The sequence below is a fragment of the Amblyomma mixtum genome, chromosome 6 (genome assembly GCF_055824585.1).
Source record: "Amblyomma mixtum isolate Tamu chromosome 6, ASM5582458v1, whole genome shotgun sequence".
Lineage (NCBI taxonomy): Eukaryota > Metazoa > Arthropoda > Arachnida > Ixodida > Ixodidae > Amblyomma > Amblyomma mixtum.
The window spans coordinates 109771537-109915208 of NC_143017.1; the positions used below are offsets into that span (position 1 = coordinate 109771537).

Sequence of the window (143672 nt, forward strand, 5' to 3'; positions counted from 1 at the left end):
TCCTTTTAACTACCGGCCTATCTCGCTCACTTGCATCCCATGTAAAATTCGAGAACATGTCCTTGCCTCAAATCTAGCTAGCTTTCTCGAATCTAATTCATTTTTCTCACCATCGCAACATGGCTTCCGCAAGACTTATTCATGTGAAACACAACTAGTATCATTCACGCATCAGCTAAACGTCATCCTTGACCGCTGTTCACTTGCCGACTGTATATTGTTGCGGGAAAGAATATATTTACAGATATTTACAAATAGACAAGAACAGCTGCGAGCGGCACCGAGAACACAGTCCGAACTTCGTTGTCCTCTTCTACTCTTCCCACTCGTGCCATCGCTCTTTGTCGTCGTCGTCTACCCGCATCAGGACCCCCGGCTGCTGAAACGCCGTCTCGGCGTTAGGGCGGCGACGTATGGGCGTCGTGATAAGGTTTAAGGCGACAGACGTGGACGATGTCGGTGGTGGCGCCAGAGGACGATGGCGAGGTTTCAAGGGGAGCAATTTCATAGTTCACGTCGGTAAAACGGCGCACGACACGGTAAGGGCCACGGTAGTGCGAAAGGAGCTTCTCGGAGAGACCGACGCTGCGAGAGGGCGTGCAGAGAAGAACGAGTGATCCCGGGGTAAATTCGACGGCCTGGTGACGGCGGTCGTAGGTTGACTTCTGGGAAACTTGAGAGGCTTGGAGCCTACTACGTGCTATTTGGCGCGCCAGCGTGGCCTGGGAGATGGCGTCCCGAGCGTAAGCAGTGGTGGGGGCTGAAGAAGGCGGCAAGAGTGTGTCCAAAGCCAATGTGGGATGCCTACCAAACAAAAGGTAGAAAGGAGAATAGCCTGTTCTGTCATGAAGGGAAGAGTTATATGCAAATGTCACATAAGGCAAGGCTGCGTCCCAATCTCGGTGGTCTGGCGATACGTACATGGCTAACATGTCGGTGAGCGTGCGGTTGAACCTTTCCGTAAGCCCATTGGTTTGTGGGTGGTAAGCTGTCGCGAGCTGGTGCTGCGTGTCACACGAACGAAGAATGTCGTGAACTACTCTGGATAGAAAATAACGACAGCGGTAGGTGAGCAGTTGACGAGGGGCGCCGTGGTGAAGGATGACGTCTTGCAGAAGAAAATCGGCAACATCGGTAGCGCAGCTGGACGGCAAAGCACGCGTGATGGCGTACAGAGTCGTATAATCAGTTGCGACAGCGATCCACTTGTTGCCGGAGAGGGACGTCGGAAAAGGGCCAAGAAGGTTGAGGCCAACACGGTGAAAAGGTTCCGGAGGTATGTCGATGGGTTGCAGAAGACCGGCAGGCAAAGTGGAGGGCCTTTTCCGACGTTGACACAGGTCGCAAGCGGCCACGTAACGCTTGACGGAACGATAGAGACCAGGCCAAAAGAAGCGATGCCGCACCCGAGCGTACGTGCGGGACACGCCAAGGTGACCGGCTGTCGGCAGGTCGTGCAGTTCTTCAAGGACAGAAGAGCGTAGATGTTGGCGTATCACGAGCAGGAGCGGAGGGCCATCGGAGCGTAGGTTTCGGCGATACAAAATGCCGTTCTGGAGCACATAAAGGTTCAGAGACGGAGATCGGTTTGCAGAACGGATACCATCAAAGATAGGACGTAAAGATGAGTCGCGGCGCTGTTCGTTGGCAATATCGGCAAGATCGGAGATAGCTAAGAGGCTGGGCAGGGTCTCAGCGTCCTCTAGGTCAGGTGGTTCCACAGGGTATCGGGATAAACAGTCAGCGTCCTGGTGATGGCGCCCTGACTTGTACACGACGGAGTATGAGTATTCTTGGAGGCGCAATGCCCAGCGACCAAGGCGACCGGTGGGATCTTTTAGTGAAGACAGCCAACAGAGAGCGTGGTGATCAGTGACAACAGCGAATGAACGGCCGAACAGGTAGGGTTTGAATTTAGCCACTGCCCAGACAAGGGCAAGACACTCGCGCTCAGTAATGGTGTAATTTTGCTCTGCGGCTGAAAGTAGGCGGCTGGCATAAGCGATGACTCGATCTTGACCCTGTTGACGTTGGGCAAGTACGGCGCCGATGCCATAACCGGAGGCGTCCGTGCGAACCTCTGTGGGAGACGACGGGTCAAAATGTGCTAAGATGGGCGGAGTGGTCAGCAAATGGACGAGGGATGAAAATGAGTTCTCTTGAGCAGGGCCCCAGGTAAAGGGGCTGTCGTTCTTCAGAAGATCGGTGAGGGGACGAGCGATGCCGGCGAAATCTTTGATAAAACGGCGAAAATACGAGCACAAGCCGACAAAGCTGCGCACATCTTTCGACGACCTTGGAAGAGGAAAGTCCTTCACAGCTTGAATTTTGATGGGATCTGGGCGTACACCAGAAGCGTCAACGAGGTGTCCGAGAATAGTGAGTTGGCGACGACCGAACTTGCATTTCGATGAGTTCAGCTGAAGGCCGGCGTTACGAAACACTGTCAGAATATTGGAGAGGCGCTCGAGGTGCGTGGCAAAAGTAGGCGAGAAAACCACAACATCGTCTAGGTAACAGAGGCAAGTGGACCATTTAAAGCCACGAAGAAGGGAGTCCATCATTCGTTCGAAGGTAGCCGGGGCGTTACAGAGGCCGAACGGCATGACTTTAAACTGGTATAAGCCATCAGGCGTCACGAAGGCGGTCTTCTCGCGGTCCTTTTCATCAACGGCAATTTGCCAGTACCCCGATCGAAGATCAATTGAAGAGAAATATTTGGCGCCGTGGAGGCAGTCTAATGCATCATCGATCCTTGGGAGTGGATATACGTCTTTTTTTGTGATGCGGTTGAGGTGCCGATAATCAACGCAGAAGCGCCAGCTGCCGTCCTTCTTTTTCACCAGGACGACTGGTGAAGCCCAAGGACTTGACGAGGGCTCGATGATGTCTTTTGCGAGCATCTTGTCCACCTCTTGATTTATGACGGTGCGTTCGGCGCTGGACACTCGGTACGGACGTCTGCGGAGAGGAGCGGAATCACCGGTGTTTATGTGATGCGTCACCACAGAGGTCCGAGCCAAAACACGGCTATCAAAGTCGAAGATGACGCGGAAAGATGATAAGAGACACCTAAGATAGCGAGCTTGCATTGGCGGTAGGTCAGAAGCGATCATGTCGGCGTAGTCGTCCGTTGGGTTCTCAGTTGATGGGGCCGCAGGCAGCCGGCATTGCTGAGTGGAAGGTAAGCAGGTGTCCACCACTGATATCACACATTCGGCAGCAGGGCGCGCGTGGCGAGTGAGATGCATGCCTTGCGGGAGCGGTTGGATGGATGAACCAAAGTTCAGGACCGGAAGGTACGCTCGGTTGGCCGACATTGTAAATACAATGTGTGGAAGCGCAATGCTGCGCGTCAGGGCGACGTCAAGTTCCGGAGTGACTACGTAGTGACCATCAGGTACAGGGGGAACAGATGAGAAAGAAATGTAAGTTGCGGCTTGAGGCGGTAGACGGACAAAGTCGACAGCACAAAGACGGTGTATAACTGGGGACGGCGACTCAGCAGAAAGAGGAAGGTCAAGCTGAACAACATTAGTGGCGCAGTCAATGAGGGCTGAATGCTCAGACAGGAAGTCGAGGCCAAGAATGACTTCATGAGGGCACTGGTCCAGAACAGAGAACAGAACGGATGTATGGCGGCCGGATATGGTCACACGGGCTGTGCATAGTCCAACAACATGAGGCGTTCCGCCGTCGGCAACGCGGAGAACGGCTTTGGGTGCAGGGGTCAGTACTTTTCGGAGGCGGCGTCGTAGGGCTGAACTCATGACGGATACGTGCGCGCCTGTATCGATCAGGGCTCGCACAGGCACTCCATCGACATGAATGGCGAGCAAATTATGGTGTGCGCGAAGGGCTAATTGAGGATTTTGGGACTGGGGCTGTACTGCAGCATCACCTCCAGACACTGCAGCGTCTAGTTTTCCGCTTGCGAGCGTCCGTAGGGGCCAGGAGAGGAGCGACGGCGTTGGGGCGAACGAGACTGTCGACGCAGGGGGGACGGGGAGCGGCTGGAGCGGGGAATCTGGCCGTCGACTGAAGCACTGTGCTGGGCTGGAGGGGGCGTGTAGTGGCTGGGCTGTTCGTCGTCGCGGTGGGAGCTGAGAGGACGGTATGTGCTGCGACGGGACCAATAATTTCGACAGTGGCGGGAGATGCGGTGGCAATGGAAACAAATGGGCCTGTCGTCGGTTGTCCGCCAATCGTTAGGGTTTCGCCGACGTGGAGTGAAGTACGAAGGTCGTCCAGGAGCAATCGCAGTGATTTCGGGTGGTGGTGAAGACCGTACAGGGCTGACGGGCTGGAAACCAAGGTTTGCAAGTTCTTGGCGAACGACAGCCTGTACCAGAGAGATGGTAGGCAAGCGGTTGTCGCCATCATGTAGATGCAGGGGGGCAGGGGACATAGCTTCGAGCTCGCGTCGGATGATGCGGGTCACATTTTCTGGGGGCGCTGGAGTTTCCCGGTGTCGCAGGTCTTCACATGAAGAAGTCGCAGCCGTGTTGGGGAGGCGTGTGTACGGCTGGCTAATACGCCTGCTTTTGGCTTCCTCTAAGCGTCGACATTCCTTAATAATTCCGTCGACTGTAGTGCAGTTCTTGTATACGAGCAAGTTGAAGGCATCGTCGGCGATTCCCTTCAACACGTGGCCGACTTTGTCAGACTCGGGCATGTTGGCGTCAACTTTGTGACAGAGGGCCAGCACATCTTGAATGTACGACACATAGGACTCCGTAGATGTTTGAGCTCGGGAGGCGAGGTCCTTCTTAGCGGCAAGCGTTCGGCCGAGCGGCCGTCCAAACAATTCGCGGAGTTTCTCTTTGCACACGTCCCAGCTGGTCAGATGGTCTTCGTGCGTCTCATACCAGATCCGGGCACTGTCTTTTAGATAGAATATTACATTTGCGAGCATGAGGGTCGGATCCCAGCGGTTGTAGGTACTCACTCGCTCGTACATGTTGATCCAGTCGTCGACGTCAGTGTTGTCGGTACCAGAAAAGGTCCCAGGGTCACGAGGGGGAGAAAGAACGAGTGATGTCATGGCCGGGGCTGAGGTTTGCTGGGCGGCGTCTTGGGTCATGATGAGTGAAGGCAACTGGCGGCCGCTGCGGAGCTCCGTCGTCGCACCTCCACCAAATATGTTGCGGGAAAGAATATATTTACAGATATTTACAAATAGACAAGAACAGCTGCGAGCGGCACCGAGCACACAGTCCGAACTTCGTTGTCCTCTTCTACTCTTCCCACTCGTGCCATCGCTCTTTGTCGTCGTCTACCCGCATCAATATTTTTATATTTCTCGAAAGCATTTGATAAAGTATGCCATAACCTTCTAATGTTTAAGTTACATCAACTTAACATTGATCCCAAACTGCTTGCTTGGATCGAATGCTTTCTATTTAACCGTTCGCAATTTGTTTCTGCTAATGACTCAACCTCGCAGCCAAGTAAAGTACAGTCCGGCATACCTCAAGGGTCGGTACTTGGTCCTCTACTTTTTTAATTTACATTAATGATCTACCCTCTTGTGTTTCCTCTAACATTCATTTATTCGCAGATGATTGCGTCATCTACAGGGAAATAATTTGCGACAATGACATATCTTCTCTTCAAGCAGACCTTAACGCTATCTGTATTTGGTGCCAATCATGGTCAATGGAATTAAACATCAAAAAATGTAAATTTCTGCGTGTGTCAAGAACTTCCGGCCAGCTACCTTCCTATCACCTTAATAATGTCCCTCTAGATCCTGTTTCTTCTTACAAATATCTTGGTATCCATATTACTAGCAACCTCACTTGGTCCATTCACACTTCTTACGTAATTAATAATGCTAATCGCATGCTGGGATATCTAAAACGTAATTTCTCTAAGGCACCTTCTTCCCTAAAGCTACTTCTATATAAGACACTGGTCCGCTCAAAGCTAGAGTATGCTGCAGCAGTGTGGGATCCCTTTCAACAAAACCTAATTCACTCATTAGAAATGGTCCAGAATAATTCTGCTCGTTTTATTGTATGTAATTATAACCGAACTGCCAGCATCTCTGCAATGAAATTAAATCTCAGCCTGCCACCTTTAGCATCTCGCCGTAAAGCCCTTAGACTCTCACTTTTTCACAAGATATTTTATCATCCTTCACTTCGCCACGAACTGATCTCCCCTCCCCAATACATTTCACCAAGGCTAGATCACAATAACAAAGTCGGAATTCCATTTTGCAAAACCAATGCCATGTTTCAGTCATTTCTTCCGCGCACAGCTGCTGAGTGGAATCACCTTCCTGCATCTACCGCTACCATTACTGACAACCAACGCTTCAAAACAGCATTAGAAAACTTTGTACAAGTAGGAGCATCATCTTTTTTTTTTTGTTTAATTCTATATTCTTGTTGTTTTTTTGTACGAGCATTTTGTTTGTTTGTTTTTCACTGTATTGCTGCGCTGTATTTTGTGTATTATATACTATTAACCAGCACACCAAGAACCCAGCAGCTAATAATGTATAACTAAGAGCAATCATTTTTGTATTACTAATTAGTTTGCTGCACTGTACATTTTTTTTTCTGAAATTTTTGTAACCACTCCCCTCTATAATGCCTCTGGCCCTGAGGGTACATGAAATAAATAAATAAATAAATAAATAAATAAATAAATGCGCGAATTTTACGACAGATGGAGCATTTTGGTGCATATGGGGCTTCAGTGCTTGTGTGTTTCCTCGCTAGTCAGTCAGCTGGCACTCTTCCAGAAGATGAAGCACTGAAGTCCGCTTGTGCTTCAATGTTCCTCGTTAAGTTGCTTTGCATGACGGCATAAAAATGATTATTTTGAGCGAAACCGCATCCACAGACTTTTGTCCAATGTGACTGTACATGAAGCTCAACCTTTAAGAAACGAATTCTGGTGACGCAGTTCTGCTTTCTTCGATCTTCATGCACAGCAAGCTTCAATGTATGCACCAGTTTCGAATACTTACAATAACTTCAGGCCAAAAACTTTTCATTTCTTCCCGTTTTCTTTTCCCACTCATTTTTTCTTTACTGACTTCTACTTCCCTTGAACTGTCCAATACAGATCGCCAACTCTCGAAATTATTTTCCGACTGAACAGTGCGAAATCTGTACATAGGCAAAGGCATAAAGAGGCGACACAGCTGCCACATGCTTCCTCGCTGTTCAGTCAGAATACATAAACTCTCCCAGAAAGTCATGCAGTCAACACTTTTTAGTGTGTTAGCACTTACAGTGGCCATTCTCCACATTCAGCCATTGTCTGTCTGTCCATCCCCTGCTTGCCTGCCTGCCAGCAGATACTCACCTGCCCGCCGAGTGGTGGGCAACCTGCCCAGGTATGAACAAGGTGTTTCAGGGAAGGTGATCACTAATTTTTAAAAATGGGGTTTTCAAGGTAAAGTGAAGCTTTTTGCGGTATTACAACACTAGTGCTGGCGGACGTCAAAACACAAGCGAATCATGATAACTTGTCAAGTGGTTAACTAAATTTTAACAGTTAACTTTTTAACTACCTATTACAAATAGGCACCTGATTGCAATTGAAGATTTGTAGTCAGCTGCTAGTAGTAGCCACATCAGTTTTTAGAATTTCGAAAACGTGAGGTCACTTGATCTAGGTGGCCCACCTTCCCCCTAGGCTGCTCTCTGGGAGGGCACCTGCCAGAGCCATGCTCTTGATTTTTTGCTCACAGCACAGATACTGGATTTTTTGGAGAATGGGGCGTTTAACATGAGAGTGTTAAAATGAATTTCCTTCTATAGTGTCTGCCTGCATTCTGTGCTTTACACGCGCGAACGGATATTATATCAACCTATTGCCGTGACTGTGTGCAAAACACAACTTAATACGCTAAAAGGGCTGCGCCACAGAACACAGAACTTGGATGGGAGACGCTGGATCAATGCTGGGCACCGTCCACCGGTATCACCTTTCTGATGGTTCCGTAGGCGGCCGCATGGTGGGGGTACCAGTCATGAAAGTTGCACCAACAACGTAACGCTCATGAAGAAAAGCACGCTTCCTTGCAAATTCAGGAAGTATCCACTCAGCAACAAGCGGGTGCGCTGTGAACACGTGTCTTGAGCTATTACACATGGAAGCAACACGGCTGCGTAGCGTACAAAAACAATTTTATTGTGTAAAATAGCAACAAGAGTGGCGGAGCGCGCAAGAGAACACTCCAGCGGCAGCACATGGTGTGCTATGGGAAGACCTTGACACAAGTGGGCGCCGCGCGCCAACACGACGGCAACGGCGGGACACTTTGAAACGACGGGCCACCAGGGCCGCTAGGTTTGTTCTGTATAGACACACAGGCAAATGCAACTCACCGGGATTTCGCCAAACAGAAAAAGCGCAGCGAAAAACTTGGGCTAATCAGATCCCTTCAAACACACATAAGGACCGCCGAAAATGAACGCTGCAAGACAGATGCACCAGCGTGCAGGTGCAGTTGATGAACGTGCAAAAAAAAAATATGCAAGACAGTAGTGACTGTTTGCCCCTTTTTTTTTTTTTACATCTAAGCGAGAGCAAATAAACAAAATTGCGTTGACTTGGTCTCTTGGCACAAGCTTCAAGATCAACTTTTGCCAACAAGCTACCACAGCACCTGTCCCATCTGCTCAACTAAACCGCCTGTTCGGTAAAACCATCACAATAATTTCTCACAATGTTCTTGCGCACTCACTGCTCTATCATTACAGACAAGAGGCATTGGCATCTTGCCCAGCTTTGATTCAGGAAGCAGCTCACACTGTCAGTACCAGTGAATTTATATAAAGCTTTCTTCTGCTAAGCCCCAGATCACTGTACTCAAACTGATCTCCAAGATAAAGACGGCTATGGAAAACACAGAGCAGTCACATGCAGGTGTCGGTGCAGCCAGTTAAACAATGGCTACACAGGGACGAAACCACCCGGTGCGTTGCACATTGGCAATGCACAAGCCAGAAGCTTGCACGGCTGCAATTCAGGAAACTGTTTGTAGCCTTCAGAGGTGTTGGCCTTCCTGCTTGATCATTGATCATTATGCTCATTGCAGTGGTTCTCACCACACTTGGAAAAAAGACCTTTAAAAGACCATTTAGAATAGCCAACAAGTGCAGTCTTGCTGATTGCGCGGACTGAATTTGATATGCATGTACCTAAAATTTTCCAAATTCACCTTCTTACAATTCTCCTTTTAGAACAAAGGAAAATAGTATTATAGCAGGTATGCGCACAGCATGACACCAGTGTTGAAAAATAGCTAGCATCCCTTTTTGTGAAACTGCATGCTTCCTAAGCCAAGTGTTCCTTGCCTAGACTGATCCATAGCAAGCACCAAATCTGCTGATGCTGACTCTCCTGTCCAAATCAGCAATGAGCAGATGGCACAGTAAAGTGGAGATTAAGATCTCCACATTGGTCTCAGTGATTACCTATAACTCAGGGCATGCTTATCATGTTCGTCACACAACATTCCAGCAAAGAAGAGCTCGATCTGACCAATGACTGCACTGTCTTCTGGTACTAAACAGCACATCTAAGTTAGATGTCAGTGCCCTTGCCACCTACGCACTCCGTTCAGCATCGTCTAGCCAGGAAAGAAACATGGGACAGCAAGCAATGCATAGGCAATGAGCAAAGCAGCTTTCCTGCTATGAGCACAAACGATTACAATGAACTGTTTGCTACCTAGCATACTTCAGATGCTAGCTCCACTGCACAAGGTGCAGAACAAAGGGAGACAACAGACAGAGGTAGGGCTAGTTAACCAGGTTGTTTGCAAGACGATGCCACCCCGAAACAGTGCCAACCCTCTTAGTTACCTTCCTTTACAGTTCATTCTCTCATGATCAAGAGGCAGATTCACACTAGCCTCAAATACCAGACATCTTCAGTGACGCACTGTACAACCCAGGCCACACAAAGAACGGTAAGGCTCTAGCAACAGACAAGCATAAAGTATTACACGCCCATGCAATTGCAGGCCACCCAACATAGGTATTTAGATCTCACTGATGACCAACAGACAGCATGCCTGAGAGGGCCATTGACAACCTTATTGAATGGTACAATTTTTGGACTTGCCATTGATCTTCACTTGTGCCCCACACACAAATGCCAGCACTTTTCAACAAATCATGTCACACACAAACCAAGAGAGAGAGCAATAGTCTAGATGTAATTATTTCTCAACACAGCTGCAGCGATTAAACAAGGCATCCTCATCAGAGGGTTTCAATGTTACAGACTCAATTCTTGGTTATGCACTTGCAGTGCGTTGGCAATAGCACAAGAAACAAAGACAAGACGAATGCTTGCAGAACACTGCTCGAAGGTCAAGTTTGCAACAGAAATTCAGCAACGTGTCAGTGCACTAAAGGCGAAAACATTATCACCCATGTTTCTTGCATTTCAAGTGTGTGCAGTGCAAACCACAAGCCACTGTAAATGCACAGCAAGAAGATTTGGCGGGATAGTTGGTTATGAGGCATCATGAGAAACACACACTGTGTGTGTCTCAGACACCAAGGATGCCACTTGGCATGCAGCTCAATTAACAAAGTCTAGTGTTAACCAAGCACCCGATAAGAAAGATATCAAAAGCTTACCATACATGCTGCGACCCCTATGTTGTTACAGCGCACATTTTTCTCCCAGTTTAGGATCTTTGTTCTCAAAATTTCTGCCCTTAAAAGCACAGCATGCAGTAGTCCCAGCTGCAACCTAAATTGGCTTCCCCGCACAGCAAAAAAATTGGTACTTTCAACTGCAAATTGTAATACAAATTCTGCTACTATGATTACATCTAAAGCAGTTTAGAATTTGAATTGACACATGCAGATGAAAGACATCAGACATCTTGAATCTAGTAAAGAGCCAACAGCAGATATGGCAAGTGACCATTCTTGCTTCTCCTTTCTTAGCATTCAAACACTCTCTGATAACTTATGTTGCCGTATTTAGTACGAGTAACTATTGACTCGATATAGAAACATGCCATTAGTACCATACTTTAATCATGGCAGGGCCTGTGGCTAAAGCCAATCAGATGCTTGCCAAACGTCCACAAAAACCGGAAATCAAAGTGGATCATGCATTGAGCTTACCCACCTTTCCAAAGAATGAAGTGTAGGAAGCAGGCAAAGCTGTACCAATGCATCAAATGTGACCTAAATAAAATCCAAAAGGCACTTAGGCATGTAAGTGCAACAATGCAACTCTGAAACACAGATCTGATGAACAAGGTCACATGTTCATCGCCTGCAGCCAAGCACAAACAAGAAGAAAACTCTGTTAACCGTAGCAGAAAAATGCGCAAGAAGGATGATGCCAACTGTGCAGCAAGTTCACTTTCACGAAAGACACTGCATACTCATTTGGGCAGCACATACACAGTAAATATGCCTCATAGTAGCATACTGTCTCTATAAGAATTTGCCTGCATATATGTAAGTTTGTGCCTACAATGAACATTAAACAACCCCAGTCCCGTGCTGACATATACTAATAGGCTGCCACAAAACACAAGGGTGAGGCCTAATAAATCCGTTTCCCTCATTAGAAGTTGAGCTTAAAATAAGTGGCAAAAATATCAGGTTGTATGAGAGCATATAGGAGCCAACAGTAAGCCGGTAATGAGGCCAAATTCACGAGAGTTTCACAGAAAATGCAACAAAAAAGAAGTAAAGAAATAGTTGAAGAAATCCTGCACAAAACACTATTAGTCAATAGTCAAGCATTCAGCTGCTGACGGTTTTAGTCGCAACTGCTCCTCCGAAACAAGCGGGAACTTTCTCCACACGTTTGCTAGAGAGATGGTGACAACCCTTGCATTTCTCAAAAACATGCTGCTGGGCTGAAAGACGGAAAATGAGCTGAATGCATGCCACATGCAAGGCCAGCAAAATTTCCCTGCAGCACTTGCTGGGCTTGCACGCCTCTATGCACAAAACTGTTGAATTATGTTCTAACAGCTATGTTCTAAGCTTTCACTTTTATATGTTGCTGCCCACTTTGCTGTGCTCTTATTACTTACCCAATGAAACACACTCAAGCAAACCAAATGTCCACTTGCTGTGGATTATTAGTCAATGGGGCATCATTAGAGCTCAGGTATGTGGCACCATTAGAGCTCATATCAAGCAGAGTACATTACTTGGATGGTTCATATTTGCCAGATCTTCTTAACATTGCCATCAGTGGGAAACTAAACACATCTCAAAACTGCTCCACTTATCACATCATTTGGCTTAACTTCATATACAAGAATAATAAAAGAGGTGCATGTGTATCCAAGTGAGCCCTAACTGCTCCTGTACAGCACTCCACTCAGCAGCTGCACTGCACTGAAAACTAAACAGGCTATGTAAAACGCAGCACACGGGTTGTGCCAGGACGTAAAAGGACTGTGATACTTTGCCACCGCAATATCAAAATTCAAACAGCACTAAAGATCCCATCACAAAAGCTCAATATCAGTGCATAGCCGCTGGGTAAACTCGACTGCAATAAGAACAGGCTAAATGTAATAACAGCGGTGGCCGGAGGTATGAACAGCCAGGACAGACACCTTCCTGCCTATCCACAAAAGAGGTATATCATGACACCCCCAAAGAATGGATGAAGCCCCACCCAGAACAACAGCGACAGCGGTGTCTTTCCGTCAGATAAGACAACAGGCATGCCCTGTTAGACACGCCTCACGACAAAGGCACAGTGAGACTTGGAAGATTGCAGAAGTGCACGCATTCGGAGCAAACGTCATTCCAGGTGACAAAAAGCATAAATCTTGACAGCCACCTGTGCATACACGCTGAGCCTTAACAGCAGTTACCACTCACAAAATCTGCCAAGGACATGCTAGTAGAGGTCTGAAGTCTCCTTTGCAGCTACACGAGGAGCTTGCAAGTGTAAAGCCTGTACGTAGGAGAACAACACTCACAGTCTAGTGCTGAAAGCTAGCGCAGGAGGCAGCTGAAGTTGAGCATGCTACCCTGGGAAGCCTCTCAAGAACCAGCACCCTCCTCTGGCCAGTGTGGGTATCCTTCCTTTGACTGCAATACAGTTTTCCTACCTCCTGTCTTGCACATCAACCATGTGGGCTGCCTGCGCTTGATGTGACACTCTGTACATGCTTGCTGTTTGATATACAGTGCGCCAGCAAGAATTCCGAATTCTTGAGAGGAAAAGTGATATGGCGGGCTTGTACTGATCTCAGATCAAAACACTGCTGAGAAGACCGGGTATAATTACCCCATGTTTCAAAGCGACAGCTGTTAAGGTCATGCGTCCCGATTCTTTGATGTCAAAAGCATCAGCGTAACAGGAAGAAGAAACAAGGTGCACAGTGTTGTGGCACTGCAGGCCACACCACGGACTTGTGGTGTCCTCTGTGAACAGCAGTGTGAAGTAGCATTCGCATCATTTGTGCCTTAGTGCATAGAGGACACCACTCGATGGCACAGTGAACAGCACCGCAAATACAGGTTGCTGACTCTTGCGCTACACAGACGCAGTAATCGGTGTTCAAATTTCTAACATACACAGTTCTACAACAACACTGTAAGCTGATACATTCTCTCTTCATTCCTACAATGTCTGACCAATAATGCATGAACACTGTTACGGCACCCACGCCACAATACCAATGCACTCTTGCCTGCTTGGCAACAAATTGGTGTCGCTACACAGCGCCAGCAGAGAAGGAGAAAAGGCAAACTTTGAATGTGGGTGCTCGCACCACATTGGTCCTTTTGCACTGTCGTGGTGCTGTGTACTAACAATGTCCTTCCTGAGGGCAATGTCCTGAGGGCACATGCAGGAGATACCTAGGCACCACTTGTAAGCTGTTCTTTAATAACCCCAGGTACGTTTTCTGAACTGTTTGGAACGGAAGCTAACCGAGCGACTAACTGTGAAGAGAAAATATGCCGATGCAAGAGCACATGGCTTAGCCATTTTTATAAGTGAAAAAGCTGAAATGCAACCTCAATGCCCCTAAGTAAAAAGAATGCAACTGCTTCAGAAAGTGGTGCTTTTTGTGACATATCACTCCCATGAAAGCCCTGCATTCAATGTGTACTTCAAGCTTTCAGAGCAGGGGACCTCCGTCAAGCTCAGCACTGTTAACACGACTTAGTGTTTACATCCCTGTGGCACGGCATTTGTAGTTTTTGCCCCGAAGTGCATGTTCTGTCTCTGCCTACTAACTGAGTAAGAAATTATAAAAGGTACCTAAGGCTTAAGCTGCCATACCAACTCGTGCTTATCCTTTTTCTTTTGGCCACATTTACACTCGTTTCCACCACAAGCAGATTGAGTACACAAAAAAAAGCTCTTACGGCCCAAGCAAGAATGCCATGCCTGAAACAATACATCATTAAGCAGAACACAGCAGAGCAGAGAGAGAAATAGTAGTATACAAATATAGATGAAGTACCCACGCTACCATTTCAAAGTATAACAATGAAACGAAGGAAAGAAAGAAAGAAGCTTGCGTCATAGTCCTCCTCCATCCCTGTCAATGTTGCACTTCGGAACTGAAGTATGAATCCTCATAAGGTTGCCCAATTAGCTTTCCTTCTGCATGGATGAGGCAGCAAACGTGCCTCCTGACTTGTTCTATGGCCACAGGTATTCCCCCCTTTTTTTATATACATGATGACAAAACAAATGCGCAATATTGTTTCTAACATGGGCATTAGAATTTCATCTCTGACAGGTTTGATGACCTTTACTGCTGCACGAAGGCTGAGCAAAGCTTGCTCGTAATAAATAAGAAAGCGAACTTCCAGACCTACATTCCCTAATCTTCGGCTGCGTGAGCACATTTAAATAAAACCTAGTGTTAGTGACTGCCTTTCAAAACACTCTATGTAACAGTAAACGCAGCTCTAACTTCCACATAACACATATTCTAACCATTTCAGGCCAATAGCAACAAAACTCTTATGTTAGTGGCAGCAAAAATCGCAACTTCAAATGCTAAGTAAGTGTCCACAGCCCAGAAAAGACTAAATGAATGAATACAAAAGGCAGTGGTCTGCTCTACTTGTGACCATAAAAGCTCTGACAGTGCTAATGGTTGGCATAACTGCCGAAGTTCTTTGAACTTGTAAAAAACTCAACTATGTCACAGCTGTCATTAGACACACAGCGTCGAGAGAATGGAAGGTCTGGCTGAAGTAACCTGACCTCTTTGCACTGGTGCCAGTTGCATTTCAGCTATCGTCCCTCCTTCTGGCACATTCTGGCTAACTCTTGTCAGGTACCAGCTGTATGAGATGTAGCTATACTTGGTTTCATACTTAGCGTGCAATGCTGAGGTAGCTGAGCAAACAGTGTGCCTGCAAAAGCGCATCCTTTCCCTCTGTATCACTCCCACTTCTCGACCCTTTGGTAAGGGTTCGGACAAAAACAAAGAGTGATATAAACGAAATGCTAGCATTGCAAATCACAATACATTTCCAACATTCCGACACGTCCAACATTCAGTCACTGGGATGTGCGATCATAATTTTCACTGATGGTGAACTACTTTTTGGGCACAGATAGAGTCGCAGCAAACTGGCGTCATAGCCATGTATCACTCTGCCACATGTCACTCACACTTGAGGTCTCATTGAGGAGTAGGATGAAAACATAGTAAGAGGTAGAACAAGTGCAGAACGTTGCCAGTGTCTGTTTGTCACACCGAAAGATGCTTGTGTTTACTTTGGGCGCATGGCAAACTACTTTTCGAGCATGGGCGTAGCGAGCGTGAACAGGAGCGCTAGCTCTGGCAGCTCTGCACGCTATGTATGAAACTGAGCATAAACCATGAACCTGACCCATAACATTATCTCACCGAGAGGAGACCGGTGAGGTCACCCTCAAGCCAGTCTAAAGTTACAGCAATCCAGCCCCAACAGGGCTTGGTGAATCAAATCAGCGACTGCGCTCCCCCGTGCCGTGCTCCAGTGACTGGCTGAGGCGGGCGAGCGAGGCCAACCATCAGGAAGCGTCATCCCAGAGGCACTGCATACGGTCAGGCACAGGAAAGCGAAACTCGCGGCACTTGCGGCACGAGCGGATGCCGCAGCGGAAGGCAGCCCGACGAGCATCACGGCACCACTTGAGGCCGCACGGAAACCAAGCCACACAGAGCTGCAGGCGGCAGCCACAGGGGCCAGACGCCAGGCGCGGCAGGGAACCGCAGCGCAGCCCTGTGGCTGCCTCGGCCACTCCTGGGGCAGGCCGCACGGCAGTCTGTAGCAACAGGGGGTCCTGGCCGGACGCTGAAACGCCAAATATACGCGCACACTTGAGGTGCACATCCACGGGCACACTTCTCTGACGGCATCCTCAGCAGCACATAATAGACTCCCAGAGCAGGCAGAGTAGCTTCCCGGGACTAACACTCAAGAATTCCTGCACTCAGTTTAGCCACGGCAGTGGCAAAGAACAAGACTAGGCACAATGTTTAGCCAGCTCACTAAAGGGAGAGTTAAATCAACAGCGACAACAACTGTAACACAAATCATAAGACTGCAGACCACAGCAAGCCCAGTAAGACTCCTGCAATGCATGAATGCACCTGGCTCGCCTTAACATGTAGACAAGGCCATGTACAGAGCTCTCAGTAGGGTAGTTGGGGTTTAGTGGTCAGCTGCAGCCTAGGCCATGATGCACTAAACACAAAGCCAAGTAACCTATTTAGTTAGTGCTAGTATATAGGTTTAAAGGCACTCACTTGAGAATGTACAAAGAATGGCGGTGAAAGTAAAAGCTGATTTATCCCTTTTTAACTGCCGCACCTGACAATAGCACAAAATGTGTTGTTATCAAAACAGCACATTTCGTGCTATTATCATGAGTAACCACAGCCTTTACCAATGCTTTCAATGCTTATAATACATAAATTCAGATGCCAGTACCACAGATGTTAGCGCCATTAACCAAATGGGCCTGAGTGCAGCAGATACAGATAATGCGACACCAAAGTAAAGTATAACTTCAAAATGGTCTTTTCCTTGGCTTCCACAATGGCAGTCATTTTAAAATTACAAGCATATAACGTTAACTAAGAGAAAATCTGCAGGAACAGTGAAGTGTACAGGTAACTCCATTGTTCAAAAGCAATGAGCGCTATTGATACTATAGCCTAAATAGCAAACAACACATAATATCATGACCGCCGCGGTGGCTCAGTGGTTATGGCACTCTGCTGGTGACCCGAAAGATGTGGGTGTGATCCTGGCCGCGGTAGTCGAACTTCGATAGAGGCGAAATTCTAGAGGCCTGTGTACTGTGCGATGTCAGTGCATGTTAAAGAACCCCAGGTGGCCGAAATTTCTGGAGCCCTTCACTACGGCATCCCTCATAGCCCGAGTCGCTTTGGGACGTTAAACCCCCATAAACTATAAACCAAACATAATATGACCATAATGGGAAAAAACATGGTCTCTACCATTCCCCCCCCCCCCCCCCCCTAATCCCGTTATTTTCACCATAAAAGAAGCCACCCCAAGCAAGGCAGGACATACAAGTTTAAGCCTTTATTAAAAAATACAGGCCATGATGACAACAATCAACTCACAAAAAACATAACCTAAGATCTGTCAGAGACCACAAAATGCTCTCACACCCCAAGGACATCTTCAAGGTCAAATTCTGGCCTATATATGCAAAAAAAAAGAGCACAAGTTATGACCCTATTTAAGATTATCATAAGAACCTCAAAAATTTATGGGGAAATTGAGAAATGTATTGGTGCACTTCAGTTCTCCATTTCTCAATGCATTCAATCAAGATAGAAAATGTGACACTGCTCAGAAGCAAGCATCATTGAAAAGCACAGACCAGGTGGAATGAATGACAGCGTGCCTTTACAAGAAAAGCTTCCTGCTGGAAGCCAATGTGCTCCATCTCTTAATCATGACTGGGAGGTGGGCTGACAAAAGGTTAACAGTACAAACCAATCCATGCCTGTCAAATAGAAAAAAAAAACAGTGACAAAAAAAGAGCTACATCACAAAGTCACAAGTGCACACAAGTGTACGGGACAAAAGGAAACTATCTTTTGACACGACAAGTTTGTACTCTTCTCGAGTTCAACAGCCGAGCTGCAGTACTTCATTTCATACACAGTGTGCAACGCTGCCAAAGCTATACTACTTGGTGACAGTTTTTCTGGGCAATGAAAGGAGGGCTACAGGGGCAGAGCATCCTTAACCGTTTGAGGGTCGAATTATTTTGAAGAAAACTTTCCCAGGTGGTCAAATTACTTTATTGCGGATCTTGAATCTACAAAATGTATATAATCGAGAATAAATAGTAAAAAAAATTTAGGAACAATACTTTGGTGACAGCATCACTCACAACTGGAAAATGTTCAATAGAATAGAATAGCAACGGTGATAAGCAAGCTAAGAGCAGCACCAATAAAGATAGAAATCAACTTTCGCCGCCTCTGCAAAACAGTGCCCACAAAGAGAAAACACGTTTCGCGTGACTCCAATGCAATCCCGCGGCGGAATCGAAACCACGTAGGCGCGTTGCCACAGAGGGCGAGAATACCTCGCGAGCAACGGTGATAAGCAACCTAAGAGCAGCGCCAATAAAGATAGAAATCAACTTCGGCAGCCCCTGCAAGATAGTGCTGACAAAAAGAAAACACAAATTTCGTGCGACTCCGTTGCGATCCCGCGGCGAAACCAAAACTACAAAAGGGGTGTTGCCGCAGTCTGTGCCGCCGCGCTAAAGCTAGACATAAGTTCTGCTTATCTCCGTAAGAAGGCAGCACAAAATTCAAACACTTCTTGTAAGTCCTAAGAGGTGGCAGCACCCCCCAGTGAGCACGCATTGCTCTTTTGGCGCAAAATTTCAAACGGAAGATCGAAACCGTACCCGTGCGGAAAAGACCTTGCGGGACAGAAAACCGCCGCCGTACATATACGGCAAAAACCTTCAAAGGGTTAACTGTATCATTCCGCCAAATAGTTCAGGTGCACAATGATGCACATGGCCACATGGCACGTTGCTTTTCCTGTGGTGCCTTTATTCCGTTGCTGGGGCACCTGGCACTATCTATAGAGGCTTCTTCTAACTAGACATGCCTAGCAAATTCGTTGTAATCAGAAAAACTGTTTCTTTCCTTGACTTCTGATGCTGAAAGTTGGCAGCTGTGGTAGAAATATGCTGTAAATAATGAATATTAACAATATATTAGGTTTTAAGAGAAAACTAATAACTGCAAGAAAGGACTATATTCCAATACATAGGAAGAGATGGGGCGTGTTTCAGCTCCATAGCTTCTGCACCAATGCCAGAAAAAGTTGTTGCGAAGTACAGTAAAACTTCGCTGATACGTTCTAAAAAAAAAAACTGCAGAAAAACATATTACTCGGGGAAACGTGAGACCCAAACAGCCTAATTCCGAAAAATGTAACTGCTGAATGAGGTGCTGAGACATTTACATTTAAAAAAGGTCGATTAGCATTTCCTGGCACAAGACCTGGACAGATCCTTTTATAGTGCTCGCAGAAGCAATGACGAAGCAATGACGAAACACAATGTAGCTGGGCAGACCAGACATGGCAAGCTGACAGATCAGCACTGACCCTGGCGTGCAGGTGATGTGGCCCACGCCTGCATGTCCCCCTGGCGGGCGAAGGTCGCCTGCGGGGCATCTGCGCACAGTGTGGCCACGTGTGGAGAGATAAGGCCTGACCGCGAAAGGTCGACGCTTAGATCGAGCTGCACCAGCTCCCGGCCACGGTCATCCTCGGGCTCACGTTCAGCCAGCGGGTTCCTCTGCCACAAAAACAAGAAGGAAAATCACTACCAGAATCCATCTTACCAAAGCCATATGGCGACAAAGGAAATCAAGAGAGCCTGCTGTAACCTTCGTAGGCGAATAAAAATCTGTCCCGGTCACAGGCTTAAACGTAGGGTCATCACCACACCACGGCATACCAACTTTAAAGAGACAGTGAGGAGAGCTCTATTAATATTTTTTTAAAGCAAAATCCGATAGTTCGGCATTTCATGGCTTTGTTGCCACTTGGCCGGCAGTGAAAGATGCATTTATTTCTAAGAAATTTGGATTCGAAGTTGAAAAAGTTTTTCCCGCCGCTCTGATTCAAACTTGGGATTCTCCTATGACTACACAGGACTAAGTGACGTGAAACATGACGTGCACATGACGTAACGCAGACTCCGTGATTTCTGGTGGCCAGCAGCAGCCGAAAAGAAAACTACCGCCGGCCGCACGTTGAAGGCATCTATCGGCTATTGCGGCCGTCGCTTCGTTTACGTTTGCATCGGCGTTTTGCCAGCGTTACGATGGATCCCGCTCTCGAAGTCGTCAACGAAGTTCTCGCAATAGACACCTTTAGCATACCGTGTACCTTGTTACCGTTAGCAGAATACCGGGAGCCCGCCTACCGCCGGTGAGCAGGCGCTGATTGGTCCCGATGCTGCAGGCGCGCACGTAGCTGCCGGGTACGTGGCGCCATCTGGCGACGTCAAGGAGATTTGCGCATGCATTGGCTGCGCCTCAGTGATTCGTGACTTCTCGTGTCCTAGTGTTGCTAGAACCACTGGTTCTAGCAACACTGTTTTGTCCTATGACGTCATCACGCTTGTACTACTTTCGAGTTTGGACTGTGGCGGCGATACCTGTATTTTGGTTCTTGCTCTTTTCTACATTACAAGAGCTTTGTTGTCAGTATGAGTGGCGTTTTTGTAATCAGGAGCTGATATTCTGTCGATACAAGCCAACTTCAATTTCTCCTCAGTGTCCCTTTAAAGGCTTCCCCTGTAGCACTTGACTGAGCAGACAATCAATCGCCAAGATCAAGGCACAGCCCTTGCCTACACTGGCAGTGCCTAAACTGCACCACAAGGTATACCTTTCAGAAACCACCGCAGTAACTGAGACGCCTTGAATTCAGTGCCCAGCAATACTGAGCACTATACGTTTGCTATTGCCATCTGCTTTGCAACGCCAACAGTGCACAGGGATTCGACAAGAGTAGAGTGCAATTTTGAACTCTCTCAATTAAAAAAAAAATGGCTGAGGCTTAACTTGGTTAAGCCTGGAGAATGCGAAGCATCATCGCGTCGCGTAATTTGGAGGCGCACAACCACAGCGACGGCGCGACGTGGGCCCCCGTTTCTCCACTGCCGTGACGTCATCGTGTCACGTGGTGTGACGTCATGTATCACGTGATTTGGAGGCGCACAACCACAGCGACGGCGCGAGGTGGGGTCCCGTTTCTCCACTGTCGTGACGTCATCGTGTCACGTGGTGTGACGTCATGTATCACGTGATTTGGAGGCGCACAACCACAGCGACGGCGCGAGGTGGGCCCCCGTTTCTCTACTGTCGTGACGTCATCGTGTCACGTGGTGTGACGTCATGTATCACGTGATTTGGAGGCGCATAACCACGGTGAAGGGCTGACGTGGTAGCTAAAGTAGTATGCTTCGCATAAAAACAGTAACAAGCACTGTTAAAGTTGCATATTTCTGAAGAACAGAAGGAAGGTCTCTGATAAATAAGGCCACAAAATAGGCCACAGAAAAACACTGATGCATACAATGTTTTCTATGAATCCGTGCAGAAAAACAAGTTCAATGCGTCAGCAGCCATCGTAAGATCCTATAAAAAACAGCAAAAATAGAAAAGAGACAACATATTTTAGCTTAGTGCTTCTGGAGAACACCCTTTCAAGTTATAATTAAAAAATTAATGCTGCAGTAAAGCTGAGTTTAAGAGCACTGAGATTTGAAAGCCTTAAAGTAAAAACAACATTAGATTATTAACACCTACATTTAACTACACAGCTTGGACCACAAACTCTCCTCTCCAGTCCGCCGTTCAAGGCACACGACGCCATCGATAACTCTCCCCTTGCGCGGCATGCTTCGCAGCCGCTGCCACACACTGACCATGCTGCATTCCTTCGCTATCGCCATACTCCTGATCTTCCTTCCAAGGTAACCACCCTCCGGCTATCCATTTCTTAGCTCTCATCATACCCTACTACCACAATAACCTTCCTCCTTCTACTTCCAGGATGAATACGTTCTGGGTGGTTCCCATGGTAACCACCCCTCCACTAGCAAGGGTGGCAACCACCCTCCACCCTCTCCTCGTTCTAGGGTAACCACCCTCCAGTTAGTGATTCTTCAACTCTTGCCACATCCTCTTCCTTCCAGGGAACTGCCTCACGGAGGGTTCCTGTGGTAATCACCCTCCAATTATGCCTTCCTACGCTCTTGCCATACTCTCGTAATCCCACGGTAACCCTTCTCTCCTTGAAGGACAACTACCCTCTGGGCAGTTTCCGTGGCAACCATCCACCTGCTGCTCCTCCTTACACTCTCATCGTTTCCTTTCTTTCTTTTCCCACAGTGACCCTCCTCCTCCTGCCAGGGTAAATACCCTCCGGGTGGTTCAAGAGGAAACCACCCTCTGTTTGCACCTTACGCTCTCGCCACTCTCTCCATGCTCCACGATAACCACCTTCCAGATGGTTCCCGGGGTAATCCCCCTCTAGTTATGCCTTTCCATGCTCTTGCCATGCCCTCCTCATTCCAGGCTAACCCTTCTCTCCTTCCGGGATAACTGGAACCACCCTCCGAGTGGGTCCCAAGGCAGCGCAGCCACTGGTTGTGCCGACGACTACGACATAGCACTACTGTCACACGAAACCCAGGAACGGGCGCTTAACAGCTGTTGCTGTAAAAAGAACATGAGCATCTTTGCTGGTAATAATAATAATAATAATATTTATTTATTTATTTATTTATTTATTTATTTATGGCATACTGCAGGCCGTGAGGCCCAAGCAGGAGTGGATACAGAACAGAACACAAATTGAGCAATAATACCAAAGTGCAAGCAGAAAACCAGCAGCGCGAAATGACATGGAAAAGAAAAAGAAACTAACAAAACAAACTAAAAACAAACTAACAATGGTCACTTAACAGGTCAAGAGACCGTACACACGAAGCTGGTAAGCTGTTCCAGTCACTGATGGTTTGCGGAAAGAAAGAGTACTGAAATAAGTTAGTCTTTGCAAAGTACGGGGTCAGAGAAAGGGGGTGGGAGTGTCGGGTTTGTCTGGTGTTTAATAATTAAAAAAAAAAAAACAGATAGCTTCAGGGTGTGTGCCCAGAAGATGGCCTTGCCAATACTGTGCTTCAGCAAATTTTATTTGTATTTGCTAATTATCAAGTTTTATTGCTCTTCAGATATCTAGCTCTGCACACACCTTTAAGCCCTCAGGCAGCGATAGTAAAAAAAAAACTGCCTAACAGAAAACCCATCCCTAGCTTCCGGATTTATCAAGGTACAATATGTGCAGCAGACTCTTAAAATTTGTAACAATGATACATTGGGGCTAGCTATAGTAAGTAAGCTCAAATACCACTTCGAGAGAATGAAAGTGGTAACTCCGAGTGCAGCAATAAAGCCTTTAACGTGCACTTGTTGTTTAGTTGTTCGTATGCGGTCCTACCTTTGCAATTAATATAGAGAGGCAGTGGCAGCAAGAAGGAAAAAGATGCTGGTAAGAAAAACACAGTTGTGTGCCGTCGTGAGAGAGGAAGAGAGAATGAGAGAGAAAAGCACCGCACCTGTCGCAGCTTGGACATGGCATCGACCGAGATGAAGCCCAAGTGGTTGAAGCGGATGAGGAAGCACAGCACCTGGGGCTCCCGGTGGCCTTGTTCTTCCTCGGCCAACACCACCACCCGAAATACCTGCACCTCCTGCACGACCAGCATTGACATTCAGCAGCTAGCATCAATTCTTTTCAGCCAGCTTTTTTTCCCTTGCTGTTTGTCACTTTTAGTCTTTATACTCTGCATTGCTATTTGGTATATTTGGCCGGTTTGTGACCCCTTTGCAATCTTTACTTTCTGCTCTTTTTTTTGTATTGCATGTAACCCATTCTTCTTTGAATGCAGGAATATGAGGGGAGGCCTGAGCAAAAGTTCATTTTTCTGTTCATTTTTTTTCCCCCTTTGTATGCCCTCATGTCCTGAGAGTAATGAAATAATAAGCATAAACACTAAATAATTTGTTCTTTTCACATAACACAGTTGCGAATAAAAATAACTTGGCCCGATGTGCTTCTGGAGCTGAAGGCAGGTGACAAACACAAACTTCATTCTCAGAAAAATGCATAGACCGTAAAACAGTACGCCTGGCTTGTGTAGCTTAAACCAATTAAGTTATTAACCAAAATATTCTTAACTAATGCACAAACTGATTCATCAAAAGCTACTCCAGGCATCGCCGAGCTCGAGCAACTTGCACCATTAATGACTCATTAGGTGACGTGCGAGAAAAGCCAGTAAAAGCGACAGACTGATGAATGAATCATCTTCAATCTCCAGACATGTTCCAACCACCCCTCACAAACTTAGTGGCGACAGACTGATGAATGAATCATCTTCAATCTCCAGACATGTTCCAACCACCCCTCACAAACTTAGTGCTTGGGCACGTGAGTCTGGGATGAGCTTAAGTATGCAGCTGCCCCGACAGTCTTTTCCGCACACGAGTTCTTTCTCTTCATTTCAAATCAGAATGTGCTTTACGATGTAAATTATGAAGCTCTAAACAGCTGGCCTTAGCACTCTCCAAGGTGAAAACGTCGAAGCCAATAAAAACTTTAAACTTATCTGTAATACATAACACACTCCTTTAAATTTGATCGCCAGTAGCTCTCACCTCAATATGTGCTTACGTACATGCATTTTATTTTAGTCATGGTGCATGTGACAGTAAAATGTGTTCGGGTGAGCTATACAGCAATTGGAAATGCTGGATAACGGCTTATTTTTGCTTGCATGAAAATATTCCTCAACTTGGACCTATTACTATAGCAAATGGCTGCAGGTCCAAAAAGTCCCTGATCATGTTTCGTATGTATTTTTGTAATCAATGAGGAGGCTTAAATTCTGAAGCCACCACTTGAGGTGGTTCATTGTAATGAGTGTTCAGTTAGTTTAAAGGTTAAAACCAACAGCAACCAACGTTTGGATCAAACACAATAAATTTCTTTTGTTTGGCTAACCTACAATTTTAATGAGAAGCAGCACAGTTTTAATACGCCCAGTTGTAACAAACTGTGAGCTACAGTAAATCGATTCTGCAGTTGGAACACACTAAATGCCATGAAACCACACCAAATGCCAAGTGTGTTGATATTCAAATTTTTATTCAATAAGATCTTCAGTTTTAGATAATGGAAGCAGTGGATGAGAAATCATAACTGCTGCTTCGATGTGGCTGCATTAAGTAGGCATAAGTAGCATTTGTGCAAAGGAATAAGTTGAAAAACTTTCTCTGGTAATTTGGCATCCTACTATATGTCTATATCAAACACTGTATAGTTCGTGCATACTAGACTTCCACAGGTACCTGCGAGGCTCCACAGGTAAGCACATGAAAACAAGCTTCTTAGCTGCTAACTGCCACTTCAGAACATGTACGTGCATAAAGTCCAATTTTGGCAAGTTCCAACTATCAGTTATATGTATCTGCTCATGCTTGTGAAGAGAGTGAAGAGGCCGTTGGCTGAAAGGGAGACATAGCCTTGCCTTGTTAAATGTTTTCTTACTTGTACTGCATGTGTTTAGTGTGCACAGCTTTGAGGATGTGTCCACCTAAGGCAAATGAACCAAGAAAATCCTGCAGCTATGTGCTTGTCATCACGCCAGTATCACTGGGCCCTGAAACAAAATTTAAGAAGACCACAGAAATGAAAAAAAAAAGAAAAAAAGTCACAGGATTCAGCAGTTCAGTGCTAGTGCTTTTAAATGATGCTGGGCACAGTGAAAAAACGAAGAATTTTAGATGAAAAAGTACTTTACACTGCTACAGATTAGGGCTAGCGAGCCAGTCAAGAAAATACAAGCATAATGTTCACATTTGTGTCCTGGAAATGCAGAAGTCTGCACCATCTGTGTAAGTCTACAGCAAGTGCTGGCAACTGTAATTTTCAAAAGGTGCTTGCCAAAGGAGGAATGTTCACTGCTACCACCCTTGGGAAGGGAGACAGGAAGCAATACTTTAACTAAAACTTGAAACAGACCTATCAGTTCCATGTTGCAAACAACCAAAATATGTAAAGAGATCACCGTGGCAATAAAAAGGCCTAGCTTCCTGTTGATGGAATGAATCAGGAATACTTTTTTTCAAAGTGAGGAATCCTAATATTAAATATCTATTAAAACTGCATGCGACTCATTTAAGCAAAATTCGTAGCAAAACTTTCAATACCAACAGCATACGCCACTATGCTACGCATACACATATCAGCACACACACATATCACCATGCACATATCACCAGTGCTTAAGTGCACTGCCTTTTTTAAAACCATGCTAATTACATTTTACCAGCATTCATGCAATTTAGATGCATCTTTACATGCCAAAAAAGCATGTGTGTATGTGTAGGTAAGTACGTATTAGCAAGGAAGCAACACAACAATCCTGAAGGCATGTGTCAACGTGAAAACTGCACTGTTCAGCAAAAGATCACTTTTTTTCAGCTGAGACTGCAGTTTGCATTTCCTTGCTTTTCATCAGAGCTTTCACCATTTTTCGAAATTCAGGGAGTAAAAATTGAGTGACACTTTTAGTGTGAAAGCACAATTGCGGTGGGTAGACCCCGAGCAAGATCTTGTGATGTTTGTGGGTTTGTGCCATGTGAAATAAGCAAATAAAAAGACATCAAATAAATATCCGCAACAGGAATTTGAACCTGTACAGCGCAAACAAGTCAATCTCGCTGGCCACTGGATGAGAGCCCGAGGCTATCGCCTCAGCCGATCATGCCTCGTGCTAAACTGCAACACAATCTTGCGCTGTGCATTGCCCATCGTCTTCTTCATCAACTAATGCTACTATCAAACTAATATTCACACTTTGAGCTACGTAGTGACAGTGACCGAGAGATGTGCACTGCATGCATTGGCGTGGACAATGCTGTGGCAGAAATACGGCACTAGAGCAATATGCACTGGCACTGACAACATTGCTGCAGAAATGCGGCACTGGAGCACAGGCCGCTGGGGTACGTGGTGTAAATTGTAGGGTCTGCTCGCGGGCAAGTCAAATCTCGCGCCGCTCACCGCGGGTAGCCTCGGACCCCTTTTTCCCGAGTGGGGGGGCGGGGGGAGCGAGGCTGGGAGAAAGCCTTTATAAGGCGAGACCGGGAAGGCTCGCGCTCTCTCGCTCTTGGACCAGCCCTGCGAAAGGACCACCTGACCCAGCTGCCACGACGATGGCCGGCCCCCCTGATGTGAGAATAAACCCTTTGTACAAAGTCCTGCCTCGAGTGACTGCCTGTGCGTCCCCGCGCAGAGGAATTGCCCACAAATAATGGCGCCCAGCGTGCGCTTTAATTAACACCTTGTGGACGATTTCTCTGCCGATTTTGGGACGTGCAGCCAGACTCGTGGCAGGCCCTCTTTGTTCAGGGCCATGCCGGACCGATAGGGTTAAGGAGCGGGTCAGGCGGAATGTTCGAGGGGTAGCGACTTGTGTAGTGTTGTAAATTTGTTAGGGGTTTTGTGTTATTTATGTAGTTTTCGGGCGTTTTGTGTTGTGTATTTCCGCGTGTTTGTAGATAGATTGTTGTGTATGTGAATGTTCTTGTTGCCATGAGCAGTTAGCCGGTGCGGCCGGACAGTTAGCGCGAACTATGCCTCCGAGAAAGGATGTTTCAGCCACGGCTTTGGATGGCGGGGCAGCCGGTAGTGAGACGGCCGACGCGGCGGCCGTAATGGGGCAGGTGACTGAGATGTTTGCCGCATTAGCCCGTCAGCTCGGTTCGGTGGCTGGCGCCAACCAGGCCGCAGCATCGGTAGCATCGGCGACAGCATCGCGCCCGCGGATAAATATGGAGGTCCCCTCCTTTTCCGGGTACACGGACGCGAAATCAGTCCACGAGTTTTTACAACAACTCGAGGACTACCAGACGGCTCTGGGCGCCCCAGATGACGTAATGCAAGGGCAGGTCCTGCCTGTAGCACTCGTCGAGAGCGCGGCGCGATGGAGGCGCTGCCAGCCGACTTTCCAGTCGATGGCGGACTTCAAAGACCGTTTCCGCGCCGAGTTCTTGCCGCCTGATTATGAGCGCCGGATGCTGGAGGAGCTCGCGTTGCGCACCCAACACCCAGAGGAAAGCCTCCTCGAGTACGTACGCGCAATGCAAGAGCTGTACAAGAGGGCAGATCCGACGGCAACCGACCGAGATCAGGTTGCGCGTGTGATCAGGCAGTGCCATCCACGCTTCAAGCCGTATCTGCGGGGCCGCAGTTTTACAAACCTCGAGGCCCTAGCGCAGGAGGCCAAGACCGTGCAGGCGGATTTACTCGCCGAACTGCGCTACCAGCCGCCCCCCAGGCCGGCCGAATCGCTAGAACCGGGATGCGCATGGGATGGAGGCCGAGAATGCGCGATGAGGGCTCGGCGCGCCGAGGTAATGGCCGTGGAAAGGCAGGCGGAACCCCCTGTTGTCCCTCGCGCGCTTGACCCGTACGCATTCGAGCAGCGGCGTCGTGCCGGCCTCACAGGCCACGCGCCGAGCGAGCGTCAGGAATGCGCGGAGAAAGGGGAGAGTCGTCCCCAACCGCTTCGTGGAACGAGGGGTCCTCCGTCCACGCGGCGGGTGAACGACCGGCGTTGCTGGAATTGCAACCAGCCCGGCCACGTGGCACGCGAATGCCAAGCTAGGCGTATGCAGGGAAACGCCAGGCGCTGGCGGTGATGTCTGGTGGCACCGACCTTTCACCGTCAGCGGGAGAATTTCATGGTTGTCAAGGCGCTAGTCAGGAAAAGAACTCCCGCGCCGGCGACGGGGAGGCCTTTGTCCCGCTCGCCTGTAGAGCTCAGGGAGTCGTTCCGCGCTCAAGCCCTTTTATGCTAGTGCAGTTAGCGGGTCGATGCTACTCTGCACTCGTAGACACGGGCTCAACGCTGTCACTGGTCGGTGACGAGGTGTACGAGGCCTGCCGGATAGGTAACATCCGTGTCAGACCGGCCGAAACCCCGTTAAGCTTAGCAGCTGGGGCGGCAAAGGCAAAGGGAGCGGTGCGTCTTACGATGCGCTTTGACGGCAGAAAGCGGAGACATCGCTTCGTCTATCTGCCTGGCTTGTCGATACCAGTAATTCTGGGAAGGGATTTTCTCTTGAGCGAAGGCATTGTGCTCGACATGGGGGAGAATGGCTATCGTTACAGCCAGCTCGCCCCCCTCATTCCCTTCGAAAGCGCATCCTTGCCCGGCTGTCCTGCACAAAAGGTGGGTGTCCACACCTGTGCGACAGAAAGGCAGGTGAGCTCCCTCGAGATGCTGAGAGACGGTGGCCCGTTAGAAGCGATTATTGCGTCTTTCTCAGGACCCAGTAGTCAGCGCCGAAGGCTCGCGGAAACTTTACTCCCGTTTTCGGATTGCTTCACGGAGAAACCGGGCAGAACCGACCTGCTTCAGCACGAGATTCAGACGGGTGATACGCGCCCTTTCAGGTGTAACCCGAGGCCGTTAAGTGCGCATAAGAGGCAGCTTCTCGACTGTGCCCTTGAAGAGATGATTGATACCGGTGCGGTGAGACCCTCACAAAGTCCCTGGGCGTCACCAGTGGTTCTAGCGCCGAAGAAAGATGGATCGGTCAGGCTGTGTGTTGATTATCGTAAGCTCAACTCACTGACGCCTACGGTTGCGTACCCTTTTCAGTCGATCGAGGCTGTGATGTACGCGTTAGGGAACGCGAGGTTCTTCACAGTCCTAGATGCAAGCAGAGGGTACCTGCAGATTGAGGTGGCCGAAGGTGACATTGAGAAAACCGCATTCACCTGCCACCGCGGGCTCTTCGAATTTACTCGACTCCCGTTTGGTTTGTCTAACGCCCCGAGCACGTTCATGCGACTGATGGACATCGTGCTGGGCGATGCAAGGTTCAACTGCGCTATGGCGTACCTCGACGACGTTGTGATATTCTCACAGTCGTTCGAGGAGCACCTCATTCACCTGAATTCCGTTCTCGATAGAATGAGACGTGCCGGTCTAACCATTAATCCAAAGAAAGTGCAGTTGGCATCGAAGAGAGTGAACCTCTTGGGCTTTGTCGTGGATGATGGCACACTGAGACCGAATGATGACAAACTGCAGGCAATTCTGAACTACCCCTGCCCCATGGATGTGAAAAGCTTGCAGAGGTTTTTGGGGATGGTTGCGTTCTACAGGCAATTCATCCCGCGCTGTTCGGAGCTTGCAAGGCCGCTGAACCTGCTGTTGCGTAAAGGCTCGAAGTGGGTCTGGGGCAAGGAACAGAGTGACGCATTTGTTGCCTTGGCTCGCGCGATAGCGAATACCGCTAGTCTGCGCCTCCCCGACCTGAACAAGCAGTTTGTCTTGCAGACAGACGCTAGTGACTACGGTGTTGGAGCTGTTTTGTTGTAGGAACACGAGGGCAAACTGCGCCCTGTCGCGTTCGCTAGTCGCACGCTCACATCGGCGGAGCGGAATTACTCCGTGACCGAAAAAGAATGCCTGGCGATCATGTTCGCATCGTCGAAGTTCGACATGTACCTAGACGGAGCGGTCTTCACCGTGCAGACAGATCATCAGGCATTGTCTTGGTTAAAGAGGCTCAAGAACCCCGCAGGCAGACTCGCGAGATGGGCGCTGACGTTGCAACGTTACGCGTACGCCATCGAGTACTGCCGGGGCAGCTTGAACAAGGTGGCCGATGCTTTATCGTGCGCACCATGGAATGCTGGCGGAAGCGCTTCAGAGGCGCAGCCCAGCTTTGTAAAAAGCGGCGTCACCGCTGTTGGAGAGGAAGAGAGGGCGGACGGGAGTGTCGCGCCCTGTTTGGAGAGAGAGGAGACGGACAAAGGTCCCGCACGGTGCTGTGACGGAAGGGAAACACAGCAGCTCGTGGCGGCGACCGCTCGCCTGCCTAGGAGCGAGGCAGAAAGAAATCTGTCTTGGGGAGTAGCGGTCAGTAGAGAAGAGCTGATCGAGGCCCAGAAAGCAGACGGTCTTTGCCAGCGGGTGCTGAAGGAGCTTGCGAGCAGCGCAGCTTGCACTGGGAACGCTGAGGGCAAGTACGACGCGTATCTGCTGGGCGATGATGGCTTGCTGCTCCGCTACATCCCCCAACTTGACGAGGAAGAGGCGATAGCATCCCCTTTCCGAGTCGTGGTCCCGAGAAGGTTGCGGAAACGGTTCCTGCAGTACTTCCATGACTCAGCGCTGGCAGGCCATGGCAGCGGCAGTAAGACTTACGACAAGTTATGCCGTGTCGCGACCTGGCCAGGCATGAGAAAGGATGTGCTGGGATACGCCCGTACCTGCCCGGTATGCCAGGTAGCCAAGCCTCGGGCGGGCAAGCCCGCTGGCATGATGAAGGCGGTAGTTAGCAACTACCCGTGGCAAGTGGTCGCGTGCGATATCATGGGACCCCTCCCTCGGTCCGCGCGCGGAAACCAATTCATCCTGGTAATAACGGACCACTATTCCAAGTGGGTTGAGGTTTTCCCCCTTAGGAAGCTTGTGTCGGAACGAATTTGGGAAAAACTGTTGGAGACTTTCACTCGTTTCGGTTTCCCTTCCGACCTGATTACAGACAATGCTTCGTATTTCACAAGCAAAGTCTTTGTAGACTCCTGTCGGGCGCTTCAAATCCGCCACAGGAGAACGAGTCCCTACCACGCTCAGAGCAACATAACCGAGCGGGTGAATCGAAATCTGAAGAGCATGCTGGTCGCGACGACCGAGCAGCACAGAGATTTGGACGCGCGGCTGTCCGAACTGGCGTTCGCTACAAGGACAACCGTGAACAGGTCAGTGGGTATTACAACCGCTTACTTGAATTTTGGGAGAGAGATCGCTTTTCCGCTAGAGAATGCCCTACTCGACGCGGCGGGGCCTGCGCCCCCTCCGCTTTCGCAGTACGCGGCAAGGCTCCGGGAGCGCCTGGAGGCAGCGCAGCGAGCAGCCCGCGAAAACCTCGATGTGGCGCGCATGGAGCAGGCGGATCAGTACAACAAAGGTCGCCGTCACGTCGTTTTCAACACGGGCGACTTAGTACTCAAGAGAACGCACCCACTTAGTAACGCAGCGCGCGGTTTCGCCGCGTCGCTAGCGCACAAGTGGGCTGGGCCGTACGAAGTTACGGCACGGACTACGCCGCTCACCTACCAGCTGCGGTTGTTGACAAACGGCGAAATCGCCGGTCCGGTGCATGTCGCTGATTTGAAGGCTTTCCACCTTCGCAAGGACGATGGCTGCAAAGCGGTGGAAAATCAGCGCGATGCGGCGATCTCATCCCCGGCAGGACGAGCAGGTAGCGGTGCGGTTCGCAACCGACGCTACAACCTGAGGACCAGGTAGCACCCGTGTCTCTCGATTAATAATCACTCGCAGTGCTCTCGCCCTCTCAGTATGTCTTCTAGGAAGCTCCAGCGGGCCGACGCCCGTGGCTCGGACTCCAGAAGGCAAGGCAGACCACCGTCGAACGGTGGCCGCCATCAAGGCGCGCCACCCGGCTGGCGGCAGGAGCCGCGCGAGTGGCGCAGGTTCCACGGCCGCGGTGGCCCCCACCGCCAGTCTAACCGCGCGCCTGACCACTGGAGAGAACCTCCCAGTGGTGCAGGACAACGCAAGAGGGCCAGTGACGACCAGGCGCAGGGCCCCCCTCAGCACCCAGCCGGCGCTTCGGCCGCCGAGCAGCCGCAACCCAAGCGGCCCAGGGTCCTGCGGCACGTGGCCACCTGGACCACGGTCGCCAACGGAGCGGCCATCTCTTACTGCGCGCGGTCCAGGTGGCGGGACCAGGCGCGGCCCCTTCGCGGCGGAAAAGCGCTTGGCGGCTGCAGCGCCTTCCCTCGCTGCGCCACTGCAGAGGGGCAGCCCGGAGGAGGCGGCCCTCCGCATCCTCCAGTCCAGCCGCCCAGACCTGCTGTCCCCGGCGGCCGAGGAGCTTTGGAGGGCGCTGCCGGCAGGGCCCCCAGCGGAGCCAGGCACCTCGCTCCCCCAGGCGGCTCGTGAGGAGCCCGTCCAGCCAGCGGTGAGCGGCCCCCCGGCGAGCACCCCTCCCCCCTGCGACGACTCTATGGACCCGGACCCGGAGGTCATCGACCGCCTACTGGCGGACCCCGGGACGGACGTTTGAGGGGGGGGGAGATGTAGGGTCTGCTCACGGGCGAGACCGGGAAGGCTCGCGCTCTCTCGCTCTTGGACCAGCCCTGCGAAAGGACCACCTGACCCAGCTGCCACGACGACGGCCGGCCCCCCTGATGTGAGAATAAACCCTTTGTACAAAGTCCTGCCTCGAGTGACTGCCTGTGCGTCCCCGCGCAGAGGAATTGCCCACAAAATTAAGTTGAAAACACGCAAAACTGGCTCCCTGGGTCAGTGGACACCTCAATCACGCTTTCAAGCACGTGGCGGCGGTGTCCACCTGAAAAAAACTGTTTTTCACAATATTTCGTGTCTAGCGATGCTAAACTGCCGCACATTTTTTTGTTCCGAAATGAGCCTAAGTCAGGTTTTTAGTAAAATACATAGTTACTTTTTATGTTTAATTATTTTTGCCAGCAAAAAGAGCTAATTATCAGTGCTTGTTTTGTAGCAAAACATGGGATGATGTACATGTCTCATAATTTGCTTAAAGGAGGGTAGATACCTAATTTCTGGGTGCATGTTTTCTTCTGCATTGATGCTTAAGGCATTACTGCTATACATGGATTACCACACGGTTTTCTTCTATGAGCGCTAAATAATTTATAATCGAATTTCTTTCTCGTGCTGTTTCATCTTCTGTTTCAACAACCAAATGATGACTGTGACGTCAAATGTGATAGAGCTCATATAAGGTATGAAAAAACTGCAATATGTATAATTGCTGCTTCTACATGCCTCATGTGACCTATAACCACACTTAGACATCATAGTCATCACTCGAATGTTGATGCCGAAACTGAAACAGCATGACAGAAAAGTTCGAATACAAATTATTTAGTGGTCGTAGGTAAATACCACATGGTGATTCATGCATAGTAGTGTCTTCCGCATCCCTGCAGAGAAGAAAACACGTCACCAAAATAGGTGTCTGTACTCCTTTAAAAACCGATGAGTTACAGGTCCCACCAAGAAACTGCTTACCAAATCAAATATCTTTTTTTTGCTCACAACAAATATTTTGTCAACACATCACCATCCCCATGCTGTGTCCAAGACTTACCTGCCTTTTTCACATACACTGAGAAAACACTTTCGAAACTGCAATAGCATTTTGAAATACAGAGTAGTGGCTGATGCCTCCATAGTGGCTGATGCCATAACACAAATGAGAAATCAGGTTAGTATGTGTGTTGTGATGGCTCACTTCTCAACAGATATTTCTTGAACTGAGGGCATGCCATAGACAGCAAGCATTGAAGAAGATTAATAAATATATGGAAACACTACTCTGGAAATGATTCAAGATATCCATGAGTTTCTATGCACTGAATTTAACTTTGTGCCCAGGTAAACTACATTTCTTTGAAGCCATTTTTCTGGGTAGAAACTTGGTTTAACTCGATTTTTATTAAATCTGCTCAGGTGCACATGCAGGGGAAAATTAAAGGCCTCAATTTTATGCCTTGACATACATATGTACCATCACTGTAGCAGGACTTCTCATATGCTGTAAGCTCAACTGTAGCATTACTAAGCAAGTCGAAGCTGTAGTGGGTGCTGACACCTTTCAGCAAAAAAGAACTACACTCCATTTCCACTGTACTTTGAAAAGCCAAACTCTCACACAGAACCCATAAAAAAGGAACCTGATGCACAGTATCCATAAAGAACTAACAACTAACCACAAGAACAAAACAACTAGTTACAGTTATTCATGCAGTGGTGTTCTCTTTCTGTATCATTTTTTAGCAGTAAGCAGCATGACAAGCATAACTGGTTTGGTTTGGTTTTGTGGGGTTTAACGTCCCAAAGCGACTAAGGCTATGAGAGACGCCGTAGTGAAGGGCTCCGGAAATTTCGACCACCTGGGGTTCTTTAACGTGCACTGACATCGCACAGTACACGGGCCTCTAGAATTTCTCCTCCAAAGAAATTCTAGCCGCCGCGGCCGGGATCGAACCCGCATCTTTTGGGTCAGCAGCCGAGCACCACAGCCACTGAGCCACCGCGGCGGCTACAAGCATAACTAAGTAGTCCATCCATTATGTGCAAAGTTTCCTTTAAACTGCATGCCAGCTCTTGCAGCAGCTCTGTGCTTCATTCTACTTACCCTTAACCCCCTGCAGTAAGTGCCTGTACCGAGCTAAAAGGCTCTGCTGAGAACACTGTGCCCCGTGGAAAAACAGAAACCATGCCAGCAATAGTCAATCCATCAATCAATACTGTCAAAGAATCGCAGAAGCTGCACAAAGCAGCTTTTGGAATGCGAACATTTCGACAGAAATCTACCTAGTCGGGAGGCAAAGAGCCCGAAACTTCAGGTTTCTTTTCTCAGACCCTTAGTCAGTGATTTACATTTTTGTCTTCAAGTAGCAACTTTGGCCACGATTGCAGCAAAATGCAGAGTGAATGAAATGCAGCACCTTACACCCTCTCCCCACTTGGCTTGTGCTCATTATTAAAGAAGATAATTAGCTTCAAGATCATTTTGTAGAAAATTTAACGCGTGAAATAAGCTCATACTAACTAACAACAGAAGTAAACAAAAAAACTGACTTTTTTTTTCAAAAAAACAAAATACAGTGAAACGTCGTTAATTTGCCATCGTTAATTTGGGAACCCAGATAATTCGGACTGCCGATGTGGTCCTGGCCAATGCCCATGCAATTCTATGTCGGACGCTCGTCGATTCAGACACTGCTCAGCTCACGCCGGTTAATTTGGACACACACTCAACCGGAGGCAGTTATGCTGCATGAATGACACTGGGAGTGGTAGTGCTAATATCCTACATCATGTCAAATATCATGTCAGAGAGGTGTCTGTGCGCCTCTTACATCAGACAAGGGCAGGTATGCTGACGTTCAGAGCGCCCTAGCACTGAAAAATTGTGCAGCCGCACAGTTTCAGTTTCCCTTTGTGAGTTCCGCTCCAGACCATGGTGATAATGGCCCGGCCACACATTGGCCAGCCAGCAGAATTGAGTTTTGTGCAGGTTTGGATGCTGACTGGTGCATAACTGGTCTTTTCATTTCTGCACCGTAAAGCCTCTCACTGTTCCAGCACTGACACATTTCCCTCAGTTTTGTCCTCGGTGTCTCGGTGGCACATACCAAATGCAACAGCCTCATCTCAACCAAAACGCATGGCAATTCCGTACATCCCAGGCATGAACGAAGCCCTGGCACAGGTCTTCAAGAAGCACAACGTGCATATTGCCCAGATGCCAACTAGAAAAAAACACAGGGATCTACTGAATGTGAAGGATACTCTGCCCTGTTCAAAGTTCACGGGCATCATCTATAAGGGATACAGAGCGGATCGTATGCGGCGATCTGTGGGGGAGGGTAAGGGATCATCTACAGGGATACAGAGGCCGCAGCTGGCAAATGACAGGGTTAATTGGAGAGACATGAAAGAGGCCTTTGCCCTGCAATGGGCGTAGTCAGGCTGACCATTATGATGATGATGATGATCGTCTATAAGATACCTTGTGATGATTGTGACATCTGTCTACATCAGGGAGACAGGAAATATGCAAAGGCGGCTAAAAGAGCACTGCAATGATGTCACCAAGAATCAGAAGGTCTGAAGCGCTGTGGCAGAACACGCAAAAAAAGAAGGGCATGAAATCGCTCGGTATGGCGTGGAAATCATTACTACCAAAAGAAATCTGTCAGCGTGGCTGTCCATGGAATCCCTGATAATACACTGAACACTATCAACAGAACAAAGGGGAATCTTCACTCAGCTCATACAAAATCATTACGTCGATAAGTCAAAGCTACCTAAGCTGCATCTACTCCGCCAGTTTTTCATTATGAACAAGGAACCTGCGCAGGTTCCAAAATGTCAACTAACGTTCTTGACTTGGTCAGTGACCCAGGAGTCATTCTACTAAACATTTCAGAGCTCAGTTATTTCCATACAAACAAATAACAGTGTGATTCGAGATGTGTAAGCAAATGACCAGGTGTTCACTCTGCACTCATAACAGAAGGTATTACAATTTAAACATATCAAGAGTCACCAGAATGATCCGGTTCCAAACTAGTGTTCATCGCGGTGTCTGCATTCCAGTGCACCGGCCCTCTGGGACCAATAGCTGTCATCAAAACCAGCCTATCTAAAAATGGGGAGTACTTTCAGTGCGAAAAGCTCTAGCATGTAAAACTCATTAGAAATTAGTTTTTTTTTTTTTTTTAACTTACAGCGCTAAAAAGAAACAAGAAAGGACCGGGACAGAATAGGTGCAACATTCATCCCTCGTCCGTCGGCGTTACACCTCTGCGATATTAGCTCTGACTTAACAATTAGCTTAATACTCAAAGATTATGGCCTGATCCTCAACCACAGGACACCTTTCAGCAGTTTCCAGTGGTAAGGCATTCAATGGCATTCACGATAGGCTCAGCTGCCCTAACACCGGCGATGACACTGACCGCGCGGAAGTCGATGAGCTGCGTAACGTGCGTGCCGTCGGCCCTCTGGAACTCCAGCGTGATGGTCTCGTCGCTGGTGTTGGCCAGCAACCGCTCGCGAAGCAGGTCACCCCCCGCGTTGCGAACGTTGATGATGAGCTGGGCTGGCGTGGGCTGTACCAGGCACACCCAGAGAAGGGCCGTTGCTGCTGTGCCCAGCATTCTCAGGCGTAGGCTAGCTACAAGCGCCGTTTACTCGAACCATCCCCGACACACACACCCCCCGCAATGCACTGTGGCAAAACCACGGTGTAAGAATATTCTACACCGTGGGCGAAACTAAAGAACCCTTGGCGATTCGCTGGTGGATTTTGCTTGGCACGCGCTTGGCTCGCGTCGGCTGTTCAGCTGCTTCAACTGCAGTAGATTGAATGATAAAAATATTTTTAAAACATCACCGTCACTAATAGTTTAAGTGAATGAAAAGAAAATGAAGGAGTTTTGTTCTTCAAGCTACAGCTTGACTTCAAGGCCACAACTTCGCAAACACGACGTGACGCGCAAACGCAAACCACACCAAATGGGTGTGACCAACGTTCGGTGTGACGGTATGACGCATCGTTGCGGTTGCTAAGGCAATTTCCTCCTGCTGGCGTCCCAGAACCCTCCTCGCAGCGTCGCCTCTCCTCCTCCGCTCTTTCTCCCTTCTCCTCTTTTTTTCTTTCATGGCTGTTGCGCTCTTCGGTCTCCTCCGCGCACCGCCGCCGCGAATCTGCGCGTCTTCTGAACCGCGGCCTGGTCAGCGCGCCTCTCAATGTGCTGACGCATGAACACGTTGGTGGTGGTGGAAACGTTTATTGCCAATGATGTAAATCGTAGGGGGCGCCTGGTTTGCCGCAAAAGTTTGCATGATTACGAGAATTGGTCTGGGTATCGGGCATGCAGCAGTATTGGGTAATGAGCAGTCCGGGTTTGTAGTTGTCGCCAATGTGCAGCCTGCGCTATGGTGAGGGACGGAGCGGGGGGTGCGTATTCCCTTCTTTTGTCTCGGTAATACGAGAGAATATCACGGAAGGAGACCAGGTAGTGCGCGGGCCGCGGGCGAACGGACCGTCGTGTGAATCGCCCTTTAACGCCATTTTAAGTACGTGCGCAGTCGCCTTCTTTGCGCGAGGAACGTGCCGGCCACACAAATGGCTCGAAGGGCAACGCGAAAATCGCGAGCCGGCCGCCCTAGAAGCTCGCCAGGAGCAGAACAGCTGTGAAAGACAATACGAGCAGAATCGCTTTATTAAGGCGAAAGCCTTTAATGCCTCATACTGTCGTGAGCAGGGAATGCACTACCTGGTCTCCTTCCGTGATATTCTCTCGTATTACCGAGACAAAAAAAGGGAATACGCACCCCCCGCTCCGTCCCTCACCATAGCGAAGGCTGCACATTGGCGACAACTACAAACCCGGACTGCTCAATACCCAATGCCCGATACCCAGACCAATGCTCGTAATCATGCAAACTTTTGCGGCAAACGAGGCGCCCCCTACGATTTACATCATTGGCAATAAACGTTTCCACCACCACCAACGTGTTCATGCGTCAGCACATTGAGAGGCGCGCTGACCAGGCCGCGGTTCAGAAGACGCGCAGATTCGCGGCGGCGGTGCGCGGAGGAGACCGAAGAGCGCAACAGCCATGAAAGAAAAAAAGAGGAGAAGGGAGAAAAGAGCGGAGGAGGAGAGGCGACGCTGCGAGGAGGGTTCTGGGACGCCAGTGAGGAAATTGCCGTTGCTAAGACGCACTGTGGCGCTGTGGTGGCTGCGGAGCCTGCTTGTGCACTTGTTTTGCCGCGTAGCAGGCGTCGACGGACCGGACGTGCCGGACGTTTCTTGGAAAGGTGATGCACTCGTAGATCTCAGTAACACCGACAGCCAAGATGGTGAGCGGGGAGCCAGTCGAGGACTTGAGATACCTCTTCGACGCCCTTAGCGTTGACGACGAGGGTTACGAATCGCCGGATCGTGAGGATGACGGCGATTCAAGCCCGGAAGTTCGGCGCCGAGGCCCTCTACGCCGCGAAACCGCGCCACGGCCATGCCCGTATCGCCATGGCATCAGCGACGGCCGGCGGAGCCCTTCACCGGACTACGGGCTTCCGTCGTCCGTCGACTCGTCTGTGTCGTTGTCGCCGCCGGCGTCGAACGAGACCGCGCACAGCGGCACAAGCAGCGGCGTAGAGGTGGACTACGACGCTGATAGTGACGAGAAGGCGTTGTGCGACTTGTTGTTCTCTTTGCGCGATGATCCTGCTAAGCTGAACAACTTCTTGAGCAGCCTGCTGGGAAACAGCCACGAGCTGGAGCTGCCAAGCCCTGAGCCGGTGCCGCCTAGCCCTGAGCCAGTGCCGCCTAGCCCTGAGGGGTTGCCACTCGTCGTGGAAGAAATCAACCAGCAGTCTCCTGCTCAGCCCCGCTTCAGGCCCATCTTGCCCCGAGACCCTTCTTGCCCAGCCTTCTCGTATGTAACGTTCCGCGAAATTGACCTGGTGCACGTTCACTGGGGTTGACAAGCGAATGTTTTCTGTGCACGGGTTGCGCACCGAGAAGCCCATATGAAGCTCCCAAGGTTACGCCATATGTTGTAAACACGGCGCTGGGAACACGTGCGCGTGTTGCTGCGATGGATTGTTGGACAGAGTAACACCAAGTAACACCAGAGTGTAGGAGGCTTTTCTGCATGGTTAGAATGAATAACTGTTTGCTGACATTAAGATATAGCTGGCAATCACAGGCTGTTATATTGCAGGGAGCCTGCATTATGCACGGATGTGAGTAGTAGGCATTTTATATTGGACAATGAAAGCACACAATTTTAGGTTTTGTTATATGCAAAGCTCACTTGATAGTCTTGCTCCATAAAGTAAAATCTGTTTCTTGTTCGATGTCAGTGCAAGTTAAAGAACCCTAGGTGGTCGAAATTTCGAGAGTCCTTCACTGCGGCGTCCATCATAGCCTGGGTCGCTTTGGGACGTTAAACTCCCTTAAACTAAACTAAACTAAACTAAACTGTTTGCTGACTTGAACGTAACCGTAGATGTGCGCAGAACCTTGTCGTATTCCTATTGTACGGCCCTCTGTGCAAAAAGTTGAACTTTCTTGCCATTAAAAACTCTATAGGTGCTGGCAGAAGTTATTGGCCTTTTGATGCAGCATGCAACGAGTTGTAAATGCAGCTTTTTGTAGTCAACAAGAAACAGATTTTACTTTATGGAGCAAGGGTATCAAGTGAGCTTTGCATGTAACAAAACCTAAATGTGCTTTCATTGTCAAATATATAATGCCTACTACTCACATCCATGGCTAATGTAGGCTCCCTGCAATATAACAGCCTGTGCTCGCAAGCAGTTGCTTGCTGTGAGATAACTGAGAGCATAGAAGTACACACACATAAAAAAAAATCTATTAAACACACTATTTTTACACAGTGTGAACCCTAATGTGTAACGAGATGAATGTGTGAGCCAACTAAAGCAAGAGGAGCAAACTTGGTGAAATCGCACAGCTGAAACTTAAAGTGTCGTGGCTCGTACTTCTCAACTTGAAGTTCTGGAGTAACGTATTAGCACCAGGAGCATCACACTTCAAACAGCACCATGGGAACAAAGCTAGAGAGTAGACATAGATGACACATGTGTTCTCGGTCGTACATCAGCTTGGTGTCTTTGTTCCCTTGGCATTGTTCAAACCGTAATGAATCCATGCTAATGAGCCCAGTATTCATATTCAGCCTTATGCTTTTGTTGCTGCTCTGTCTGAGTAGGTGAACATAGCAAACACGGTCAGGATGTGCACTGCACATTCTTTTTGCATGGCTTTGACTTTAATGCACTGGAGAAACACTGTCTTCTTCAAAGCCACAGCCAGCAAACACCATTGATTGCAATGGGCTCCAAACTTCTGACAAAAGCTCCAATAGATGTTGTCTTAAACCAAATAAGTAGCCCTATATCCTGGTTCTCCTACTTGCTTAGTGTGCTTAGTGCTGAAAATCACGTCATCTCTATCTGGTTTAAAGTGCAGCGGTACTGTGCATATTTATCATTGTTACTGTTTGTACATATCTTGTACATATCCCAGCAGTATGAAAGGGGACAACCAGTTCGCACAAAAGGCAAATTTTTCAGTGATTTCTTTTCAGAAGTTGGTATAGTATGGTATGACATAGTATGTGGGGTTTAATATTCCACAGCGACATTGGCTCTGAGGGACGTCGCAGTGGAGGGAGGAAAAATAATTAGAAAGAAGCAGAAAGTGTGCTTGCCACATATAATTATTGATCAATCATTAAATTGAATGCTCTCTTTCCTTTCATATTGGGGGGACCTGTACACTTCACATTACATCGCTTACTGTGTTACCTCAAGAGAATGCCCACCTTTCTGGCGTAGAAAATTTGAGAAAAATGTGGTGTGGAATCTTTCTGATAAGCTTCCCAGAAACCACTAAATAATAGGAACAAAATACATCTTGGATGAAGCTTATTTGCATTATGATCGTCGTCACTAAGCCTGTCAAGACAAGCAGCTGTTGAAAACTTTTGTGATAGCCCGTCAGGGGTGAGGCTGTTGTGATCCTTGAGGTGAACAAGCCTACATTGTTGAGTGATGCCATGTAGTTAAGCATTTCACTGTCCTTGGACCTATTGGGACTAGTGTCCATAAATACTGGTCCCATTCTTCCAACGTCACATTAACATTTCAACTTCATTCATGATGTGTAAGTACTTAGACTGCATTTTGGATGCACGCGAATTGAAACATGCCTGCAAAATTTTGTTAATGAACTTACAGACAAAGGAATGTGATGGGCAGCTCTTGGCTGGGGCATAAAGTCAGTGACCTTCAACATTTTTCCAGATTTTGCCCTTATCTCTTTCAGAATTTTGCTCTTATCACTGCAGTTTCTCTCCTGCCCCTTATCTCCCATGAGAATGCACTCTTTCCTCCATGATGGAAAGAAAGGCCACCACGGTGGCTCAGTGGTTATGGCGCTCGGCTGCTGACCCGAAAAATGCGGCGGTCGAATTTCGATGTAGGCGAAATTCTCGAGATCTGTGTACTGTGCGATGTCAGTGCACTCTAAAGAACCTCGGGTGGCCAAAGTTTCCGGAGCCCTTCACTACTGCGTCCCTCATAGCCTGAGTCGCTTTGAGGCGTTAAACCCTATAAACCAAACCAAACCATGATGGAAAGGGGGCATCTGGTAGACAATTCTCAACTTTTGGCTAAGGGAGATGTGTCAGATATCACGTGGAATATAGATGTTTCAGCAAATGTGGCATGCGAAGCCTTCTTGGGTAGGATGTTTGCTTCAATTTTACGTTAGGTTGAATAGTTTGTATTAAGCAGTAATAATATTAAGGCGGAAGCCTTTAATGCCTCATCGTTGTAAGCAGCAGTTGTCGACAGAAATGTCACGCTTTTCAATTGGTCGAAACGGTCGTGACGTCACACTGCGCGAATTTCAAACGGGGCCAATTGTACTTTGGCTACTAACCATGCAACCAATTAAAGGAATCGTATGCTCCAAGTAAGTGGGACTGAGTTTAGTTAATTGCTTACTTAAACAATTAGTCTAATTAACCTTTCTAGTCAGACCAGATAAATAAATAAAACCGAGTAGGAAATATGCAGAGCTTGGAGAATCGAACCCCGGTCTCCGGAGTGCGAGACGAGCACGCTACCACTCCGCCATTCCAGCTGGATGGTTTGGAATGAACAAAGGCGCGTCTAGTGAATATGGTGTCTTCGTTCACTCCCATCTTCCTCCCTTCCTGTTAGGGCAAGGTTTTAGGTGTCCACCGAGATATGAGAGACATATACATTTCCTTTCCTCAAAAACCAATTTACCGACGAGCAAGGCGTAGAACCGAACGGGCGATGGCGTTCTATGGACTCTCTGGCAGCGTTGCAGGACGCTGTCGCGTTCCGCTCTTAGAGGTGAAGCTTAACATCTTAACCACACATCAGTGACACAAGCAGCAACACTGCGCTTAAGGCTTTCGCCTCACCGCACTTTAGGTGAACAAAGTGCCCCCCTGAATTTTTTTTGTTTGGTTTGTGGTACTATTGAAAGTGGAAAGTGCAGAGTCATTTTTGAAGTGGAAGTCCTTGGTGGTTATGATTTCACTAAGCAAAATTTCAGAAAATGATTAGAAAGTGGCAAAGGTTAAACATTGATAACATTACAGTACCTTTTAGAGTCTCACTAATTTTGAAGCTAAGGAAAACTGAGTGGTTGGTGTACATTGTGCCTTGGTCGGCCCAATCAGGCTAGCAAAAGCATTCATATCGATGGCAAGCTGATAAACATAATTGCCTAGTATTTTGAGCAGCACAGGTGTGTAACAAACACTGCCTTTTGAAAAAGGATGTAGTACTATTGAATATACTTCATTGTTCATGCTTTTGCAAATGCACAGTTATACGCTTTCAGAAAGCATGTCCAGCCACTTTGTCAACACTGTAGGCAAGAAGGTCTATAAAAAATTAGAGGCAATAAAGGGACTCTCTAAACAAGTGCACTAGGGTTTTTGTTCCTTGTAAAATTTTGTAGCGGGACTTTTCATGGCCTAGTTCAAGTTCCTTCAGCAGCCTAAAATGCTCATATTGCTTTGCTTAAAGGTTTCAGTTCATTTTATTTTCCCAACCACCCTGATCCAAACTTGAGGCTTTAGAGGTGATATCATAGGAAAATCGGAAGTGCACCATTTAGAATAGGAAGTGAGCTATGTACAGTTAGGCCGGAATGAAACGCGAACAGAGCATGTGAAGAAAACAAAATATTTTACCTGCCTACTTTCAGCTGAAGTGTACAACTAGCCTGATTCATGTGTCTGGGTAAAGGGCCTACTGAAATGCATAATCGAAAATAGGTTGTAAAGGAATATCTCGCTGCAAAGCGGAAATGTATGACATATGCGTGTTCGCTGACAGTACAACTCGAGTGAGTGAGTAGAAACTTTATTGATTTCTAAGATTTAGCCTGCGGTGGAGGTCTTCTTCAAGTCATCTCTTCAAGTCTTGAGGTTGCCTCCTTAGCCTTGGGTGGTCCCCTAGTCCAGGGCTCCACTGAGTCTGGCCACCTCGCTTGCGTGTGCTATGAGTGCCCTTTGGGCCTCTAGCTCGCAGCTGGTGAGCCGGCTCTCCCATTGCTCCGCACTTGGTGTGTCGTGTTTGTGGAACGATATGTTTCTATCGCATTCCCATGTTATGTGGTATAGTGTTGGCCTCGCTTCGCACCAAGGGCATGTGGCGCGGTATTGTGTCGGGAACATCTTGCTTAGTATATATAAGTTGGGGAAGGAGCCTGTCTGTAGCTTCCGCCATTTTGCGGCTTCTTCCTTGCTTAGCTCTTTGTGTGGTGGGGGGTATTTGTATCTTAGCCCCCTGTATAAACTTAGTGTTTCAGAGTACCCAGCCCCTAGGCTAGTCCAGAGCTCCTCCGGGGCTTGTGACCCCCCAGCTCGGATAGTAAGCCCTCAAGCTAGTTCGTCCGCCCTTTCGTTGCCCCAGACCCCCGCGTGGCCTGGTATCCAAATTATGTTATGTTTCTCTCTCCTCCCCGAGGGTGTCCCCTCGCTGAAAACACAGTAGCAGATGTCCCTCCAACAAGGTCTCCAGGCACTGGTGTTGACCGAGTGCCGTGACATCGCATTTAATCCCGTGTTTAATCCCCTTGCCCCTCCCAGCCCCATGTGCTGCACACTAGCAGGTGTAAGGGGATTAACTGCGATGTCATGACAATGAGTGGACACCATTGGCTGGAGGGCCTCCGTTGAGGAGCATTTGCTGCTGCGTTCTTGAGTTGTATCTGACTGTAGTGGAGCAGGAACTCATCAAAGCTACTGCCAGCTGGGATCCTGACAGCAGAGTCCCCTTCTGAGAACTGAGGGCTGCATTTTAACGACCTAAGCCAGACATAGCATGTGAGAGCGGAAACCCAAACTGAACTGGCCACCTGTGATGCCGCCAAGCATGGGTCGCTTTGTTTTATTCATTTTAGTTTTTGTCCATGTCGTCTTCCTTGTGGGGTACAACTACAAGAGCAGTCGCAAAGCAAAACTCTCAATAATGTTTGGGGCATAAATAAAGAATCCTTCATTTTCTCCTGTGTACACTTCCATCAACCTTGGCCATCACTTTTAAAATCGTCCCGGATATTTATGCCATTCACTGTATGAACAGGCCTGTGGTCTCATTTCCTGTCTTTCATATTTTGCTCTTTTCTAGCTTGTAAGAGGTCCATGCTCAGTGAAAGTATCCTCCTTGTCTTTAGGCCATGGTAGTACATCAGTCTAGCCCAACTTCAGTTTGTCTTCAGTGCCCCTCAAATTGTTTGGCCCCTTCAGAAAAAGCCAGTAAGGAACATTTCTTCAAGCTAATCCCAGAGATGTGATGGCAACGTTATTCATGGCTCTGAACTCTATGACCAGGACATTCAGTTTTCATGTTCACATGTTCCTATGACTAAAAAAACTGACTTCTGACCAAAACGTGTTAAGAGGTTAGGTTGGAAATGAAAAGGTCTCTCCTCATATTGGTAGAATTAGGCATTGTGATACTGATGGGGCAAGGATTTATGATTTTAATTTGGCAGTAAAAATTGCTTAAATCAAGCTGAAGTGGCGTTCTGTAGTGAAAACTGGCCTTTTATCTCTATATCCCATCACACGACCATGTAAGTCGAAGTAAAATATGACCTGTCTAATCAAAAAGTGCTGGTTTTATTTTACTACAGTTTACATGCCCTTCAATTGTCTTTTGATGTTAAAAAAGAAGTACAACATAAAGAAGGGTTCTCCTTTTGGCGATTAAAATTCTGCTGTTTTGCAGCTTTCAGTCGTAGGGGGAACTGCTTTGCATGTTCCAAGACGAAAGCACATTTTCAATGCTCCCAATTCCAAACTCTGATATCTTCTAAAGATATTCAGAGTTTATGAATATTAGTACAGTTAGATACAGAAAGCTCTAATGTGCATACAGCCTTATAACAAAGCACCCACAGCCTGCTGGCTTCATTACCGTCTTGAAGTGCGCAGGTGTCATTGAAGGGAAAGGAATTCAAGCTCGCGCTTCTGTCTCAGGTTGCTGGTCTTCTAAGCTGCAGCAGACACTCTTAATTCAAATGTTGGAACTTTCGCTACACGTGTATCCATGTTTGAAAAACTGGAGGCGACACTTAAGCTCTGCCTTAAGGGTATGACACAGTAACATTAATGGGTTAATGCCCATATGTGGGGAATGTAACCAATGGCCATTAAAGCTAACGGACTGGATTCCAAGAGAAGGCAAGCATAGTAGGGGCAGCAGAAAGTTAGGAGTTAGGTGGTTGGTTGAGATTAAGAAGTTGCGAGGATAGGTTGGCTGCAGGTGGCACAGGACAGCGTTTATTAGAGAGATATGGAAGAGGCCTTTGTCTTGCAGTGGCGGCCCGCCGCGGTGGCTCAATGGTTACGGCGCTCGACTGCTGACCCGAAGGACGCGGGTTCGATCCCGGCCGCAGCGGCTGAATTTCGATGAAGGCGAAATTCTAGAGGCCCGTGTGCTGTACAATGTCAGTGCACGTTAAAGAACCCCAGGTGGTCGAAATTTCCGGAGCCCTTCACTACGGCGTCCCTCATAGCCTCAGTTGCTTTGGGACTTTAAACCCCAATAAACCAAACCATCTTGCAGTGGCCGCAGGCAGGCTGATGATGATGATGCGGACTTGGTCATTCTCTGCATTCACATATGGCTGGGAGCCCTCGTGCTACTCCTGGTGCAGTGGTGCAGCAGTTACGCGATGCACCACTGCTTTGGCAAGTGGAACAGTCACCAGTGGGGCTTGTGAGACCCAGGTTGCTACTCCCAAGCAACCTCTCAGGACCGATCGTTAATTTAATGGCCACCTGCCACAATGAGCAGGTTGTGATGACAGCGCGAGGTCATATGACCTAGGTGGACCACCTGTACTCTGACTTGGTAGTTCCTTGCAGCACTACCAAAGCTGCGATGAGTGCAGAGGCAATGTTCTGACGCTGCAGAATGTAGTGCCTATATAAAATGGTCGTGGGGTAGCATGCGGTAAAAAATTAAGTAGCGTGCTTCACAGTGCACTTGTGCCAGATGGCATTTCAAGTTGAGCCTTACCGTATGCTCATGTTATATGCGCTATTTCCGGAGTTTAGCATGCATGGTTCTTGCGTATGCTAAAATATTGTTTCTAAAATGGCATCACTTTTCGAAGCAGGACCTCTCGCATTGAACTGGCATGTTGAGTACTCTCACCGGTCTAATGGGGCACCGGGCTTTTGCTTCATCTTATCTTGCCTTTAACAAAACGTATGAGCAATAAATTTGCTTTATTATTTATATAGAGTGACGATTCTGCCACTTCTATACTCCATCTCACAAGATGTTTGCAGCACTACAAAAGGTAGAGCTCTCTCGTCCAATCAGGATGGCGCGCACTACATTAGTGTGTTCCTACGTGCCTGTCGCCCCGCCAGTTACTGAAAGGTGGCTCCATCTATATGAAAGAAGGCGTACTAGTAGTTATCTTCTTTCTACCTCTAGCAGGTGGTGCTTGACGTCTCTTTATTCTTTCGTTTGTTTGTTTTTGGACAGGCGGACGCCCGTTCCAAAGGGACTGGCCCCGCTTTTTTTTTTTTTTTTGTTGCAACCTGTTCGTATCAGCTCCTCTGTTGTCACGTCACAGTTATTTCCAATGTTCCTGTCCTGTGTGCATAAATTTATTTATTTCAGCGTGGTCACTACACTATTAAGCTGGGTCAAATGCACGTCCGGGGCAGCCGAATATCGATGGTGGCGAAATGCACAAGCCCATGCGCTGCGCTAAAGTCAACGCACAAGTGGTCAAAATTAATCCAGAGCCCTCCACTATGGCGTCTGCCATATCACATGAGAGACGATGTCGTTCTCATTTTCGTTACTCTCACTGCAATAGTACCGAATGGTCCCGACTTTTGCGCGAAGTTAATGGGGCTCATCTCATCGTCCTCATCACAACTCCATTCAGCACTGCTGGTTGTGTCGTGGTCCAGGTTGAAAATAGCCAGTCCTTGGTCAACAACATCGTCGATGATGTGGTCCAGTTTCCTCATCGCATCTTCCTCACTGCACATAATTCTTCCATTTCTCAGCAGTCACTTGCATGATGCCTTGCCGAACCAGAGGCTCCACGGCTTGGAGGTTAAACGTCTTGTTTTGACTGGCCACGAAACCCTGACATCGCTCCAAACAAGCTCTGTCGGGTTCAGTTGGCGAGCGCACAATGAGATGGCCAGCAGCTTCGGCAATGCAGTCCACACGGTATCGGTTCCTACCTGTGTTCACATTGTTGACAAGCTTCATGAGCTCGGCCTTCACCGTGTCACTGCTCCACGCGACACCTTTTCCGGACAGCCAAGTCTGTATGACCTGTTTTGAGGCTACTCATCCGCTGCACTTTATCCTGCTTCACAGAATGACATGGTGCATTGTCCATCACTGCAACACTGCCGGCTTCTTCGGGGACAACATTCGGCCCGCCTTCAAAGTCTGCGTTGTCCACTGGTAAAGCGTTCGCTCGCTCACCTGGGTGAGTTTTGCCGTCTTCTTGATGAGCGCATTCGTACTTGAACTGCCCCAGCTCTCGACGTGAAGCACTTCAAGAAGCCAACTGCGATCACCTGCTTGGGAAAACAGTGCACTGTCGCTGTAGGGCACACAGGCGACACAACTGACTCCGGCGACGCCATGTTGGAAAATGGCGACGCATCACTACCTCGCAGCAGGCCTCCGCAGAGCTGTGTTTGTACGGGCTTTGTCTGTTAATTTCACCAGTGATTGAAGCACTATCTACCATCTAAATCTGCCAGTTCAAACTATGTGTTCATTGCTGTACTTATTGTTTGATTAATAGCCCTACACTGCTCAACTATTTGAGGGGCTATTTTTTGTGTTCCTGCAGCCCTGATTGGACAAGAGAGCTCTGCCTTCCATAGTGCTGCAAACATCTTGTGAGACGAAGTGTAGGCTTAATGATTAGCATCGGTTTGTTGACAGCAATGGTTCCCTTCTAACAACTAGATGGGGCCACTCGGCTGAGCTTATCATTGCATCTCTGTTTGCAAATGTTGAACTAAATAAGCAAATGTGACAAATGGCTTAACGTCCCACAAAATGTTTGCATTTAGCATATGTAAGCATGTATACGCTTATGGTACATAGACAGCTTTGCTTTATAGTTTTTTCCAACCATATCTGTGTATGCTGCTAGCGGAAGACATGCAGATGACGATGCGCAGAGGGACATGTTTAACATATGTTCCTGATTGCATGAGGAGGTCTCTGGCTTCCATGGTGCTGAAAAGAACTCATGAGATGGAGTATAGGTCGCTTCTCTGGTGATTTATCACTCACGCTGGCGACGCTGTTTTCTCCACTGAACGGGACTACACTGTCGTGTTAATGTGGCACAAGGTGCAGTTTAATGAATTTACCTTTTTAAAAAAGTCTGTTTGCTGTTCACGAGAGCATGCTGCCGGGCTACTTATCATTGCATGTTTTGAAAAAGCCTGCGTAAAAACTTGATGAGGGAGAGAAGAAAAAAAAGGAAAGAGAAGACATTTATCATTGTTGGTGAATGTCGCCTCTATCATCAAGGCCTCATCAAATTTGAATCAAGAGCTTAATTTTATGAAAATAATTGTTTGGGTTCGCAAGACATTTGCCCTGTTCAGGTCGAGCCCTCGCTGCGAGACCCTTCATCCACAGGCCCAGGACCTTCAAAACAGTGCATCCACTCCAGTCATGTTTTGTGTAGCTTCAGGCACTGCCTTTGGAATTTAGTGCCGCAAAAAAGTGTGCATGCGCTTTATGCCGGCTGTGATTCAAATCTAGCAGATCCAGATCGTGAGAAAGAAATTAGCTGGAAAGTAAGGCAGAAGCCAACAGCCACAGAAACCAAGGGGCACAGGGGAGTTTTTTTAAATTTATTTATTTAATTTGGGGTGTTGATCAAATTAAAATATTACTGAATATGTTATCGCTTAATGCTAATTGATTATAAAAGCAGAAGAAAAAACAACCACATGCCGCCGGTGGGATCCGAACCCACGACCTCCGAATTATGCGTCCGGTGCTCTACCTCTGAGCTACGGCGACGGCTGTCAAATCTTCTGCTTTCGGGCAGTTTAAATGTGCATAGCAGATACTTCTAGGTAATGAAGGGCCTACTGGTGTCTTTTCAAATGATGGATTATAGAACCAGTATTTCGTGGCAGGATGTTAATGCAAAGCTCTAGATGCGGTGAAAAGGAAAACTGTTAGTGTAAGACAATAAGTGTGAGTGCTAAAATTGAGGGAACAAATCTACTGAGCAGAATTTGGTAGAGTATGTGGCGTGCAGTTTTCTGGCACAGTGACAGAGTGAATAGCAAAAGAATGGAAACGAAGTTGAGTGGGATGCGTTGCTGAGTGAGTTGGTTCATATCTGTTAAATATATATGGGTTGTGTGCGGCACACGCGTACACAAGTAAGGACAAGACGTAGCAGGTGCTCAGCGCTCATCTCATCTTCTATGCGTCTGTTTTGACTGCAACCCACCTATATGCAACCAAGGGAAATGCAGTTGTGGACAGCAGAGAGTCGGACACGGCGACACGGTTAGGAGCCGCATGTTGTGGCTCATGCAGGGAGGTGACAGTTCTAAGAGGATTCTGGTGTGGGCTAGTTGGTTCATGCTTAACAGATTCACAACAGCGCTACGGAACAAGGACAGAAGGAACACGAAAAGCCGCGCCCGTCCTGTGTTTTTCGTGTTCCTTCTGTCCTTGTTCCGTAGCGCTGTTGTGAATCTGTTAAGGTGACAGTTGTCTTGAAGTGAACTTAGCTCGAATGCTGGTGTTGATGGTGAAAAGGTCTCTGGGTAATCTCTTATCTTTTGTCCATAGGACAGCAAGCACTACCATCTATATTTGTCTTATGTACATATTTATCCTCATTGTGCGATAAATGTCACTTTTTCGTCACCGCTTTGAAGTGAGTCATATCCCAGCTGCTTTGCACCGTGCGCCCGCTATGTCTAACAATAGACCGCCACATATGATGGTTTAATTGAGCGTGCGAACATGGCAGCTGCTGGTCTGAAACCCAAGTAGACCAAAGTGCCCTCCGGTCATGCAGGGACCAAGAAGATCCAGTGAGCCCACGTGCCAAGAGTGCCAAGGGGCCTCAGTGGAAACAGTTGCGTGAAACACTGACCGTGGCTGCTCTCAACCAAGCAGCTGGCTTCATTGCAAAGCTGGAAGCCAGCGATTCCCTGAAAATGCGTGACAAGCGCGGCCGCACGTGAGTACTTTTGCATTTCTTCGTTATTCTGGAGCCAAAAACAAAGGCAGCTGACAAAGCCAGTGTGCCTTTCCCCAGCATAGAGCTAGGTGAAAGGTGAGCGAAGTACTTGCTTTCTGCATTTCCCAAGCACTGGCTGGCATTTCTGTGAGGGAACCTACCAAAAACTACGAATTAAGTTCTCTCGAGTGAGCAAATATCTTGCTTATTATTGGTGCTCTAGTTATTCTGAAACGAGAAGAACTTCTTTCATTTTTTTTTTTCCCCCTGTTATGCCTATGCGCAGATGGCATGTACAGGGTTGGTCGAACGGCTGAGCGTCCTTTCCACGGGGCATTTACGACAACCACGGTGTTAAAACTTCCTTGAGGGAGAGCAGTCTCATTCTTGCTCTCATCCTTGCTCCTGAGTGCCCAGCTATACTGCTCAAAAGCAGACCTCATGGCCTGGGAACTTTTGGCCTACCATGTGTTTTGCACATTGCCTTGTGTTCTTTCCGGTCCTACTGTAAAATGTTTCTCTGTCAGAGTAGGGGCTCACGGCTCTATCAGGCTGTTATACAACAGCTTTTACTCTAGTTCTTACAGTCATTCATACCATTATGGCAAGGTAATTGATTGAGTTGATGGTATGGTTAGCAATTTATACATGGTGGATCTTGTTGCCAAAACCTGCTTGTACAGAGCAAAAGCTTGAGATGTGCGAAGTGCTCTCAGGCCGTCTATGCCTTCATAGCGTAAATTTTTTGCTTTTGCCCCCATTCTGTCCTAAACACAGACCTTATTGTAGTTCACTCTTGGACAGTTAAGGATAAGTGTTGTGAATTTGTGGGAATCCTGGCTTTCCGCCGTCGCCTTTGCGCGGCTCTGCCGGCCTCCCGCGTTGTTGCTCCTCTTTCCCTTGCTCCCGCCTCAGGCGGTGGAGAGGCGGCTGGGTGACTAATTTTTTTTTTTTTTTATTTGATACCTCAAAGGCCCCTGGTATGGGGCATTACATGAGGGATGGGCATGACAGTTATACAATAATGGTCTTGATGGCGTTCTTAAAATGGATGGCGTTGATGTGATGCACGGCGTCCTGTGGTAGATCATTCCAGTCCCGGGATGACGTGACGAAAAAAGATCGAGAATGAGCGGTAGTTCTTGCGGTGGGGGCGTAGACGGCCTTATGGTGGTTAATACTGCTTGAGAGGCGATAAGCGGGTGATATGACTGATTCTCCTAAAGATGAATGATAAAACATATGAAAGAGGCACAATCGAGAAATTTTTCGTCGCGTTTCAAGGCTGGGTAAGTTAGCTTTAGTTTTTAAGGCAGACACACTAGTGTAGTACGAATAGTCAGAATAAATGAAACGGATAGCTCGATTTTGTATTTTTTCTAAGGTTAAAGAGAGGTTAGACTGGTGAGGATCCCATGTCACTGTCATTTAGCCGCAGCTCCGCCCCGGCTCCCCAAGGGCCTTTGCCATTGGCGCCTTTTGGCGGGAATCCGGGACCTGCTCTGGGCGGCCGCGCACCGCGCGACCGTCCGAGCGGGGCCCAGAGAGAGACCCCTCCGAGACAGCGTAAGGTGCGTACGTTACTGTTTGTCCCTGCCGGCCTTTGCCGCTCGGACCAGTGCATATACTCGAGCTCGCCCGCACGTGTCCTCTGACCTGCAGCGGCTCGAGCCTGTCCAGCGGGGTCCAGCGACCTCCGACAGGCGTACCTTGCGTTGATTGCCCACTCTCTCTCGCAATTGGCCCAACGGTCGACACGAGAGAGAGATCACAGCACTGCCGCGGGGACATTCTCCTGCAGCTGCGTGCTAGCGGCGCGCATTGCTCGAGTCGCTTCGTGCGCGCAGCGGAGCCTTGCTCCTCGCGCGCCCCCGGGACGGGGTGACGATTGAGTGTGTGTGTACTGCTGAAGGACGACGTGAATAAACGTCTCCTTTGTGAACTTGGAGGCCTATTTCTTTGCGGCGAATCGCTCTCCTCCCAGCGGAGGCTGAGTGCACTGCATCGGTGTCCCAGTGTGTGTGTGTGGTGACGGCTGATCGGGGGCCCTTGGCTCGCGCGAAGCTCGAACCCGCGGTGGGTGGTGGCCTGTGTCCACTTCGAAACCCACAAATTGGACTTGTTGGTTACCGATCATATTTAAAACAGCGCAAGGACGGGACACAGCGCTCGTGGTGTCTCCTTACTCTGTCCCGTCCTTGCTCTGTTTCAAATGTGATCAGTTAAGGATGCTTCGATGAAAATACAGCATTTTTGTTCTAGTGAAGGTCGCAAAAGTGACAAGAATGAAGTGAATTTGTTTATTGAATGTTGTGGCAGCATGAGGAGAGGTCATGACCTAAATGTAGACTGACACTGGTGTCCCAGTTATGTTCTGATAGGACTCTTCTGTGCGCCTGCTGCTCTCCGTGTTTGACAATCTCCCATGCAGTGGTAGTTTCCATAGCACACAAAGGGCAGAAACACCATGTTTGACATCCCTGTGTGTTGGCTGAAGCGTTTGCAACATATGAGTACTCAGTTTATGTAAATAAGGGCGTTATTAATGCAGGACCATTATATGGCTCTGTCGTGTCAGCAAAAATTGCAAAAATGCCCAGGTACTCCATGATGATGTCAGTGCATGTTGAAGAACCCCAGGTAGCTGAAATTAATCAGAGCGCTCCACTTTGTTGTCTCTCGGCCTAGTGCAGCTTTGAGATGTTCAAGTGCATACGCGCATGCACATGCTATTTACGCGTGCTGTGTACGTGTACGCCCACTGTTTTATTTCTGTATAGGTCATTCCACACCAAACATCCCAGGCGTAGCACGCGACCATCTCAGATTTATTAAAAAAAACATTAATGGAAACTTTTCGCAATGTGTGTAATCCAAGTTTTAAAATATTGTTACGGGGAAATACTATTTACATTTATTTACAAGCGGTAGGTGAATGGTTCCTAGCGGCGAGCAGCAGGAAGCACCAACACAAACAGGTAGCACCATCAACCTCCTCTTCTTCGTTCGACCCTTTCACGCAGGAGGCCACTTCGACTTCCTCTTCGTCGTAGCATGACCCCCGGCGGCAAGAGCGCCGTCCCGGCGTTAAGCCGGTTATAGAGGAGTGGCGTGGTAGGGCTTGAGGCGCATATCATGAACAATGTCGATGGGTGGTGTACATGATGAGGATGCAGGTGTATGAAGAGCAACTTCATACGTGACATCGGCGACCTGATGCACAACACGATAAGGACCATGGTAGGGGGACAAAAGTTTCTCAGAGACACCGACGCGACGGGAAGGGGACCACAGAAGAACAAGCGACCCTGGTTCGTAGGTGACATGGCGATGGCGATTTCCGTACAATGACTTCTATGTTTGTTGGGATGCTTGGAGCAGAATTCGGGCGATTTGTCGAGCGTCTCCAGCTTGAGCAATTGCGTCCCGGGCGTAGGTGGTGACAGGACGGTCAGCGGATGGCACGAGTGTGTCCAATGGCAGGACGGCGTGTCTGCCGTATAAGAGATAGAACGGAGAATAACCAGTTGTGTCATGCCTGGAGGTGTTCTAAGCGAACTCACATAGGGCAAGGCAAGATCCCAGTCTTTGTGGTCGGGGGAGACGTACATAGATAACATGTCTGTTAATGTTCGGTTCAAACGCTCGGTTAACCCGTTTGTCTGTGGGTGGTATGCTGTGGCAATCTTATGCTTGGTAGAACACAAACGCAGGATGTCGCCAACAACTCTGGACAGGAAATAGCGTCCGCGGTCTGTGAGTAATTGACGAGGGGCACCATGTTGTAGAGTAAGACTGTGCAAAAGAAAGTCAGTGACATTGGTCACACAGCTCGTAGGCAATGCACGGGTGATCGCATACCGCATGGCATAGTCTGTGGCTACTGTGACCCACCTATTTCCGGAGTCCGAGGTCGGGAATGGTCCAAGGAGGTCGAGCCCTACACGGTGGAACGGCTCCACAGGCACGTCTATAGGATGCAGAAGACCAGGAGGTGGTGCCGAAGGCTTCTTCCTGCGCTGACAGAGGTCACAAGTGGTGACATAATGCCGGACTGTACGGTATAATCCAGGCCAAAAGAAACGGCGCCGTATCCGGTCGTAAGTTCGTGCCACACCAAGGTGGCCAGCTGCAGGCAGGTCATGGAGTTCTGCAGTTATAGAAGACTGCAGCTGCTGGGGAATGACTAGGAGGAGGGAAGGCCCGTCAGGACAGAAGTTGCGCGATAGAGGATGCATTTCTAGTGACGAAGAGCTGCAGGGAGCGCTTCAAGCTTCCAGAGCTGAGGCCCTCAGTGATGGTTTGCAAATATGGGTCTTTGCGCTGCTCCTCGGCGATGTTGTGTAGATCGGAAATGCCAAACAGGGAAGGGATATCGTCAGTGTCACTGAGAGCAGGTGGCTCGACAGGGTACCGAGAAAGGCAATCAGCGTTTTGATGTAGACGTCCAGATTTGTACACGACAGTGTACGAATATTCCTGAATGCGTAGCGCCCAGCGGCCAAGATGCCCAGAAGGGTCTTTCAGCAAGGACAGCCAGCAGAGGGCGTAGTGGTCTGTGACAACAGAAAAAAACACGACCGAACAAGTATGGCCGGAATTTAGCTACAGCCCAAACCAGGGCAAGGCATTCACGTTCTGTAATGGGGTAATTTCGCTCGGCAGGTGAAAGCAAGCGGCTAGCATACGCAACCACGTGGTGTGGGCTCCGGGAGCGTTGAGCCAGCACGGCTCCGATCCTGTAGCCACAGGCGTCCGTGCAGAGTTCAGTAGGGGCCACGGGATCAAAATGTGCCAGAATCAGGGATGATGTGAACAGGCAGACAAGCGGCGTGGAAAACGAATTTTGTTGATCAGTGCCCCAGGTAAAGTCTGTGTCCGTCTTCAGGAGGTCAGTGAGGGGACGAGCGATAAGGGCAAACTCTAGAATAAAACGGCGAAAGTAGGAACACAGCACAAGAAAACTGTGCACGTCTTTCTGGGAATTTGAGCGAGATAATTGTTGCACCGCTGCAATTTTAGCTGGATCAGGACATACATCGGATGCGTCCCAGAATGGTGAGTTGCCGGTGGCCGAATTGGCATTTGGACGAGTTGAGCTGGAGCCCAGCCGTACGAAAGACAGTCAGGATACTCCTGAGACGTTCAAGGTGCGAGGCAAATGTGGGCGAGAAGACAACAACATCGTCAAGGTAGCACAAACACGTAGTCCACTTAAATCCGTGAAGGAGTGAGTCCATCATCCGTTCAAAAGTAGCTGGTGCATTACAAAGTCCGAACGGCATCACTTTGAACTGGTATAAACCGTCAGTTGTGACGAAAGCTCTCTTTTCGCGGTCTTGCTCGTCAACGGCGATTTGCCAATAACCGGTACGAAGATCAATGGAAGAAAAGTACAGTGGACTCTCGTTAAACGGAACCTCAAGGGACCGGGAAAATATGTTCCGTTTATCAGGAGTTTCGTTTAGAGAGAGAATAGGTTCAGCATTGCGCAATCCGCTTCCGCGTGATCCCTACGCGGCTGGCGCGCGCGCGCGCAGTTGGCAGTCTCAGCGGATCTCAATTTGCGAAATCTAGGTAATAAGGAGAACGGTACACTATGAGAACAAACTTTATTAGAGAAAAATAAGCAGTGAATTTTTTTTCCAGTAGTACTAGTACTGAAATTTAAAAAAAAATGTCAAAAGAGTGGGAATTACCACTTATTGGCTAGTGAAAAAGGATTTTATATTTGCTTGTTTGAGCTCTCGCAGCCGTTTTTTGTTAATGGCATCACCCATACTTGACAGGCTGTGCAGAAACACTTCCGAACCTTCTTCTCGTTGGAAGAAACTCTTCAGCATTTGGACTGCCGATTCCGCCTGCGCAGGTGTCACCACAGGATCAGAGTCAGCGGTCTCGTTTTCAAGCTCTTCCTCCTCGTCTTCACTTTCATCAGGGGGGCAGACATCAGCTATAATGCTGTGCACGGTATTTTCTGGGCACGTTGCCACATCGCTGTCGATCTGGACATATTCATCAAGTTGAATGCCCATCGCAGCACAATTCTCTAGTAGCAAATCTTCCTCGGCTGCGTCGTGAACATCATCAGGCTCACTCTGTGTGCTGGGTTTTTCTGTGGTTGCGGCAAACCCCGCATGCCTGAAGCAGCTGGCAATGGTGGTTGCACTAACCTGCCGCCAAGCATCATCCAGGAGGTAAACGGCACGCAGTACATCTACCTTGTACTCTTTCCCCTGGTCCATGCATAAGAGCATCCTCCTAAGAAGATTTTTGCGGAAGCGCGACTTGAGCGCTTGAATCACACCCTGATCCATAGGCTGCAGCAGTGCTGTGGTGTTCGCTGGCAGGAATTCCAGCTGTATGGACTTCAAACCTGGCACAGTTCCGCGTCCAGGGCAGTTATCCACCAGGAACAAAACTTTCCGCTTGTTGCGAGAGAAGCGCGCATCCTCGCGATAAATCCACTCACTAAAAATGGCTTGCGTCATCCACGCCTTGCCATTGGCCTGGTATGAAACGGGCAAGGTTGCGACGTTTTTGAAGCAACGAGGATGCTTCGATTTGCCGATCACTAGCGGCTTCAACTTATCGCTGCCCGTCATGTTGGCACCGATAAGGACGGTCAGCCTGTCCTTGCTCAGTTTCCCTCCGGTGCATTTCTCTCCTCTAAATGATAGCGATTTTGAGGGGAGCAACTTGTAAAAGAGTGCAGTCTCATCTACGTTGTAGATGTTCTCTGGATCGTATTCCTCCAGAATCTTGGGCAGCCGTCTTTCTCGCCAGTCTCCGCATGCCGTCGCGTCAGCAGCGGCAGCTTCCCCTGAAACAGCACGAAACACCAGTCCATTGCGCTCTTTAAACCGGGTCAGCCACCCCTCGCTGCACGAGAAACCCTCGATGCCGAGGTGAAGAACAAATTCTTCCGCTTTTGCACGAATTAGTGGCCCGCTGATTGGGATGTTTTCACTGCGGGCTCTGCGCAGCCAAAGCACCAGGCATTTCTCCAAGTCTTCGTGGTCAACCGCTCGCAGTCGTTTTCTTTGCGGACCAAAGCGTGACGTCTCGAACGCCTCCCGCAGCTTGTCCTTGTCCTGAAGAATTCTTGTTAGGCTGCTTTTGGGGACGGCGTACTTCGTCGCTAGCGCCGTTTTCGTGAAGCGACCACTCTCGAAGTCGTCGATGATCTCCATTTTCCTTTCCAACGCAAGTGCATTGTGCGGTCGTTTTTGCGCTGCCATCGGACCGAACAAAAGCTCTAGGGCTTAGGCCTAACTGAACACAACCGCCATGAACGCGAGCGAGCGATGCGGAGGGCAGTGTACGAGCAAACCGGAAACCGCCGGAGACGGAAACCGGAGAGGTGACGCGGGGAGGAGGAGGATTGGATTGGATTGGATTGGACTTGGGGCTTATCCCTTTGTAACGGGCGGACATTACACGAACGTCCTAGCCAACTTTGTGACGCTACGGCGAAGACTGTCCCGCCGTGTTATCACCACCACCTAACGCTTCAGTCCACTCCAATTTTCAAGGCGGCGCTTTGTTGTTTCGACCGCCCTGGCCTTGGTAATGGCTTCCTGGTTGTTCATTTCACTGCCGGTTGCCCTGTGTCAAAACCTAGCGCCTGCGGAAGGGTACATCCACTCGGTTGGCAGGGGTGGAGCGATCGACATGACAGCACCACATGCTCGATCGTCTCCTCTTCCTGTCCACACATCGTGCACAAGAAGACCGCATTGTCCTGGCCGGAAATCCGGGCTTGCCACTTCTTAGTGCGCAGCACTCCCGCCCGAGCCTCGAAGAGTAGGGCACTGCCAAGGGAGTTGTCGTAGAAGCGCTCCTGCGCAATCTCTCGTTTGTGCGCAGAATACAATCCGAGAGCTGGCTTGGCTTCTGCATTGGTCTGCCACAGCGCTGTCTCCGTCGCCACTACACGTTGCCGCACCTTCCCTTTTCTCCAGCAGGTGCCCTCGGTGTCGGTGATCGTAGGTAGTGGCACACCGTATTTGCTCCCCAACGCTCGTACCCTCCTCTTCCAGCGCGTGCACATACCAGAGTACAGCAGACACCGCTGTACTTTATGGGCCCAGCGTTCTTCCCCAAGCGTCCACGAGCGCATCTCGAAATTGGGCTTCGCCGTCGCCTCCCGTGCCTCGAAGGTGGACCACCCCACGTCTCCCTGCACGGCCTCGTTTGGGGACGTACGGTGGGCACCCAGAGCCCGCCGTCCCACCTCTCTCTGTCGTCGCTCCAGAAATTCACGGGTCCCCGATGAGACACATAGCACCGCGTTCGCATAAGTCAGTCCCAGCACCATCACCGCCTTCCAAATGGTGCGCAGTATTTCCAGTCTGTTGAATGACCATAGCGCCTTGGCTCTCAGGACACATTGGTTCCGAAGCGCCTTCGCGCGGAGGCCACTCTCATACAGCTCCAGGTATGCCCGCTGTGTCGTGAGCTCTATTCCAAGGTATCTGTAGGAATGCGCCCACGGTAGCTCACGTCCCTGTAGCAACAGCTTCGGCTCCACGCCCGTCGGGGCACGGGACCAGCACAGCACTGCGCTCTTCCGTGCACTGAATTGGAGACCCAGCTGCCCTGCATGTGCGGTGCAGATATCCAGCAGCTTCTGGAGGCCTGGTTCCGAGCCCGCCACCAGCACGATGTCGTCAGCGTACAACAGGCCTGGGAGGACCTGTCGCACCACCCATCGCTCATGTAGGTTAGGTAGAAACCTGCACCACACCGCTCCAGTTCACCTTCCAGGTCGCTCAGCAGCAGCATGAACAGCAGAGGGGAGAGTGGGCATCCTTGACGAAGGCCCCGCTGTACCTCAATCGGACGAGACCGGAGGCCCTGCCACTCCACAACAACTTTAGTGTCTGTGTAGAGTGCGCGCAGCCGGGAGACTACCTCTTCGGGCAGTCCTTTGAGACGTAGCCTATTCCAAAGGATCCCGTGGTCCACGCAGTCATAGGCCTTTTCCACATCCAAGAAGGCCGCCCACAACTCTCTACCCTGACCTGCCGTGAGCTCTATGCACTGGGTCAGGATGAACAGGTTGTCCTCCAACCGCCGTCCCTGGCGAAAGCCCTGCTGCAACTCGCCCAGCACCTTTTCTCGCTCCGCCCATGCTTGAATCCGTCTGCGCAGGACTTGAGCGAACAGCCTGTATAAAACAGGATTCACCGTGATCGGTCTATAGGCCGCATACAGTGGTGGTCCAGCTGCTCCATTTGCTCCATTTTGATACATTTGCATTTTGCTGCACCAGTCTGCTCCAAAAGTGGCAAATTGATCAATATTGCGCCTTAGCTGCTCCAAAAAGAAGACACGGTCGCAGGAAAGCAACTATATTTAGAGCCATTCAGGATTTCGGTCGACAACCTACTAAAACGTTTTCGTAGTTGGCAACCAAGGGCGTTGGTGGGCTGCCTTGTGGTAGAATTTAGCAGCCAGTTATTATGGAGGAAGGAAAGAACTCGGGAGAGGCTGTTACTTCACATTTTTTGAAGCCGGCTCCTGTAGGGAAAAAAGCTGAGCAGGGAGCGTCCGGTGAAGCCTAGTCATAAAGACCATCGCCGGCCCCATTGAAGCGCGTGCATTTCAGACCTTCATGCAGTAAAGGTGTTGCGGGAGTTGACCTTGATGTAACGAACTGGCTACGCCCTCTATCTGTTAGTGCTGAGCCACTCAAAATTTGTTAGAACCACGCTAAAGTTCCGTGACGATAAAGCACGAACTGACATGAGAGGAACGCCGATCGCATCGAGCCGCTGCAGTTGGCGCATCTCCGGCTCTTTCTCTTTTGGAACGTCATACCACGTGGCGTTACAACTGTTCATGCTCAAAAGCAGCGAAAGATGATAGGGCATAGCAAAGACCCGAGCGGTGCGCGACCATCACTGCCGCGTAGTTGCTCGCATGATTCCGGTGCCGATAACTTTGGCGTGTCAGGAGCGGGGACGGCAGAGATAGCCGGCGACGCAAGATGAGGAGTCTGTTTCCTGGGGCTACAGCGAGGGAGCAGCGGGGAAGAACCTCCGCGGTTGGTCTACGGCAGCGGCACGGCCGCATGCGTTCCTCTCCAGCTCGGTCGCGGTGCCCCCGCCTTGCGCGGGTCGCAGCGGAGGTGGCGGCAGCTGCTGCTGCAGTCACACTATCAGCGTGATCGCAAAAAGTTTCTCCACGTTTATGACTTTCGAGTAACACTGCTTTGTGTAAATGTTTTCAAGGTGATTGCACCTACTTTTATTTCTTATTTCGGTTCCCGTTCTGCAGTGTCCTTTTGACTCACTTCGCGAAACCTACATGTAACGGAAACCCGGATGTAAAGAAAAATCTCACTTTTTAAAAATTTCGTTACAACCACGTTTAACTGTAGAGCCAACATGAAAAAAGAATGATTCTAGTAAACGTGTTCTCTGGACTTTTAGTCAAGCACACTTGGTTGAACTTGCGTGCAAGGTAGTGTGAGCATTAATAAAATATTTTCTCTGTTTTTGTGATTGTTCTTTTCCTAGCTACGCGTGGCTGAACCTTATCTCGTTAGGAACAAACTCTTTGTGACTCCTTTATTCCATTCATGCTGTTCCCATGTTGCTCCAGGGTTATCGTTCTGATACAAATGTGCTCCAGAATGGATATTTTTCTGCTCCAAAAATTGCTCCAGAACTTGAAATGGCTGGAGCACCACTGCGCATAGTTACTGCGGTCGCCGAAGCTTTTGTACAGGAACAACATTCTTCCCAGTTTCCAGCCCGCAGGTATTTCTCCAGACTCCAGGCAGGTACTCAGGGTTTCTTTCAGTGCCTGTCGCTGAACCGGGCCTAACTTCTTGAGAAGCGACGCTGGGACGTCATCGGTGCCAGGTGCAGAATCAGTTGAAAGTCGCCCGATAACGTTCTTCAGCTCCTGATCCCCGACTTGTCCCAACCATTCTCGTACGTCCGGCCCCGGTCCAATTTCCGGATCCGGCCCCTCTTCCGGTAATCCACTGCTGCTACTGAACTTTGCTGTTACCTGCGTTGCCACCAGCTCCATGCTGTCCTCAGGTGAGAGCAGTTGAAGAGATTGGGGGTCGCGTAACTGCTGCTTCGGAGTTGTACGGCCGTACAACTTTCTCACATGCCGCCAGAATGTACGAGGCGCGTTCCGCCCGCTTCTCTTTATTTCATCCAAAAACTTCCTGTCCAATGTACGGATCTTCTGCTGTATTAGCCTAGCTGCTTTCCCCTTCTCTCTATATTCCTCCCATAGGTGCAGGATTGCTTGCTCAGGCTGTTTTGTTCTCAGTGCCTGTCGATGCTTCCGGCACGCCTCCTTCCTTTCCCTGATTGCCCTTTGAGCCTCACCGTCCCACCAACGCTTGGGAGTGTGCCTGCCACGTTTATCACCCCTACGCCGCTTGTTACGAAGCACTGTCTGCACCCGTTCCACCAATCCTTCATAGTCTTCTGCTGGTGTAGTTTCCAACTCGTCCGCCAGCTGTTCGGCGTCTCGGTCAGACAGGAAAAACCGTCTCTCCTCAACAGGCCTTAGCGTCCGGGCGTTCCCACCAAACTCCAGCTGTATTCTGTTATGGTCGCTTCCACAGCTAAACGCCCCATCCTCGTCGATAGCCATTCGCGTCAGGCATCCGTACAGGCCCGGCGACATCAGTATGAAGTCTATTGAGGACCTCTGGTCCCTTGCAGCCCAGGTGGTCTGGCCCTCACACTTTGACTGCAGGTTTCCTATAACCAAGTCAAATTCTTCGGCAGCGCTGAGTAGCTCTCGACCGTTCGCATCCGTCGCACCGTCCAATTCCTCCAGGTGGCCGTTAAAATCTCCCATTATCAGTACCTGGTGGTCTCGTTGAAAACTACCAATGTCATGTCTCAGACACTGCCATAGGTCTTCGTTCTTCTCCTTGCTCGAACTTCCAGTCCACATATACACTATGCCCACTGCTGTCCTCTTTCCACACAGCATCCCGGTGATCCACATGTGTTCCTGGCACTCAAGCTTTGCCCTCGTCCACCCTCGGGCTGGGTGTAGAAGGACCCCGACTCCTCCCCCTTTCCTCTCTCCTGCCCTCCTGTTACAGCCCTCCCAGCACAGTTTGGGATGACTTGGCGGTTCCTCCTCGTCACGCAGATGGGTCTCCACCACGGCACACAACTCTAACCCTTCCGCTTGTATTGCCTGGAACAGCTCTTCCCACTTGCGCTGGGTTCTGCCTCCCTGCAGGTTTAGAAAAGCAATGCTCACTCCCTTCCTCCTCCGTCGTCTTTTCCTCCTCTCCCTTTGTGATGTTTCTGTTGTCGCTGCACCTTTGAACGATACGTCCCGCCTAGCGTTTGGAGCAGCAACCGCCTCAGTGATACCATGAGATGATCGGTTGAGGCCTTGGGGGGGCTCTGTCCGTGTCTGCTGCGGGACGATCCTAGCGGTGCCAACCCTAAAAAAATACATAGCCGGCGACCCAATCGTTGCCCAAGCACGTCAGCTGTATGCTCGGCGTAGGGCCTGCCCTGTTCACTAGGTAGTACTACCCAGTTCGTGGCAACAAATTCCACCATTTGCCCCAACTCCATGCATGTGTTCTTCATGTCGGAATTCCACTTCTCACATTTTGCACGGATGTTCTCTTCCGCAACTGCTCTCTCCGGAATAGCATAAATGACAAAGTGGTGCCTGCTGGCTCGCTCTTTCCACTTAACGAGCGCCGCGCGCAGCTCCTGGACCGATAGGCTAGGATCGGCACTCTTGTGTATCATGTCGTTCAGGCCCGCGTGAACTACAACAATGGCCTCTGGCACAGCCCACAACTCCGCGTCCCCTTCAACGGCTGCTATTACATCTTGTAATGTAGCCTCTGTCTCCGTCCTGAATTGCACGGACTTGTTCCACCTGGTCACCCGGAGTACCGGTTGTTTCAGGCGGCACGCATCCGGTCCCCATAGACGAAGGCCAACCAGCCCTGCTTTGCTCGTTTCCTTATATCACCTTCCTGCGGTCCCACCTGCGCATCCGGAGCCAGGCTGGAAAGTGGAGGCTGCATCACGCCCCCCGTTTTCCCTGCCTGCTTCTGCGAGTCGCACGGAGCTGTGGTCATTGGCCGGCTAGCCGCCTGCAGTCTCTTTTTTCGGTGCTTACGACTCTCCACTGGCCGATAGCCCGCTAAATCATCTGGCAGGGGGTGTAGGGCAGGCTCCCTCTCAGCCGCCCCGGCTCTCTCGGTGCTCTGGGCGACGTCAACCTCGGATGCGACACCCGCCGGCAGGGGCGATTCGGACAGCCCGGTTTTCACTGCCGTGCTGTTCTGCTCCTCCATCTATTCCTCTCCCTGCGTAATGCCGGATAGCGGCCGTTCATGCGTCGGGCCATCCCACCAGTCCCTGCCGGCACCGCGCAGTTCCACAACCTCCGCCTGTAGCGCTTCTCTCAGTCGGCGCTCATCCTGAAGCCTCTCTTCAAGACTTTTCCTTGCGGCTGTCTCTGCCTCCAAAAGGGCCGTCAGGTTAGCTACTGCCAGCTTGTATTCCTCCGTCACTTGTTTCACCTGTAGCGTGACCTCCGATCGTAGGACGCTGATCCTTTCACACGTACGGCAAACAAAGGACGTCGACGCCTCCGCCTCGACCACGGACTCGAAGGGGGTGTCACACAACTTTACCCACGACGTGCACACTGTGCACATGACCCAGTCGTCGACGGCCTCACCGTCGTTCGCCGGCTTGCTGCCGGCTTTCCCACGCTGTGATCGCGTCATACTGTAGCTCCACGTGCGATGACGATGGTCGCGTAACCACTGACACCGAACACACGGTCACATTTACACGCGTAATTACGGCCTGCGGCCTCAACACGACCAACACGTAACACGTAACGATGGTCGCGTAACCACTGACACAGAACACACGGTCACATTTTTACGCGTAATTACGGCCTGCGGCCTCAACACGACCAACACGTGCGATGTTGATGCAGTTGTTGCCGCTATGATCGTCCCGCAGCAGACACGGACAGAGCCCCCCCAAGGCCTCAACCGATCATCTCATGGTATCACTGAGGGGAGCATTGATGCGTACCGTGATGGCACTGCGCTTGTCGAACTAGTTGCGGTTTCGAGTTTTTCGGTTCCGTTAACGCGGTGGTCGCAAAATTTGAGTTCCGATTAACGAGATTTTTTTTACATTGGCTTAATACAAAACCAACCAATCGCGAGGCGTTTGTTCCGTTTAAGCGGTAGTTCCGTTTAACCGATTTCCGTTTATCGAGATTCTACTGTATTGAGATCCGTGGAGACAGTCGAGAGCGCCATCGATCCTAGGGAGTGGGTGCACGTCTCTTCTTGTGATGCGGTTCAAGTGGCGGTAGTCGACGCAGAAACGCCAACTGCCATCTTTATTTTTAACAAGGACGACTGGAGAGGCCCAAGGACTGGACGACGGTTCGATGATGTCCTTAGCGAGCGTCTTTTCGACTTCCTGTTGTATCACTTGGCGTTCGGAACTGGACACCCTATATGGCCAGCGGTGCCGAGGTTCGGCGTCACCGGTGTTGATATGATGTTTCACAATAGTCGTACGAGCTAAAGGGCGGTCATTGAAATCAAATATGTCCTGAAAAGATGCCAGAGGATGGGTAAGCGCTTCTGCTTGGTCGGCAGAGATATCTGAAGCGATCATATTGGCAAAATGGTCAGGTCTCGAAAGAGCTGTGACATGATCGTCCGGAGAGAGGACGATACACAGTTTGTGACTGCAGAGATCACATATTCATCGGTAGGGGACAGCGTGGCGAGGCACATGCCTTGAGGAAGAGTCTGGACATGCGTACTGAAGTTGAGAACAGGTAAACATTCGCTGTTTGCCAAGACTGCGACAACTGTATGGGCAAGGGCAACATTCTTTGTGACGGGCAAATCAAGGACAGGAGTGATGACATACTGGCCGTTAGGAAGAGGTGGAACAGTTTTAAACAATACGTAAGTAGCGGTTTCAGGTGGTAAGCGGGTGAACTCGGCAGTACAGAGACGGTGCACAACTGGGGCAGGTGGTTCTGAGAGGTACGGTAGATCCAACTCAACAACACTTGTAGCACAGTCAATAAGGGCTGCGTGCTCACTAAGGAAATCAAGGCCGAGTATGATGTCATGAGGGCACTGATTCAGAACGGTAAAGAGCACGGTGGTTTGATGGTCAGAAATCGTCACACGAGCAGCACACAGGCCGAGGACTGGGGACGTTGTGCCATCAGCAACTCGAACAACGACTGTAGTAGCAGGCGTCAGCACTTTGCAGAGGCGGCGTCGTAGGTCGGAACTCATCACAGAAATGTGGGCGCCCGTGTCAACCACAGCAGAGGCGGCAACGCCATCAACTTGTATGGTCAGTAAATTGCACAGGGCACGAAGAACTAAACGAGGGTTTTGGAGCCGGGTCGTAACTGCAGCATCACCTCTGGACGCTGCAGAAACTAGTTTTCCGCCTGTGATCGTCCGTAGGGGCCGGGAGAGGAAGCGCGCGGTCATTGCGGCGAACGGGACTGGCGGCGCTGTGGAGATGGTGAGCGGCTGAAGCGGGGCGGCGAGACGTCGGTCGTCGGTGGTGGGTCTTGATGGGTCCAAGGGTCGCGAGAAAGAGCTTGAGTCTGCAGCGTCGGGGCGATAAGGTGGGGTCGAGCGATGGGTCCGCTGGGAAGAGTACCATCTGCTACGGCAATGACAAGCGATGTGGCCGACACGGGAACAGTTGAAACAGATGGGCCTGTCCTCAGGCGTACGCCACCCGGAGGGGTTGCAAGGGTCAAGGAGCGGCGTAAACAGGCCGGACAGGGTATAGAGGAGGGACTTCGGGTACTTGGGAGGGATGAAGAGCGGCGACAGAGGTCAAACCCAAGTTATCAATTTCCTAGCGCACGACAGCTTGAATAAGTGGAAGGGGCAGGGGCTGGTTGGGTGCAGGTGTTGCTAAGGGGGCCGGAGCAATGGCTTCAAGCTCACGGCGTACAATACAGGTCACATTCTCTGGTGAGGTCGGCTGGTTACGAGGACAAAGATCTTGGCAGGACGAAGACGCAGCTGTGTTGGGCAGGCGTGCGATATGCTGGGTGATCCGTCGGCTTTTGGCGTCCTCGAAGCGGCCGCATTCCTTTATGATGTCTACAATCTTGTCACAGTTTTTGTAAACGAGCAGATTGAAGGCGTCATCTGCAATGCCCTTCAGCACATGTCCGACTTTGTCAGCCTCGCTCATCTCCGTATCCACCGTGTAGCACAAAGCCAACACATCCTGATTATAGGAGATGTAGGACTCCGTGGATGACTGGGCACGACTTGCGAGATCTCTTTGCACCTAATGCATAACCTAGTGCACCTAGTGCAGGCACCTAATGATGAGGCAAATGCAGAAGGTATTGTGAATTTTCTCAGCTGTTGCTTAGGATGGGCAGCAGTAGCTTGCAAACTTCTGCTACATGTGGAGACAGGGCATTTTAATTGGCTTCCCACAGTCGCGTCATAAAGTGAGTGAAATGGGAACTTGAAGCTGTTCTGCAACAGAGTTGGACAAAATTTTGTTTGCTTGTATTTTAAGTTTTATTTCTTGAATAGCTTCTGTTGATCTACCTGATTTCTGCGGCTCCATTTCCATCTAAACACGTGCAGCATCAGGAATTCACCCCAGGCATGAAAAGCATCACTTTTTCAGACGGGCAATTAAGGATGGTGTGCACGAAAATTTATGCAGCCATAAATATAAAATTTTTATTTTATTGCAGCACACCAGAGCTTAACAAATAGAGCTGTCTATTTAGTGACAAAGAAATAAGCGGGACATTTATTGCTGATGAAAAAAAATCTTTTGATTGCAGAAGTTCGAGAGACTTGTGCAAGAAATTCATAACTAAATATATTCAGTCAGTCAGAAAGCAGAACAAAGTAGAATATACAGGGCCTTCCGTATTTATCCGGATTTTAAAAATTGCTATGCGCCAGCTACTGGTCTAATCGAGGGCAAACATAGGTCACAAGGTAAAATATCATAGTCTACGTTGTTTTGAATGTAATTGCATTCCATTCCATGTGTCCTGCGCATTCTCAGCAAGACGCATGGAGCTCCTTGTGTTAAAAAGGTCATTATTTCATGTGTGAATTGGCTTTGGTAGCAAAAATTTGAATTTCAGGCCATTTATTCCATAGAGTTTCTCAGTGTTATGTACTTAGAGAGTAAGCTGGTGCCACCGTTAATGCGAGTTTCTAAGAGCACTTCATTCACCATGGCAATGCTGGGAAAACTGGGTTCCTTATTTGGCTTGACTAGTGTTGGGCCGAAAATGTAGATTCTGCCTCTGAATCGGCAGCTGCTCCACAGTGCCCACCCCTGCGTGCATATTTCACGTTGCGAATCTGTGGTTCCAGGCTATCACATCGCAGTCCACCTTCAAGCAGAGTTTCGCCGATGTCTTCGGCTGGCCTGCGCGCCTGGGTGCAGCTGTCTGGTGAGAATTTCACCAGTTATATCGAAGATGTTGTGGACATGTGGATGTGCATCACGCTTCAGTGCCCAAGCGTGCCAAGATTGACCACATTCTGAGGGGCATTGACAACGACGCTTTCCAAATGCTTCTAGCCAAAAATCCAGCAGCTGTTACCGTTACCAGAGCCATGACGAACTACGCAAGCATCATATTCTCACTGTTCTCTGCCCTCGCACCCAGAGTCTCTTGCAGCTTTGACATCGGACTCCAAACAGTCGCCACTGCTGCCCAGGTCAAGCAGTTTGTTTTTAAAGAAGGTGCGCGTCAACTCTCTCTCGTCCACCTTAGTCCCGACGCTACCTCTCCTCTAGTGCCTTTGTGGCAGCGGGTCATCTGAGAACAAGTCCGAGAAGCTCTTCCAGTCCTCCCTGAAGTCCCTTGCGTTGCTTCTTTGACGCTTGACGGAGCAACGGCACGTTAGAGCCAACCCACTCATGTTGCAGCACCCTTGACGTACATCGCAGTGGCTGCGCGGCCTTGGCCTGTGGCGTTTCCATGCAGTCAGCCTGTCCTGTGTCCGGCACAGGTTCCACAAACAGCTCCGCTTCATCCTCCCCCTCCACAACATTACAACCCTTGGCGCGGACCGGAAAATCACCGTATATGCTTCTCCTGTGGTTTCCCCGGACATGTGGCCCACTTCTGTCGTCATCGCATGGTCGCCCCTTCAAAGGCTGCATCTTCTGCCTGCTCACCTCAGCTGCTTCATTCTGCTCCACCGACCAGTGTCCAGATATGAGCCGTCGTTCCCCGTCCCCACATAGCCATTTGTTGTCGCCTATGCGCCGTCGCCCTACATCCGCTGACTGCGGAAACTTAATCTTCGCACGTCCTGAGGCAAGAACTACATGCTCTTTGAGCAGCTGAAGGCCTAATCTTTCCCCCACAAACTTTCTAGCAGCCGCCGCGGTGGCTCAGTGGCTATGGTGCTCGGCTGCTGGCCCGAAAGACGCGGGTTCGATCCCGGCCGCGGCCGTTGAATTTCTTTGGAGGAGAAATTCGAGGCCCGTGTACTGTGCGATGTCAGTGCACGTTAAAGAACCCCAGGTGGTCGAAATTTCCGGAGCCCTTCACTACGGCGTCTCTCATAGCCTTAGCCGCTTTGGGACGTTAAACCCCATAAACCAACCAAACTTTCTAGCAGTGCCTGCTGGTGTTCCATCTGTACATGTGCTTGTCGACATGCATACTGGTGTGTTAGTGGTTCATGAGAGAGACTGCCATCATTTACACAAAGTGACATCATTTCCTGGTTTTTTGCCCTGCACTGCTACTGAAGAGATGATCGCACCTTTGGCTGTACGTAGAGTGCGGTTCATCATTGGATATTTTGTAGTGTCGGTTCTTGGTCCTGTCTTCTTGTACTCGCGGCGTGATTCTCAGGTAGGACTTCACTTCTTGTCTAAAAATAATGCCATGATGATTGCGCCTCCTGCATTGAGGTGGAATTGTCTGCACTTTGTGACGAACTGGCTGACGACACTCATTCCATGTGTCTGCAGAAGCTCACTGTCACTGAAGATGTCGACACGGCACCAGAGTCTTCAGCCATTCCTGTTTTATTTACGTTGTCTCTTGCCTTTGTCCACCTTCCGCTGCTGTTCTCAGTGTTCACGGAGGTCGCACGAAGATGCTCATCTACAATCCGTTTCAGTGTCTGCTTACCCTGCTACGTGGCAAGTCTCCTGATTCCTGTCAACCTCCCACCTTTTCTCTGACCTGGATGCTCCTGAGACTTCCCGCAGTTCCTCCATCAGCGCTCTGCATTCCAATTTGGCACCTGATATCAGATATCTTCGTGCAGTTTGTTCTTCAGCAGAGCCATGGACCAACTAACCCAGCAGCAAGTTCTTTTAGAAACGGGATGGGAATGATGTTAGTAAACACTGCAATCTATCTTTATCTGTCCTGTCTTTGTGCTGTTTAATTTTTGTTAAAGGAACACTAAGCATCACTCAATTCAAATTGTCATTCTTAGTAAAAGTTGATTCTATTGCTCTTCTTGGGTATGTTGATGTTTGGCAGTGAAAGACATTTATTGCCAATAAAATTACATTAAAAAATTTCCCCGCAACTTGATTCAAACTTGTGGCTTCCAGCAAGAAAGGACTCCGTGACCACCACTTCAAAGTGCATGACTTCTGGTATCCGTGTCAAAAAACTGTTGATGCGCCACCTTTTACTTGTGGAATCGGCCGGCTGTACTGACACACATTCATTTTGTCTTCAGTGTCCCTTTTAGGTTAGCTGCCAAACGGTCTGTATGGTATTCTTGTTTCATGTGCTGATATAGCTTTCAAAGTGTGGGAAGCGTGGGAGGGAGCAACAAGTGGAATGTATATGCACATGCTTTGGTCAAATCCCCCTAATAGAATTTCTTGCCACCACAGGTACCTCCATGAGGCAGTGGCCCAAATGAAGCCAGCGCTTGTGTACAAGTTGGTAGACCGCCTTCAACGGCTAAACAGCTGTGACCTACTGGATGCAGCTGATTACCGCGGGCAGGTGCGCAGGCCCTCTTTTTTGGGGTTCTTACAATTTATGCCCATTTTTTAAATTTTAAAAATGGCATAGTGCATATTTCAAACCTGGAAGCCTTTCTTCTGCTGTCAGTTTCACCATGCATTGAGAGTTGTTTAATCCTTTTCCGTTTCCTCTTGACTTGCTGTTATATGTACACCTGTACTTGATCCTGACACTCTCCCTTTTCTCATGCTTTGTCTGCTCCGTTTGTTATCTCAAGATAAACGTAATGTCATCTTACCCAATGAAGATTTTTATAGTAGTCTGTGCTCATGCCTCACTTGTATTTTTGCCTGTCATGGCCAGGGCCCAAAGTTTGCATTGATTTTGGTAAAATTTGTGGATTCTAGCATTTTTTTGCAAAATTGGAGAGAGAACGTCTTTGACAGAAGTTTGCCTGGGTGGGTTTCTGAAACAAAAGTTGAGAAATACTAACAGCAACCAATAATTTATTTTCAACCCAACGTTTTGAGACCAATTCGGGGGCCCCCTTCTTCAGAGGTGACTGAATGTGAGCCAGCAGCTGCAGGGAGTGGCCTTCGCTTTCCCTTTGTTAGCGCATGGCGAAGTCCACCAGCATAGGCATAGGGAGCGTTCCTGAAGTCCTATTCAGTGTCTCCTTTGTGAGCTGGATGTGCCATGACTCAACGTTACAACAACTTGCGATTCCTTGACATCCTTATAAGAAGACAAGGGGGGGACCTAAGTTCGGTATGTACGCATAGGAAGCCAACTGATATAGCCACTACTTAAGTTTTAATTCCAATCATCGCATTAACCACGTTGTCTCCTTTCTTTTTTTCTTTTTTAAGAGGCTCGCTGATCTGCAGAAAAATGGTTACGCACGTGGCTTTATTCAACACATTTCTTGCCATCAGGCTCGCAGCACAGAGCAGCCAGCCATCACTGGAAGCAACGAAACGCGCTTGCATTGTGCTTCCATACGTTGGGCACCAGCGGGGCGGCTGGCTAGCACTCTACGAAAACACGAATAAATCTCAACGATCAGCCGCTTTCTACAATTACCCCGAGACCGCGTCCCCAGAGAAAAGCAACTGGGTATCATTTACAAAATTTCATGCTCCAAGTGCCTGGCCTCGTACATCGGCAAGAAAAAGAACCTCGATCAGATGATCACACAACAGAAGGATGACGTCTGGTCAATGAATTCGGAAGGCGAGCACACCGACCACAGAATTGCCTTCAAAGAGAATTGCGTCTTGGTCGTGGAGTGTAATCTGTTCAAGAAGTGTCACGGTGAGTCATGGCACGTGCGGCTCAGAAAGCCGGCATTGAATAGGAGTCCGGGAGTGCTCCCCGCTGCGTGTGTTGTTCGACTTCGCCACGTGTTAACAAAGGGAAAGCGAAGGCCACTCCCATCTGGTGCTGGCTTGCATTTCAGTCACAATTTATTTACTTCGTATGTGTTATGTTCCCACGAAATATTGTAGATCCTTTTTTTTTTTTGAATTCGAGCAATTTGAAGTTTTCTGCCACTGTAAATTAGGAGCCAGTCATGGCATACTAATAGTGGCTTTCTCTCTGCCGTTGCTTGGACATTTTTTCTTCATTATTTTTTTTTAAATACCTTACATTGGCCCATAAGGGACAAGAATTATATAAGTACAAGAGGAATTAATAAGAAAGTACAAGGTGATATGCAAAGCAGAAAGGAAAATGAAAGTGCTGTACAGGGCAAAACTCGGAGACAAGAATTATAATATAGGTGCGAGGTTCATAATAATATAACAGAAGAAGTAGCATGAATGCATTAGCAGTGGCAAATAGAAAACTAAAGAAAAGGTGTTGTCATGGTAGAAATGTGAAAAAAATGTAAATTTTTACAAAACGTCATAGTGTAAACATTAAAACTTTGCAGTGGTTGACTTGCTTTCTTGAACAGATCATTACAGCATGGTAGAAGCGCCAGCTGAATGTCATAACTTCCGTCACTTTTTTTAAGTGTGCAAAAGTTTTTGGCACTGATGTTGGTAACCTGCTGGCAATAGGGGATATTCAAAATTCCGCAAGTGCGCTTTCCCACATAACAATGTTGCCCCAAACAAGATGGCCAACTTCGCTATAAAGGAACTATGTGGGCTACAGGACAGGCGCTAAAGGTGTGGATAGAATGTAAGAAACGTATTTTGGAAGAATCAAACAAAAAACCAGTCTTTCTTGCTTTGTTTCAGCTGGAAATTCATGGTCAGCCATCTTGTTTGGGACAACATTGTTATGCGGGAAAGCGCACTTGCGGAATTTTGAATATCCCCTATTGGGCAGAAATGAGGCAGCACCCAAAATCACACCTGTGCTCTGTGCAGACGGCACTGCACTACGCGTGCATGCTGCTGCAGGACCTGGTGGTGGGCGTCCTGTGTGCGGCCGGTGCTGGGCGGGACGTGTGCGATGCAGATGGGGCCACCCCCATGCACCTGGCCGCCGAGCGGGGCGACCACCGCTGCATAGCGGAGCTGCTGGCGCCCCCGTGCCCGGGCTCTGTCAACATCCGGGACGAAAAAGGTCTCTCCTCCTGCCATGCTGTGCATGAACACACACCATATGCTACTGCGTTTCACACTCGGGAAGGGGACAGGTGGAGAATGGCAAATGCCCTTAACCACCACCTAGGAGATGGAGGCTTCACACCGCCACTGGACAGTTTTCACCTTCATGATGCTACCACAGTCAAGAGAGAAGAAACACGCATTTCAGGCTTTTTTCATGCACATTTCACATCAAGAAACCAAAAGGCCATGGCAAGACAAAGCAATTGTTTAATATACGTTAGCAGTTAGGTTGTGGTCTCGCAGTTTCTGGTTTCTCCATAACAAAATTCCGATTGGTTGAGAGAGGCCACATGTCTCGGTGACATCATCATAACCTGCCCACCTCCAGAATTCTCAGGTTTGCTCGCCCCAAAAAGTTTCACAACACCCCTGGGATTTCTGAAGTAGGCCCACCCCAGAAAATGCTCTAAGGTGGATTACTGGGGATTAGTGTGTTGGATTAGTATAATTCCATGTGACAATACAATGGAAGGCACTTGAACATTCCCGAAGGTGATGACTCATGCATGCCATATAAGGGCAGAGGAACCAGTTCCAACCAGAGTTTTTTCGGGAAAATTGCAAAAAGACTATTAGACACTCATTATAGACACCATAGCAGGCTATTGCAAGATGGCCGCCAGTAGCAGCCGCCGGCACGAAAGACGCGGTTTTGATCCCGGCCGCGGCGATTGAATTTCAGTGGAGGCAGAATTCCGGAGGCCTGTGTACTGTGCGATGTCAGTGCACGTTAAAGAGCCTCCAGAGAGCCCCAGGTGGTCGAAATTATTCCGGAGACCTCCACTAGGGCACCTCTTTCTTCCTTTCTGTTTTTACACCCTCCTTTATTCCTTCCCTTCCTTTACAGTGCCATTCAGGTGTCCACCGAGATATGTAAGACAGTTAGTGTGTCATTTCCATTCCTCAAAAATCAAAAGCAGGTTGTCTTATTGAGGCTGTTTGTTGATTTCTCTAGTGCAACGAAAAATCATTGTATCACATACTGTCTAGGTAGTCACGAATACAAAACGTTAAGACCTGGCATTACAGACGGACAGTCATGTTGAGGTGTTCTGGAAAAAAAGAAATGAAGGCAGGGGTATGTGTCAGGCTAAAATGTTTGGAAATTTCAGGGCGCACCCCCCTGCACTGGGCAGTGCGGTCCCACGGATGTTTGCTGCATGTCCAAAGTGGAGACAAAGAGGAGCACAAGCGGATTGACTGCCGTAGAGCTGTCGACCTACTCACCACCACTGCCAGCGCTCACCTGGAGCTCCAGGACCGCTTTGGAGAGACCGCGCTCCACTATGCTGCCCAGCATCACAAAGGGGACCTCGTCCAGGTTGGTGGTTGCCCTTCAGTGAGACCCCCCCGCTCTGCTGGCTTGCACTGAACTCCCCAGCTTTTTATATTGCCTTGAAGCTTTTGAATGCTTGTTTGTTCATGCCCAAAGCCAGCAGCATGCGGCTTTATCACTTTGTTTGTGAATCGAGCGGCAACCAAATTTACCTGCGATGAGTGTCAACATGTGCAGCTGCCTTTGCAATGTGCGAAATTGTTGTAGGCGCTTTCTGCACTCTTTCTTTTTTTTTTTTAGAGTTCTTAGTCACCTTTAAATTGCGTATGGCCAAGAGCGGCAGGGATTTTGATCTTCGACACTGCCAAGCTGTTGATTTCTTTGTGGGTGCAAGTCAGCCCAATAAACAGTGTGTTTCATTGACATGTCAGCCTGCCCACCTATTGCCTACTGTCCGCAAAATTATTACCACTAATGCAAAAATATGGCCCAGACACGAGCAACTTTGGCACTCACCACTGTGTCATTCAGGGTCCATGCATGGCAGATTTAGAAACATGGCTAACTGACAATACAAGAAGGTGACAGAATCAAAGGATGGATTTGCAAGTGCAGGACATGGATTATTGTCTTTTTGGAATAAATGTTGTTCTAGCTCATCACTGTCATGGTATAATGTATTTACTCACATAATGAATGCACTTTTTTTCCCAAACAAAGCTTCAAATATTTGGGTGGGGTGCTCAGGACATGGGGTGAAATATTCAGTAAAAATTTTAAGTCTGGAAGGAAAATAGGCTGCTTGAATAAATACTTTTTCCGGTATCTTTGACATTTAAAATAAAGCAAAACCCTCTTCAGCACGGTTTTCATGCTGTATAGCAAAGTCCACAAATTTGCCTTAAACCAGCACTTATGACTTGTGCGGCGGCCCGTGATGCTGTGTAAAAAGAGCACAACCCACTGCATTCAGCACAAAGACCAACTGCAACAAGTTGCTATTGCTACGATCTTAGTATTGGCAAATTGAACAGAGAAACCCTGTGCTACTAGCCTTGGCTTCTGTTGCTTCTCGGATTTTTGCGCACATTTTTATTGCCCGTTCATCCTGTAGGGTGAGGTATCATACTCTGGACATTCAACAGATGGCACTTTATAGTATAGCATTGTTGTTCCGGCAGTCTCAAAAGGGCGCCTGCTAACATTCACTATCCTCATCAGGAAACTGCATGCAAAAGGACTGGGGTTTGTTCTACACCTAGGAAAAAAATTCCACTTTTTGACAGCCAAAGTGGAATGTGCATTCATTATGCGAGCACATTTGTAACGCAAGTAGGTAAATTTGGTAGTATTCTACATTCAGGTTGTCCCAACTAAAATGGATCAAAACTTTGAAAAAAATTTTGGTCGACTTGCGTAGTGTGGCCATATGCGAATAAGGTGCGCTAGCAGTTTGTTTTTCACTTCGGTTCTAGTGTTCAGATCTCTTGTTCGCGGATGAAAGCTGTTAAGATGGCGATAATGGGTTAATGTCAATATATGCAGAATTGGTTATTCTCTACATTCATAGATCCCTGATAGTCGACATTAATAAAGTTTTAAATATGCCTTTAAACACTGAGGTGTTAAACACTCTCATTACGTACTCGTGACTCTCCTGCGGGATTTTTTCTTTTTAACCTCACTTAAAAAATGCGCGTCTGACCTTCAGGGCTGCTGTTCAGCATGTATATTCTATCTCGCCATGATTGGCTAGCGCCACCGACTACCGAAAAATCATCACATCGCACTGTAACACGGCAAACGCCTTTCAAAGCGAAGAGTGCCAAACACTGGAGACATGAATGCGGCTGACCGCATGCTTTTGTTGATGAAGAATGGGCAGACTACAAGACGTCTGATTGATGGGCCAGTGGGCAGCCAGGTGGATGGATAGGCCTAGTATGAAATTTCTACTCGCACAAAAAAAATCTGTTGAAACATTTAGTGCATTAGCACTGCAGCTTCCTCTCAATCACTTGGCCTTTGTCTGTACGGCCCCCCTCTGCCCACCAGGTTGTGGGCAACCTGCCCTGGGTGACCCCCCTGCCACAGAGGTGTGTGGCAGTTGCAGCACCTAAGTCATGTGGCTCTGTGGCGTCATCGCAACCTCCCCATTTGACTCTGAGGAAACGGCCCACTGTGGCAGGTGGCATTTAAATTAATGATTAGTCACGAGAGGTTGCTTGGGAAGAGCAACCTGGGTCTCACGAGCTCCACCGGCGGCAGCAGCGCATCGCTTAATCCAGCGCCTCCTCCATTTTTACAATGCCAGCTGCATCGGCCGCTTCGCAATGAGAGCCATCGGTACGCCTCACTTCAGTTAGTTGCCACACTGCAGCGCTAGCCAGATGTTAGCACTGCTTGCGTCATGCTTGCGTATGTGCATGTGGTGGTGGTAGCGCTGTCCTTACTCCTACTCCTGGCGTCTGTCAGATTCTTGCTTCCTACCCCTTCTTGAGCAGCTCTCGCTTCAACCGCTGCGCAGCGCTTTTATTGCGAAAGCAATACTACTCGCACTTTCAAGCCTTCGCGTGACCCGGCCGCAGTTGCGTTTGACCTTTAGCGGAGTGAATATGGGCGACCAACTCGCTCCTTCAGAGAGCCCGGCTGCAGTTGTTTGCAGCGCTGCGCACCTGTGGCGCTACTGCCGCTGTGACATCTTACCAGCTGTACATTATGGGCGACCAACTCGCTCCTTCAGAGAGCCTGGCTGCAGTTGTTTGCAGTGCTGCGCACCTGTGGCACTACTGCCGCTGTGACGTCATACCAGCTGTAGATTATGGCCGACCAACTCACTCCTTCAGAGAGCCCGGCTGCAGTTCTTTGCAGTGCTGCGCACCTGTGGCACTACTGCCGCTGTGACGTCATACCAGCTGTAGATTATGGCCGACCAACTCGCTCCTTCAGAGAGCCCGGCTGCAGTTGTTTGCAGTGCTGCGCACCTGTGGCACTACTGCCGCTGTGACGTCATACCAGCTGTAGATTATGGCCGACCAACTCACTCCTTCAGAGAGCCCGGCTGCAGTTCTTTGCAGTGCTGCGCACCTGTGGCACTACTGCCGCTGTGACGTCATACCAGCTGTAGATTATGGCCGACCAACTCACTCCTTCAGAGAGCCCGGCTGCAGTTGTTTGCAGTGCTGCGCACCTGTGGCACTACTGCCGCTGTGACGTCATACCAGCTGTAGATTATGGCCGACCAACTCACTCCTTCAGAGAGCCCGGCTGCAGTTCTTTGCAGTGCTGCGCACCTGTGGCACTACTGCCGCTGTGACGTCATACCAGCTGTAGATTATGGCCGACCAACTCGCTCCTTCAGAGAGCCCGGCTGCAGTTGTTTGCAGTGCTGCGCACCTGTGGCACTACTGCCGCTGTGACGTCATACCAGCTGTAGATTATGGCCGACCAACTCACTCCTTCAGAGAGCCCGGCTGCAGTTCTTTGCAGTGCTGCGCACCTGTGGCACTACTGCCGCTGTGACGTCATACCAGCTGTAGATTATGGCCGACCAACTCACTCCTTCAGAGAGCCCGGCTGCAGTTGTTTGCAGTGCTGCGCACCTGTGGCACTACTGCCGCTGTGACGTCATACCAGCTGTAGATTATGGCCGACCAACTCACTCCTTCAGAGAGCCCGGCTGCAGTTCTTTGCAGTGCTGCGCACCTGTGGCACTACTGCCGCTGTGACGTCATACCAGCTGTAGATTATGGCCGACCAACTCGCTCCTTCAGAGAGCCCGGCTGCAGTTGTTTGCAGTGCTGCGCACCTGTGGCACTACTGCCGCTGTGACGTCATACCAGCTGTAGATTATGGCCGACCAACTCACTCCTTCAGAGAGCCCGGCTGCAGTTCTTTGCAGTGCTGCGCACCTGTGGCACTACTGCCGCTGTGACGTCATACCAGCTGTAGATTATGGCCGACCAACTCGCTCCTTCAGAGAGCCCGGCTGCAGTTGTTTGCAGTGCTGCGCACCTGTGGCACTACTGCCGCTGTGACGTCATACCAGCTGTAGATTATGGCCGACCAACTCACTCCTTCAGAGAGCCCGGCTGCAGTTCTTTGCAGTGCTGCGCACCTGTGGCACTACTGCCGCTGTGACGTCATACCAGCTGTAGATTATGGCCGACCAACTCGCTCCTTCAGAGAGCCCGGCTGCAGTTCTTTGCAGTGCTGCACACCTGTGGCCTACTGCCGCTGTGACGTCATACCAGCTGTAGATTATGGCCGACCAACTCGCTCCTTCAGAGAGCCCGGCTGCAGTTCTTTGCAGTGCTGCACACCTGTGGCACTACTGCCGCTGTGACGTCATACCAGCTGTAGATTATGGCCGACCAACTCGCTCCTTCAGAGAGCCCGGCTGCAGTTCTTTGCAGTGCTGCACACCTGTGGCACTACTGCCGCTGTGACGTCATACCAGCTGTAGATTATGGCCGACCAACTCGCTCCTTCAGAGAGCCCGGCTGCAGTTGTTTGCAGTGCTGCACACCTGTGGCACTACTGCCGCTGTGACGTCATACCAGCTGTAGATTATGGCCGACCAACTCGCTCCTTCAGAGAGCCCGGCTGCAGTTCTTTGCAGTGCTGCACACCTGTGGCACTACTGCCGCTGTGACGTCATACCAGCTGTAGATTATGGCCGACCAACTCGCTCCTTCAGAGAGCCCGGCTGCAGTTCTTTGCAGTGCTGCACACCTGTGGCGCTACTGCCGCTGTGACGTCATACCAGCTGTAGATTATGGCCGACCAACTCGCTCCTTCAGAGAGCCCGGCTGCAGTTCTTTGCAGTGCTGCACACCTGTGGCACTACTGCCGCTGTGACGTCATACCAGCTGTAGATTATGGCCGACCAACTCGCTCCTTCAGAGAGCCCGGCTGCAGTTCTTTGCAGTGCTGCACACCTGTGGCACTACTGCCGCTGTGACGTCATACCAGCTGTAGATTATGGCCGACCAACTCGCTCCTTCAGAGAGCCCGGCTGCAGTTGTTTGCAGTGCTGCACACCTGTGGCACTACTGCCGCTGTGACGTCATACCAGCTGTAGATTATGGCCGACCAACTCGCTCCTTCAGAGAGCCCGGCTGCAGTTCTTTGCAGTGCTGCACACCTGTGGCACTACTGCCGCTGTGACGTCATACCAGCTGTAGATTATGGCCGACCAACTCGCTCCTTCAGAGAGCCCGGCTGCAGTTCTTTGCAGTGCTGCACACCTGTGGCACTACTGCCGCTGTGACGTCATACCAGCTGTAGATTATGGCCGACCAACTCGCTCCTTCAGAGAGCCCGGCTGCAGTTCTTTGCAGTGCTGCACACCTGTGGCACTACTGCCGCTGTGACGTCATACCAGCTGTAGATTATGGCCGACCAACTCGCTCCTTCAGAGAGCCCGGCTGCAGTTCTTTGCAGTGCTGCACACCTGTGGCACTACTGCCGCTGTGACGTCATACCAGCTGTAGATTATGGCCGACCAACTCGCTCCTTCAGAGAGCCCGGCTGCAGTTCTTTGCAGTGCTGCACACCTGTGGCACTACTGCCGCTGTGACGTCATACCAGCTGTAGATTATGGCCGACCAACTCGCTCCTTCAGAGAGCCCGGCTGCAGTTGTTTGCAGTGCTGCACACCTGTGGCACTACTGCCGCTGTGACGTCATACCAGCTGTAGATTATGGCCGACCAACTCGCTCCTTCAGAGAGCCCGGCTGCAGTTCTTTGCAGTGCTGCACACCTGTGGCACTACTGCCGCTGTGACGTCATACCAGCTGTAGATTATGGCCGACCAACTCGCTCCTTCAGAGAGCCCGGCTGCAGTTCTTTGCAGTGCTGCACACCTGTGGCACTACTGCCGCTGTGACGTCATACCAGCTGTAGATTATGGCCGACCAACTCGCTCCTTCAGAGAGCCCGGCTGCAGTTCTTTGCAGTGCTGCACACCTGTGGCACTACTGCCGCTGTGACGTCATACCAGCTGTAGATTATGGCCGACCAACTCGCTCCTTCAGAGAGCCCGGCTGCAGTTCTTTGCAGTGCTGCACACCTGTGGCACTACTGCCGCTGTGACGTCATACCAGCTGTAGATTATGGCCGACCAACTCGCTCCTTCAGAGAGCCCGGCTGCAGTTGTTTGCAGCACTGCGCACCTGTGGCGCTACTGCTGCTGTGACGTCATACCAGCTGTAGATTATGTTTTCTTTCTCTCAGTAGCAACATCATCAAAAACAAAATATTAAAAAATTACCGAAGACGCTTTGAGTCGTCGCACAGTGGTGGCCGGTAGCCACGCGTGACCTGTGGACGCGGCGCACTGCGTTCCTTCAGTTGGAGGCGCTGCCCTTTTGCTTTCGCAACCTACCAGGCTTAACCAAAGCTAAGCCCCCGCCAATTTTTTCTAACGACAATTGGCTGGAGGGAGCGGCAGCTTTGCTCGCCATTTGCAGAGGTGGGCTGTGGCGTTCGCTCTGCTTATCACTTGAGGATGGCAGCTGGCATACTTGAGGCGCTGTTTGAGGTGTGTGCACCACTTATTGCGCTTCCTTGGCAGACGAGCAGAGTGTAATAAGTTTTAAGGTTCGTTCGTTTCGTGGCACCATGGTTAATTAAAATGGTGTTGTCCGCAACGCTGACGAGGTGTCCTCTCAGCAGCAACAAAATGGCACTGGTTAATTATGTTCAGTGCAGCTGCTGCTTTCAGTTTTTTATGAAATGTGGGAGATCCTATGCTCGTTGATGTGAAGCTGAGGAACTTCGCTGCGCAGACAGTACAAAAGAAGGGGACGTTTATATGCATTTATTCACATATATTTCCACCAATTTACAGTAACAGTATATACAGTAATTTGCATCTATCTGCGGCTATATACATTACAACTCTTCGTATTTATAGCCATTTGCAGTTATATAATTGGTGCCTATTTGCTTGTATTTGCAGGTATTTACAGTCTTAAGAAGTTTGCATTGTAGCACAACCACTTTTGTATGCGCGAGGAGGACAAAGCATCTCTTGCGCGAGCAGAGCTCAACAACAAATGAAACAAAACACACCTAACGCCCGGGTGGAGACGCCAGTTCGTACGCCCTCATGTGTTTGGTCGCCCTCTCTTGCGGCTAAGAACGACAATGCCGGTAGAAGAGACGCTGAGGTGGTGCCAAAGAAACGCTGCTTTGTGGTTCGGCCTTTACGGTGACTGCCCCTGAACACGCGCTGAAGCGGTCTTGATTTCCGTTTTGTCTGCGTTCTTTTCTTCAAACGCTTTTTTTTTAGTTTTGCATTGTTTTATTAGCGCCTGGTTGTAGTCGGGACCAGGCAGAACTTCCGACAGGCTTTGGCAAATAGCTGCTGCGCCGTGTATTTGCGAATGAAGTTCATTTTTCGCGTCTGAAAACAATCATTATCTAGTTGTCGTAACAATGACACCTTATCCTGACAGAAGTACAGCTACAGCTTGAAAGCTATTGCTATCTGGTGGTTTCAAAAAATGCCATCTCGGGAAGATTTACCATGCCTTCTTCATTTCATTCTCCCATTTTCCTTACAGAACATGATTGGATCTGAAGCCAAAATATAGCATAACTTTTTGCTAAATACGTTTACCATCTGATTTCGTATTTTCGCCAAGCAGTTTCAGTGCCTCTCCCGGAATGTTTCAGCGTTGTAGCTTAGCTGAAAGACCGACATGATTCGACCAAGCCACCACAGCCTTTCGTTGCAATGCCAGTGCCGCTGCGCTGCCCACTATGCGGCTCCTTTTAAGTTTTTTTAAGTTTTTTACTCCTTTTTAGTTTTTACTCCTTTTAAATTTTTTTTTAAGTTTCAATAAACTGCTTTTGTATTCCTCTCTCTTTGATTATGGTTGCCTATTAGTTACATTGCCCTTTATTTTATGTTTGTGCGCTAACCTGTACTTGCATTCCTGTTGTAGATGAAATAATCTGGTTTGCGCCCGCTGTTTCCAGCTGATTCTTCTCAAAGCGGACAACCGCAGGGCCCTGATGGCCGTCGCTAACCATGCTGGTGACACGGCTCTGCACATGGCCTGCCGCTCTTTGAGGCAAGACCGAGTCAACCTGGTCGACCTCCTTGTGAAACACGGGGCATCCCTGGTCGTGCCAAACAAACATGGGAAGCGCCCCATTGACCTGCTGCCCCCCAAGCAGCAGAGCGAGGTACGGGGTGCCCTCTTGCAATAACAGTAACGGGGCGGCTGAGCTTCTTTCTTGAGATAGTTGATTCTGAAAGGACAGTATTCAGTCCAGAATGCAACATAATGAGCTATGCTGTAAAAGTTATAATAAAAATTTCATCTCACGCATGAACATCATTCCGATGTGTAGTAAAAGCAGCAATGCGAAAAAGCTAAGTGTTTCTTATGCTTCACCCACACCGAGCCTTGTGTATGCTGTGCAAATTGTGCCCTTTACAGCATGTTCTGGTATTCCTTTCCTGACTGCAAAAGTTTGACAAATTTTGCCTTTGTACCGACACCTTTTTTCTCTGTAGACATAAACATGGATACAACGAAATTGAAAAAAGCCTGCAATATTTTGTTACATCCAGGTTTTCGTTGCATGCAACACTAAAGGGGATGGTGCAGGACAGAAACGAGAATAAGAAATAATTGTAGATGAAAGACAGTCATGTTGAGCTAGTTTGTGATTGTTCATCTTTGGTTAAAGGCACGGAACGCACACAGACACACGGCGCTTAGTCAGACAGACAGATTTATTCAACATCACGAGTAGACGATGTCAGGAACATGGGCAAAAAGCCGAAGAAGCGGAGCTTCACAAGGCCCATGTTCCCTCTAAGTACAGGCTGCTGAATGTGTGCAGGTCTAATAACAAAACGACTTGGCATTGCAGTGATAACACACATTATAAAAACAACACTTACGAGCACCTACATGTCTCGCCTACTTTCCTTGTGTCTGTGCATGCTTCACACCTTTAACCAAAAATTGTAGATGAAATCGCTTTGAAAATATTGACAGTGAATTCTCATCACTTGAATTCATAAATGTGGAGAAATGTGCTTGCACAATGCCACTAGAAGCGAGTGGGGAGGGCGTGGGAGTCGGCAAGAAATGCTAGTTGGTATCGTAATCCTGGAGAAATGGTGTTGTGTCTCTTCAAACAGAGGTGTGTGCCCCCAATTGACATGACACAGTTACTTCTCATAGTATATGAAGCATGTTGCCGTAGCATTGCGTGGATGTTAGATGGCCATTATAAAAGCGCCCAAGGACTGTGATGACATAGTGCTCCTAGTGTTGCAGGCACCTACAGGGGAGACATTGCCTTTTTCCACCCAGATGCGTTTGCTGGCAGACATCTCAACAGAGCTATGCCAGCTACCCCGCTGAGACCATACTGATGGAACTGAAACACTCACTGACCCTGCCTTCCTGGCTGGCTGGCTGCGTGGGAGCTGCTTTTTAAGAACCTGTCCTTGTGTTGGTCTCCCAGTGTCCCCGTTCGAATACTCTGCTGTTGCAGGTGTTCATGTGAAGACACAGCCAATTCTTTCACCACTGCATATAGTCGTTGGTGCCTTTTAGTTTGAAGGATGCCTGTGGCTGTTATTTGTGACGTACTCTGCTGATGAGACCGCCGAAGCCGGTGCTTTTATACTGGTGCTGTTAGTACAACAGCTGTGTGCACTCAGGGTCATACCAGAACTTTTGAAAGAGGTCTGATTGATCCAGTGCATTTTGGGATGGTGCTGTGCTTTTCTGTGTTGAAGTTGTGCGATGCTCCTGCTAAGAAATAAGGAGTTACTTAGTGAGAGGTGGCTTACGGGACTGCCATTTTGAAGGCTGGCCTGACATACCAGAAGGCCATGGAACATTCCAGAGTTGTTTTGGACACTGCAAAAATTAAAGTACAAATTTAAAGAAGTCAGATTAGTCGAAGGCTTAGGTGGGGCTATCCAGAAATTAAATTAAAAAAGGGAAGCTGACATTTGTTGAAATTTTCTCTCCTGCATTGTTCTTCCACATGACTGAGCTATGCATTCACCTGGTGATTGCAGAAAAGTGACAAAACCGCTCTTAGCAAAGACTGAGAGGTTGTCACTTATTGCAGATGAAGCCGACACGTACCTGAACTATCATACACAGTTTGTACCAGCCATCTGCTGTCATTGCAGTGTCATTTGGTTAAGCCTCACAATGGGCATTGCATTTGTGTGGTTTGGTGTCACCACTTTCAAACTGTCAAAGGCCACTGCAGTACTTTTCCTCAAAGTGATTGGACAGTGTGCATGTTATGCTATCTAGCAGTGATTGGTCGTTGCAGTTCTGAAGGTGACCCTTTGATTTCATCAGAAATATTTACGCACATTTAGCTCACCAGTGCTTTTGGTTGAAACACTCTTTTTTCTTGTTACAATCAATGTTCAGTTGCCCTCTCAGCTTGCATCTTCATGTCTTTCCATTTTCGCCTGTGACAGTGGTTGTCATTTTAGCGGCCAGCTTTTTGATTGAAACAGAGTGCACAGAGTGCAGTGTGCTTATTGCCTACGGTTAAATTTGAGGGGCTAAATATTTCTGTCAGGGTGCTGCCTTACTCATTTTGGACCAGCCACCATGGGCGTATTACTGCGCCATTTAGTTTTTATTTTCACTTGCCACCAGCTGTCCCATTTTCACTTCGCTCCTCTCACATCGTGACACCCGTTCATCTTTGGCTTCTCTCAGCATAGTTCAAGTGCCTAAAATTTCGACGCAATAAGGCTGTGCAGCGCATTAGCAAATACTTCAGGCCATGCTCAGGTGTGCAGTCTGAACCATGTGGTTAAGTGCCTGGTCAATCAGTGAAGCCTAGGTGCAGCAAATGACAGTGGTATTTGGTCTCAAAATGTGTGGTGTTCTCTAAACTGCTCTGTTTTAGGTTTACTTGTCTTTACCTCAGTATTGCAAAGGTGACTTGTGGACACAAAAATCGGCCTCTCTCCCAAGTTGTGTTGAGTATTTGCCCATCCTTTCTCATTTCTTTTAACCAATAAAGCACCTCTTCTTCCTTCAGGGCTGGATCCTAGCAGGAAGAGGTGGAAGAGGGTGACATTACTTTTTATATGGGTGTGCACTGCTCATTCTCATTTCCTGATTGGTAAGCTGGTAACAGATGGTTGGAAGTGCTGGATTTTGGCATTATTGAGAAAATTGGTATTACTCGCTGCAGATGTGACGATGGTAAGGTGAAATGATCGCTCAGCTGCCCCCCCCCCCCCCCCCCCCCCTAGGGACCTACCACTGTCCAGCACCCAGCATAAATGATAAACATTTTCATGCATCCGAGGATCATAAGTGGACAGATGCATCCTCAGATCACTCATCTGTGACCACAAAAAGAATTGTTTGCTTTTCATTGAGAAAAACCGTGCAGGGAGGGCTGTGTGGGTGCACTTGCAAGTTCCAGTGGGTGCAGTTTATTGAAAAAGAAGCTTACTTGCTTTTTTTTTTTTCAAAATCACATGGCAGCATAAAGATGTTTTCATCTATCAATTGCTGCGCCAGTTGTGGGAACCTGTATGCATGCAATGTCATTTTAAGCCATTAACCTTTCAAAGTATTGCCAAATCTGAATTTGTTAAGGGGAGATGCGCGTTCGAGCAGTTGTCCCGGTTTTGTGCGATTCTCGGCTTGCCAACACCGTTGCATCTCAAGAACTTTGTTTGAGACTCATTTTTGTATTTTGTCAAGAAATTTCATGCGCCTGTGTCATGTTTTTCAAGAATACAGGTGTTTGAAACTTTCAAATGCGTTTTTCTCCAATTCTAATTTTCAGCATTTTTTACGTTCTGTGCACTAACTTTCAACTATACATAAAATTGTCCGATTTGGATGAAATTTTGCACACAGTCCCTTCAAAGTGTGCAGATATTGCTTTCATAAATTGCACCTGTTGCAGCACTCGCAGTAAAAAAAAAAAAAAGAAATGAAGCTTATATTTAATATTACGTTGTTGCATTATTTTTGCTTGTGTTTTTTGGTACTCTCTAGTATGAAAGAAATATTTGATATAAAATTTCCACTTTGTAATGTGGTAAATCTCAAAGTAAAGCCTCCTGTCTAGTGTAGAAGCTCTAGCTCTTCATCACAAGTTCGCTGTGGCCTTGTCTATTCTTCGACTTCTGTTTCTATATAGTGCAAATTTTCTTTCTGCAGTCTAGTGGTTTATTGTGCGTGTTACCAGTGCTCAGCATTAGCCTTGTCAAGGTCGTTTTACTGACACTTTTAGTCACTTTTTTTATTGCATGAAATGGTGCCAGTATATGTGCGCTCATTTACTTGTTGTACTTAATGCTTTTTATGCTGCTCTGATACTGTTTTGTTGCTGTTGGAGGAGTCAATTATGCGCCTGTGTGTTGTTGCATGCCGGTGATGCTGCGTAAAACGCTGCTGTAGCATAGCTTGTTGTAGCAGAAGTGTTTACCGCAAAGTAGCCATGTTGAGGCATCAGCCTGAAAGGTGGATTGTTCGTTACTGATGCATTGATTTGTTTACAGTCAAGCTTCAGCGAAGTTATTCGCTTTGACCTCAAAAGCTTAAATTCGACTTTGGCTTCATTATGTGAATGTTTTTGTTGAAGAGTTGTTTAGTTTGGTACTTTTATGCAGTCTCGTTACAGCTCTTCTTTGCTCAAAGGTTTGATTTATTGTACCCAAAGTACGCTTAAGTGTATATGAAAATAAAAGAATTCACTTAAGTAGATCTATGGCATCCTTTCTAAATTGCAACTATCTACCAATTAAGGAGGTTGTGTCACATTTTTGTTTTGATTTTGTACAGCCCTGTGGCAATGATGTCACAGTCGAGCATACAAAAACTAATGTAGTAGAACCTCATTGGTGGTACGAATTCGTAAAATGCCCCAGTGGTTGTGCATTGTGTACAGTGTGCTAAATTTAGGACTTTCTGAACACTCTCCCGCGACACTATGGATGATGCAAACGCACAAGCCGTGACCGCACCTTTGAGAGCTAAATGCTGCCCGTAAATCAGCTATGTTACGATCGCTATTCGTACATTACACACCATGAGTAGCGAGCTGTGGTCATGTAGCCGTAAGTAAATCGTGCTAGCCATAAATAGATCTCCGGGAATGCATTTCACATGTTCCTGTGCAGACCTTGTTTGTTCGAAATTTTGGATAAGAATTTTTTTGCGGCCCCCCTGTGATTCATGTCAGAGATTCCACTGTACTACAAACCGTTCACAGAGTGCAGCTCTTCCGTTTGAGACCAGATCGCACCACAGGCGCGTTTGGAACTCGGAGCCATTGCGGGCCTTGTAAGTCGCCGGCATGATGCAGAGATGCAGCACTAGAAATATCACTGGTGGCTGCCGAATGTGCTCTTTCTACGAAGATGTGGAAAGGCAGAAGAAGTAGGTGCTATATTGTGGATTGCAAGAATAGCAAAAGAGTTGAAGGTGTTCTGTGAGATCATTTGCAAGCTTCACGGCCCTGATCTGCTCAAGGACGTATACTACTGCCCCTGTTCATGCTCGTTAGCCATACACCCTTTCCGAACAAGCAAACACAAACACATCGCCAGCACAAGATAGCTAATCTAGAAAGAAAGGTTTTGATCTTGGAAAGTCTGCGACGGTAAGTCCACTACATAGCCGCACGAACAAGCTGTTCTGCCACCGAAACCGTGACAGCGTGCTGTCGGAAGCTGGCAGTTGCACCTGCATGTGTAGCGAAACCACATTGATCATAAGTTAAGGTGCGTAACAGAAGCTCCCGAGGCCATGGAAAGAAGGACGACTTGCGCCCTGCATACCGCTACTGTAGATTATGCAGTGCACAGCCGTACAGGCGGACAACTGTTAACCGTCAGTATGCGTATTGCATGCCGTCTTGGTGCTACTGTTAAACTTCGCTCTGTGAAGCACGGTTTTCGTGGACCATATTCGGAATAAACCATTTGCATTACGGCTGCTGTGCTGTCTGGTTGTCCCTTCCTCGCGGTCCATGCGAGAGAGTCACTAAAAGTGACCTCGCAGGCCAGCGCTGACAATGAATTCATGAGGCCCTTTCTCACTAACTTCACTGGCCAGCTGACTGAGCGCAATGCAAAAAGAAAATTGTTGAACAAGAAACCTTGCTCTCGAAAAGTACTGAAAGTATAGCACTTATTTCTGTGATGGCGCAATAAAGCACCACTGGCACTTTTTTTTCAGCACATGCTTTTGGAATCATTTGTTAAATCTGCATGAACAGAGCACTCGCAGCTCAGCCTGGATATACAAGCGAAAAGCTGCAGCTAAGCATTGTTTGCCGTCATGGCTGTCGCAGTTCGCGCACAATGCACTGGGAGCACCACGATAACGGTGTAGGCAAGCGCGTTATTAGCCTTCCTTCTGCATGCGTAGTAACTGTGGTAAACACGCGGTTGCAACGAAAGGGCAAACGGTGGCCGCCGCTCACGCGTTGTCGCAACGCCTTCCGAAAGAACCTCCTCTTGGGACGGCGATGGAGACCGCGTGGCAGCGGCGAAGGGTGAATCGGTGGCGAGGAGGAGGAAGGACGCGCCGCGGCGGCGCCCAGGGGTGGCCCACGCGAAGCGCGGTGTTGACGAGCATAGTGAAGCTTTTCGCTTCAAAACAAGGGGGAAGAGGCCGAGCTCGCGTATTCATCTAATATTGCACTGGACAGCCTGCCCGTCAAATACGTAACACCGAGGAATGAACGTGCACGGGAGTCGAGAAGGGAGACTGCCAATCTGCTCCAACTGTGCTGCTATCGCCCGCCAACTACAAACAGTGAAAACGCGGTTAAAGAGCATGAAAGGCGAGTGTCGTCGCCACTGGTCGTCGCCACTGGTCGTCGCAATCGCGTCCGTCGAAAGAACGACGGCGGCAGACCTCCCGCCGCCGCCCCACAGCCCCGGAGCTCTTTCCCTCAACACTGCCACTCTCATTTCACTGGCCCGCGGCTTTACCTTGCCGCAACCACCTCTCATGCCAAATAATGGCTTCGCAAACTATTCCGCGGAACTCCCCGCCGCCGGCGCCGGTCGCTTGCAGGCACAGCCGTGAAGCGCGTGAAACGCTGCTCAGGTAAAGCCCTGCTCAGGGGGTGAGTTTTAGCGGCACCTACCGGCTGGCTTAGTCCCTACTCAGAGGTCACGTGGTATTTCTTCGGCCGCGCGCTCCCGTAGAGGGTGGCGCGATGCGCAGGTCGTGTTTGAGGGGCTTTAGGGCAACTCGCGGGGGAGAGAAACGGAGGAGGGAAGAGGAGAGGCTTTAATGATACTGCCGTTTCCCCCTCGCAGTGGCATGTTGGGTGGCATGTGTATACTGCGTGCTATGCGAGTTTTGTATGCGGTTACGTAGCGGCTGAAATAATGCGACTGAACTGGAAATAGGCAGTGCATAGTTTTCTCTCGTGGCACTAATATTCTGGCACTTCTGCGTGCGAATTATGCATGGCGCAGTCGCTCAGGCTACACTGCAATCGAAAAGTTATGACGGACTGGTGTGTTCCCCAGTCGCTGGCTGCACTGAAAAACGACAACGGTTATTTGGTCTTCCTTCGTAGTCGTAATTTAGATTACCAGTGCCGCCGAATTCCGTAGAATTAAGATGCATTTGTTGCTCTGGCGTAAGGAGTATTCACTAGCCCCAAGTTTCTCCGGTATGCCAGCAGCGCGGAGGATGGCCTGCAAAATATAACTGTTTTTGCATAGTTCTAACACCCTCTTTTCCAACAACCTTGGATCCCTTTGTCTTATTACTGCACCGTAGGTAGGGAATTCCACGCAGTAATAATGGCAAATTTCTCTTCCAGATGGTCCGTCGCCACATATTGCTCTGGGGTGCACAACTGAGGACACGTCTGAAACCAAATGGTCATGTTTCCTAAACGGCTTCCCTTGAACTGTTCCATAACAAAATCACGCAGACTGTTCAGTTTCCCTCTGAACGGTGTTGTCTTCTCAAAGTGACCAAAATTCAGCGGCGCGAGCTTCACATACTCGCTTAATTGTCAGCGGGAGCGTCTATATAATATCTGCCTTACTGGGAAACGTCTTTGTCGTCAGGTTCTAAAGAAAGCACTCGGCAATTTATGATGTGGCATGGCAGGTTTCAACCCGCGCCTAGCTCCCTTTGGCGCGATCAGCTGCGGGACGATTACAGCTTTCCAGGCATACATTGTCGGTTTACGTGCTCCTGGTCTGGTGGATTAAACATCCGACTTTTGACAGCGTGGTGCTGAAGGTATGTGTACCGAGGTGTCTGCAATTGGGAGAAAAGAGGCTGCGACGGGTAAAGAGGAGTATCTGATCGGGAGAAGAAAGGTGGCGGGAACTATTGAAACAATTAAAATTGTGGGGAAAGTGGGCAATTTAGCCCACTGGGCAAAGCCCATCTGCTTGATGTGAGCTTCTGTGGTGTGTTTGATGCAGCTGTCGGAGATCAAGCAATGAGGGGCTGTTGTGTTCCCGACTGTTTTGCCCACGTTGGAAAGGGACTGCGGCTATTTGGTTTGGTTTGGTTTGGTTTATGGGGTTTACCGTCCCAAAGCGACTAAGGCTATGAGAGACGCCGTAGTGGAGGGCTCCGGAAATTTCGACCACCTGGGGTTCTTTAACGTGCACTGACATCGCACAGTACACGGGCCTCTAGAATTTCGCCTTCATCGAAATTCGACCACCGCTGCCGGGATCGAACCCGCGTCTTTCGGGCCAGCAGCCGAGCACCACAGCCACTGAGCCACCGCGGCGGCTGCGGCTATTTCGCTTTGCTCGGGATAGCGCATGCAGAAAAAAGCGGGAATCGCAGGACGGCTGGAACCAACTCATAGATCCAATGTATATGAGCTTAAGGCATGCCAAATGCTTTCATTCCACAACATCCTACTGGGAGGGGAGTATAACGCACTATTTCAACTTTGCATCCTGATAATTACTAAAATTTTACTAGCCGTCAAAGGCGACATCTCGCACTTGATTATATCCATGGCGAACGAAAACCTGTCCGAGTGGCAGTCTTTGGCAACGTGAAAATGCAGCTCGGAATAAGTCATTGTGATTGGGTATTTCGGTATCCGAGTCAACAGAGTGCATTGGAGTATGCCACGGCCGTTGCATGAATATGTAACGACTGTTCACAAGGCGGCGAGTTCCTCGGCAGATTAGCCGGCGAAAGATGGTATGCTTTAGCGTAACTAACTCGAATTCACTGTTTAAACAATCTCTGGCACCACGACACCAAATTTATGGAATACCATGCGGTAGCGGCAGTTTTCTCCTCGAAACGGGCCGCCGCCGCATTGCGCTCAATGCAGCCGAATGGGAGAGTGGGACCCAGCGTGCCGCCGTCGAGAGCGGTGTCTTCACCCTTCACCCTGAAAGCGGCGCTGGCCATTGATGCACCCTATTCGTTCTGTGCATGCTGGCATACGAGATGGAGTGGATAAAGACTTCGTAGCGACTATGTTTTGTGTATGCCTCGCGTTACCTCATCTGTACTGTGATGTCACAATCGCTGTTCAGCTCTTGAGACGGAAACTCTTACGCATGCAGTAGGAATGCCGCGACAGTGTCGCCAACCTCCGCCATTGCGTTAAACCTGCTACGTGCTGGGACAAATTAGTGGTTTTTGATGTATTTGCGCCAAATTACTATTCCAGCAACTAAGAGCATCGCCCAATGCAAAGAGGCTGAGACTACCGCCCAATGTGCACAGCTGCTACCGCGATCAAGGGCGCCGTTGCTCGCTGCCGGAGCTGATCGCGGAGGCCACGGCGCGTGCATTTCGAAGTAAATTAGCGCGTGAGTCCTGGGAAGTTTGGGTGCGGCCCTTACGCGAATCTCTTTTTTTAATATCTCCTTCGAGGAAAACAGGGTGCGGCCGGGTGCGGGACTTACACGCGATTATACGGGATTTATTTTTAGTTTTTAGAGCGAGGATTCTGCCGCTTCGAGGTCTAAAGAAGACCGTCGATTTGTTGACAGAAATCAGTGGTGAAACAATCCATTTTCTTTTAGTTGCATCTCCGTTTGCATATGCTATACTAGACATGTTACAACAAATGGCGTAGCGTCACGCAAAATGCTTGCGCTTAGCATACGTAATGCGTGCATATACGCTGGTACAGCGTGATCTGTGTCCGCCGCTAGCAGATGACACGACATGAATATGACAAAGGCTAATAAGTAAATTTGAGCTAATTAGCTACCGAATTAGTATCTTTCTTTGCTTTTGGATAACTGACCTCCACCTCAGCTGAGACTTTGTTCCTGGACAAGTTTTTCTGTCTATTTCGACCACCATATTTCTAGAATGTTTAAAAGCTTCCACTCTTGCGCGAACTGCGCCATTCTGCCCCAAAGGAGATTTGCTGCCACATCGAGGTAAAGATGACCAAAATTAAGTCGAAGTGCGCCGAAATTAATTTCTTCAGCAATGCTGATGATTAACGAGGGTATGCGCCTGAAGTGTCCTGTCGAGCTTGATTTCAACATTATGTGCAGACGCTGGTGCAAAAACGCCCCCAAAGGTTCAAACGGGAAAAGCAAGCGCAGCACGAGTCCGCTCGCCGTGGACGCGGCATCATCACCGGTCGGCAAAATTTCGGCTAGAGCGATATCAACGCCTGCAGAAAGCGTTTGCGTGTCGCCCTTAGCGTAAGCTTATGATTCGCAGACCTCGTCGCCTCTGAAGCTCGCCGTCGTCTGCGTGGAGCACAAAGAGTTCGCTGAAAAATATGCCGCACACGAACGTACTGACGTCTTAGCTATTAGTTGGGCATATCGTCAGGTATGTTTGTAGTCAAATTTGTGTGCTCTTATTTATTTCCTTTTTCTTTATTGCACGCCCACGCACGCATGCACGCGCGCACACACACACACCGAAGTCACAGATGCGAAGAAAGCTTGAAGCTTGAATGCACTGCCTACCGTGGTAGGTGGCAGAGGTTGCTCGGGAAGAGTAATCTGGGTCTCACAAGTCCCACCAGCGGCAGCACCTACCATCGCATCTGGTTGGTTGGTTTATGAGATTGAACGTCTCAGAGCGACTCAGGCTAGAAGAGACGCCCTAGTGAAGGGCTCAGGAAATTTCGACCACCTGGGGTTCTTTAGCATGCGCTGACATCGCCCAGTACACGGGCCTCTATAGAATTTCGTCTCCATCGAAGTTCGACAGCCGCGGCCGGGATCGAACCCGCGTCTTTCGGGTCAGCAGCCGAGCACCATAACCTCTGAGCCACCGCGGCGGCTTGAACTTCAGTGATCTATGAATGTAGGAATGACCAATTGCGCATATGTGGGCACTGACCCACTATCACTATCGCGTCATACTCTAGTTTAAGTGTCCTCTCCAAGTTCTCTTTTTTCTCTTTCATTTCGGCTAGGATAGGGGCTCAAAGCGATCCATTAAAACGGCGCTGATCGCACGCGAGGTATTGCGGCAAAGAAGAAGTGACTGGTGATTTGGAAGCTTGCAGTCCTCTGTACCTTCGTGCGGCCTGAAACAGATGTACGAGCAAGGTAAGCTTCCAGTCATCGCTGCAAGCACTTTTTATTTATAAATGTACTCTTGCAAGCTGCTTGAAAGTTGGGGGATCTTAGTTAAATTATATAACCTTAATGTGCAAATACCCCTGTAGTCTTTTTGCGACGCAGGTTCTTCGTACAGCGGCGGTAATTTTCCTGGTGTCAGACCTAACAGTACATTCCTTTGCAGACGCAGGGCACAAATAAAAGACTGCAGGCAAATTTACCTGGCAGAGCGTTCTGGAACGAAGCAAGTTTACTATAAGTTTACTATAGGCCCAGCTCCAGGTCACGTCAAATATTCCAGTTTGTTTGTTTCCAGCTGAAATTCTGTGGCGGCCTCTGAGCTCCATCTGCAATGGCTCCTGATTTGTGCATCCGTCAAGTAGATACCGCTGCAACAGGACAAATTATTTCCTACTATGACACATGGCGGACGTATCACTGCTCATCAAACTTTTTTCTTCCAATGTCTGCCCTTGAGGTCCCTGGGAGCCTGTGGGCTGCATGTCTTGTCCTCAAAGGCACTTTTGGGAGACGAATTTTACATTCGACACACACGAATTTTTAATTTCAGAACATGCATTTCAGAACATACACCACATTTGCTCTGGTCGAGATGTTCATTCCACACAGACCTCCTCGGCTGTATTTAGCAGGAAGTATAGTCCATACGACAAAGTAACGGGGCTATAGTTAGTTTTGTTGGATACTGCAAACTGCAGTGCATGCTCTTGAGACAGCAAGACGTGCGCGGAGTTCTGCAAGTCTTACAAGCGCCGAGAAGTTTCGGGCATGCAGGCACATCATGCATCCACTTTCTGTTCGAAGTAAAAATGAATTTTATGGCTCTTTCTGGCTATGCTGATGTTGTGGCTATGTTGTGTGCGGCAGCAGAAAACGCGTTTATTATTGAAAAATTGGATTTAATATTGCCCAGTGTTTACGCTCTGCATCGTAAAGTGCTGAAATCAGCGAAAGCTGTCGCTATGCTGCTGCCTGGCCTATCGGGTGCGCGTCTCGGCATCACGGTTTTCCTGCGGCGGCTAGGCATTTCAAATGGCGTTTGACGCTCGGTCTGGCACCGACCGGGCTCACGTTCGGAGGCGCGCATGGCGGGATCTTCCCTCGAGCGTTGCGGTGTGCGAGAGTATAGGGGGGGATGGCGAGGCTTTGCGGCAACTGGGCTGCCACAACGATTGGCAGTGGCGTCAGCCCACTGCATCCCATCTGTGTCGAGGTCCTTATCCGTACATGTCGAGGTAGCCTGGCTGCAATCTGATTCCTTTTACACGCTAGGTTTTGGGAGCAATACATAGGAAGGGATGTTATTCGAGGGTTGAACGCAACGTGAGATGACTCCCGGGTTGGGCTCCATGTGACAGCTTTCGCTGTAATAATTTTACCACCACTCTATTCAAACTCGTGACGCCAAGAACGAAAAAGGACTCCGTGATCACCATTTGAAGTGAATGGGCGTGTAGCCGATAGCCTCATAGATGCATGCGCAAACAAAAAAATTGTCTTCACGCACCGCTGTCTGCTTTCCAAAACGGCTGGCGTTGGCGACACCTGTATTAATATTTTTCCTATTTTTTAACTTATAAAAGCGCCCTTTTCAGTTAGAGTAGTCTCATTGACGCTAGGAAGCCGCAGTCAATGGAAACTCAATTTGTCCTCATTGTCGCCGCCAGAGTGGCCAGAGTGCTCCCTTTGGGGGGCACTAATCTTTCTCCTACCGCGGCGCGAGCAGGGAGCGGTGACCTCCGTCAGATGGTGCCGCAGAAGCGACGGCGGCGGCGGCGCAACGCCTCTGCGCTCGTCATCCGCACTGGTGTCATGGCGGCCTGGAACGGCGCAGCCAAGACCCTGGTGCACGCCATCGCCCTCAAGCCCACGCCGAGTCAGTACTCTCGCAACGCAGGCACGCGGCCAGCGGCCACGCGTTGTTCGGTTCGCGTTTGCCAGTGCTGCGCCCACCGGAGAAGGGTACTACACGGCACGTTTTCCGTTGCAGCCGGTGGAGACGTTGCTCTTGGTTTACACGACCATCTTGCGACCGTTTTGGTTACGGCGACAGAGACACCTAATTCTGGTAGCATGTTTTATTCTCTACATGATGCGGAGGACACTAGTATGCATGAATTACCATGTGGTATTCGCCTACTACCACTAAATAATTTATAACCGAACTTTTCTGTCAGGCTGTTTCGGTTTCAGCAGTCGAACGATGGCTGTGACTTCAAAGTGCGGTTATACGTCACGCGAGGTATGCAAAAACGTTGCGGGAGGGCGCGGTGTGACGTCAATCAGATCGCGACACTCCGCGACGCACGTACAACGTGGCATTCTCCGCCACGCCCACTCTGGAGCAGCGAAGTGACGAGGAGCGGGCACCAATATGCAGCACTTGTCGCTCAGAACTTTTACTAAAATGGTGCTGGCACGAAGGCGCGGAGTCGGCTGCCAACCATGCTTTCGAGATAACGTCGCCTCGACGCACACACGAAAGCACGGCTACAGTTCACTGTAGCACGGCAATCGCGTGTTGGAGAGGCGCCTTTCGCGCACACAAAGGGCTGCTCCGGAAGGAGTGCACCTGCCTTGCGAGCCCTTTCGCATTCCGCTATCGTAGGAGGCACGCCAATTGGCCGCCTCAGGATCCCAACTCGCTTCGGGTAGGGCGTGTGCTGCTTTTGACACCCTTTCGCGCGCTCTCCGCACCGGCTGTCTTTTCCCACTACACTGCGCATTGCCCACATTCGCACTACGGCTCTGCGTGTAGAAAACAAAAACAAAATTAAGGAAAAAAGAAGATAGTTCTCTTGCTAGAAAAGCGTTAAAAAAGAAAGTGTTTTACTTCGTCTTGCCAGATGCACGACCGCATGACGAGCGGAACGATCTCGCGGGCAGACAGACATACAATCGTTCCCTCCGTGCCATCACTGCATGTGTTACCTTATTGTGTTCTTGACATGCAGGCTTCTACAAGGATCTGCATGCTACGTTCGAACGCAAATCAGCCATGGCGTACATAAACCTGGTAAGCAGACAACTATACAATTTACTCACGTACACGCAGTTCACGCGTCCGTTTGCAGGGCAGGCTTACTCTAATCAATGCGCGACACGGAATGTGGGCTGACCCAATAGTTCTCTTTTTTAACGATAAAAAAATGGTTCGATGACATCTCTTTCTAGGCTACCATTTTCATGCGCTAGCAACCTTGCTTTCTGTAGGACACAGGCAGAGCGCTTGCCGGCATGGTCCGCCGGGTTTGTTCTGTTCCCTTGCCATGTCATTAAAGAACCATTGTGTCGTGTCCGGTCGCTGTGTTGAATGCAGCGAAAGACGCACACGGTACTTTAAGACTTCGTTTATTTAAAGCCGATGAGGGTGCGACCAGCGTCGACCGAGGCAGGAGCCGAACTGGCCGCCCGAAGAAAGGAGGGAGTGGAGAAGCGTCCACGGCAGGGAGTGGCTTCCCAGAACAGGAGGAGGGTGCGGGGGCGCACCGTGGGGGGGCATCCGGCGACAGCGTGCGACGAGGGGCAAGCGGTCGTTAGGAGGAGGATGCGAGTGGTCGTTAGGAGGAGGATTGAGTGGTCGTTAGGAGGAGGATGCGAACTGTCGTTAGGAGGAGGACGCGGGGGCGCACACACACAAAAGCAATAAGGGGACACAACACTTCCTTCCCCCTTAGAAAGTTGCCTGGTATCGTGCAGGGGGTCGGCGCTCACGCGTGGAGGCGCGCTGGCTTTGTGCGCTCGGGGGAGAAACACTTGTAGGCTGGCTGTTGTTCGCTGTGTCTCCTGGGTCTGTCCTGGGCGAAGTCTTTTCTTCCGGGAAGAGGTGCCAGGCTATGTGGGAAGATGGTGCACGTGTTCTCTCCGCTGGCGGACAGCTCTCAGACGGCGTCGTAAATCTACGCAGCTGGTTGAGATGTCGGCGTGCTACTGTGCCATGTATGTTGACGAGCCAAGAGCGCAGGCCTATGCGTCTGACAATTGTAGCTTCCTCCCAGCGTGGCTTTTTCAGAAACTGTCGGGCGAGGACGCGCTGCCCCTCATTAAGCGTGCCGCAGCGCGGAATTGCTTTTTCTTCCCGGAACGTCTCTGCCTTTGGCTCGGGGAGGATGGCTGTGAGCTGGGTTCGCATTTCACGCTCGAACATCATTTTCGAGGGGGTCTCGCCTGTTGTGCTCTGAACCGTCGTGTGCTGCTTGAAGAGAAAGCGCGCAAGGCGGCGCTGCAGCGAGCCTGTCTGATCTCTTTCAAGGGCGCGTTTTAGCTCGGCTACGTAGCGCTCGGCTTGTCCGTTTGTCGCTGGGTGGTAGGGGGCCGATGTAACTGATGAGATCCCGTTGTCGCGATAAAACTTGAGGATCTCCGCAGACACAAACGGTGTTCCGTTGTCCGACACTACCTTGCGCGGCAGGCCGAACGTTGCAAATAGTGATCAGAGGTTGTCAATGACTGCTGCCGAAGTCGTCTCTCCCATTTGCCTTATCTCAAGCCACTTTGTGTAGGCATCTACGACCACAAGGAAAGTGCAGCCCTCAATTGGTCCTGCAAAATCAATGTGCAGTGTGTGCCATGGTGTGTCTGGCTTTTCCCATTCTGGGACACGAGCTTTCGGCGGGGCGCTCCGGCTGCTCTGGCAAGGCTTGCATTCTCGCACCACTGTTTCGATGTCGTTGTCAATGCCAGGCCACCACATGTAGCTTCTGGCACACTTTTTCATTGCAACGATGCCCCGATGTCCGGCGTGGATGAGAGACATAGCTTGTGCGCGTAGTTCTCTCGGCATCACAACTCGGGACCCAAATATGATGCAGCCGCGATGGGTGCTCAACTCTGTAGCTCGCCTGCGGTAAGCGTCGAAGTTGTCCCCTTTGAGTTTATGCACGTTGCCTTGTTGAACAGCTGTGTAAACTAGCCGGAGAGCTGCGCACTTCTGCGTAGATGCTGCAACTGTGCCTGCTGTAAGCGGAGGTTCTGGCAGTGCTTCGAACATCAGAACGTCTCCTGGTGGAAATGGTTCGTCAACAGTTGCGTCTAGTGGCAGACGGCTTAGCGCATCGGCGTTTTGATGTTTACTAACCATGTTCTGGCTCGGCGTCTGGTGTATGCCGCATATCATCACGCCTAGTGGAGAAAACCAGTTTCTCCCTAGAAGGCTTGATCCTGTGCCCTTCACAACAAGCAGAGGTAGCGTATGGGTCTGGCCGTTGTAGTTAACCTGCACGTTGGCAGAGCCCAATAGTGGCAGATTCTGTCCTGACCACGTTCGCAGGTGCGTGTCGTCTTGTTGCAGGGCGGGTGCGTCAGATGGCCATGAAGTTCGGAACGTGTCCTCACTGATCAGAGTACAGGCTGCGCCGGAGTCCACCTCGAACTTAATCAGCTGGTGATGTACGCTTACTTCTGTAAAAATCTTCGGTCGCGTGCCGAGATTCATGGTGTTCAGGTCGTACAACACAGATGGTGTTGCTGATGTTGTTCCATGGAGATCAGATAGCGGCGTATTCTCTGAGGCGTTGACGCTGTGATTAGGCTGGGAAGGTGACTTTATCTTGGCAAGTCTCCGTTTCGTAATGCATGCTCTTTCGATATGCCCTCGCTTGTGGCAAAAATTACACGTGGCTGACTGGAATCGACATCCCTGGGGGTTGTGTTGGTCGTCACACCGCCAGCAGCGTTGTGCCTTTTTGACCGATTTTACAACAACAGAAGGCTTGCGCACCTGGTTGCTTGTCTGGTGTACCGGCTCGGTGTTCCGGCGAATCCCTCTCTGCTGGTGACCGGCGCTCTCCGCTCGAACGGCGATGTCGTAAGCTTTGCTGAATGTGAGGTCCTTCTCAGCGAACAGGCGCTGCTGCAGTGACTCGTCACTCAGTCCGCACACAAATCTGTCGCGTAACATCACGTCCAAGGGAAGCATGGTGGTGTTAGCAGAAGAAGCTGCGTCTCCCTCCTGCCCGGTAGCTGTTGTCGACAGCGTTCCAAAATTGCAGTCGGCAGCGAGCTTCTTGAGCGCGGCTACGTAGGCGCTCACAGTTTCTCCTCCCAGTTGATCTCGTCGTTGGAAGCGAGCCCGGCTGTAGACCTCGGATGGCCTTGGGTCGTAGTGCTTTTGCAGCGCTTTTACGATGTCGTCGTAAGACACTGCCGCTGGTGTGCTTGGCTGAATAAGGGCGCAGACAGTATCGTAGGTCTGCTCCCCGCACAGCGTCAGCAGGTTGGCCCTCTTCAAGGCTGGGTCTGTGATGTTAGCTTCAAAGTAGAACTAAAGGCGTCCAACCCACGATGACCACGATGAGCCGTTGAACTCTGGTATCTGATTGGGAAACCCTCGCGTAGCCATGGCTTGTCAATAGCGTTGCGTAGCGCGGGTCGAATCCACTTTCTCGTCGCCACTGTCGTGTCCGGTCGCTGTGTTGAATGCAGCGGAAGACGCACACGGTACTTTAAGACTTCGTTTATTTAAAGCCGATGAGGGTGCGACCAGCGTCGACCGAGGCAGGAGCCGAACTGGCCGCCCGAAGAAAGGAGGGAGTGGAGAAGCGTCCACGGCAGGGAGTGGCTTCCCAGAACAGGAGGAGGGTGCGGGGGCGCACCGTGGGGGGGCATCCGGCGACAGCGTGCGACGAGGGGCAAGCGGTCGTTAGGAGGAGGATGCGAGTGGTCGTTAGGAGGAGGATTGAGTGGTCGTTAGGAGGAGGATGCGAACTGTCGTTAGGAGGAGGACGCGGGGGCGCACACACACAAAAGCAATAAGGGGACACAACACATTGTAATTCTGTCATTGTTCCTGGTAACGGGAACCTCGTAGATAATTCCGCTCCTGCAATCAGTATACCGTGTGCTTCTCAGAGCATAATTCACGATTTCGTTCGCCGATCATCGAGCCCGTAAGTGTTGTGCAAAATAAATGCGTGGAGCTTAATATTCCCCGCCGCTGCCTTTCAAGACGACATTCCTTCTATGACCATCGAAAATGCCTAGCAAAGATGGCGTTAAGATATTTTTTCTGATCTACCCAGGTTCTTCGTTACAGATCACAATTAAATCCTGCTTTTTCTTTTATTATCACTCATTTTTTGTTGTAGGGTGCTTATTTTGTTCTATTTTTGCTACTGATTCTCTTTTCGGCCATAGTGGTTTGTGTTGTTTTCCAGCTAGATTTAGGAAAGGCTTCCTTCATGCACTGTATCGGAGGCCATGACTCAAAACTCTCGTCCCTCTCATAGAGTTATACTCACTTAAGCGCCACCTATAGCGCTTCGCAGTACCGCATGAATAATCGTTTTGTACGAATATTAGCACAAGTAACGAATGAAGACAAATATTCGATTTGTATTTGATTATTTCAGTATTCGGCCCTTATTCGAATCGGTTTTTAACTGTACACCATTCATATGCAAGTCGGTAGCAAAGCTAGCCTATTCGTATACGATTCGGTTTCGAAAAAGTACTATTCGCAGACCCCTACTTTTCGCTTGTTTCTTCAAGATCTAAGAAAGTGAACCAACTAGCCCAAACGAGAATTAATGGCTGGGCGTACTCACATTACTTTAAGAGGGTTAACTGCTGAGCTAGTTGGTTTCCAGACATAATAAATGATTTTTAGCGCAACGGGGACACAACACAAGAACGACAACAACACTGACAACAAAGCGCCCGATTGTCGTCTTTCTTGTGTTGTGTCCCCATTGCGCTAAAAATCCTTTATTATGCGTACTCACAGCAGGCACGTAGCCAGAAAATTTCAACGGGAGGGGCAACCGGCAATTATTTACCGTATCGGGGATGGGGAGCAGACTCAACGTGACTACGAGATTCTGCGTGAGGGGAGGGAGGGGGGGGGGGGGTTAGCTTGATTTTGAACGGATTCCGGGGCCCCCTCGGGCCTCACCTGAATACGTGCCTGACTCACAGCGCATATATGCGGAGCACCCCATGAAAATGGTTTACTGCTGTTACTTCGGTTCTAAAATGCACGACACCAAAAAGAGCACGCTGTCTATAGCAGCTACAGGGCTACAGCTTTTAGCCTAATTTAATCGATCACGGGCATGGCTCTGGCAGGTGGTTCCCAGAGAGCAACCTATAGGAAGAAGGTGGCCCACCGGGGTCACGTGACCTAGCGGCGTCATCACAACCTGCCCACCGGATAGCGAGCAAACTGTCCACTGTGTCGGGTGAAGTTTAAATTGATGATTGGTTGCTCGGGAAGAGCAACCTGGCCCGCACAAGGCCCACCGCTCTGCGCCAGGAGGAGTATATGAGGACTCCCAGGATTTATGAATCTAGAGAATGACCTACTGCATGTATGGGAATTAACCCCTTATGCTATCGCGACATACCCTTAAGGCGGAGCTAGAGTGCCTCCTCTAATTTCTAATACTGCACTGGCGTCGCCAGCGGCCAAGAGCGCGCATGGTCTTTCAATAAAATTTTCCGTTTTCTTGCAACACCTAATTATTCGGCAAAGTGTGACGATCTCGTCGTCGCCTTCCAGCCCCAAGGCTGATTACAGAAATCGACGGTAGTGGTATCTTCGGCAATTGACCTTTCCGACGTGGGCGTCTCCTGCTCGCTTTGCTGCTGTGTGCACGTGACACAAGCACGGCGGAAGTGTTAGCACCGGGTGCGTCCAGCACTCCAGCGAGCAATCTGCTCACGCTCAGGTTGGAAGGTGTAGACTCTATATGGTATCCTAACGTAATGCCAGATACACAGATCCGAGCGCCTGCCGATGAACCGCACGGCGGAAAGTTGCCTGAAATTGTTTTGAGGATAGGAAAAACGCTTTAACTGTTGCTCTTCTCAGTGGGCATCTCAACCGCGTCGTGACGAAAGGGATGACTCAGTAGAGAGTGAGAGAAGGAAGAAATAGGGGCCGCAGTGGAGGCCTCCTGAATAATTTCGACCACCTGGAATTCTAAGATGCACATTGTAATTGCACAGTATGCTGACACCTTTAGCAGTTCGTCTGTACCGAAACGTAGCAGCCGCGGTTGGGACTGAACCTGCCTCCTCGTGCGCAGTAACAGAACCCTAATCACCGAGCACCGCGGCGGATGATAGGTGCCTGGACAGAGACTGACAAATGTTCGATGGAACGAAAGAGAATATGCATGACCTTTCAACCTCTGTAACATCAATGCCAGTCTCGAAACATGACATTCCCATCCTCTGTCACGTCAATGTCAGTCTCGAAACACCTTTGTCTTGATGATCCCTACGCCGCCAGAATTAATCCGGAGCCCTCCACTACGGCTTCGCTTGCTTGCTTCCTTCTTTCACTCCCTCCATCATCCCCCACGACGCGGTTCAGGTGTCCTGAGAGAGTGAGGCAGATGCTGCGGTTTTCCTTTCGTCAAAACTACTTATATTATTATTTCTATATTACTATGATTGTTAACATGTGTCTACAATTAATCCACATTTAGTCGACAACTGGCCCTTTGCAACTTCACAGGATCGAATTGGCGGCCGCATTGAGATGGAGGTGAAATGCAAAAACGCCCATGTACTGTGCGATGTCAGCGCACGTTGAAACAAACCCCAAGCGGTGTACATGTACCCGGAACTCTCCACTACGGCGTCCCTCGTTTTATTAATTAGTTTTTGAGGAAATGAAGTGGCGCAGTATCTGTCTCACATATCTCGGCAAGCACCTGAACCGCGCAATGGAGGAAGGTAGGAGTGAAAGAAGAAAGAGAGAAAGAGGTGCCGTAGTGGAGGTTTCCGGAATAGTTTCGACCACCTGGGGATCTTTAACGTGCACTTACATCGCACAGCACACAAGCGCCTCTTGCGTTACGCCTCCATCGGAACGCGGCCGCCGCAGTCGGGTTCGAACCCGGGTACTCCGGCTCGGTAGATGGGCGCCTTACCACTGAGCCACCGCGGCGGGTGGTCCCTCATAGCCCTCGCACAGTTTCGGGATATTAATTCCCACACAGCTCATACCACAAAGCAAACACTGTCGCCAAAGACTTCGGGAGACATACAACGCCCCCTGGGTTCGCGCAGCTGCACTCCCACCAGCCGGCAGTGTACGCGCTGAGCCTGCTTTTGAGCGTGTTCTCCGTGGTGGCGGTGCTGTCGGGCCTTGTGTTCGTCGTGCTGCGACTGTACAACCGCTGCGGGGCCCGGCGCTTCGTGGACGTTAACGAGGAGTACCGCCAACGCTACAGCACGCTCGTCAAGATGGAGCTCATCTGCATCGGCGGCCTCGGGTGAGCGCTGCACTTTCTTGGTTCTCTCGCAATTATTTAGCCATTTGTTCGGAGCGGAAAGCTGCTTCTTCACATGTGTACAACTGAAATAGTTCGTATTTCGCGCCACAGGAGTTTTAACTTGGGAAGTCAAGCACGGCGTAGTGAAACCACGCGTGCGATTATTAACCCGCACGTGTGACGACACCACTGGCGCCTTTGTTTATCGCTCGTTGCTCTTCAATGGCAGGACCTAATTCTGGTCGCAACGGCTGTATTTACGCAGATCGACGCGAAATGCAAAAGTGCCGGTATTCTGCCATACGTCGGTGGCAACGCTTAAAGGCACACTGAAGAGAAGAAATTTAAGTTGTCCTGCACGAATAGCTTACCTTATTCCAGTGACAAATGGACCACTCTCACCGAAAGCGGTGCTGTTTTAGACCAGAAAAGCAAAAAAAAAACTAAAAAAATTGGCTGGGTTTCAACGTGGCTTGAACCTAGTTATACGAACGAAAGCTCTGTTAAGCATGGTCTCCACTGTCTCAAATCAAATGTCAAGATCAAGGTCAGTTACCTAATGGTCATAGTCATATGATCACGTGGTCATTCAACCATAGATTGGGCCATACCACCACGCAGTTAAGTTCGGTTTGGCATTGTGAGGCATTGAAGGTAACTGTAGGTGTGGTGCCCACTTTCTCAAATCAAATGCCAAGGTCAAGGTCACGTGCCCAATGGTCATAGTCATATGATCACGTGGTCATACTAGTTAGAGCTCAGGCCATAAATCCACGCAGTTAAGTTCGGTTTGTAATTCTGAGGCATTCAAGGTCATCGTCTCATCCGCATCGAAATCGAAAGTTGTACCCCGAGGAGCACAGCTCTCGCTCCAATACAGTGGTCGCCATCACCGGCCGATTTCGTAAATAAAATGCGAGCATCGACAGCGATTTTTGGTTTGGTTTGGTTTATGGGGTTTAACGTCCCAAAGCAACTAAGGCTATGAGAGACGCCGCAGTGAAGGGCTCCGGAAATGTCGACCACCTGGGGTTCTTTAACGTGCACTGACATCGCACAGTACACGGGCCTCTAGAATTTCTCCTCCAAAGAAATTCTAGCCGCCGCGGCCGGGATCGAACCCGCGTCTTTCGGGTCAGCAGCCGAGCACCATAACCGCTGAGCCACCGCGGCGGCACAGCGATTTTTGAGCGCGGGTCCCAGAGTCTGGCTACACCTCCAATCGCCTCAAAGCGGTGGTTACCCGTCAACAGTTTGAACCCACTAGCGGGAAGTTTTTTTTGAAATTCGATAAGTGCCTCTTTTGTTGCTGGACAAGCGTCAGCGCAGGCAGAAAGAGGCAGATAATCATTTCTTACTGATAACAATAACGAGATGTAGTCATCCTCAGAGTCCCTCACGTGTTAGAAATTATTGTTTTGTTTGTTTTATTCGTGTTTAACGTCCCAAAGCGACTCAGGCTATGAGGGACGCCGTAGTGGAGGGCTCCGGAAATTTCGACCACCTGGGGTTCTTTAACGTGCACTGGTAACGCACAGCACACGGGCCTCTAGAATTTCGCCTCCATCGAAATTCAGCCGCCGCGGCCGGGATCGAACCCGCGTCTTTCGGGTAAGCATGCAGCCGAGCGCCGTAACTATACTGAGCCACCGCGGCGGGGCGCGTGTTAGAAATTAATCCGTGTTAGAAATTAATCCGGAGCCCTCCACTACGGCGTCGCGTGGCAACTTCGAAACTTTAAGCCCTACATATATACCGTAAACCTGCAGGCAGTTGAACACGTTGCCACCGACAGAGGGTGAAGGAAGTGCGCGCATTTATTCCTAGTAGCATGCAGATAGAAAGCATTCCAGGCTATTCTCTCGCGCTGCTGATGCTTTAAACAGACGGTGTCAGGCGAGGTTGTTGCTTTGCTTACCCCAGGACATGGCTGCTGGCGTTGTACCTGTGCAACGGTGGCATCCGAGCGGGCCTGGCGGACATGGACGCCGCAGACCAAAGCATGCAGATCGACAGCTACGGGTTCTTCTCACAGATGCGAAAGGCGAGCCCTTTCATGCGGGCACTGTCCGCCTGCGAACACGGCGTAGCACGCGAACTTTCACCGGCGTCGCACTGCAAAAGTGCACAAAGAACAAAGCCTGGCTTCGCTGCCTACAAGGCTGACAAGGAGCCCCACTAAGTGCATCGGACGCATTTCGAATGAGCTGCAGTTGTATTTTGACAGGGAACTGTCGTGTGCACTGCAGCGGCGTACGTGCGGCTGATAACGGTTCGTTTTCGGTGTGATTGCACTGCATGTTGCAACGGGGAAGAAGTGCCATCGTGAGTCAGCTACTGCTCGTCAGGAGGATAGCGAAACCAAGCGATAAAGAGGTAGCCGCCTTTCGTATCTCGGCGTCGAAGCTTCAGCGTTCCTATCCTTTTCGTGAAGGGCGACGCGATAACGAACAAGTCAAGACGACTTCCTGGATCAGGCTTTCTGACCTCTGCCGACTGCACCACAGCTGAATTCGCATCACTTGTGATGCAAGTTGAAGAGCGGTCGTGCCATGCAAAGATATCAGGAGGATTTGCGTCAGCATACTCGACCCATAAATGAATTTTTTTTTCTTCAAGTGAGCGCCCAACCGAGAAAGATATCACGGAATATCGATGCTCTTACCACAAGGGGTAATTATATTTTATCGTGGATCGCTGCACGTCGAGAGGATACGCCTTGTGAGTGCTTGGAACCCACAGATTATTTGACTGTGTATTGTCCAGGGTGGAAACTTGGGAAAGTCGGTATCAGTGATCCATGGCTTGAGGGGCTGGGAAAACCAAGACGACGAACAAAGAACAGATACACACAACACAGGCGCTAGCCCGAAGAAGCAGAAATACGATACCAGGAAAACGTGATTATTATTTATTTATTTATTTATTGATACTGCGATCTTTTACAAGACCTTCGCAGGATGATGGAGGACATTCTGAACATTGAGGATGGAACATTTCCGTATTCCCACGATGCCCGATAAAAATATGTCATTTGCGGTCTTGTGATGTAGGTCTGAGGAATGTGCCTATATAGCAGTAGACGTTTTCGGTTAGAAGGCGACGGGTAGTTACCATAGCTGTCAGTGATATGCTGTGGAGATTCGGCAGTGTAAAACTTATTCGATATGTTAAACCATTGAATTTACAGGCGTGGCAGTCACGGAATACGTGTTTATGGCGTCCCCCGCAATAATTTCACTTGCTGCAGCCCGCACAGAGGTCTTATTGCCATTCTTGGTCCTTGGCGGCTTTCGCGTGCGGCTGCCGTAACAATGCGCTGCACTTGTTTTCGAATAGCTGTCGGTCACCGAAGTCTTGAGTGTCGCTGATGTCCGAACGCAAAAACAATACAACGCGAGTCGAGCAAGCCTATAGCTAGCCCAGCGCAACTACTTTGTGGTACGCCCCCGCGCAAACTCCGCCGGCTGCTGGGGGAAACCGCTGCTGACTCCAGTGCCGGCGCGGGCAGTGAGATGGCAAGACCGAGAAACCTGCTTTATGTGTATTTGCTCTTGCGCGTAGAATCGAGCCGAAGCGCTAGTCTTGAAGATAAGATTTCCTGCGAGCAAATATAGCACCGCTCAGTCACGGCACCGCAACCTTTTTTTAACCTTGGTTAAAAAAAAAAAAAATGTATATTTTTCAACCCATTTAAAGCGTCGCCGCCGTTGGGAAAAGTTTTTTTTTAGTACTTCCTGGTAGATTTCAGCAATCAAACTTCGCGACAGCATAGAAAAAGTCATGCGAGTGGATACTTACATTTCTAGAAAACTGAAATTTTCGTTATTTTTCACGATTTTAAAGCTTGATCGGTTAACGGATCGGTCTAATGGGAAGCGTTGAGGGTATACATCACTCTTGTATAAAAATATATAGGAGGCTATCTGCAGACAAGACGCCATATCATCATGGCGCTAGCTCCTGTTACAGCAGAAATTTCTGCACATGAGCTGTACTAGAGCGCGGTACCGTATCTTATCACGTGACTGATACAAAATGCGCTGAGATTCAAGTGCCGCCTGCTATCGTTATTTAAAAGCGTACACAATTTCACTTGTTCGCTGTTGTCTGCGGCTAAACAGAATGCGAGTAGTATTTTCAAAAAGCCTACAACGCCACACCCCCTCCAGTGTGGGGCTCAATCTGTGTATGCATGACGTTCCTTACAAACAAATGCTATGGTTGCTCTGGGGAAAATGATTCAATATAAAGTGTTCCGGTTATGCTCGCGCTCGTGTGCGCCTCCCCCGTCTTTTCGCGGTGGCTTCTGGCTTTCGCGGTGTAACAGTCGCCACTGTTGTCAGCGCTTCCCCCACCGCGGTATATAGCTCAGCGTGAGGCCACGAGATCGAATCCCGGTCGCGGCGGCCGCATTCCGATGGAGGCGTAATTAATCCAGAGCCCTCCGCTACGGCTGTAACACTTTATTTTTCCCTCCCTTAAAGGTGCAGTGAAGAGGAATCTGAACTCGTCTTTTTGCCGCGGGAACTCAATCTGCACGTTCCGAGCATTCTTAGAAACTTCGATTTATTGCCATGTGTGGCCGATTTCCCTAATTAAATCAAATTAACGTCCGGCTCCCGCCTTTATTTTTTTTTTAATTCTCCCCCGTACGGTGGGCGGAGTCGACCAACGCGTGGAGTGGCTTTCACCCAGTCCCGTGGCGGCTTGCCGCCCTGCCATCGGCGGAGTAATACGCAGTAATCCGTAGAAGCAAATAGCCCGCGCATATTTTTATTTCTGCGGGCTTATTTTGTGGCTATATTATCTGCGAATGAAACTATTTATTCACGGAAACCTAAAAAACAAAATAAAGCGAAAGCAATGCCTCCACGGAGCGGGCTGAAAGGCACTCCACGCGTTGGTCGACTCCGCCCAAGTACGAGGGAGAATTAAAAAAAAAAAAGGTGGGAGCCGGGCGTTAATTCAATTTAATTAGGGAAATCGGCCACACAGGGCAATAAATCGAAGTTTCTAAGAATGCTCGGAACGTGTAGATCGAGTTCCCGCGGCAAAAAGACGAGTTCAGATTCCTCTTCAGTGCACCTTTAATTCATTAGCTACCGCGCCTTTCCTTTCCAAATAATAACTTCTGTCTCTCGAGGTCAGTGCAAAAAGTCGCAGATTTCTTCTGCAGGCACCAGCCGCGGTGACTCAGTGATTAGGGCGCAGGCGTAAACAACAAGCTGTAGATCGCAGGAGAAGCGCGGCATCTTATGGGAGCGTCAGTCAGCATGAAGAAAAGCGCGCGTGACGGAGTGTCTACTTCTTTCTTCCATGCTTCATGCTGCCACCTATGTTGCGCAGGCTTTCAACGAAATCTTCGACACTGCCTACCCTGTGCTCAATGCAATCGCCTCGGATGTTGGAGACAGCGGTAAGAGCCCTAACTTCACACCCCTGGTGGCAGTCACGCCACCGATGGGTGAAGCGCACGCTGAGCTTATGGAGCTGTGCAAACTGACGTGCTGCTCGACGGCGGCAATGTATACCTGCGCCGGCATCATGGATCGCAGTGCGCTTGTGTCGACGGAATGTTTTACGCTCAAAGAAAGGAAGTGCGATAAAGCATCATGTTTCAACCAGTTTTATGCGGTCGTTTTACCGTACGGGCTACGAAAGTTTCAATGCTATCTATCTTGCAGCAAATAAATCGTTATTTAGTTAATATGTTAGTTATCATTCGCTCAGTTTTCACCCAAAGGGATTGTGTCGTGTCACGCTTGGGCCACAGCAGGGTCCCTTATGGCCGGCTTTCGCATCGCAACTGAGCGACACTGAGATGATCACATCCACTTTGACATTTCATTGGGGAATGAAGGCGCCGTTGTAGAGGCGAAGGGTAAATTTCGACTCCCAATCACTGGACTTCCACATAACGCATTTTAACTCTTTTTAGCGGAGGAGATTCATGAACCGGTATGCTTCAACATCGAATGCATACACGCATGAGTGAACGCTTGAACTCGCGCGGTTACAGAATCAACGGGAAAAACAGCTGAGAAAAGATATGGCTTTACATCTGTTCTCTGTACCTTTCCCAGACAAGGCTGTAACGGAATGGGGTGTTGTCCTGATATAAGGAGACGAGACTGTTGTTAAGATAATATCTATGTGTAGAAAGACAGGCTTTCATTGAATATATTAAAGAAATTAAAGGAAGATTACGGTCATGAAAATGCTGATGCTTAGCGTTAGCTGTTCCGTTTCTGTTTGTGCTTTTGCATTTTCTTTTGCCTTCGCGCTGTTCTTTCCTTTGCAAATACGTATTTGTTGTGATCCGAGCTCGAACCTCGAGGTTCCGGCATCTCTCAAAATTTTGCGCACCGTTCCGAGCACAGGCTTAGGCGTTTTCACTTATGTAGTCCTGCTTATGCGCCACTTCCAGAGCCCACCACATCGGGGTACATGCGTGCCATGCGTCTGAGCTCAGCACTCCGATCCTGCATGTCGCGCATGCTTCCGACAGTCCGTGCTCCACCTCGGCTTGCTGATGTTCCCACGCCCTTGCCTCTCAGGGGCTGCGTCATGATCATGGCTTCTCCACGCCGCTGTTCCGCTTCATCCATATATATAGCACTGCTGTTAGCGCGGCTCATCTGCCACGTCGACACTCCGGGACTGTCTGCAACGTCAGCTGCACTCCGTCGCTTCTGCTGTGCCGCCCTCGAACTGCGTCTATAACTGCCCTCTAAGTTGCGTCTCTGTCTGCTCCGGCGCCCTCTATCTGCGCGGCTGTGTCGCTTCCCGCTCCGGTGCTTATCCCCGCCGCATACGCACTCCTTGCCCCCTCCCCCTCCTCTGCCTCCTTTCTGCATGCTTCGTGCTATCCTACACTTGGATCTTAGTCGAAAGGCAGACGCCCATGTCCAGCGCCTGTGCCTGTGGCCGCGGCTGCGTTTCTGTGGAGGCGAGACGCAAAAGACATGCGTGTGCTCTGCAATGTCAGTGCATGCTATATAATCCCAGTGGTCGAAATAAATCCACAGCCCTCCACTACGGTGCTTCTTTCTCTCTTCCTACTTCCATCCCCCACCTTCACCCATACCCCCACGGCGCCATAGAGGTGTCCACCGAGCACAGTGAGTTAGTTACTGCGGTTTTCCCGTCTTCAAAGCCTTTTTTTATTGCGAAAGCAATACTAGTTGCACTTTCAGCCCGTCGCGTAGCGAGGCCGGTTGCTACCATATTAGCATATTGGATTGGATTGGAAAGGATTGGAAAGGATGGGATTGTATATATCTGATGCATCACCACAAGTCTAACCACAAGCACCACCACCAGCTACACTACCAGCTGAACCATGGCGTAGCTACGGATATTGCTTTCGCAATTACCAGGCTTAACCAAGATAAGCCACAGCCAATTTTTCGATGTTCGCTGCAGCGTGAGTGTAACGAAGTTCGACGCGAATACGAGAACCTTCCTGTAACAGCTAGCGCTGCGAAATTACGTACGGCTCTCGAACAGTAAACGTTGCCAAAGGTATAAACTGTTTTTTTTTTTTTTTACAGTGAGCAGCAACTGTTAAGAGCGGAGTGTCCGTTCCATGGCTTCTCATGGGGCTTTCTCTCGATGCAGACGTTATGGCGGCCAAGGTCCTGGCGAGGTACAAGAACAAGGAAGATTCATCGTCCATTGCTTTATTCACCCCGGTGGAGAAGGCCTTCACTTGTGAGTACCAGCATAATACGATTGCAAAGCTTATCCTGGTCTTGTGGCATTGATGCCCGCAGGTACCGAACATAGGGCGGTGAGTTCGCAAGCGCACTTACTCAAGACTCCGTGTTAAGTGAGAGTTCTAGATATTTTTGCTTCCTAACAGGCACGTGAACACTACCGAAACTGAAATTCCGGCAACAATTGTGCCACGTATATAAAGAAAGCAAGATGCAACCGTTTTTGTAACTGGTCTGTGTGGCTGAAGAACGAAATATGGCTCAGTATTTCGTAGTGATATGAGCCTGCTTGATTTTTTTTTGCCCTTTCATAAATGCTACATATACTTTCGATGTCACAAATGGTAGGCAGCTAGCAATCTCACTCAGCTGGTCCGGTATCAATATTTCGGTCTGGGCTAGTTTGCCCATTGCGGAAGTTAAGAGGCGAAGGACAGCGCCTTTCTTAGCCCAATTTCACTGCGCTGTTATTCGTCTGGTATCAAAGACGGGGAGTACCAATAAGGCCGACGAATGGGCATCCGCTAGTACTAAACACTGGCCCGAAATTTCGTTACTGGAGCTCAGTATTACGCTTCAAAAAATATGCGGCGGGTTGGTACTCCGTCAGGCGAAGCAGCACACGGCAGGAAGTACGTGACGCCCAAGCAGACGGTGGCACCTCCTCCACTCTGCGTCTTTTCTTCCTTTTTGTATGCTGCTTCGATGCTGTGACACCACAAACGAGGCCCAATACCCGCAGGTCTGCCGACGGATCGAAAACGGCTAGCTCAAGTCAAGAAGAAAATAATCTATTGGCTTGACAGAAAAAATAGCGCACTCAGGACAACGGACGAGGAAGAGCAAACAACACAAGCACTTAATCGCAACTGGGTGTTTATTCAGAAAACGCAGAAAAAGAGAAAGAAAAAACACAAACAGGAACAAAGGCCATCACACAGGCGCATCAGGTTTAGAGTCACGCAGGCGCGTCAAGATAGGAAAACTCCTTCTTATGCAGGACCACCATTTGGTCAGCAGCACGCGTGCTCATTCTTACGGATATGATAGGCCTCTGAAACCTCTCTACTTAGCTGATTTGGGCGCCGAAACAAAATTGCTGTTTTATCAACCAAAGGCTTGCAAACACTATATTTGGAACAAGATTGGAAGAAGGCTGCTTTTTCAAGGACCGAAAGTGCTCTTACCGGCGTACATTAAGGCAACGGTCAGTTTTTCCAATGTAGGTCTGGCCACAAGACAAAGGAATGTAATACACCACCCCTTATGCACATCTCACATAGCGGTTCGCGTGGTTCACGGTGCACCGCTTCCTTTTATCATGCACGCCGCTGCTGGAGCGCGCGGCAACCTTCGCACAAGTACTGCTGACTTTTTGTGGGGCTAAAAAGAGCACCAGCACCATATCTATTACCCACATTTTTTAGCTGATGGGAAACCGATGAACGTAGGAAGAACTGCAACATTTTTCCTTTTATTTTCTTCTCCTCTGAACCCCTAGGAAGAAACCTATTGACATTTTTAACTTTTTTAGGCACCTTGCTAGAGACTAGAGACAACACATCCCCTGGAAACCCAGCCATTCTTACTCTGTTCACTTGCTTACAGAAGCTATCTTTCGTTGTATGAAGGCACGACTTGCGCAAAGTATCCTAAGCAGGCGACAGCAACGCCACACTTCACGATTTTTGAATGACTCGACTTAAAATTTAAGAGAGGCTTCACTGACCTCAGAGAATACACCCAGCACTCATGTTCCTGCATAAAACGAAGCTTGATGTCAAGAAACTACAAGAAATCATTTGTAGGCGTTTCCAAGGTAAACTCCAGTAATACTTGTTGAGGGGCTAGTTGGTGCATGTTCCCAGAAAAGGGTTGTAGCGCCGAAACAGGCAACACAAAAAGCTAGACGGGACAGGCGCCTGTCCCGTCTAGCTTTCTGTGTGTTGTCTGTTTCGGCGCTACAACCCTTTTTTGTAAACTCCAGTTTACCCGCCTTGCAAATACATGTCTGTCAACAAACACCCAGATAATCATCGACATACCTGAAATCTTTTTTGAAAGGCCACTCGACTCTTTTCAATGCAAGAGTCAACTCGAGATAGGAAGATATCACTGGGGGCGGGAGCTACTGTGGTTCCGATACATACACTGGTATTTTGAAGGATCAAACGCCCAATCCAGTCAACAAAGGTCGAAGCAAGATAAGAAGTTAGCACTTCTAAAAACGAAGGAACCGAAGTAACACAAGTATTAGCAAAGCGTTGTTATCGTTGTCCCCAGTAAACGCGTTGTGATAGAATTCGGCGTCTGATATGGGTCCGCTAAAGTAAGACTTTTGAGTGCTTTAGCAGGAAGCATGAAACAACATATGGCAAGTCGACCGCTCGGTGACAAGAGCACGGAAAGGTATGTCGTCCTTATGAGTTTTGGCCGAGAAGACTTCAAGCTATAGGCCTTCAACCTTTTTCACGCTGGAGCGCAAATGCTCTAGGTTTAAACGTGGCAAAAGTTCCAAAGCATGTTCCTTTACCTTTGTAGCTTTGACTTTTACAGGCCGAAAATTTGCTTCCATTGCACCATCATCCTTTTTCTTGACGTCGATTCTACATCTATTGGCTGTAGTCGCTTGCACATCGTACGAAGAGTGCATTAAACAGTGTTCCTGGCAGAGGCACTAGCTAGGATTACCCACAGTGTAATCTTTGTAAAGTATTGCTATTTATAGTCGTGGGGTGCTGTCGTTGTACTGAGTCTCAGCAATTATTCGCGGACACACTTAATACAAACAGCTTGAAGAAGCGTAGGCTGTTGGGCCAGTTGGCGCATGGTAAGTGGAAAACCAGCGGAAAGGACGCGTTCACAAGGAGGAGAAGTGCACAGGACAACGAAGCTTATACGGGATGAGCTCTTAATCATTCAGCAGGCTATTCGCTGCGGTGAAAAAAAAAAAATCCTGGCGTCCCAATACACGTGCACATCCACATATAAACAACCAGTTAGAACTAAGAGACCACAGGGCTCCTGCGCCTGAAAACGAAACTCATAACCGATGGGCTTAGCGAGACGCCCAGCAAGCACACGCTTCATCCCATTCCTGGAGGCTGTGCCGGATTCTTCAGACCTAAGAAAAGGTTAGATTTTTAAGCGTTAATCAAAATACATTTCCCCGGTCAGGTGTTCCTATGAACGTACACAATTTTGAAGCCGTAAGTTCGATGGTTCTTTCTGTATGATTTTCTCCATGCTCTGTGCTAAACTCTTAATGCCTGTGATAGGAATGCAATCCCATAATATAACACATGTTTAGTTACTCGCGTGGAAGAATACATATCTAAATAAAAATTACAACAATCTCTTGGCGAAAGGCGAAAACTGAAATTAACTGGCTTTTGGGAGCAATAAGTTGATATTTAGGCAAAGCAACCAACTTGAAAGGCTTCTAAGAGCATCCTCATTGGTGCACAGTTCTTGGAAAAGTTCTCACGTGCGAGCTCAGTGAGCATTCTCTGGCTACTAGCGGGCACTTAGGCGGCAGTAATGATGCAGTTTTTAAGCGTTGTTGCGAAGAGATGTGCATTTAATGTATACGCTCGGTCTGCCATAGACTGATGCATTTACATCGCTTTGATGCATCGTGGGCAGTTGTCAACGACGAAACGATGTAGCCTAATTGGTTGTTTATAGTGAACGAAAACGTTTCGTCCGTGTCTTATAGCAAACCCTTTTGTGCACGTTTAAAGGGGCCCAGAAACACAATCTTAGTTAACTGTTTTGCCTGTTGATTGCATACAGTGAGTTATAGTGGTGCTATTAGCGTCGGTAATACCGCGTACATTCCTTTTTTTAATATTTTAATGTCCTCCCAAAAACAACTTCATGGCTCTGATGGCGTCGCCACACAGTGGCGGGTTTTTAGCAGCGGATATGACATCACCTGGCGCGAGGTTTATGACCGGACAAACAGTAAATATACTGCAAATTGTGTGAATAAATAGAGACACATTTTGTCACCTGTCTGCGTTTTATATTAGATCAACAAAAACTATTTGTTTGTCTTAGATAAAAGCCCTGCAAAGCAAGTAAAATAAAAAATACACCACCAGGGGCGCTCTGGCATGGAAACAACGCTGCCAGTCTCACAGAGAGCAGGCAACCATGGAGTACAAACTTCCGCGACGTGCTCTGGCTGGCTGTTTTGATTGGTTGCGCCAGGTGCCGTCATTGGGAGAGCGAAATAGGAGTGGGAAGCCCCGCAAAAATCGAGTTGAGGGCAGAGTTTTGTTTGCTTGTATTTTGAAATTTCTTCACTGAATAACTCCCGTTCCTGTGCATGGATTCCTGTAATTCTTTTTAAGTCAGCATCTGTGTGACATAAAGAACCCACCTGAAGTATAGCCGGTATTCCCCCAGGCAGTGTTTCGCAGCCCCTTTAAGCAGTGCGGTTGTTCACTATGTGCATAACTGCCAAATCTTAAAAAGGAGCAACAAGTGGTATTTGATTTTCAGAGACAGGCAACGCCGCTTAGCAGGAGTTCGCGCAAACGCATGACTGCCCGAATAGTTCGGGAGAGCCCAGTTCGCGACATCGCATACCCAACAATTCTGGACAAAAGCATTTTTCAACGGGGGAGAGTTTTTGAACGCTTTTTTTTTCAGATATTGTAAGAGTTCACTATAACAATCAATATATCCCCAGACCTTCAGTGAGCAAGCTTGCATTTTCTTGCGATTAACGTTTTTGCTACGCGTCGGAAGAATGGACCATTACCTTCAATATTTCCATACCAGTAGCTTAAATATTCCAATATTACAAATGTTTGCCCAAGAATGGAGGACAAGCGACTGAGGCTATGAGAGACGCCGTAGTGAAGGGCTCCGGAAATTTCGACCACCTGGCGTTAAAGAACCCCAGGTGGTCGAAATTTCCGGAGCCCTTCACTACGGCGTCTCTCATAGCCTCAGTCGCTTTGGGACGTTAAACCCCATAAACCAAACCAATGAGAGAGTTAAGCCATAAGAACGAATGTCGAAGACCTGTTTGCATCACAAGTTGCGGGACTGGCTCGGAGATGGGCCGCGGCAAAACAGGCGCTAGCTATAAGATTCTGCGCTGCCTGAATATGCCGCAGTGATATATCTAGGTCTTCTGGTCGTTTACTTTACGCCTCACCGCAGGCAGGTGCGTACGCGGTTCGGTGCAAACTGGGCCACGTTTGTCGCTTTCACCACGCGTAGCCAAATGGTCCAACTTTCATTCGACGTGCATTGCCTTTCAGATTATGACAAGATGGTCAGTGCACTGGTAAGTGTCGCCGTTTCGCCGATTTCACTAGCTAAATCAACTGCGCCCGCGAGTTGCCAGGCCCGCAGTCATAATGTTCCTGCACAACAGCGACTGTGAACGGTTCGCGCTCTATTTCTCCACTTCATTTATTAGTGTAATTTATTATACCTACGGCTCCCTCGCGGGCGTCAGTACAGAGGTTACTGAGAGGGACACCATTAAAGCACAGTTTCTAAATACGCAACTGACTGCAGCTGGAAAGCAAGAGTATAAGAAGTGTCTTGGTTATTTGCATCGTTACCTCACACAACAGTAGTCAATATGGAACACAAACAGTACCTAAACCGCTAGTTATATATACAACTGTATTATCCGGTATATCCGCGTAATTTTTAATCATGCATCTTTAGCTGTGCTCACAAAGCTGTGCTCGCAAAAAGGTGTTTCCGACAGCATCGCACTAGGGCACAGTAAACGTGAGTAATAAGGGAGTGATTACTCATTGGCATCCACCCGAGCGCAGCCATACGGCTACAAAGGAAAGCTATACAGCTTTCTCAGAAACTTCGTAGTTAAAGAAAAATTCGTCCTGGTCCGGGGTTCGAACCCGGGACCACCGCTACACCGGAGCAGTCGCTACCAATTGAGCTAACCGGGACGGCAAGCTTATGGTAGGGCGAAAGCGAATTGATCAATAACTCGAAGTGGGAACAGTGTTGGTCAAATGTTTAGGGGGTAATTACTCCCTTATTACAAATCTACTCCACCTTGGGGGATTCCCCTAAACATTTGACCAGTAAACGTGAGTCTACTGATGTGTTATGCAACCGTGTTTCCCCCGCTTGTGCCGAGCTCGAAACTCGCGCACATTGTCCAAGTGTTTCAAGTACATCCGTGAGCATTCGGAATATATTTTATATTTGGTTGCGGATACTCCGAACGCTTGCGCTTTGGAACAGCAACGCAATAGAGGCAAGGGCGTCCGCAGAATTTTTTGCAGGGGGGGGGGGCCATTGGTTGTTGGCGCCGGAGGGGGGGGGGGGGGGGGGCATGTTCGTAGCAAAAAGGCACTATTTGCGGTATGAATTTATTTATTTATATATAAATAAAAAATAAGTGAAATACACACATGAAATAAAAATTACAAACAGCAAATTAAAGTGTGGCTAGGAGAGATACATTGCAGTTTATCAACGAAGAAACAATTAAAATTAATAAAAAATCTAGAAATACTGTCACTTCGTGGAGAAGAGTGCTCAGTATTGCTGCATACGGGTTCTCGACTCACCCGGATTGATGACCAGCACACAGCACAATATGGTCACAAACACGCAACTACAGTCACTCAGTCAGTCTTCCTTGAACAGCAACTGTAGACTCCACGGATTTTTCTGGGCGAATTGCGTGATTACACGGGTGATAAATTCATTTCTGTGCTTCATTACACGCTCTCGGTGCACACTCGTCACACACATTGATTGGAAAAACGGTTGAACGCGTACGTTGAAAACAAAAGATGTCTATACATACAACGAAAACTTATTTACAAGATAAATGCACGCTCGCAGCTTCATACACCTCGCTCCATCTTGCTCGCGCATCCGCACAGTCGAGCAACCGCACGCACACTGCTCGTCGCTCGTAGTTTTCTCGTCCACTGTCTTGGTTGTTCTCAGATTCGTTGACAAACGGCCACTAAAAACACCGAAGCACAAATACAGAGGCGCGCACACGTGCAAGGGCTTACTTCCGTGCGACTTCCAAGGGGAAGGGACACTCGCCACTCCGGTAGGAAAATTTGTTTTGTGTGTTTTTATGGGGTTCAGAGCCCCAAAACGACTCAGGTTATGAGGAACGGAGTAGTACAGAGCTCCGGATAATGTCGACCACCTGGGTCTCTTTACCGGGCACTGACCTCGCACAGTACACGGGCGCTGTTGTCATTTGAGGCCCAGCCAGAGGTGACAGGCGAGCCAGGCAGGCGCCATCGGGCTGCGTTGACCAAAGGCGCTGGTTTTCGGAGAAGACGCAAGGGACGCTGGTGTGGGGGCGCCTCTGGAGACTGCGTCGCCGTGAACAAAAGATGCTAATCTCCTTTGCCGAAGATTCTGATAGCGGCGCTTCTACCGCACTGCGCTCTCCCGTGGATCGGAGGCACAGCGAGCGGCGGCGGCGCCAACTGATCGCCCGCTTGCCCATAAGCAGCCCGACAAAGCGGGGGTGGACACGGCTGATTTGTCTTTCCCTCCTGAAGAATTCATCGGTGGCCGGCATAACGAAGGCGAAAACAAGATGCACTGTGCACGGTCTGCCTCCGTGTCGCTATCTGTCTAGAGATCAAAGAAACAGGCACCCATTTCAAGACGGCTTGAAACACATGCTCGCCGGTGCCGCTGTATGTCTGCAACAGGTCGGCTTCAACAGAGCTAACGATGGCGTGGTTTGAAAACGGCATAAAGACGCGTGCCCGGACGCGGCATTTCGCAGATGTGACCCAAAGCGTGGAAGCGGGGCTGCTTTTACCCTTTTGGCTGAGTCCACCATGGCCCCTGGCGTGCGGCCATCACTCACGGTTCGAGGGAGTGATTTTCCAGGGGGGTGCAGCCGCCCCCCCTTGCCCCCCCCCTCCGGACGCCCATGAATAGAGGCGCTTGAAAAGGTCTGTTTCCATTGCGTCTGAGTCATGCCCGCTTACGCACAGTCCTAGTGGTCGCTTGGTGTTTGACAGTCTTTCAGGGGCGCTTGACTGTAACCAGCCAGTATACGAAATTTAGGGATAACCTAAGTGGAAGGCGACAATTAGGTCAGTGATACATGATATGGATTACGTAAATCACGTATTGCAAGTCTAGTGTTTTGTTACATTACACCGAAGTATTCGTATGCATTTTCATTATCCTGTCACTGAAATTCACGCACATGTCGGTTATACGGTGGCATTTTCTTTTACAGACTGAGGAGGGGAATTCGCAGGAGCTCCCGAAGAAAGTCGAACATAACTTCAGAGACCCGGTGGAACGCATGAAAAACCAGGTTAGTAGCGCCTGTTTAATATCAGTACAATGGTGATAAGCCACCAATGTATCACTAATCGATTATCTAATCAGTGTAAGGAAACACATGAGGAGCATGTGACGTTGCCGCACGCCTTCCGGTAGCATGTTAAGTGAACTGAAGAGATCTGGGTGCGCAAAAAGGTGAGAGTGAGGGACACCTCTCACTTTCGCTTCTAAATTTTCATCGAATCGGTGAAGTGAAATGAAAGCGAAATGGCGTGAGCGCCATGCAACAGCTGAGAAGTCCGGACTCGGCAGTAAGTTCGGATGCACTGCGCACCATCTCATCTTTCTTGTCAGCGCGAATAGCAACCCCGCTATGACGTAGTGAACATGCACTTCAGCACATCGTCGTGGTGCTGTCCATTGGCCTAAGTGTAAAGTGAGTTGATGTTACTTCGGCATGCGTGGCGATTCAAGGGATTCCAACACCACCTGTAAGTCGGCCCTTCAGAATACAAGCAAAAGTTGCACGCAGAGTTGGGCCGAAGAGACCAATTCTGTGGTTTCAGTGGATGTGCTGCGACAGAGCATCCACATAAGTGCTGCGGGTGCGTAACTCGTCGCTCGAACATGCCTACAGGGTTCAAACTAAAATTTGGTTTACTGACTGTGCGGAATTTTCATAGTCATTCGGCGAAATGACTTGCACGTAAACGTAGCTTTACTTGCTCGGGAAAGCACCTTTTATGCTCCGTAAAAAGGCACCGCCGTAAGATGGAAATAAGTTACCAGTTTGAGATCTTATGCGAGGCCTCTGTCTCCTCGTCGGGGGTGATGGTGGTAGTGGAAAATATCTTTATGGATGAGGTTGATTGGGACTTCGGTTTGGGAGTGGAGCCCTTAGTCCAGGGCCCCAAAATCCCGCATGGCCGCCGCAGACCGGGCGACCAGCTGGTGCTGATCAACCGGGCGACCGGAGGGCACGCTCTCAGCCGGCTTTGTTCGGAACAGGCAGCCGAGGGGCTGCCCGAATGGCCTGGCAGGCCCAGACGGTGTGATATAACGTCGCATGCTACCCGCATAGCTGGCGAGTGGCGCGGTAGCGGGTAGGGTAAAGGCGGTGGGAAGCTGGCAGGGGAAAATGGGCTCCTCGTGGCACAGGCGATGATGAGCAATGGGTAATGGCGGCGCTGGGAGCGAAAATGTTCTAGAATCTCAGAGAAGACCGAGAGTATAGAGTCGAAACGGCGTGCCCAGTCTGTGAAGGCGGCCGAAGGGGAGTCAGCCCGGTAAGAAAGAGCGCGGGCTCAGGCATGCGTCTGTTAATTTCCCTTTAGTGCCATGTGACCCTGGGTCCAGACCGGAGTGCGAGGCGAATCTCGGCGGCTGCATACATTGCATACATTCTTTCTAACTGATTGAGGTTTCTTCTCTCTCACATTCGAGGAAAGAACGATTCCAATTGGCAAGAAATTGTGTATATTACGGTATATTGCGATTTGAAAACTAGTCACAAAAGCTATTGTTGGCCGCTCTTCGGACATTTATAACGAGCACTTAGTCAGTAAATTATTTGGGGCTCTGCTCGCAGGTGGTCCTCGCCGAAAAGACGATCAAGGAAATGCTCCTGCTGGACAAAGCCACGCCGCGAATCGGTGAGGTGCATGGTGTGGGCGCATGGCTTCCTTAGACGCACTTGAGCGGCCTTTGTACAGCCGGTTGCAGGCACTTTCCGGCGGCAAATTCATGCCCATGTCGCGTCGCAAATTACGCGAAAGAGGACGTCTCACGTCGTGCGGTTAAGGCTCGGGCATGTGAGAAGGGCGGGACGGTGTACTCTCTGGTGGCAAGTGGCTTTAGCGCGAGCCAGAGCGGCCTTAAAGGCAGACACACAGTTCGTCCGTGAAAAGGCAAGGAGTGGAGGGAAAGCGGGAACGCGTGGCCGTTTTCCCTTGGAGCGAACTGAAATTATGTGCCTAGAAGCCGTATTTATAGTGAACGTAACGATGTGCTCGGTGGCGCCGCTTCCAGAAGCTTCGGTGCTTGAAGTGTCTGGTCTCTGGGCAGTGCGCACGTGGCTTCCTCGGCGGGTCCTGCTAAGTGATGAGAGGCGCCAGTCTGGCATGTCGCCTAGAAAGGAAGACAGCGCACATTCGACGCGGTTCTCTCATCTTGAAGTCCGTCGATGGTGCCATCACTGTGTGCCTGGATCAGAACAGAGGAAACCTAGCTTTCCCAAGCTTCCGGCCAACTGGCGAAGCCGAAGTGTTCCAACATCATCGTCACCACACCCCCACCACCAACATCATCATCAGCCTGACTACGCTCACTGCATGACAAATGACCCTTTAATATCTCTCCATTTCTTACAGTCCTATGCCAGCTGCGGCCGCCTTATCCCCGCAAAGATCGTAATCTCATCCACACACCTAACTTCCTGCCGCCCCCTGTTACGCTGGCCCTCTCTTGAAATCTAATACGTTACCCTTAACGACCATCGGCAATCTTGCCTCCGCATAACATGCCCTTTCCAAGCCCATTTCGTCGTCTTGATTTTGACTAGATGTCATGTTCCCTGACACGTTGTTTCCTGACCCATTCTGCCCGCTTCCGGTATCTTAACGTTACACCTATCATTTTTCGTTCCATAAATCGCTGCGTTGTCAATTTAAGTTGAACCCTTTTCGCCAGTCTCCACGTTTCTGCCTCATAAATGGGTACCGGTGAGATACAGCTATTGCATGCTTTTCGTCTGAGGGATATTGGTAAACTGTCATTCGTGATCTGAGATTACCTCCCAGTATGCTGCTACCGATTATTATTCTAGTTATTTCACTCTCGTGATTCGGATATGGGGTCACTACCTGCCCAAAGTAGACGTATTTCCTTACCACTTCCAGCACTTCGCTACCAACTGTAAACTGTTGTTCCCTTCCGAGACTCTTGAACATTACTTTAGTGTTGTGTGCATTAATTTTTAGACCCATCGTTCTCCGTTGTCTGTCGGACTCATTGATCATGCTTTGCACTTCGCCCCTTCAGTTTCGTTTTTAGAGTTTTGAGACTACCCCCGTTCATTAATATAAGATTCTTATGTTAAACGTTGCCAGGTTCATTTTCCAACGTTCAAAACGTTCATTTTAAGGTTTTTTTTTTTTTTTCAGATGTTAAGCGGAGCCTCACAGAGACGGCTGATCGCATAAAGACGGCTTACGATCAATACGATCAGGAATTTCAAGAGGTGATGTCGCTTTTTTATATAATTTGGGGCCAGCAGCGCTCAATGCGACATAAAACGTTGACATTCGTGACTTAAGCGTGGTATTACCGTGCATTGAAACAGTTTCATCGTCGTATGAAACGCCATGAATTCGAGAAAGGAACATGGGGCTAAAAGCACAGCGAGGCTTCGTTACCCTTCTTTCAAAAATAAGGTAACTGCATTAACCTTTAGGTTTTGCGGTTGGCCGTAGTTTTGGTATCTAGATTATACGCAGAACCAATTTCGGTAGGACAGCAACACGACCGGCTTTGACAGGCCATTTGGTACTGCATTATGAGTACACAGCTCTAGGCACAAGGACAAAGTACCTCACACCGTTTGATCACCCTTTGTTCATGTGCCTGGCACTGTGCATCCACAGCAGGAGAGAAAATTGGTCCCTCATATGAGTGCCGGTTCCCTCGTTTTTGTATGCCTTATTTCTCCCTGTTATCTTTTGCGCCGTCTTCTGAATCCTTTCCAAGTATGAAGCAATTAGCCCAAACGAAAGTATTACTTTAGTATGAGCAATCCGACTGCCAACCGTCAAAGAGAGCAGTTCTTTTGTATCAGCAATATAAAACCAAAACACTAAATGTGAATCAATGCAATATGAATTAAATATGAATATAAAGCCCTACTTCGACATCCTACTCGGCTGTCTTGGAAGTAGTACTCATGCTCATTACATGACAGCGCCGTTTTATTTGATGTGGTAGCGCTTATGAGGAGATATCAGCTGCTTATGCCATGACATTACTGTTATAATAAGAGTCAAATTTACACAATGTGAAGTACCAACGATCCAGGGCTTCGGTAACCAAACAGCGTATAAGCCGCAGCTGCGTTCGGACACGTGCTACTATGAATTGCTGCTCCCTAACTCTGACATTCGCTTGTAAACTGTTTCAGACCTTGCACGTGGCTAAAACTGCCCACATGCTCAACCACGACGGAAGCATCGTGAACCCTCAGTCCCTAAGGATTTACAGGTAATCTATGATGACCCAGTTAATGAGGGTTAAGAAAAAAAACTTCAGGACGTACAGCATCACGCAATGCGTATAGGAGTGATAGCTGGGGATCTTACCGCCTAGTCTTCTCGCTGCAAAAGGATGTGAAAAGGAAGTAGTTGCGCATTACCATCCACCTAAGCCTATAGCCACACGGCTATAAAGAGAAGCTATATAGCTTCTCTTTGTAGCGTGTGGCTATAGGCTTAGGTGGGTGGTAATGAGCAACTATACCCCCTTAAGCTATATAGCTTTCACAGAAACGTCGTAGTTGAAGAAAATTCGTCCTGATCTGGAGGTCCGAACCCGAAACCACAATCTGTCCTGGGCAGTCGCGCTACGAACTGTGCTGAGAACAGCCAGCAAATCTGATGATAGAGCAAGAGCGAACTGAACAACTCTAAGTGGGAACGGTGCGGTCTAATGTTTAGAGGACAATATCGTCGTTCCCATTTTTAGTTGTTGATCGATTCGGTTTCTCGCTACCATCCGACCTTCTGGCCGTCCTGGTTAGCTCAGTTCAAGGAATCTATTCCACCTTGGGAAATTCCCCTAAACATTGGACCACGAGGATGTGAAGTGAGCGCTGACAAAAGGGGTAGAGTCATCTCTATATACGCCTCTCGACGCTCAGTGTAGCTCGCCAGCGAAGACGATGCTCACTCTTATTTGCGTCGCATGAACACTATACAAATAAGTAGAACGATGCTGATGAGCGTGCGTGCGTGCGTGCGTGCGCGCGTGCGTGCGCGCGTGCGTGTAAGGCATTACGTATTCCATAGTAGTCATCATAAAGTGCCTTGCTAGCTATTTCCTGTGCGCTCTTCTGTGTACCTTGTCGCCATCGGCGTTTGGAGCCTGTGGTAATTTTGTTCGCACTTCTCAGAGTAACTGCAAACGATTCATGGCCCGACACATGGTTTAGCAAATCATTGAAGCGGATGCTTGGGCGAGTTGGTACGACATTTTCCTGAATAACAGCGCGAACTTGGACGAGGACTGATGGAAGACACAGACGGACGCTGCAAAGCAAAAATAGCAAAACAAAGCATAGCAAAGCAAAAATGTGCCGGCACTGAGGAAAGCTAGGATGTCGTGGCATCATTTTATCGGACACTGTCAGGCAAACGCAAGGCTTCGCGTACCTGTAACAGTTATCGCTGAAACGTAAATCGAAAATTAGCGCTGGCTGAAAAACTGGGGCGAAAATTGGAGCCAATTTCCTGCCCTTACTCATGTGCGGCTAGGGAACAGCGGCAATGCACTTACCACGATGTCTAAAATCCAGCCGGAGACCGAATTTTGTGACGTTTTCCTTTCTCGTGGTCGCGGATTCACGGTGACGTAGGCCGTGCCGGACTAGTTACACCAATTAGAGGGGACGATCAGAAAGGAGGTGGAAACGAAAGGTTCATAATTCAAGTGCCTAATTCGTGCCGTCCATACGTTGACCATCGCTAACGACCGGCTGTATGAATATGGTTTCTGAGAAGGCAGCGTAGCTTCCTGAATGAAATACGTGCTTTTCGACGCCGGTACATTTTCTTTCAGGAGACAATGTGCAGACTGGCTGCCAATCCTAATATGCTATCGTTTGTTCAGTGGGGAGATTGCGCGGAGCAAAGCAAAACGTAGTTAATCTTTCCTTGCCAGGCTGCATTGCGGTTCGGTAGTTATTTCTGTGCTGTGGTTTTGTTTTTGGACGTCTAGCTTCTAGAATGTACCTCAAGTCTTTTGAGCAGACAAGGGAAGGGAAGAGAGGCTCAATATGACATACATGACGGAAGCCAACAAGTCTTTTGAGTCATACAAAACAGGAGAGGGTGAATTGGCTGTGAGTATGGCCCGCAGGATTTAAGACGTGGCATGAGCGGTGCTTGGCGTGCAGATTCTCACGCGAATCGTTACCACCGCCCTGCAGGGCAGCCTTCCTGATGGTGTCGGTGGTGTCGGTGGCCACCATCGTGGCGGGCCTCATATTCGGCTTCATCCTGGGCGTCTCAAACTACCGTTCCTACGTGAGACCCACCCAGAGGAACACAGCCTGCAACATGGGCGGCATCGTGCTCATCTCGTGAGAAGACCCGCCTCTCAAGTACCCTGCCAGGCCTCGTGTAACGCTAGCTCTTCTGGCCTTTGAGGTTTCTCGTCGGCAGGTCCCGCGCGAAAAATCTCGCAAATGGCAAGAAGTGTTCTCACCTTCACCCCTAGTGATAGTTGCAAGAAACATGGCGACGAAAATCGGAAGTGGTATGTGTTATATAGCATATTCTTCGTTGGTTTCGCGATGCTATGGGCTTCGAAGTAAGCCTTCAGCCGAACACGATACGTAGGCACCTTCTGCATCTGTGAATTCCGGTGGCCGCCCGGCACTCATTCTTGCGCACGTAAGTACGCCTAGCGCCGGCGCGCTATCTCGTCGCCACTGTTATATAGCATCACGCAGGAATGACACAACAAGAACGAACGATTTATTCAGGCAGCTCCTTTTATAGCCCGCCGGTGACGTTGTGATCCCGTGGTCATGACAAGGTTTGCCGACGACGCATCAGTACGTCCATAAGCTTAACCGCTACCGAGCGTTATAACTTCTAAGTCTCTAATTACTCTGGTGTGGCTTTTATGGTCTAATAAAGACGAGGGCAAACGACCTCTTTGAAAGTGGCTCATCAGTTATCATCATCATCAGTAATTATCATCTTCGCTTGCGACCCACCAGAAATCCTGCTCCCAGCAGCCGTAGTTAGAAAGACTCGAGAGATAAGAAGAGAGCTGAAGGGGTTATGGAACGAACTGCAGTTGACAGTATCATAGGTGAAATCAACAAGAGGAAACAGACATGGGCAGCAGGACATGCAATGCGAAGAACAGATCGTCGATTATCAGTTAGCGGAACGGAGTGAGTTTGGAGACAAGGAGAGACCGGGATAATTAAAAATAATAGAAAAGGCCATTGTCCGGCCGTGGACTTAACCAGGCTGGTGGTGGCGATGGATTCAAAAGACATCACATTTGATTAAAATTTGCGCACTTACGCAAATCGAGAGTTATTAATTAGTGATTGTTCCGTTCAACTTCCGTTATGAAAGAGCTTTGTTTTGTTTGAGTTTTTCGCCTATGTCACAAGGAGTAACGCTGCAAAATACTCGACGAGGTTCGGCGATGTCGGAACACGCACCGCAGTTTGCAAGCTTTTGTCTGCTTTCTTCAATCACTGGTGTCCCGTGGTTCTTGTTTTGGAGTGGTGTCACCGAAGCGTCTTGAAACGGTGCCGTTCATACACGAGCCCACGCCTGACGACCCCTCTGGAGTCGGTTCAAGCGCCGCATGGACGTGTGCAGGAACGCAGGCCTCATGTGGGCCACGTGCGCCTTCGTACCGCTGCTGCTCACCTTCTGCTTCCCGTTGGCCGCCGTCCTGGAGGCTTACGTGTGCCAGCCTTACGACGAGCACGACGGTTCCAGTCTGGACGGGGTCAGTGCATTTCTCTCTCCCTCTCTCTCTCTCTGCATACGGGCAAGCGTCAGCAAGGATCTCGTGGCAGAGCTGCGTATTCGTGTGCATCCAAGGGGCGGGCTAAGGACTTAGCAGGCGAAAGACTTCAGAGCAGGTTTACCGATACCGAAACTATCGAAGTTCTTGAGCAATTAGCATGTCCTATTTAGAACAGGGGGTTTCTTAACCGGTGCGGTTGCGTCTCTATCGTCGTGGCCAAACATCGCGAAGGAGTGGACTGTCATGAAATAAACGCTGACTTTCAACGCGGGGGAGGAGAGAGAGAAAATTACGCTATTTTTTGTGCACTATTTAGCAATGAGGAGCTTAGTAGCCGGTCGAATTAGCGTTACCTGATCGTACCACTGAGCCGACTTTAGCCAGGCACCTGTGAAGAGTAGGGAGGGGTGAGGAAAATGAGGAGTTTGAACAGCGACGAGGAGGAAGAAGAGAGTGTTTCAAGTTCTAATGCAGGGAAGAGAAATAGGGGCAGGAACGGCCTGAACGGAGGCGGTACAAGCAGAGACAGGCAGGGGTTATGACGGTATTTGACTGGATTTTACGAATGATTTGCGATTGAGATACGGTGAGGTCAGGGCGTGGCGCAGAAAAGTGGGTGAGATACAGACTAAACTGCTTGTAATTGTGCGGATGATGCGTTTGTGCGCTAATGCCTCACTCAGCCCAACGCGATACATCATGCAGACGACTTGCACGTTTGGGCAAAAGAAAAGTGCGAAAGTCAAGTGAGACCAACCAGCCAGACAGTCGACAGCTTGAGCGACAGGTGTCAAACCTGATATCACCGCATGAGGTTGCTTTACCGTGTTGATGTGAAGGTGCGCGTGACACCAGAATTAAATTGGGCGTTACGATCGCTACTCGTGGAAGATGGGCACGAAACCTACACTTAGCCACCTTAGCATTTTCGCTCTGCTTCGAATGCATGACGACGAGCGAAAGCGTTTCGCTGGCTGTGTTATTGTTGCCGTGGGAACGTCCAAAAGTTCCACAAGTTTCAAAAGTTTGATTATGAAGCATGGAACTTCAATTCCTGTTGAAAGTTTTGGTTTAAGCTTGTGAATTGCCGATAGAACCTCATGCTCAGACACTTTCATACGCTAAGCAGTCAACGCTGTCTTCAGAAGTGATAACAGCAGTTGCGCTTTCAGGGCGCACAAAACAAAAGCTGAAGTGATCAGCGAAAGCTTGGCATACATCTTGCGGTTCAGAACAGATACCACCACGCATTTTTAGCACGGCAGCACTAATCTTATCATTCATTTGCTTCCGCACAAAAACCCCAAAACAGTTTGGTTCTCTGTAAAGTTCTGTTCGAGAAGTTTGCGGTATTCAGCTTCATCGCGTGCAATCAGTTTATTCACAATTGATCTACATAATGAATATCTTTGGTACCAATATTCACTTTCTGATTTTACGCACAGTTTATGATACCTCTTTTTTTTCTTCAAGTAGTGTCTGAAATCGCAAGAAAACCACCAAAGAAATCTAGACTTCCTCGGTTGACACCGTGGTATATATTTTTTCATTATTTCCTGTACAACTGATGTCACTTGCTCAACGCCTGAGTCAACATTCTCGATCTAAAAAAAAAATCCAGACCAGTCGTAGTTCTGAAGCTCATTGTACAGCCCAAGGTAATCGCCTTAAGCGTACCTAATTTTTTCACGTATCATAACACGCACTGCACGAAAAAAAACAAAAAGAATGACAGAGTAAAAGGGCGGTGGTATTTGTCAACAAGGACAAGCACATCAGATATGATTAGATTTAAAATGTTACCAGCGCAGTCCATCGCATTGTGTTGACGTAACGCATAAAAGTTTATAAATTCCATAAGACATTCGGATTTTTCACGTACGGCTGTGCAGTCACTAGTGACCAAACCGGTGGTCATTCGAACCTTAAAACTCCGTATATGTGAACCTTTTACTTCGAAAAATCAATTTTTTTCCCAATATCTGAAAAAAAAAAGATGACTGATGAAAAAAATCGGGATCTGAATTTGTCGTACAGTAATAACAGCCGACGAGATAGTGTGATTTGTCACGTGTTCGAATTTCCAACCACACACATTCTTTGTACGTCTCCAGGTCTGGTCTTCTATACCGGGTGTTTTTTTTTAGAAGGTCCAAAATTTAAAAAAAAGGTAAATTGCTTTATATTTATTTTAGCACTGGGGCTGTACTGGAGGCTACGGTGGGCGCTAGGCAAGAGGAAAACTGCTTTAATTAGTTCGCTGATTAACTAAATACGTTTATTAACTTTTCTAATTTTTGCTTTAGGGGATATGTTGTATTCGCAGAATTGGAGATCGTCCTCTAAACAGTCCAACCGAGAAAAAACCATTTTGATTAAAAATTTTTCACGCACGTTACGAAACGCGAAAAAGTCACCCTGGTAGGCATCTTCACACCTTAACGCAGCGGCGGGAGCGCCTCTGACGTAGTTCACTCCGCCCTGCGCTTTGCGTCACGCGTCCCGGACTGGCGGCCTGCGCTATCGCTGCTTATCTCGCTTCGCTCCGCGGCTTCACGGAATGCCGCGCTGGAACAAAAACGCATTGGGCGCATTTGTTTTTCAGTCCCGGACTGTCCGGGACTACTTGCGGACTCGAGTCCGGTATTTGTTTTTCTCGGGCAGCCCGAAAGCTCCGCCCACCTGCTTGCATCGCCATAGCAACGCGTTCGTTTTTAGCCTATGGCAGTCCGCGGGCTGCTTGGGGCTGCTGAGAAGGCAGCAGACGATAGCTGCGCGCCGCGCTGGCAGCCATATTAAGTTAGACTCCGTGTGCATTTTGAGTGCTTTTCGTGTTCCTGGAGGTCGATATCATGCGTTAAACCTTCACATGAGCTCCGTAGCTCCTCTCCGAGCCATCGCAAGACTTTTTGTTCTTGCATCTTCGTTTATTTTCTTGAAATCCACCGCACACGGACGCGCGTTCGGAGCTGCGAGCGCGTATTGTTTGCTCGTGTCGTCAAGAGGTTCTTGTTCGCTTGTTTTGCCACATGCTGTCTGTACGCTTACCTGAAAGCATCGCAGGTGAACCACTCGTATACTGGAGCCGCTATAGAGCTTGTTGTCAACATTTTTGCGGAGGCTTTCGTCTATTCGTCTATCCGCCTTTCCGCAACGAGTTGGGCTACTTTGTGCGAACTTCGCCGCAAGCAGTAGCGGCGAGCATACCTCCGAAGCTGAGTTCTGTAATGCACCTACGCTAAGCTGACAGTACAGTCTTTAAATCGACTCAGTATCATGATCGAGCGCACGGCGTTGCTTCGGCGTCGTAGTGGCCGTGGCTTGCATCGTCTGCTAGCAGATGACAGCGTCCTTGTACGGTAACCGAGGGGGAGCCCGGCTCTGGCGCCGTGTTCGAAAGCAGCCTATGGCAAGTAAGTCATGTGACCATGACGCTTTTCCTGTCCGAGCGGAAGCCGAGACCTGCCAGCAAGTAGTCCGGGACTGGAAAAACAAATGCGGCCATTGACACAAAGTGCAGGGCGGAGCGAGCTACGTCACAGGCGCTGTGTTACAGTGTGAAGCTGCCTACCAGGGTGACTTTTTCTCGCTTCGTTACGCGCGCAAAAAATTTTTTCATGAAAATCTTTTTTCTTGGCAGGACTGTTTGGAAGACGATCTCCAATTCCGCTAATACAACATATCCCCTAAAATAAAAATTATAAAAGTTAATTAACGTATTCAGTTAATCAGCGAACTAATTAAAGTAGTTTGCCTCTTACCTGGTGTCCGCTGTAGCCCTCAGTTTACCACCAGGGTTAAAATAAGTCTAAAGGAATTTACCTTTCTTTAGAAATTTTTGACCTTCTAAAAAAAAACACCCGGTATACACTTAACACAGAACGGCAGGATATCAGTGCTCCAATCCCGTATTTAAGCTGGTCAGAATGCATTCTGTTGGCTGTAATGAGTTTAGCCACGTTCCCGTCAGGCATATAATGTCGTACTCACATTGATATGCATTCACGAAGAGGAATTACCTTTTCGTTCGGGGCCTTCTCGTGTTTTGATAATAATGCGTAATATCCTGTGTCATTTTCGGACGTGGCTAAATAACCATTTGGATCATCAAAACGCCGTGAGGATCACAGTTTACTATAGAGAGGGCGAAAAACAACTATCAGGCCACTCTTCAGGTTTGCTCACAAGTTCGAACAAATGCTCATCCAGAGAGACATGGAAGGATCAACACGTATCATACCTCGTTTCCAGTTTTGTACACGTAACAACCTTTCACCTACTATATATATTCGCCAAAAGTTCCTGTATGCCTAACGCGGTTGTATTCTGGTTTGGTTTGGTTTATGGGGTTTAACGTCCCAAAGCGACAAAGGCTATGAGAGACGCCGTAGTGGAGGGCTCCGGAAATTTCGACCACCTGGGGTTCTTTAACGTGCACTGACATCGCACAGTACACGGGCCTCTAGAATTTCTGCTCCAAAGAAATTCTTGCCGCCGCAGCCGGGATCGAACCCACGTCTTTTGGGTCAGCAGCCGAGCACCATAACCGCTGAGCCACCGCGGCGGCTGGTTGTAGTCTGGTCCAGGCGACAAATAAATAGGCTTTTCATCGCCACTAATCTGGATGCTATAAGCATGGACTGCTTAGCTGTGCCAAACGTCGCTCGAGCCTGAGATGGCTGGCTCACCGCTTTTGGCTGGCGTGGCAGATGAGTACGCTGGTATACTGAGCAGGAGGCCTCGTTGGGGGTGCAGAATTTGTCGCAGCGAACGTTGTCGCCACAACAGACGCGTAGTTGCGAGATTCCGAAGACTCGGTAGGCTAGCACTCACTGTGGTTGGCGGAATGAACCACAACACAGATGCACTTAGGCCATTCACAGCCTCACGCAGGAGCACATTCTCGGCTCGAAGCTGTCGCACCTCACCGGCCAACGCATTCATTCGACTAGCCATCTTTTTATGCGAAGCATACTAAAATAGCCCAACCCAGAGCCGTATATTCCCTTCGGGACCAACCCAGCTCCTCGAGCGCGGCGGTGTCGTTACCATTGACCTTTCGTGACCTCCATGTCATACCACGTGATGCGTGACGTCACAGCAGATGAAAAACGGGGGCCCAACTCGCGCCGTCGCGCGAGGCGTCGTGACCAAGGATGACCACGTGGTGCGTGACGTCACAGCAGATGAGAAACGGGGGCCCAGCTCGCGCCGTCACGCGAGGCGTCGCGACCAAGGAGGACCATGTGATGCGTGACGTAACGACATAGGAGAAACGGGGCCCCAGCTCGCGCCGTCGCGCGAGGCGTCGCGACCAATGTGTTTCCTGCTTCTGCCGCTAGGTGCGCTGTAGTGAACACGTGATGCTGGAGCGGCGGTATACAAGGAGGTGCGCCTGCCTCTGCTAGGCGTACACGGGACAGAGATGCCTCCTGGAGACAATGCTGCTCGTTGGAATGAGAAGCAAAAGTTGCGACGTGCTACAGAGACTGATGAAGAGCGTGAAGAACGTCTAGCCAAGCGGCGTTCTCGATATGCAACTCGGCGACAATATGCTTCGCATCTGACTAGGCTTAACCCAAGCTAAGCCTCAGCCATTTTTTTGTCACCTGAAGAACACTTGACGAAGCACTGACAGAAGCTGCGTCTTGAATATCCAGGGAAGAGCGAAGTGCCTCGGGGAGCGTTTCCGTGCCGCCGGCTGTGCAGATAAGCCCTGTCGACGAAGGAACGTGCCGATTCATGCAGTGCACACATTTGTACTTGCTGGTACGGGATGCCATTAGGATACTGCTGCCTACCACGAATGGGCTGGGAGCAGCTTGCACATGCGTCTGCCTCGGGCGCCATCTCGTCCAATAGTCGTCCAAAGAATATGGGTCCAGTTAGTACTGCCGGTCTAGCCGTGCGTGGATGGGCCTTCCCAGATGTGTTTGGGTGCGCGGATTTTTTAACGGCATCACGCGAGCATCGACTGTTCGCTTGATCAGCGCCCTATGACGGAACGAAACGGCAAACTCGCCTGGGGTTGCAGCATGCGCATGAAGCCCAGGCCGCGGCCGCCGTCGTCTGCCGGGCTGTTCCTGGAGCTGCGCGCTGCCCCCGACCCTTTCCTTCGCTTACCGCACTACATGTCTTATCTCCCGCTTGTCAAAATCATGGGTCACAGCCACATCCGCATACAACTGCAAGCAAAACAAGAGCAAACGAAAGACAGATCGCAAGGTTCGTTCGAGAAACGCTGAGTAAAGCTGTTTGCAGCTGGTTGGCACGTGGCTTCTACTGGATAACGGCGGCGCGTATGCCAGAGGTAGGGGTTGCGCGCAGCTCCTGGAACAGCCTCGCAGACGACGGCCACCGTGACGCATGCTGCAACTCTTGGCGAGTTTGCCGATTCGTTCCGTCATAGGGCGCTGATCAAGCGAACGGTCGATGCTCGCGTTATACCTTTGAAAAATTGGAAGGGTTGTACTACATCCCAATCGCCTGCTCGCTTGCCCCCGGCGGAGAGAAAACACTAGGCGATGACACAGTGGGGAACGTGACTAAGGTTTGTTCTGTTTCATCAGATTTTTTTTTTTTTTACTGATTGTGCGTATAGCAGTTAGACAGACAATATGCTACCTCGTGATAGTTACGCTTTGGCTGCTTAGAAATTTCGTTTGCGTCACACGCCGGGACGTCTCTTGAATTTAAGCCTTAAACTTTTTTTTACAGGCCGCAAGCTACTTGTTCAACATACCGAAAGTGAAACTATTCCGCCACTTCACGCCGAGCAACATTCTCGGGTGAGTGAATGAAGATAGTCATCGTTCATGTCCCTGCAAATTTTGCGCGTGATAATTTCATGGAAAGCTTTCCGTATGACTAGATGCGTTCCCTGTGCGCGAAACATCGTTCCTTCGAACAGCAGGCGGTCATGCCGGGGATGTCTACGTGAAAATCAAATCTGAACTTTCCTGTAGGCAAGAACCTTCACAGCGGGAACGGGCTAGCACTAAACCATGGAAAACGGGAAAATGTATCGCACTGTGGTCATTGGTTCAGCCGTCTACTCCTGTCACACTTTATCAAGCGGCTAAGTCCGAGATACTAGGGCGACAGATGATGCTTCATTTCGTCATTTCTTTCTTGTCTCTCTGCACACACCTGCGTTAATGAGTTACCCCGTGAATAGTGTGACAGTGCGCTGCGCGTCTCAGGAGTGCCGCTATCTCCGGCGACACCTTCCCTTTGTGGGTCCCGGGAGGCGCTTGAGCAAGAGACTGTATGGCGCCAGGAATCGTCGGGTGTCGGGGGCCAAGACTCATTAAGGGTCTGAAGGGCGAGAGCCTGGCCGCCCGCTTTCTTCGCACGCCGACAGGCATTCAAATGGTCAAGTACACCCCGTAAGAGTGACAGAGGCGCCGCCCGGAGGAGAAAACACCCAAGCTTGTATAAGGTCCGGGGGAAGATGGGGAATGCTGCAGGCGCCGGCGCTGAGAGGAAGGTGAGGGAGATGCTCCAGTCTGGAAAGAAGGACCGCCTGAATGGACGGGGGGGGGGGGGGCTAGTCAGTGGAGTGACGAGGAAGGCCCGAGACGACACCGCTGGCAATTGGTACTCGGGGGCCCTAAGCGCCCAAGCCATCAGGGAGAAGCTGAGCCTCACCGAACGAACAAGGTAAAATCCGCAGTGCTTCCGTTCCTTCTGACGAAGACTGCGGCGCCAACGCAGCGGCATATAAGCTTGGGCATCCCAGCGTCTACATCATGTACTCGATACATTTGATGCTTGGATGTATTTGTTTTCTTCCAACTGAGTCTAGCGGTGTCTCTTTGCCTCTCCGTCCCGTGTGAACCCGCTCAGTAGGTGGGGTCTCCGTCCCGTGTGAATCCGCTCAGTAGGTGGGGTCGTCACAACAGCGTGAGCAGGCGATATGCGAACAACTCGTTGCAACCAAATGATTTTGCCAGGCATTACTCGTCAGTGCACTCAGTGCACACATGTTGCACATGAGTGAAATAACGTACAGCCACTTCGCGCTTGCGCCTCGTGTGTTTAGTTCTGTACTTCACTGAGAAGTCTTGACTCTGAGGGAAAACCTCTTTCGTGAACAATGCCTTGAGCTTCCTCATCAATGCCTTCACCTTTGGACCTTTCTCTGGTGACTTCTCAGAGACTAGATGCTTGACGGAAGTAATCCACATCATCATTTTATGCAATGTTGACTGCATTTCGTATTATGATGAAAAATCAACGGGAGCATTTTGAGATACCAAGCCAGCGTTCCTTGAGACGGTGTCTGGCAATTTAACCGGCTCACGAAAAGTGTGGAAAAAGAAGTGTAGAAATGAAGAAAGAAATTACCTACGCCGTGATGTTGAGCGACTTCCTCTGTGCATTAACCAATAGTCCCCCTATTTTCAGAAAATGCACTGGGAAAACTGCGTACGCAAGTATCGCAAACCTTTCGCTCTCTCCACTGGAAGAACTGGTAAGCATGAGAGAGTCCACTTTCTGCTTCAGATGCTTCAGCACTGTTCGCTGTGAGCCCTCACAGACACTGTTATGGAAATTCATTGCACTATCGTGAACTATAACTTTCCATCTACACTCGCACGGAATTACCAAAGCGAGGGAAGCCCTGAAAAATTACTTTAAAAATGTGACCAAGATGTTGTGTTTGAGAGAGTGAGCATGTGTGCACCAGAACTTCGGTGTCAGCGCATGTTGGCAAGGCCGTTATTCCTTACGAAAGCATTGCTTTTGATGGCGTCACACATATATGGTCATTTAGAGCGCTAAAGTGGGGCCTTTTTTGAATTTTGACTGACCTCCTCTAGAGAGTTGTGATGGGATGAGTGAAGGAAGTGAAAGATGGAAAGCAGAGACAAGAAACATGTCCGAACGAAGGAGTGGGTAGGTGTGTACGGCGAATGGTGCCAAGCATGAGCACCCTTAACTAAAACTGCATGTGTCTTCTGCAAAGAAATCTAGCTCTGAATAGTGCCACTTGTGCGTTATTGATATCTGTTACTGGATTCCAGTTTACTTGTAGGGTTTACCTAGCGAAATGGTCTCCAAAATATTTAACAGCGACATCTGTTAAGGGCCCGTGTCCCGGTTCTGTGGCGACGGCGTTGTCATGACACCGAGCCACTCCTATTGGTCAGCGCGTAGGGACGTCGCGCATGACGCCACTACAACCCGCCATGGCAACACGCCAAGCTGAAAGGTCCGAACGCAGTCATGTCGCGACTGGCAGCATACTGACATCACGCGCAACGACCAAGAAGTCTTCATCTCCGCGAATCTCTTGAAAGAGCAATAAAAGTTTTCTCTCTCTCTCTCTCTCTACCAGAAAAAAAAATAGTAAGAAATAAGTATAATCAATAAACATAAAGATGCAACATAAAATTCTGCTGGGTTCCGAGCCGAGGAATTGATGGCAACGATAAAGTAGATGTGCGCGTTGCACAAGCTCGGAACGAAAAAATCAGGAAAGTAAAAATAGCCAACATAGGCTGCGTGAAATCAGTACAAAATTAAGCTGATAGTTGAATGGGAGACTTAATGTAATTATGAAGTAAATGTCTACCCTTGCTAAAACCCATGTAGGACAATGGAAGTCATGCGCGCATCAAAAACGTTTTATTCAAGAAACTTTATGTCGCCTTCGCATTGAGCACGAACTCTTTGCAGTTTAATTGTCGCATAAAAAGAGAGACAAACGTATGAGCTGCGCGGAGAAGTGTCCACTATAAACCAGACTTCATGTTCATGCACAAAGCTGGAGAATCCAAGCAATAAATATTGCTCACAATTATATTCTGAACGCATCCCTTTTCACCTTAGTTTACTATTGGGAGAAAATGCACTTTAAAAACCTCAAGAGTTCTTCAAAAAATATGATATTTAAAAAACAAAACATCCTAGCTCTTTCATACAAAGACAATTTCAGACTTTTGTTTGGCGTATGATAGCCTTCCTTGCTTCTGTGCCATAAAACCCAACGCAACACGTGAATATAGGATAATACTATATTCAACACATCAAACAGCTGTCGCAGAATCTCGCGTTACAAGCCGTCGCGCAATTTTTGTTCGTAACAACCTCTGGTCCTTGCTACTCATTTCAGAACGCGCAGCATTTCCGCAAGCAGCTGTTCGGGGACTGGCAGAGTTCGCAGGAATACGTTAAGAACGATACCCTCGACGTCATCAGCAACTGTGCCAAGAAGATCATCGACAGCCTCAAGAATGACAATATGCTACACCAGGTAAAGAGGACCGGGTTCTTAACAAAATTAAAAGAACAAGGGGTGGCTTGTGGTAACGGTGCTGGGCGTTACGTAGGATTATGAGAGATATTTAGCCCGTTGTTTCATGAAAAGAAGAAACCAGAAGAAAACCCTATCCAGTCGCCGCCCAACTTCACCCTCCAGAAGCGCCACCCACCAACTCACCTACCTGCACCTTCCACAAGGCCTACACCCGCTAAATCAAGCCCCCACTCAGCAGCGGAACGAAGAAGTGACGGTCAAATCGAATTAAAAGACGCAGTGGGAAAACCAGCTCCCATACAGAGGCACCAGCCCCCTCTCCACCCCACCGCCCTGCTGCCCACACACCGACTAGCACCCTCGACCGGCTTCTGCACACCCCCAGATTAATTATGTCGCGTGTGTTAGGCCTCGGCTTCCGGAAAGAATATTCAGACAGACGAGGTACAAAGAAGGTCAGTATAAGAGGCTGACAGAAATGCATGGACGCCTGACACCAGAGAGTAATATTATCAAACTAATCACTGAGAGTACTATCGCGCTCAATATGAGTTGCAACGCGCGGTCATCGACCGGTGTTCGTTCCGTGGTGTGCCTCCTCCAAACAGTCGCTCGGAATTCTGGGAGAAACTATTTCCTGGGCGGGGGTGCTGTTGTTTCCTGGAACAGCAGTTTCTCCCAGAATTCCGAGCGACTGTTTGGAGGAGGCACACCACGGAACGAGCCCCGGTCGATGACCGCGCGTTGCAACTCATATTGAGCGCGATAGTACATCCAATTGGGCCGGTATAATTCTGCAATCAATTACATGCCACTTCTTAATTTCCCGCCCGTCTCTCTCGGCTGAAGTGGCGCCACTCCTCGTGCCCGCACTCTGCTATTGGTTGAAGCCTAGGTCGTGGCGTCGCTTCTGCCAGTGGCGCAAGGAGCGAAATTCAAAGGTGACACCGATCCGAGAAGGAATCGCTGTATTTACCAACCGTCCTTCCGCAGAATTTCCGCATCAAATGTCGGATTGTCCCACAATTTTTTGCACATATGGGCTACCTGCCTGAGAGAGGCATTCCATCTACGCTTTCAGTTTGCAGAGAGGGGAAACCTTGCGGAGAAAGCCTTTTTAAATAGAGGTCTTCCTGGTTACATAAGCAAACAGTCTTGCGCAGACTTTAAAGCGCGATGATTAAATAAGCTTTCTTTTTTTTTCAGCTGAAGCTTAGTACCGCGTCGAAGGAGTTTGACAGATTTTTGGTAAGTGTACTTGCACTCTCAATAACGGGTGTCCAGCCATCTCAGAAGAAGCTCAGATATGGCATCAACCGTCATATCAACCGCGCAAAATTGCGCGGCCCGTTTTATCACATCGAAGTACGGCAGACAACACAGTGTAACTCTTATCAAGGCATCCCTTGATCTGAAACCTCTAGTACTTCGGCGTAAAACTCACAGCTTTGATTATTTCGCAAATTGTACTACACCTTCCTACAGCTAAGATACTCTGTATTGCACCCGCCGCTTCGCACCTCACGCCGACTTTTTAACTATTTTTAAGTTTGCAGCTCATACACGGCTCCACAGACTAATTTAATAAATCTTTTTTACCTAGCTCCATTACACTGTGGAATGACCTACCCGATTTCATAGTTACTGAAATAGAACCCAATAAATTCCGGCAGTTATTAACAGCACATTTCAAGGGCTGAGTTATTTTGTCGTGTTTTTGAGTGTGTGCATGTGTGTTTCTTATCTTTCTCCAAGTTGTTCTTGAGCTGCTGTGTCTTTCTTATGTTCATACTTTTGATAATGTTGATAATGTTATTGTTGACCATGAACCCTGCACTTTGTATTTCTTGTTGATGTTACCGACCACTGTATTATGCAACGACTGCCCCCCCCCCTTATGTAATGCCCTAAACCAAGGGCCCTTAAGGGTAAATAAATGATGATGATGGTGGTGATGATGATGAGCTTACACGAGCCTACTGACCGTTTTAAAGTTATTGCCGAGTTAAGAAATTCTTATATTAAACGTTTTCTTGTCTCAGATACTGCAGTGATTGCGGCACGCGACGTATTCTGGTATCGGGAGCGCCTGTAGGCGATCACTTGCTGCATCCACAGTGGCGCACCAAATATTGAAAACAAAACTTGACTGACCGGCAGCAAAGCCAAAAACTCGAAAGGCCCTAGCAATGGTGAGAAATGTCGCGGCGTCAGTCGTCGGTATAGTGCACGCTATCGGTGTAGCAAGTTGATTCGGCTCGGCAGTTTTCCTGCATTTAGGGGCTAGCTGTTATGCACAAAATTTCTTCTTCTCAAATGACCGAACGATCTGGCATAAAAGCAGAGGTGTCGCGGTTTTCAGAACAGCAGTGCACAGGTTTCCCTGCTCATCACTGGACAAGGCTGACTCGAAGTTTGATCTAAGTAATAATCTTGTACCTTAACAGATGTTTCCAGTTACGACGTTTTCACTGCGCAGATGCTTCAAATGAGCAACTTTTTAATTATATACACACCTAGAAGCCTGCTCACTATGTCTGGCGGCAGCTCATTTATTCTTGAGAGGCTGCTCGGGAGGAGCGACCTAGGTCGCAACCCAAGTCGCACCGATGGCAGCAACTGCCATAGAAGGGTGGTGGCGCATCGCTTGACCGCTGCACCACTGGGCCAGGAGGAGTAGGAAGACTCCCAGAGATTTATGAATGGAGAGAATGGCCAATTCCGCATATGTGGACATTGACTCATTATCGCTATCCGAACAACTGTCATCCGTGAACACTGGATCTGAACACCGGAACCGAAGGGAAATCCTAACTGCTACCGCACCTAATTCGCATTTGGTGTAACTACGCAAATTGACCATAAGTTTTTTTTTTTTATCGTCCCTAGACATTCCGAAATTATCAAGACTAGATCAATTTATTTGTGTTACAATAATCTTTCTCAACAGATCTTTCAATTTTTACACCCCTTCAATGAAGGGGCCATTAGTAATGAAATCCGGAAAGTTTAGTAACATTTTTTCGAAGTTTACGGGGCTTGGGCATTACAGGATTGACGTTGCGCTGACTTCGCACACAGCGCACAGGTGTTTTTGCATTTCGCCCCTGCGTAATGCGATCGCTGTGGCCGGGATTCGATCCAAAACCTCGTGCTCAGCAGCAGAACTACGCCGCCGCAGTGGGTAGCGAGTGCTCGAAGGTGAATGACGCCTTCATTTGTATCAAGGGCTTGTGTGTTTGCAGAAAAGGCCACATGGCGCAAAAATTTCAGTCTAGAAATGAACGCGCAAGTCGCGTAAGACACTTACGTTGTGTTTGTGTACAGAAATCTCTGAGTGTGTCCTTAAATACTAGTTTCCTTAATCTTGCACAATCCTATCATCTTTTCCAGCCATGGAAGTTTTATACTTTTCCCTTCGTTTGCTGTTTTGCGAATTACTTGCACTGATATTACTAATTTCATTCGGTGTGCGATGCACAACTGAAGCTTAAAATGGCAGACGTTGAATTCTCTATGGATTCAAGTCAGATAACTTGATGGCTTGTTTCTTTGCTGTTGCTGAATTATGGATATTTTCTGCAACATTTCACACGTACGCGTATGTCCTACATCACTGAATATATCGCAGGATTCTGTAAAGACTGCAAATGATTCCGCCAGTAAACTTCTCGCTTCAAAAGGCTCGACATCAGATGTGGATGTGGCCATTGCCCAGGTGAGCCATGCTAGCCCATGTAGTGAACCTAATCTACACCGCTGCTTTGAATTTATTTCGTTGCTCTTGCATATAAATATATTTTTATTTTCATTTCTGTTCCCTCGAGGCATGAGGAAGTTACATAAAGGCAAGTTATAAAAATTCATGGACACATTTCTTTATGCTTGCCTTGACTAAGGTGGTGATGGAGGCAGAAATGT

At 49.1% G+C, this 143672-nt stretch overlaps 3 protein-coding genes and 1 non-coding gene across 4 annotated transcripts in view; 2 read left to right on the plus strand and 2 right to left on the minus strand.

Moving 5' to 3' along the window:
- Nucleotides 1-8133: 8133 nt before the first annotated feature.
- Nucleotides 8134-38171, minus strand: oaf (BRICHOS-like domain-containing protein out at first). The gene is made up of 4 exons (XM_089548758.1): nucleotides 37653-38171; nucleotides 23638-23772; nucleotides 19611-19803; nucleotides 8134-16286 (listed from the first exon to the last, which is right to left on the minus strand). Exons 1-4 carry the CDS (start codon nucleotides 37851-37853, stop codon nucleotides 16003-16005), a joined length of 813 nt encoding a protein of 270 aa, XP_089404884.1. The 5' UTR covers nucleotides 37854-38171; the 3' UTR covers nucleotides 8134-16002.
- On the plus strand, nucleotides 38157-88663 carry LOC149340014 (NF-kappa-B inhibitor zeta-like). Its single transcript, XM_089548756.1, has 8 exons — nucleotides 38157-38266; nucleotides 39423-40143; nucleotides 51855-52019; nucleotides 71939-72053; nucleotides 74396-74594; nucleotides 75754-75962; nucleotides 83907-84116; nucleotides 85262-88663. The coding sequence occupies exons 2-8, from the start codon at nucleotides 39563-39565 to the stop codon at nucleotides 85310-85312; spliced, it is 1530 nt and encodes a 509-aa protein (XP_089404882.1). The 5' UTR covers nucleotides 38157-38266; nucleotides 39423-39562; the 3' UTR covers nucleotides 85313-88663.
- Nucleotides 50762-50833, minus strand: TRNAM-CAU (transfer RNA methionine (anticodon CAU)). The gene has a single exon. It is a non-coding gene; the product is annotated as a tRNA-Met (tRNA).
- A 24675-nt stretch (nucleotides 88664-113338) lies between the features above and the next one.
- LOC149340016 (uncharacterized) overlaps nucleotides 113339-143672 on the plus strand; it is a 54438-nt gene continuing 24104 nt past the window's right edge. The window contains exons 1-13 of the mRNA XM_089550622.1: nucleotides 113339-113426; nucleotides 118711-118736; nucleotides 121671-121751; nucleotides 123309-123372; nucleotides 124882-124958; nucleotides 125892-125971; nucleotides 127914-128066; nucleotides 129334-129466; nucleotides 136205-136275; nucleotides 137897-137963; nucleotides 139608-139748; nucleotides 140958-140999; nucleotides 143383-143469. Of these exons, the coding sequence (XP_089406748.1) occupies nucleotides 113339-113426; nucleotides 118711-118736; nucleotides 121671-121751; nucleotides 123309-123372; nucleotides 124882-124958; nucleotides 125892-125971; nucleotides 127914-128066; nucleotides 129334-129466; nucleotides 136205-136275; nucleotides 137897-137963; nucleotides 139608-139748; nucleotides 140958-140999; nucleotides 143383-143469 (1110 nt within the window). The remainder of the gene's footprint in view (nucleotides 113427-118710; nucleotides 118737-121670; nucleotides 121752-123308; nucleotides 123373-124881; nucleotides 124959-125891; nucleotides 125972-127913; nucleotides 128067-129333; nucleotides 129467-136204; nucleotides 136276-137896; nucleotides 137964-139607; nucleotides 139749-140957; nucleotides 141000-143382; nucleotides 143470-143672) is intronic.

Coding starts and splice junctions, on each gene's coding strand:
- oaf (XM_089548758.1), bottom strand. CDS start 37,853: ATGCTGGGCACAGCAGCAACGGCCCTTCTCTGGGTGTGCCTGGTACAG. Junction 19,804..23,637: donor CCATGTCCAAGCTGCGACAG/GTGCGGTGCTTT, acceptor TTTTTGTGGCAG/AGGAACCCGCTGGCTGAACG. Junction 16,287..19,610: donor CACATCACCTGCACGCCAGG/GTCAGTGCTGAT, acceptor TTGGCGTTTCAG/CGTCCGGCCAGGACCCCCTG.
- LOC149340014 (XM_089548756.1), top strand. CDS start 39,563: ATGGTGAGCGGGGAGCCAGTCGAGGACTTGAGATACCTCTTCGACGCC. Junction 72,054..74,395: donor CAGCTGATTACCGCGGGCAG/GTGCGCAGGCCC, acceptor TGCTCTGTGCAG/ACGGCACTGCACTACGCGTG. Junction 74,595..75,753: donor CAACATCCGGGACGAAAAAG/GTCTCTCCTCCT, acceptor TGGAAATTTCAG/GGCGCACCCCCCTGCACTGG.